Source organism: Schistocerca gregaria, chromosome 3, assembly GCF_023897955.1.
Source record: "Schistocerca gregaria isolate iqSchGreg1 chromosome 3, iqSchGreg1.2, whole genome shotgun sequence".
NCBI lineage: Eukaryota > Metazoa > Arthropoda > Insecta > Orthoptera > Acrididae > Schistocerca > Schistocerca gregaria.
In genome coordinates this window covers 689,537,955-689,682,133 of record NC_064922.1, presented here as the reverse complement: position 1 = coordinate 689,682,133, position 144,179 = coordinate 689,537,955, and positions in this window count along the sequence as shown.

Here is a 144,179-nt window from a genome sequence, read left to right as displayed (position 1 = left end):
CTAAATGTGGTGCTACAGCAGAATGCTGAAGATTAGATGGGTAGATCACATAACTAATGAGGAGGTATTGAATAGGATTGGGGAGAAGAGATGTTTGTGGCACAACTAGAAGAAGGGATCGGTTGGTAGGACATGTTCTGAGGCATCAAGGGATCACCAATTTAGTATTGGAGGGCAGCGTGGAGGGTAAAAATCGTAGAGGGAGACCAAGAGATGAATACACTAAGCAGATTGAGAAGGATGTAGGTTGCAGTAGGTACTGGGAGATGAAGAAGCTTGCACAGGGTAGAGTAGCATGGTGAGCTGGATCAAACCAGTCTCAGGACTGAAGACATCAACAATAACAACAATGTCTTGTACAGAGTCAATGAGATTACTTAGTAAGACTAGGAGAGATGTTGTGCCGCGCGTGATTAGCCGAGCGGTCTAGGACGCTAAAGTTATGGACTGTGCGCCTGGTCCCGTTGGAGGTTCGAGTCGTCCCTCTGGCATGGGTGTGTGTGTTTGTCCTTAGTGTAATTTAGGTAAGTAGTGCGTAAGCTTAGGGACTGATGACCTTAGCAGTTAATTTCCTATAAGATTTCACATACATTTGAACGTTAGGAGAGAAGTTGATATGGAAGCAGATTCACGAGAAGTTAGTGACAACGAATTGGAAGAAATCCCAATGGGATCTACTTCCAATAGAAATATACAGGAAAATATTAACGATCATGAAGTAGAAACTGCACATCAGAGCGCAGAAATTGAGCGTAGCGTTGATAGCAGCGTATTGCTAAATGTTGTGGGTGAAACAGCCGTGTCCGCAACTAAACGAACTGTTACGTGCGCCGCGCCTGGTTACGACGCCGTAACTGCAATTCTAGCGAAGTTAGATCAATTCCAGAAGCAGCAAGAGGAGAGAGAAAGAGAGGGAAGAAAGGGAAAGAAAGAGGGAAAACAGAATATATGAACAGCTTAAAAGTTTAGAAGTCATGAAAGTAGACATAGCTAGTTTGAAACAAGAGTACCTGGAATTGCCAAATTTGGTAGCAAGTCTAACAACAGACGTACAAAATCTGCAACTAGAGCAGAATAGCATGAAGGAAGAGATTCAAAACATAACCGAGAAGGTAGAAAATATAGAGATCGGAAATGAGGAAAGAATACAGAACATACTAATACGAAACATACTAATAAAGTCGACGAAAAAGTAGAAAATGGATGAATAACAAAGAGAAACAGATAGACGATAAAATACAAACAGAAGTGACATGCGTAATTCGCGCAGTTCACTCGACCAGTCAGATTAATTAGACAGAACACAAAGAGTAAATAACACGAGTCTAGAGGACAATTGTGTACCTGCTTCGCATGTTTCACAAGAAAATCCGCCGTTCTCTGCCATCTATGAAACAATTTGAGGGGTACAGGCAGGAACGTGTTGTCCTAACAGTGAACCGTTCAAAGGTGCTTTGGCTGTGCCCACTATATCTTCAATAATGATGGGAAAGAGTTTAATTAAACACCGACAATTTCAAACCTTCTCCACCGACAAGAAAAATATCCACCCGGTGGTATTTATAAAGAGTTTTCGAAACGTACTGCCCACAGCATGGACAGAGAAAATACACAGTAATTTTTTTCGCGCATTGTAGGAGACGCTGCTCTATGGGCGACAGATGCAACTGAAACCAGCTGCACCTGTGAACAATTTCAGAAGGATTTCTAAATGAATACTGGTCATCTTGTATTCAGGGAAGGCTTAGAAAAGAAGTATATAGTCCAGGGGCATGTAGTCCTAAACATGGAAGTCAAAGAAAATATTTTGAAAAGTACATCAACATACGCGATATTGGGACGAACCGATCTCAAATCGTGATGTGATCAGGCTATTAAAGACTTCTGCCAAATATTAGAGAGAAACTAATTCATGTTCCAGACAATGATCTCGATAACTTCTTGTCTGTCTTGAATTCAATAGATTTAATTCCGGAAGATTTAAGGTTGCAAAGTGGCAATGGAAATAGTTACGATTATAAGGAATAGAACAATCATAGACAAAATGGTTGGAATAATTGTGGGAATTGTTCTAATGTGCGAAACCACAATGTTAAATCTTTGAACGGAAACCAGTCGTTTAATGGCCAGCCGAATAATGACAAAGGTAATAACAATAGACAGGCTTGGGGAAACAGTTCACCCCAATACAGGCAGAAACGAAGGTATGAGGAAAGGTTTGGCCCAGGAGGTGGGAATCAACAGAATATGTTCGAATTTGCTCAATATTCTGTTCATTATTTCAATATGCTCTTCCCAGGTGGGAGTCGCAATCAAAATGTTATCCACATATATAGACACTCTATCAGGCAACTCTGGGCCTAACATCGACCAGTGAAAATGAAGTCTGTATATTTTCTCGACTGCTCCGTCAAAGGTATATGGCAGGAGAATATTGCAACTCCATAAACGCCAACAAAATTGATGTTGTCTGAGCATGAAAATGACGAGTGGGGAAATCCATTGCCAAAGTTAAACTGTCAGCAGCCGACTAGATAAGAGAAGAACAGCAAAGATTTGACCTTTCTTAAAAAATGTGCTGAAGTTGGGAAACGGAAGTATGACCGACAGTTCAGGAAAGTAAAAGAGTTTGAAGTAGGAGAGATGATACTTCTAAAGAACTTCTAAGGAACCACCCGAAGGCCTCTCTTGCAAATACACTCACGCTGATAAATTAAGGATAATGCTGATACATGGTGAAACAACGCTCTGGTGGGCGGTTTGCGGGTTTAAATCACCTCGGTGTATGACCATGCGGTGCATTTGACCTGCTGTCGTCGCACGGCGGCGCTGGCAGCAGTCCACATACACAGAGGTGTGTTGGTGCATGTCAGACTACGGTGCAGCGAGTAAGTGTACAGACGTTTTCAGACGTGCTAGTGATGACTGTGTGTTGAAAGTGGCTCAAAGAATTCATATTGAAAACGTTATGAGGTGTAGAATACCTGGGCGACTGGAGGCTGGTCAAACACAGCAGGTCGTAGCATGGGCCCTCCGTGTACCACAAAGTGTGATCTCTATCTAGATTATGGCAATGATTCCAGCAGACAGGAAACGTGTACAGGCGCTATAGTATGGGACGTCCACAGTGTACAACACCACCCACAAGAAGACCGTTATCTCACCATCAGTGCCCGCAGACGACCACGGAGTACTGAAGATAGCCTTGGTCAGGACTTTACCGCAGCCACTGGAACAGATGTCTCCAGACACACAGTCTACAGACGACTGAACAGACATGTTTTATTCACCCGGAGACCTGCAAGTTGCATTACACTGACGCCTAGTCACAGGAGAGCCCGTAAAGCCTGGTGTCAAGAACACAGTACATGGTCATTGGAACAGTGGTCCCAGGTTATGTTCACGGTCGAGTCCAGGTATAGTCTGAACAGTAATTCTCGCCGGGTTTTGATCTGGCGTGAACCAGGAACCAGATACTAACCCCTTAATGTGTTTCAAAAGGTCCTATATGGAGGTCGTGGTTTGATGGCGTGGGATTATGATTGGTGCACGTACACCCCTGCAGGTCTTTGACAGAGGAACTTTAGCAGGTCAGCTGTACCGGGACGTCATTTTGCACCAGTGCCGGCTGCTGTGACCGAGCGGTTCTAGGCGCTTCAGTTTGGAACCGTGCAACCGCTACCGTCGCAGGTTCGAATCCTGCCTCGGGCATGGATGTGTGTGATGTCCTTAGGTTAGTTAGCTTTAAGTATTTCTAAGTTCTAGGGGACTGATGACCTCAGATGTTAAGTCCCATAGCGCTCAGAGACATTTGAACCATTTTTTGCACCAGTACGTCCGCCTTTTCAGGGGTGCAGTGGGTTCCACCTTCCTTCTGATGAATGATAACGCACAGCACCAACGAACTGCCATCGTGAAGGAGTATCTTGAAACGGTCGACGTATCGCTGCACTTCTTCAAACCTCTACGACACTTCAGGAGCTCCGACAGGCACTGGTGCAAGAATGGAAGGCTTTACCCCAGCAGCTGCTAAACCACTTGATCCAGAGTATGCCAATCCGTTGTGCGGCCTGTGTACATGTGCATGGTGGGCATACCGTATAGTGATGTGGGGGTACATGCGCAGGAAACAGTGGCGTTTTGTAGCACATTTGTTTCGGGACGGTTTTTCAACTTGTCACCAATAAGTGGACTTACAGATCTGTGTCGTGTGTGTTCCCTATGTGTCTATGCTATTAGCGCTAGTTTTGTGTAGTGCCACGTTGTGTGGAACCACATTCTGAAACTATCCTTAATTTATGAGCATGAGTGTAAAAGAAATAAGAAATGGCAATTGTTGTATAATGGACCATATGTGATTGATAACATACTGAATGGATGTAGTTATTTACCAATTAATCCTGAGAATAAGGAACCAGTGGGCTTATACGCATATAAGGATTTAAAGAAATTTTATAAATAAGATGTATGTATGTAATAGATGTAAGTTTATGCTTAGTAGTATTTCTTTCCATTAATTAATTTTCAACTTATTTGTAGTCAAGATGAAAGTTTTATCCTAGTATGTAGTATAAGTTTCATGCAATTAACGTCATACAAAAATTTGTTAGAAATATTAGAAATATGTAATAACAAATACAATCATATATGTATCATTTTAAAAAGATTGAAGAATTTGTTAAATGATCATGAGCGCAGTACACGTAACGGTACAAGACATGAATCAACTGAATAAAAAAGTTAAAGATCAATAGGTAGAAAGTAGGTAGTTTTATCTACCGAATTTATAAAGATAGAATCACATTAAGATACGTTCACGTTTTGAGTGAACCGGTCTGTCAATTACAGTGGGTTTAAAAGTATCGCGGAAGCAGACGCATATTCAGGAGCCCTGTATATTTATATGTATCTTAATATGTGACCAACTGAGTTATTGTGTAAACGATACCAGTGTCAAAATGTCCAAAAAAATCGTCTAACTGGCCAAGCATATGTAACAGGAAGGTACTGATGCTACCAATACCTAATGTGAATTGTAATGAGTTATAATGTGAATACGAGTACATTGTGTATTTCGTCATATAAGTAAAAGTTAAAGTTTTCATGAACGACTTAATGTACAGCATGAGACTGTGAGGAACAGTGACTGTGTGTGCATAGATCAGAATGAACGTTGTACCAATAATCTGGATTCAGTCTGACCAAAAGTAACGTCATTTACGGGAACTACCTTGCAATAAATACTGTTCGTGAAACGTTATAAACGGTAGAACTTCAGAGACGTTGGTTTTGTTATAGTGTATTAAGGTTAGATGTAGTAGATAGATTACAGACCGTGGCAAACTGATAAGTGTGTTTCGGACGAGGACGTTACATAACGCAGTCGAACCTCAACTAATCTCAACGGACATCAGGAAATCGATATCTCGCCAACTATTGGAGTGTAGCAAGTCAACAATGGGAATCCGCCCACGCAAGCGCAGAGAGTAGTTGATCTGCGCAAGCGTGTCCGGAGATACCTATTCGAGACATTGTAGACAGTGTGGTGTGTAACAGAAGTAATGAGACTGTGTAAGCAGCGCACTCTGGGGCACAGCAACTGTATAAAGCTATAAAAAAGAAAACTTTAACGTGGGACAACAGTGTCATACAGCAATAAGAAATCGAAATATAAGCTTCAACAGGAGTGTAACGAACTGTTCTTAAACAATGTCATACAGTGGACTTCGTATGTATTAACGAGTGGACGATTAACTCATTCGAAAAACGGCATAAACTGGTGCTGGATGAAGCAATAAAACAGGATTAATAATCATGTGTTTTTCCCATCCGCAGGAATAAACATGTATTTATCTATAATGAACTGATGCTGCTGCTGTTCTTGGGTTTCATGAAACTTTGCTGTGGAGCGATGGCGGAGAACAGCTGCAAGGAGGATAGGAGACAACGCACGTCCGGTACGCGGTTGAGTGCGGTTCGTCGCTGTCACGCGTCAACTGACCGCTCCCCGCGGTGACGTCATACCATGCAGTACACGCTGACGGGGGCGCAATTCGGCGCCCACCCCCTCATCACTTCACCAGCTTAGCACAAAATAAAATTAATAATGAACATTCTAAATTTTGTAAAATCTTCAACAACGGACTGAATTGTTGGCCGAGCGGTTCTAGGCGCTTCAGTCTGGAACCGCGCTACCACTACGGTCGCAGGTTCGAATCCTGCCCCGGGCATGGATGTTTGTGATGTCCGTAGGTTAGTTAGGTTTAAGTAGTTCTAAGTTCTAGGGAACTGATGGCCTCAGATGTTAAGTCCTACAGTTCTCAGAGCCATTTTTGAACTGAATTGGAGGTAAACATGTCGGTATTTATGTATTGAAATGTTTAATAAGACTACAGTCATTTTGGCACTGCCATGGTTTTCCCTCGGTTACCCAGTGGCTTTTACCCAAATGAGGGAGCATAAAACAAATCATTCCGAGGAGAAATAGTAAAAAAAGCTGCACACAACTTTAGAGTAAAACCGTCTATGTGCAAGAATTGTGAGAAAGCACATGTATTGTCATAAATATAAAAATCACGTGTTTCTGTAGTCTCCTATTTAGATGCAGGCAAATTTAAAACATATTAATATAATGATTAGAAGAACATGTATCTGTCGTAACATGTTTGAACGCAGACGAATTTAGTCAATAATAATAATAATAAAATAAATCACATCAATCTGTAGTCACCTGGCCGGACGCGGATAAACATAAAAATTAAATAATAAAGATTAAATCAAACACGTCTATCGTCACCTGTTTGGACGTAGACAGTTGATAAAAGGAAATGTGGTATCGTGGAATGCAATTTACAAGACTGTGTGTAACTATGCAAATGGCATTACAGGGGGCTTTTATAGTATTGTTTCCGGTAAAAAATAGTAGAAATAAATTGCAGATACTTAACAATGGAGAAGAGTTATCTTTCTTACTTTCGCTACTGCCTTCATTCCGCATTGTGCGCAGGGTCGGCAACGTTAAGTACGGAATTGGTATGGTTTATTTTAATGGGTGGCCGGATGCCCTTCCTGCCGCCACCCCATACCCTCCCGGGACGGAAGTAGTGTAGCCCAGCTGTCTGCATCTAGTGTAAATCGTGAAAGAGTGTGAATCTGTTGCAAATGTCTGCGAGTCGGGTAACTGAGGCGGGACGTTGGGACCAGCCTGGTATTCACTTATGAGGATGTGGAAAACCGCATAAAAACCACTTCCAAGCTGGCCACCACACCAGCCGACGTCGTTAATCCGTTGGGCGGATTCGATCCTTGGCAGGCGCGCCTAACCGAGTCCAGGAAGCAGCGTGTAAGTGCTCTCGGCTACCCTGGCTTGTCAATGGAGATCTGTGCTATCAGAATTACTAATATTGTTATCTGTGTCTTTTTTGCAGAAGAACGATGAGTGGTTTTTGTTTCGTTTTCTTGTTGATTCATCGGTCCTCACTAACGGACGTTAAATTTTCACGGTCCGTAACTGATATAATTATTTGCAGTAGGAATATAATTTTGTTGAATACATATGAGATTAATAATTTTAGTGCGTATTTTTATGGGTAGCTAGTAGATATCCTGTATTTGATTCAGTACATAATAATTAAATGTTGCCCTGGCCATTTCTGTGTAGGCTCATTGTGGTAGCGACGCCGTTAATGACAAAAATTATACAAGTTCTTGCAACAGTCAAATAATACTAAAAGTATAAAAAGAATAATTTTGATAATGTGAAAACGGCGTCTGGCAATATTTTTCAATTCATATTAGGCCAGAAGTACAGTTTTTATTAATAACAATATCAATAAATGCTTACATTGTCATTGCACATAGGCAGCTACTCTGGAACATCCAGCCACTCAGAAAAAATAATTAATAATTATTTAAATGTATTATCGCGTAGTAGTTAAAAAGGATTTTAATCAGTCGTGAGTAGGACTGATGTCTTCGAGTTGGGATATGTATGCTGTTGTTGGTGATAGCACCCTGAGAAAAATCAGCTCTGGCTTTTAACGTACATAAAAGAGAAGGGATTCATCATTTCTATTTTTCAAAACTATTTCGTACAATAAGAATAACGGAACGGTTATCGTTGCATGAATTGTTCAATCAATCATTTAAAATTACGCGATATGAGGACGAAGATGTGAAGAACAAATCGAAAAAATTGAAAGGCATCGTTCAATATGATATAGGCAAGTATGTTCCAGACAAGGTATTAAGGAATGGGAAAGATCCACCATGGTTTAATAGCCTTGTCAGAAAAGTTCTACGTAAACAAAGAGCACTTCAGCTCAGATTCAAGAGAAGTAAAAACCTAGCTGACAAAGAAAAGTTGAAAGCAGTGAAAATGAGCGTAAGGAGAGCAATGAGAGAAGCGTTCAATAATTTCGAAAGTAAGACATTGTCAACTGACCTGAGTAAAAACCCTAAGAGATTTTGGTCGTATTTAAATCAGTAAGTGGGCCAAAATCATCTATTCATTCTCTCAGCGACCACACCGGCACCGAAACCGAAGATAACAGAGAGAAAGCCGAAATACTGAATTCGGTCTTCCGTAGCTCTTTCACCGTGGAAGATCGTAACACTGTCCCGCCTTTCGATCATCGCGGAAACGCCGAAATGGCAGATATTGAGATAACCGATCGCGGAAGTGAAAAGTAGCTGCAATCGCTTAGTAGTGGAAAGGCTTCAGACCTGATGAGATATCTATAGGTTTTATAAAAATTATGGGAAAGAACTGCTCCCGTTCTAGCAGTAATTTATCGTAGATCGCTTGAGCAACGAAACGTACTTAACGACTGGAAAAATGTGCAGGTCGTTCAGTTTTTAAGGAAGGTCTTAAGACAGATCCACACCATTATAGACCTATATCGTTGACGTCAATCTTTTGTAGACTTATGGAACATGTTTTATGCTCAAGAATAATGACGTCTTTGGAAAATGAAAAACTCCTCTATAAAAATCAACATGGATTCCGCAAACAGAGCTCCTGCGAAACTCAGCTCGCTCTGTTCCTCCATGAGATCTACAACGCAGTGGGCAACGGCGCTTAGGTTGATTAGGTTGATGCCGTATTTCTTGATTTTAGTACTGCATTTGCTGCCGTGTTGCATTTCCGTTTTAATGAAAAAAAAAAAAAAATTCCGAGCTAACGGAGTATCGGAGCAGACTTGCGGGTGGATTGAAGACTTTCTTGCAGAGAGTACTCAACATGTCGCTCTTAACGGAACTAAATCTACAGAGGTAATGGTAATATCCGGAGTACCACAGGGGAGTGTGATAGGATCGTCGCTGTTCACGATATACAGGGTGTTACAAAAAGGTACGGCCGAACTTTCAGGAAACATTCCTCACACACAAATAAAGAAAAGATGTTACGTGGAAATGTGTCCGGAAACGCTTAATTTCCATGTTAGAGCTCATTTTAGTTTCGTTCTTCCACCTACGCTCAATGGAGCACGTTATCATGATTTCATACGGGATACTCTACCTGTGCTACTAGATCATGTGCCTTTACAAATACGACACAACATGTGCTTCATGCACTATGGAGCTCCTGCACATTTCAGTTGAAGTGTTCGTACGCTTCTCAACAACAAATTCGGTGACCGATGGATTGGTAGAGGCGCACCAATTCCATGGCCTCCACGCTCTCCTGACCTCAACCCTCTTGGGGCCATTTGAAAGCTCTTGTCTACGCAATCCCGGTACCAAATTTAGAGACTCTTCGTGCTCGTATTGTGGACGTCTGTGATACAATACACTATTCCCCAGGGCTGCATCAGCGCATCAGGGATTCCATGCGACAGAGGATGGATGCATGTATCCTTGCTAACGGAGGACATTTTGGACATTTATTGTTACAAAGTGTTTGAAGTCACGCTGGTACGTTCTGTTGCTGTGTGTTTCCATTCCATGATTAATGTGATTTGAAGAGAAGTAATAAAATGAGCTCTAACATGGAAAGTAAGCGTTTCCGGACACATGTACACATAACATATTTTCTTTCTTTGTGTGTGAGGAATGTTTCCTGAAAGTTTGGCCGTACCTTTTTGTAACACTCTGTAGATATATGAGTGATCTGGTAGAAAGCGTCGGATTCTCTTTAAGGATATTCGCAGATGATGTCGTTGTTTATACCTAAATAGTTACGCCAGAAGACAGTAAGAATCTGCAGAACGACTTGCAGAGAATTGATAAATGGTGCAGAATGGTGAACCTAAATAAATGTAACATACATAGGAAACGAAATCCACTACTGTACTGCTACACTATTGATGACAAACAGCTGGAGACAGGGTCTGCGGTAAAATATCTAAGCGTAATTACCCAGAGCGACCTTAAGTGGAATGACCATATAGAACAGATAGTGGGAAAAGCAGACACAAGACTCAGATTCATCGGAAGAATCTTAAGGAAATACAACTCATCCACGAAAGAAGTAGCTTATAAGGCGCTCGTTCGCCCCATTCTTGAGTATTGTTCATCTATCTGTGATCACTATCAGGTAGGACTGATAGAGAACATAGAGAAGATCCAACGAAGAGCGGCGCGTTTTGTCACGAGATCGTTCAGCTGGTCAGAGAGCGTTACGGAGATGCTAAACAAACCCCACAGGCAGACGTAACAAGAGAGACGTTGTGCCTCACGGAGAGATTTACTATTGAAATTTCGGGACAGCAGTTTTCAGGAGGAGTCAGACAACATATTACTTCCCCCCACATACGAGTACATCTCGCGTATTGACCACCAAGAGAAAATTCGAGAAATTAGAGCCAATATAGAGGCTTACCAATAATCATTCTTCCCAAGCACAGTTCACGAGTGGAACAGGGTTGCAACGATCAGATAGAGGTACCGAAAGTACCCTCCGTCACACACCATTAGGTGACTTGCGAAGTATGATGTAGATGTTGATCTCTGTCCCAAGACTTTTGTGACCTCAGTGTATTCCAGTTATCAACAGCTTTCTACAAATCTAAAAATTCTATAAACGTAGCTCTGCCGTTCTTCTGACTGTCCTGCAAGGTATGTCAAAGAGTTAATACTGTCTCACACATTCTACGATTCTCCGGAATCCTAATTTGTTTTCCTTCAGCTACTTTCTTACAAGTTTTTTCCATTCTTCTACAAGTGATTCGAGTCAGAAAATTGTAATCGTGACTTACCAAACCAACAGTGGGGTAATATTCACACATGGCAGAAACTAACTTCTTTGTACTTGGGATTACTGCATCCTTCTTGAAATCTGAGTTTACTTCGTCTGTCTCATTTTGCAGACCAATTGGAGCAGTTTTGTTATGGCTGGCTCTCTCAAGTATCTCAACAATTATGAGGGACTTGTGTCAAGCAATTTCACGTCGCTCACATATATATAATTTCTATTTCCTTTCTTTAGTACTGTTTTAAACTTCATTTCGAGTTTTTAGCCCTTCTATATTTTTCTTCAGCCTGTGAGCTTCCCCTTTGCTTGAATGTGGCTTGCTGCTTGAGGTGTTGATATTCTAAAAGCTACTTCTTCTCCAAACGTTTCCTATACGAGGCTTTTATCTTTTTCTTAGTTACACATGCTTTCTCAGCCTTGCATTTGTGCTATAGTCATGTTGCACTTTCTGTCGATCGCATTTTGCAGACATCTGTAATCATCTGCATTGTCTGCATTAATTTGATGCGTTTCATCTCTCGGTGCCACCCTTTCGTCTTCAGTTGTATTACTTTCCCCTCTTTCAGTCAACGGTGGCCTGATACCCCTATGAAACTCTAAACAGTCCGTGATTCTTTCAGTCTATTCAGATCCAATCTCCTCAGTTAACTACCTTTCTTTCTTCACTTTAAATATGGAGTTCATAACCAATAAATTATGGCCCAAGTCCACACCTACCCCGTAAATGTTTTGCAGCTCAGTCTATGTCTTATCATGATATAATCTATGTGAAACCTACTGGTTTATCAAAGTCTCTACCACGTATGCAGCCTTCTTTTATAGTTCTGAAACCATACGATAGAAATTACTGTACTAGCCACCTACTGCAGAGAATCAAATAATATAATGGGTCATAAAGTTACCGTTAAATATACACTCCTGGAAATGGAACACATTGACACCGGTGTGTCAGACCCACCATACTTGCTCCGGACACTGCGAGAGGGCTGTACAAGCAATGATCACACGCACGGCACAGCGGACACACCAGGAACCGCGGTGTTGGACGTCGAATGGCGCTAGCTGCGCAGCATTTGTGCACCGCCGCCGTCAGTGTCAGCCAGTTTGCCGTGGCATACGGAGCTCCATCGCAGTCTTTAACACTGGTAGCATCCCGCGACAGAGTGGACGTGACCGTATGTGCAGTTGACGGACTTTGAGCGAGGGCGTATAGTGGGCATGCGGGAGGCCGGGCGGACGTGCCGCCGAATTGCTCAAGACATCGATGTTGTCGCCAGTGGTCGGCGGAAGGTGCACGTGCCCGTCGACCTGGGGACTGGACCGCAGCGACGCACGGATGCACGCCAAGACCGTAGGATCCTACGCAGTGCCGTAGGGGACCGCACCGCCACTTCCCAGCAAATTAGGGACACTGTTGCTCCTGGGGTATCGGCGAGGACCATTCGCAACCGTCTCCATGAAGCTGGGCTACGGTCCCGCACACCGTTAGGCCGTCTTCCGCTCACGCCCCAACATCGTGCAGCCCGCCTCCAGTGGTGTCGCGACAGGCGTGAATGGAGGGACGAATGGAGACGTGTCGTCTTCATCGATGAGAGTCGCTTCTGCCTTGGTGCCAATGATGGTCGTATGCGTGTTTGGCGCCGTGCAAGTGAGCGCCACAATCAGGACTGCATACGACCGAGGCACACAGGGCCAACACCCGGCATCATGGTGTGGGGAGCGATCTCCTACACTGGCCGTACACCTCTGGTGATCGTCGAGGGGACACTGAATAGTGCACGGTACATCCAAACCGTCATCGAACCCATCGTTCTACCATTCCTAGACCAGCAAGGGAACTTGCTGTTCCAACAGGACAATGCACGTCCGCATGTATCCCGTGCCACCCAACCTGCTCTAGAAGGTGTAAGTCAACTACCCTGGCCAGCAAGATCTCCGGATATGTCCCCCATTGAGCATGTTTGGGACTGGATGAAGCGTCGTCTGACGCGGTCTGCACGTCCAGCACGAACGTTGGTCCAACTGAGGCGCCAGGTGGAAATGGCATGGCAAGCCGTTCCTCAGGACTACATCCAGCATCTCTACGATCGTCTCCATGGGAGAATAGCAGCCTGCATTGCTGCGAAAGGTGGATATACACTGTACTAGTGCCGACATTGTGCATGCTCTGTTGCCTGTGTCTATGTGCCTGTAGTTCTGTCAGTGTGATCATGTGATTTATCTGACCCCAGGAATGTGTGAATAAAGTTTCCCCTTCCTGGGACAATGAATTTATGGTGTTCTTATTTCAATTTCCAGGAGTGTATAATCAAGTTGGTAATCACAAACGTAATCTGATGTCGTGGACAAAACGAGCGAGACCCCTCGCCTTTTCGTTATGCTGATCCACAAAGTTTTAAAGTCTGCTACAAAGCATAACAGGCAAGGCTACGAAGTGCTACTAACATACTATGCCCAGGCGTGAAATTGAAAAACTATCCGAACTTTACAATGAAACGAATACCCTTAGCTGCATACGGGCGTCGAACCCGGGATCTCCTGCTTACATGGCAGACGCTCTATCCATCTTTCTTTTTCGTTTTGTTCGATATAGTTCGTTGCGTTTGGTTCGAACCGACGCCGCAGTTGATTGAGGCGCCTTCGGACCCCAGTGAACAAGGAATGGCTCCGACCAACCTCCAATCTAAGACACTACAGGTGTTGCAGAAAGAGGATGACAGCATCACAATAGGCATGGAAGCTGAAGTGGAACGGCCCCAGGGCGTTGTGGTGGCGGCGAGACAGCATGAAACGTCCCCTTAGGAAAATTATATAAGACTGGTCTATGCGAAACGTCCTCTTTGAACAATTATACACGACTGTGCTTAAACTGGCACACAATATCTTTAGCGCAACGCAATCTGACTTCCAAAAATCCCTACGAAAGAATGGCCCTGACTAGCATTAACCTATACGTTTCACAAATCACTTACCTCACAAAAATCTTCGTTACTCAAGTTACTGCAATACAGCGAGCGCCACTACTGCCAGCTAAATAAAAGATTCAAACTACTGAAGGCACTAACTACTGATAGGCATAGTTAGCAAATGAAAGATTTTAATACAGAACAAACAATGTATTTACCTCACTAGTCATAATATATATAGTAGTTCATGACACCAATTCTTACAAATTTCAAAACTCCGCCATCTCTCTCCCCACGTCCACCACTGCTGGCGGCTCACCTCCAACTGCGCAACGCTACGCGCTGTTAGCATCCAGCTGCCGCTGCCCAACACTACAATGGCAGACAACAATGCAAACCAGCCACAGACTGCACACGGCACAGCCAGTAATTTTTATACAGAGCGCTAAGCGGCGTTACCAATAAGAAAACCTAAACAGCCTACTTACAAGCAGGAGATACAAGATTCGCTAACACCAGAGGCAGAGGTTAGGGCCCGCAAACAACGCTCGCCAAAGCGCCGCAAGAAGCACCGACTAAACTCTACGGAGACGCTACCTTCTCTTCTTGGGAGCCCAGATGAGTCTAACTCTATGGACCTGTCTGACTTGGAACCACAAGCCTCGGATGTCGCAGACCATATGAATTCGGATGCTGAAAAGATGTCACGTCGTTCAGACGAGGCATCCGCTCAGGGGCTTGATACCCCTTCTGCGGCGGAGTCTAATGCTGCGAAAGAACAACAGATGTCACACATCAATGCCGCACTGGAAAATTTGGAGCACCCCACTAATATCAGCTGGTATGAGCAGGCCGACGAAATCACCGATGCGCACGATTCCATTGGTTGGGACTCAAATCCGTCCGCATCTCAAGACACCTAATGCCGCAGGGACATGTCCGTCGGGCGACCCTCTGCGGATGAGCAAAGGGACTATCGATACGGTGAAACTATGCCTTTTTAACATCATGTGGAGATGACAGCTACTCGACCCCATGCATACAGAATAGGGACAGTGAACGTAAATACCATTAGACCGCCCGTGAAACAGCGGTTGTTTAGGGACATGATATACGCGTCGGATGTGGGTATACTGATGGTTCAGGAAATTTACATTCCTGAGTTCCAGGAAGTACACGGATACATCTCCTACACCTCGCCGCACTCGAACAACGACACTGGAAGGGCGATATTGGTCCGGGAGGGGATTCCGGTTCGCGACCGGCTTATCTACCTTCGGCACGAGGACAGGCGATAACTGTTAATGGAATTCGCATTCTCAATGTTTATGCCCCTTCCGGCACAGTCAACAGACGGGCGCGTGCCAGATATTATTCGGAAGAGATTGTGCCCTTATTTACCGGCAGATTCGATCATTTCCTTATAGGAGGGGGACTTCAATTGTGTTTTAGCCCAGAGAGACCAGACTCCACATTAAAATACCTGTCGTGAATTGCAATTGCTATGCCGGGATCTGGAGTTAAGCGACACCTGGGACATGATTCGTAGGAACCGTGAGGGATATACGTTTTTCACCAGTCACTCGGCGAGCAGACTCAATCGAATATGTGTTTCGGTTGGTCGACGCGGAATGATGGCCTGCGGCATTTACTGATCATCTGGCTTACATTTGTACGGTGGCTCGAGTGTACTAAGCCGGCAATAAGAAGAGCTCTAATACAGTATGGTCGGGATAAGACGACATGGCAACGAGACACTCTTGATTATTATCACACCATCCTTCGTAAGCTGTCATTCCAGGTGCCGTCTGCAGAACATCATGCGGAAGTTCATCGTGTCAAGGCACAAATCCTATCGATCACGCGACGACGACTGGGTGGCATCCCAGTACGGGCAAGATGTCTCGACACCATCACTGGGGAACGTACCTCGATGCACCATGTGTCGCGGGAACATAAACGTTACCGCCGGACATTGGTAACAGTGCTCCACTGTTTAGATGGCCGTCAACTGAAAACACAACAGGACACTGCAAATGAATTTTTAGAGCATTTCCGCCACCTCTATGCCGGTACACCGACGGACCGTCGGGTGTGAGAAGAGATACTGCAACATCTGCAAACGACACTGACAGAGACGGATAAGGCAACGCTTATGGAACCACTCATAGAAGACGATATAAAGGTGGCACTCACAAAAGGAGCGGCCCATAAATCACCAGGGCCAGATGGGATTACGCTAGAGTTTTATCGAGAATTCGTGGACATGATGATGCCACAGTTGGTGACGATGTACAATGAGGCGATGCGTCCGGACATGCGCCTACCGTCGGATTTTGTGACGGGCTTTCTTCTTCCCATCCCGAAGATGGCTGGGAGTCGCAGTGTTAATCAATATCGGCCTCTCACTATGCTAAACACCGACTATAAAACCTTTGCACGACTACTAGCGTCTCGTCTCAAGCTGGCGATATCCAGGACAATATCCCCTGATCAGGCTTGCCTAGGGGTGCGAAGCAACATCTCCTCAGCGTTAAGTGAATACCGTGACGTTATCGCCCTTGGGGAAACGTGTAAAATGCGAGCAGCGATGATATCTGTGGACTTTGATCGTGCGTTCGATAGGATAAACCGTGACTTCTTGTCGTCAGTCATGAGCTGAATGGCGATTCCACCTGTTTTCATCTCCATCGTTACGAGGCTAATACGAGGGGCTACATCGAAGGTGATTGGAAACGGTCGGGAAGCGGGCTCGATTCCTATTAACAGCTCAGTACGACAATTGTGCCCACTCTCCGTGATGCTGTTTGCAATAGCGCTTGAGCCGCTGATGTGTGTTATGAGGCGCTCACTTACTTGGATAGCGCTAAATGAGAACTCTTTCGTTTGTCGCGCATATGCGGACGACCTGATCCTTCTTGTCAGATCAGGACATGAAGTGCGCCAGGCTGTTGAACATCTAGACTCTTACGGGACGGCGGCAGGCTGTGTCGTTAACATGACGAAATCCAAAATTATGCACATTGGACGGGGTCTGGAAGACATACCGGGACCGTTTCAGACGGTGGAATCGCTGAGATGTCTGGGGATTACATTTACCCGTTCACTACGGCGGTCAGCGGCGGCGAGTTCTCGGCGGCTTCTGCAGAATGTTCGTCTGACGATACGCAACAACTCACTGAGAGCCTTTGACATGATCCAACGTGTGGCATACACCAACGTTCACATAGCGTCACGACTGCCCCATTTAGCGCAGATCCTACCAATACCGAAGGGTATTGCAGATCGCCTCATGGCTGCCTTTGGTTACTATGTTAGTACTGGGATGTTATTTAAGATCAAATATGACACGTTAACGCTACAGTTCCAGAACGGTGGACTCAACCTCACAAACGTGCGAAACAAAGCTCTGGCACTTTACATGCGAGCGATGATACCAAATTGGCAACAACGTAAGCAAACCATAACGTCAGCTCTGATAGAAGTACTTGTTCTGCCTTCGTACGAACCCGCTATGGCGGTGAGCAATATTTCGCCTTCTCTTGCACACCTTGCCTCATTTCTTGTTGATTACAGTTATGTTCGTCTGAAAGTACCTTCGACGAGAATACCCACGACCCGGGAGATCTATAGGTGCTTGATGGATCAACACGGCCGGAACGTAATGGAATTCAAATATCCGTCGAGGAAGTGGAACCACATTTGGTGTGCAGTGCATACTCCATTGCTATCAAAAGCAGCGAGATCGATGTGGTATATTCTTATAAACCGTAAACTTGTGACCAGGAGTCGATTACATACAATTCGTATGGTCTATTCTCCTCTTTGCACAAACTGTGGACTGTTAGCAACGGAAGAACATGGTTTAGTGTGTGGCGCAGCGAGGGACGTCTGGACGCTGACGCGTCGAATACTGGCCTTCCTTCGGCGCACTACCTACACAGAAATCACATCGGATGTACTTTTTCTACCGGACAAGACCTTTTTTCCCAAACAAAAGACGTATGGATCGCTGGACATGCAACGAAATATTTGTATTCGTACGATATTAAGTCCGTGATGGATTATTGGATACATTTTCAAGAACAACACGAGCTCGTACGGAGTCATACGAAATACAGGACTTACTTTTCCGATTTTTTAGGAAGTCTTTTTCACAATCCGCCCGAGCTGGGAAGTCCCAGAACTGAAAAGACTCCTGCAACAGAAGTCCTGTTGGCGCCAGTTATGACTGGATGATGTTCACGTGAGGAAAAAAAAAAAAAAAAAACAAAAACAAAAAAACCACAACGATGGTAAACACCGTAACCGCCTCAGATTCAGATAATGGTCCTTCGAATGCTCGACGCTGGAGAAATACATGCCGCCTACAATGGCAGAAATAGTCGAGATCATATAGCTTTCTGCAAGATTTATGGTGCGACACCGCGTGCTGCAGGGATTGTGATGCAAATGATAACCTCATTTTCACTCCCGCCCGTGACTAGGATTGTCATTTACTTTATTCATGTTAAAAAAAAGAGGGCGGCCTTTACATTGATTTTATATTTTACGGTTACAAAAAAAATTGAGCTTAAAAAAAAAAAGAAGGGTGGGCGTCTGCCAGATAAGCAAGAGTTCCCGGGTTCGAGTCCCGGTCGGAGCACACATTTTCAACTGCCTCCGTTGACTTACATCAACGCCTGTATGCAGCTAAGGGTATTCATTTCATTGTATTTTCATTTTAACGAGCTTCATGGTCACCGATGGCACCTGTTCTTTCGGACAAGACCGAAGCAACAGATACCATCTTCATGTATGTATCCGAACTTTGCCCCACTGTTTTCAATCATGTGTAAGACTATATTAAATACTGATTAGTGTGTTAAGCACAACACGTAAATACAAGATATAAATGAAAGAAGAAACGCTAATTACTACGAACTGCACTAACAAAAATGAACTTCAGCCTATCCAGATAACATAACTATTTTAGTAAGACAAAGGACACCAGATCGTTACGAATTAGCAAAATATAATGCGCATTCGGAGGCGAAACGGTCTGTGTCAACGTTCAGACTAGTCATACTGGATTACCGTTGCTGACCTTCCATGAAAGTGTGCAAATTTAGCAATGCGTGAAGATTCATAACAGAATTTCATTTTAAAATCATTCAGTGCCACACTAAAGTCACTTCAATTATTGACAGAAGCGAAAAAAGTAAGCAGTAACAAGTATGAAATTCTACGAGATTTTCATATTTACATCCACAGGGCGCCGGTACAGAATAAAGGTAGCAATAAAACGTATCAGGTGTGCGAGAATTTCTTAAAATGGCTTTACTGATAGTCTGTCTGCCTCCATCAAGATTAGAACCAAAAACAAATCAGATCTCCCTCGCAGTAGCCATCACTTTTCACTACACTAGCAGACAGCGCAGGAAACCCGCCGTCTATTATTACCCCAGACATGAATAAGCCCGTAATTTCGCATAGAAAATGGCAAAATGATCGACCGTTTCCGTTGCATAGAGCTTTCTGGACTCAAAAACATGAATTTTCTACCTTTATGTTGTAAGTACGCTGTTTACGTTTTCTTATTGGTAACGCCACGTAGCGCTCTGTGTGAAAAATCACTGGCTGTGCCGTGTGCAGTCTGTGGCTGGTTTGCATTGTTGTCTGCCATTGTAGTGTTGGGCAGCGGCAGCTGGATGCTAACAGCGCGTAGCGTAGCACAGTTGGAGGTGAGCCACCAGCGGTGGTGGACGTGGGGAGAGTAGATGGCGGAGTTTTGAAATTTGTAAGAATTGGTGTCACGAACTGATATATATATTATCACTATTAAGGTAAATACATTGTTTGTTCTGTATTAAAATCTTTCATTTGCTAACTATGCCTATCAGTAGTTAGTGCCTTCAGTAGTTTGAATCTTTTATTTAGCTGGCAGTAGTGGCGCTCGCTGTATTGCAGTAGTTCGAGTAACGAAGATTTTTGGTGAGGTAAGTGATTTGTGAAAGGTATAGGTTAATGTTAGTCAGGGCCATTCTTTCGTAGGGATTTTTGGAAGTCAGATTGCGTTGCGCCAAAAATATTGTGTTTCAGTTTAAGCACAGTCTTGTATAATTTTTCTAAGGGGACTTTTCATATGTCGACCCTTAGCCAAGGATACCTCACTGGAATCTTCTGATTTTTTCCTTGTAGCTTGTGTAATTAGTGTAGCTTTTGTTTATTGCTAGGGCGTAATCATAGAGATAATTTCCTTTGTAGTTGCAGTCTTTCATTGTTGTACAGTAAAATAGTTGTGGCATGCATGTAGTTTTGCACGAAGTATTTCGCAGCTGCGCTTGCAATTAACTAGATATTATCTTCAGTGCTATGTTAATGTGTTCTCTTATTTTTGTTCTTCAAATTGTGTTTTTCTGTGATGTCGTGTGAAAAATTGTGACAATAATGGGGTGTGAAAAACGTAACACTAGGCTCCAAAGTAAACTGAGAAATGACAGTGAAGGCGAAAGCAGTGTGTAAGCGCCACCATGTAATGAATTCACTAATGTTCAAAGTAGTAATTTGGTAATTATGCATAGGGAAATGCAGCGGGCTGCAAATAATGGTGTAGGCAGTGAAACAATTAGTGAACAGGGAAGCATTATCGATCGATCGGTCGGCAACAGCTCGCCTCAGGATTCCGAAATGACAGGACACAAGCTTGCAAATACTGTAGATTCAGATTTTGCGTCCTCACCGTTTTCTCAAATAAATCAAGACACATTTTCCGCTTTTCAAAATGCGAATATTGCCGGTTCAAATGCACTGCCGAAAAGCACTGAGGAACATGTTTCAGACACCAGTGCACTGTTATTACAGTTAATGCAACAAATGGGACAAAGGCTACAAAAGTTAGACACAACGCTTGAACAAAATCAGAAACAAATGGAACAAAATCTTCAAAAGTTGGATACAATGGAACAACACCAGAGACAAACACAGCAACAGTTAGACACAATGGAACAACACCAGAGACAAACACAGCAATAGTTAGACACAATGGAACAAAATCTTCGGAAGTTATACAGCACACTTGAACAAACACGTGACGATTTAACTACTGAGTTACATAACATTGAATCGAAATGCCAAAAAATCTGTAATGACGTAAAAACACAAATTTGTGAGCATTTTCAACCTATTTTTTCGCGGCATGAAAATGCATTACAGAATCTTGAAGCAGCCATAAAAGAACTGCAAACTATTGTTCGTGAAAATCACGACACCTTGCAAGCTAAAATGGACTCAGTTGCATCCACCGATTCGGTTACGCAACTTGCAAGAACTTAGGAAAACTTAAAGGTCACAGTAGATTCGATTTCAACCCAATGGACACTCTGAAACTTGGTTCAGAAAAACACACTGAGGCAATGTGTTCACTATCGGAGAAAGTAGCCGAACTTTCAGATCAGTTCACTAACTTATCTACAAAGGTAGATGATGATCTGAATGATACAGGGGAGTGCGAACAAATTAGGAAATTCAAACAAAATCAGAATCAAATTAATACACAACACCAAAGAGAAATCCGGGAAGTGCAAGATCAGCTGACACAGGTAATACAAGAATTACGTTTTTCAGAGGACACTCGCGCTCCAACACAGGAAGAGGGACTTAGAAATACGGAAAAGCCACAAAATAATAACACAGGGCATTTCGGAAATTGTGAAAGAAATTGGCAAGGTGCACCGAATTTTGAGATGGAACTGCCGACACTACGTAACAATGAACGATATGCTACCCGCCGACACGATGATTTTGACTATAAGCTGTTCATTACTGCACGTAAATTCAAAACATTTAAGAATTCTGGCAACGACATTCATCCACAAGCGTGGCTCCATCAATTCTCTCATTGTTTTCCTCCCAACTGGTCATTAGAGCACAGATTAGAATTTATGTGTGGCTACTTGGAGAATGAACCAGTTGTAAGAATGCGATCGGTCATTCACGATTGTCATAGTGAAGGAGAATTTTATCATGACTCCCTCTCAGCATATTGGTCTCAAGCTACACAAGACCGAGTAAAACATAGCATCATAATGATGAAACATTTCGAACAACCTGAATTTTCCAGTCTTGTCAAATATTTTGAAGATATGTTACATAAGAATCAGTATCTTTCAAACCCATACAGACCCTCAGAACTCATCCGCATTTGCTTCATCAAATTACCAGAACATTTACGACAGATTATTTTAGCAGGACGATGCAAAGACGACATTGAAGTTTTCCAGGGCCTGTTAGAAGAACTGGAAATTGACACTGACAATCGCGGAACGCGAAAACAGGAGCACAACAATTACAGGTTACACCTGTCACAATTCCGCGATGACAGAAATAATACACGACAAGGCTATTCGTACAACGTAAATCGTGACCAAAACAGACACCACCCGTATGACAACTGTTGGCAGAGTAGTAATTATTACAGGGAAAGATCACCTCTCTGTGGTAATGACTAAACACTGATGTATTTGCTATTTCGATTCTTTTGTAAAGCCTGTACTACTGCAAATGTTATCTGTATTGTTATGTTCTTTAATGATAGATTTTGTACTTTTGTTATTGTATTCTCATGTTATAAAATTGTAATTGACACCAGTTCATCAAATTAAGTAACTTGTAAATTACATTTCACTGCACACGTTTCTGTTGGTCATTGTATATGGACAATATGTGAGAAGTTGGGACGGATAGTGTTTGCACATATGTTAATAATTCAGTAAGGGACTGGATAACAGCATTGCTGGTTGTAAGGACATTTCAAAAACAATTTTTGTGAGTGCACAAGTGATGGTTATGGACTTGCTATATTATCCGCAAGACTTTTCAATGGTGATTGTGCACCTGCACAGTCAAACAGATGGCTGCTGGCTATCTCTACAAGGACTACAGTGGGTCTACACCTTTGATGACCCACCAATACCATTATCTCTACAAGGACTACAGTGGGTCTATACCTTTGATGACCCACCAATACCATTATTTCTACAAGGACTGCAGTGAGTCTGCACCTCTGGTGGCCCACCAATAGAAATCTCTACCAGGACTACAGTGGGTCTGCTCTGTGATGACCTACCTACCGATAGTCTTCAACGTCGACTGACTCTGCGGTGGCCCATTACCTGTCTGCATGTCAAGAGTCTTTCAAATACAAATACGCGTACGTAACCTAACCGTCGGCCGGTGTGGCCGAGCGGTTCTAGGCGCTTCAGTCTGGAACCAAGCGACCGCAACGGTCGCAGGTTCGAATCCTGCCTCGGGCATGGATGTGTGTGACGTCCTTAGGTTTGTTAGGTTTGATTAGTTCCAAGTTCTAGGCGACTGATAACCTCAGAAGTTAAGTCGTATAGTGGTCAGAGCCATTTGATTGTCACATAAGCAGTGACATAAAGGTAGAAAATTCATGTTTTGAGTCCAGAAAGCTCTATGCAACAGAAACTACCTTTCATTTTGCCAATTTCATTGCGAAATTGCCAGCTAATTCAATTCTGGGGTAATAATAGACTGCTGTTTTCCTGGGCTGTCTGCTAGCATAGTGAAAGGTGTTTGCTACTGCAAGGGAGATCTGGTTTGTTTTCGGTTCTAATCTTGATGGAGGCAGATAGACGCTCAAGTGAAACAATTTTAAGAAATTCTTGCGCCCCGATACGTTTTATTGCTACCTATATTCTGTACCGACGCCCTGTGGATGTAAATATGAAAATCTCGTAGAATTTCATACTTGTTACTGCCTACTTTTTCCGCTTCTGTCAATAAATGAAGTGACTTAAGTGTGGCACTGAATGATTTGTACGTGAATCTCGTTATGAATATTCACACATTGCTAAATTTGCACACTTTCATGTTAGGTCAGCAACGGTAATCCAGTATGACTCGTCTGAACGTTGACACAGACCACTTCGCGGCCCATAATACTTTGCTAATTCGTAACTATCTGGGGTACTTTGTCTTAGTAAAATAGTTATGTTATAAGGATAAGCTGAAATTCATTTTTATTGGTATAGTTCATACTAATTAGCATTTCTTCTTTCATTTATATCTCATATTTACGTGTTGTGTCTAACACACTAATCAGCGTTAATATAGTCTTACACATGATTGAAAACAGTGTGACCAAGTTCGGATAGTTTTTCAATTTCATGCCTGCTCATAGTATTTTGGTAGCACTTCGTCGCCTTGCTTGTTATTCTGTGTAGCAGACTTAAAAACTCTGAGGGTCAGCATAACGCAAAGGCGAGGGGTCTAGCTCGTTTTGTCCACGACTGTAGTTTAAGTGGCTAACTGTGCCTGTCTCAAGACGCTTCATAGGGAGACATTATAATTAGGATTATTATTAGTATACGAAACAATCCTAAAAGAAAATTTTACTATATAAAGCGATTTAGCTCGACGCTTTCCCTTCCGCCTGAGATGCAAGTAAACACTATTTTTTTTATCAGAATCTCTTTGTGCCTCGAAATATCACCAAATTAGACACTATTAGTTCTGATGGGATTAAGAAGTTCGCTTCAGTTGTGAGTGATATTTTATTAGCACAAATAAATTTGCTACACAAACCTTATGATGTCTCCGGAACTAGTCATGCAAATAAAATATCATTTACGTCTGACGTGGGTTATTCAGCCTTATCAATACGATAAATGCTCAGTTGTGGTTGTATAGCAAACCGAACCTTAAGTCTTTATTAATTACAGTGAATGTACGAAAACTGCTTCGAGAAAAAAATGTGGAAGCAACAAGGAAATACGTATTTTGTACCTTTTTACTCCTATAGAATATTTAACTTTTTTTTTAATATTCCCTCGTTTTTCATCAGTAATATCTTCTACACAGAGAGAATTCAGGTTCGTGGTTTAACATATCGCTATCCGCGAGCATTTCTTCTATATCAGTTTACTTCATATTTTGTAATTTTTTTCGCTGTGTAAAATTGCTTTTCTCTACATTTATCTTTTCTTTTGTCGTACTGGTACTGACGATGATACTATTGTCCCTTCAGCGCTGAAACCGTTTTTAAGCCGCTTATTGACTACGCCCTTCTAAGTCTTTGAAATGATGTGCTGTCACGGAATAAAGGCCACCGGATGTGCGATACCAACAGGTTGAATATATCTGGGCAGAAAAGAGGCCAATTACCGCCAAAGCCGATTTCCAGGGTTGACAGCGCCGCACAAAAGAGACGAACCTTGGGACCTACGGCAAGCTTTCTGATGAGGCAGCAAAGATTTGACTTTCAGGCTGAGCCCCTTATAGCAAAAATACACTAGAAACTGATCTGCTAATTAGATGTCGTCATTCCCTAAGAGAGGATTGAATGTTATACGAGAAAAGATCAAAGATGAAAGGGGATCAAAACAAAAATAAAATCATCTGATTTTTCTACAGAGTCTCCTGACTTTGCTACATATTTTTCCCATCGAACTGTCAGCTTTTTGATGCCATCCTTGAAAAATGGAGAGCGACGTGTGAGCAGCCAATTGCGTACGAAATTATCTGCTGCTACGTTGGCATCTCAAAACCGGAGTCCTCAGTACTTCTTTCAGCGGTCCAAACATGTGGTTATCGCAGGACAATGACTCTCCACTACATGTTGTTGTTGTTGTGGCCTTCAGTCCAGAGATTGGTTTGATGTAGCTCTCTATGCTACTCTATCCTGTGCAAGTTACATCATCTCCGAGTAACTACTGTAACCTACATCCTCCTGAATCTGTTCGGTGTATTCATGCATTAGTATCCCTCTGCGATTTTTACCCTCCACGCTTCCCTCCAGTACTAGATTGGTGATCCCTTGATGCTTCGGAAAGTATCTTACCAACCGATCCGTCCTTCTAGTCAAGTTGTCCCACAAATTCCTCTTCTCCTCAATTCTATTCAGTTCTTCCTCATTAGTTACGTATCTAAGCATGTAATCTTCAACATTCTTCTGTAGCACCGCATTTCGAAAGCTTCAATTCTATTTTTGTCCAAACTATTTATCGACCATGTTTCACTTCCATACATGGCTATACTCGATGCAAATACTTCCAGGAAAGACTTCCTGACTATACTTGATGTTAGCACATATCTCTCGTTCAGGAACACTTTCCTTGTCATTACCAGTCTACATTTCATATTCTTTCTACTTCGACCATTATCAGTTATTTTGCTCCCCAAATAGCAAAACTCATTTACTACTTTAAGTTTCTCATTTTCTAATCTAATTCCCTCAACATCACCCAACTTACTTCGACTACATTCCATTATCCTCGTTCTGCTTTTGTTAATTTTCATCTTATATCCTCCTTTCAAAACACTGTCCATTCCGTTCAATTGCTCTTCCAGGTCCTTTACTGTCTCTGACAGAATTACAATGTCATCGGGAAACGTCAAAGTTTTTATTTCTTGTCCATAGATTTTAATTCCCACTCCAAATTTTTCTTTTGTTGCCTTTACTGCATTCTCGATAACACTCCCTTCCCGGCCACTGCTTCCCTTTTTGCCCCATGGCTCTTATAACTGCCATCTGGTTTCTGTACAAATTGCCGGCCGTTGGTCAGTCTGGAACCGCGCGACAGCTGCGGTCGCAGGTTCGAATCCTGCCTCGGGCATGTATGTGTGTGATGTCGTTAGCTTAGTTAGGTTTAAGTAGTTCTAAGCTCTAGGGCACTGATGACCTCAGATGTTAAGTCTCATAGTGCTCAGAGCCATTTTAACCATTTGTACAAATTGTAGATAGTGTTTCGCTCGCTGTATTTGATCCCTGCCACCTTCAGAATTTGAAAGAGAGTATTCCATTCAACATTGTCAAAAAAGCTTTCTCTAAGTCTACAAATGCTGCAAACATAGGTTTATCTCTCCTTAATCTATCTTCTAAGATAAGTCTTAGGGTCAGTTCCAACATTCGTATGGAATCCAAACTGACCTTCCCCGAGGTCAGCTTCTTCCAGGTTTTCCATTCCTCTGTAAAGAATTCGTGTTAGTATTTTGCAGCCGTGACTTATTAAACTGATGGTTCTGTCATTTTCACACCTGTCGACACCTGCTTTCTTTGGGATTGGAATTAATATACTGTTCTTGAAGTCTGAGGATATTTCGCCTGTCTCATACATCTTGCTCACCAGATGGTAGAGTTTAGTCAGGGCTGTCTCCCCCACTGCTACCAGTAGTTATAATGGAATGCTGTCCACTCCCAGTGCCTTGTTTCAACTTGGTCTTTCAGTGCTCCTTCAAGGAGTACTGAAAGACCAAGTTTGACATTCTTCACGCAGTATGGTATCTCCCATCTCATCCTCATCTACGTCCTCTTCCGTGTCAGTAATATTCCACTCAAGTACATCGCCCTTGTATAGACGCTCTGTATATTCCTTCCACCTTTCTGTCTTCCCTTCTTTGCTTCGAACTTGTTTTTCATCCGAGCTTTTGATATTCATACCAATGGGTCGCTTTTCTGCAAAGATCTGTTTTACATAATTTGCAAATGGTTTCCTGATTATTTCTCTATCGAATGCTCTGAGATGTCACGTGATTAAGTTGGACTATAAAAAGGCAACAAGTGCAAACGTGATATGCACTTACATCTCATGATACTCAGATTGCTTAGGTACTGTATATCTATATTGAATTGATGCATTGTGCTGTTTTTTATTCATGAATTCATGAACTACAGTGTTATATTTTTGAATCCCTTGGAAATGGCGTAACGCCGAAAAGCGTAAGGTGAAGTGCAGTTGTCAAGATAAATACACAGAGAAACTAGTGAGTTGCACATTAACATGAATCAAGGTCACCAAACTAGCTTGACTTTCATATGCTTCGACTCTTATAGGTGCCGTCTGGATTACGCAGAAGTAGACTGGTTACTGATAGGTTCTAACAACAAGAACATATCACAGAGATACTTCTGGGACTCAGATGGGAATCGCTGGAGGGACGGCGACGATCATTTTGAGAAACACTGCTGAGAAGGTATAGAGATAGGGCATATGAAGCTGACTGCAGAATGAATTTACTGCCGCCAACGTACATTTCGCATAAGGACAATGAAGAGGAGAGAAATTATTGCTCATGCGAGGGCACATACGATTTGTTTTCACTTCGCTCAGTTTGCGAGTCAAACAGGAATGGAATGACTGGTAATGTTACTGGGAACACCCTGCCATGCAGCGCACTGTGGCTTCCGGAGCGTGCACGTAGATGTAAAAGTTGTACATACCTTTCTTCTCTCTGAAGTTTATTCCTGCAAAGAAAATTTTCCAGTTGACATTATAAAAAGTTTTCTTTAAGTCTACAAACGCAGTAAACGACAGTTGGTCATTCATCAACTTGTCTTCCAAGATAATTCGTAGAATCAATATTGCCTCATGTGTGCCTACATTTCTGTGGAACGCAAATACCCAGAGGTCTTATCGACGTATTGGAATGAAACACGCCTTCGTCTGTCACAACCAATCTTCGTACTACTGACATGTCTTTGGTACATGCTTCTTGTTTTCCTTTGTAAGCCGGCAATGAGAGATCATTTTTATGACGCTTTACCCGGTAGAGCTTTTTTGTAAACTGACGTTCTTCTGGTAGATTCTGCAATGGAAGCAACTGTTTCGAGCATGATGAATCAGTGGTGTTCCTTACTGGAGAGTTGATAACGAAGACAATATTTACTCTTATGCTTGTTGCGGAGTAACTTCAGTCTACTATCATTGAATAGAAAGATGTATATGTTGCATTATGAACCACACTGACGGGGAAAGATCGCAACCAAAAAAAAAAGTAGAGTAATGAAATTCGGTTCAAAAATGGTTGAAATGGCTCTGTGCACTATGGGGCTTAACATCCGAGGTCATCAGTCCTCTAGAACTTAGAACTACTTAAATCTAACTAATCTAAGGACATCAGACACATCCATCCCGATGCAGGATTCGAACCTGTGACCGTAGTAGCCCGTAGTTCCAGACTGAAGTGCCTAGAACCGCTCGGCCACAGTGCCCGGCAATGAAATTCGGGGAAGACGTCTTTCTAGGTATCGTAAGTGATTAACATTGCAAGATCACAAATTAATGTAAGCGCAGGATAAGCTATTGCAAATGTGAAACGCTAGTACATTAATAAACGGTGTAACCGCCAGAATATTGAATGCAACCGTGCAAACATGCATATATTGTTTTACAGGTTCCGGATGTCAGTTTGTGGGATTGAGTTCCAAGCCTGATACTCTTGGTTGGTCAACGCAGAGTTAATGCTGTTTGTGGATGACGCTGGAGTTGTCGTCCGGTTATGTAACGTATGTGCTCGATTGGACACCGATCTGGTGATTTAGCAGGACAAGGTAACATGTCGACTTTGTGCAGAGCATGTTGGGTTAAAACATCGGTTTGTAGGCGAGCGTTATCCTCTTGGAAAACTCTCCCTGGAATGCCGTCCATGAATGGCAGCACTGCCGATCGAATCACCAGACTGACGTACAAATTTGTAGTCAGAGTGCAAGGGATAACCACGAGACTGCTCCTGTTGTCATACGAATTTTTACCCTAGACCATACCTCCAGGTGTACGTCCAGTCTGCCTAGCTGGGATGGTTGCAGGACGTCAACTGGTGTGCCAGTAACACGCACAGCCATCATTGGCACCGGAGCAGAACTAGCTTTAATCAGAAAACATGAGAGTTCCCCACCCTGCCCTGAAATGAGCTCTCGCTTGACACCAATGAAGTCACAAAGAACGGTGGATTGGGGTTAGGGGAATGAATGCATTGGGACGTAGGGCTCGGAGCTGTCCTTGAAGTAACAGATTTTTAACAGTGATGCCAACTGTTGCTCAAATTCCTGTTGCAGACCCAGCATGATGCGCGAGTTTCATATCCCGCTCACGGTGGTCTTCTCTCTTGGTAGAGCCAGTTTGCCAACCGGAGCCCGGTATTCTTGTGACCGTACATTCTTGTGACTACCGGTGCCATCAGTCATATACAGTCGCTACATTCCTGCCGCGACGTCTCTGTCGTCTTAAACGGATTCTTGACTAACACCAACTTGCCACGTCCAATATAAACGGTAACTTGACATCACGACAGTTACAGCGTATATTTAAAACAAATGTGCTGTGCATCCTCATAGTGGCGCTCCTAGCGCCATTACTATGCGACTGACGCGAAGTTTGAAAGAAATCATCTTTCAACAGTAGAAACACGACTAACAACTTTCGTTTACTTCCCATGTCTCCTTCATGGTGTCTTGGCGTTTTTCCTTCAGTGTATATGCCTGGGGCTATATTACGGAACTAATATATGTTTCATGAATCCAGAATCTTCTGTAACTATTTCCATTCCTAGTGATAGCTACCGAGTGAAACTAAAGTCATAATTATGTCATGTTAGGGTTGCGAGATTGCCGTTTGTTGGCTTTCGCAAATCCTTTTATTGAATGGAGAATTGTATAACCATCAGATGGTAAGTCATCACGAGTTTATGCCCAGGACGATTTCCCAGTTTTGGTATTCTTTCTTTAGAATGCTTAATATGTTCTCCACAGGTTTCGGTCGGTAACTACGCTTTTTATAAGCTATAATTTTTCTATGTATAATTATCTGTAAATCCAGTACTATCATCCCCATGACTGCAGTCACGTTTTCGTGTAATTACCTAAGCCGTGCACACTACATGTAGTGGAAAGTAAATGCATTTTCCTTCAGTTCGTCGCAGTACGAGTCCTCGAGATGCAGTAGACATGCGCATAGAATATCCGTTGTTCTTAGTTACACGTCAAACCTGCACATCATCTCAGCTTCAGGGTATAACTCACCGTTATTTAGATCATGTCAAAATTAAGACTTTCGCTACCAATAAACACAGTACTTTAAGACAAACTTATTCTCAAATCAGATTAAGGTCTGACTTCGGTTGAAATTCACACTTACAGCTATGAAACAGTCTTCGCAAATTTAAGTTCTAACCATAAATAAATAATGGCATAAGCAAGAGAAACATCCATTTTAAAGAGGAAATTGTCCTAGTGTTATATGTTTCATGTGGTGATGAGATTCACTGACGAGCCAAATAGTATGATTAACAGTGTTTTGGTTCCTCTCTGGAACGCCACACAACAGCGATTCTGCGTGGAGTAGATACTACAAGCCCTTGAAATGTTTCCAGAGTAAGTGGCACTATGCGTACACGCACTGGTCACGCAATTCACGCAACTTATAGGCCGTTGGCCTAGCTGTGGAACTGGCGCCTGATAGCGTTCCAGATGTACTCCACTGGATTCAGATTAAGCATATTTGGTGGCCAAGACGTCAGCAGTGGACCACGTTTCTCGCTGGAAGATTCCATTGGGGTCGGAGGAGACAACAAACACAAAACGATGCACGTGGTCCATAATAATGATCACGAATTCCACATCTGTCATGACACATTCGGTAACGGCCATATACAGGTCATCTGCTGAATAGGGCCGGCAGGAGTGGCCGTTCGGTTCTAGGCGCTACAGTCCGGAACCGAGCGACCGCTACGGTCGCAGGTTCGAATCCTGCCTCGGGCATGGATGTGTGTGATGTCCTTAGGTTAGTTTGGTTTAATTAGTTCTAAGTTCTAGGCGAGTGATGACCTCAGAAGTTAAGTCGCATAGAGCTCAGAGCCATTTGAGCCATCTGTTGAAGGGCACCATGTTCAACAATGTGTTTTGAATGGTGTGCTTGCGCCTGCATTGTACTTTATCGTCATGTATGCCACATATCGTCGCTTGTTTTGCTTTACGGAGTGTGCAAGACACTGACCTGTTGTGTGAAGGGATGTGGAAGTCAAACTTCTTATCACCTAGTGGTGATTTTATGGCCCTTCATTTCCATAGATCCTGATGGTAGCAGCAGGCGAATAGCCGATCATTTACGCAGTTTAGAAAATGCTCGTTGCCAGGGGCCCAGCCGGAACTATCTGCCCTTTCCACAGTCGCTTATGTCAGTAAATTTACCTTTTTTTCCGTTACACTAATTACCCATTTGTCTCTGCTCGTATTGTGTACTTTTCGTATCCTCAAGTGTCTTCAGCGCCATCAGACAGCATCCGATCCCGCGGTGGACAGTGGTAATAAGGTTTCGACTGATCAGGTACATACAATATCTACGCAGTTCGTTCAATAAGTAATGCCCGACATTTTTATTTTTCAGAAGGTGTCTACTGCTAAGAGTTAGAATTTGGTGACAATATACAGGGTGATTCAAAAAGAATACCACAACTTTAGGAATTTAAAACTCAGCAACGACAAAAGGCAGAGCTAAGCACTATCTGTCGGCGAATTAAGGGAGCTATAAAGTTTCATTTAGTTGTACATTTGTTCGCTTGAGGCGCTGTTGACTAGGCGTCAGCGTCAGTTGATCCTAAGATGGCGACCGCTCAACAGAAAGCTTTTTGTGTTATTCAGTACGGCAGAAGTGAATCGACGACAGTTGTTCAGCCTGCATTTCGAACAAAGTATGGTGTTAAACCTCCTGACAGGTGGTGTATTAAACGTTGGTATAAACAGTTTACAGAGAATGGGTGTTTGTGCAAAGGGAAAAGTTCTGGACGGCCCTGAACGAGTGATGAAAATGTAGCCCTGATCTTACCCCCTGCGATTTTTTCTTATGGGGGTATGTTAACGATAAGGTGTTTTGGCCACCTCTCGCAGCCACCATTGATGATTTGAAACGAGAAATAACAGCAGCTATCCAAACTGTTATGCCTAATATGCTACAGAGAGTGTGGAACGAGTTGGATTATCGGGTTGATATTGCTCGAGTGTCTGGAGGGGACCATACTGAACATCTCTGAACTTGTTTTTGAGTGAAAAAAAAACTTTTTAAATACTCTTTGTAATGATGTATAACAGAAGGTTATATTATGTTTCTTTCATTAAATACACATTTTTAAAGTTGTGGTATTCTTTTTGAATCACCCTGTACATCAACATGGCTTGTCCATGTCCTATTTTTCTACGTAGTTTCCATCACATTCTACGGCCGTAGACCAACGTTGTGGAATAGCATGAATTCTTTGCTGATAAAAGCTCGTGAGCACCTCTTTGAATATCCGAGAATCTCGATCACTGCAGGCACACTTCCAACGCTGACGGACAACGGTAGAGCCAATTTTCGAGTTGAGATGCGCCGGAAGGCACGAATAATGGCATCCGTACGATTCAGCATGTTTGAAGCAGTGGCTGTGACAGACCGTTCCGAGCGTGGCTGATCATGGAGCTCTGTCTCTGCATTTCCTGAGGCTGTAGCTTTCTTTACCCTTCGCCCAATTGTACTCTAATCAACTGCAGCATCGCCATACACTACTAATAAACGGTTACGGATGTTCACCACGATTTCTTCTTCTGCCCACAAGAATTCAGTAACAGCACGCCGTTTGTAGCGTGAATCGTATGCAGACGCCATTGTCAGAACGGTTCGAAATTTCACCGGCGCACCGAACGAACATCAAATGTGAAGCTCCAGCAAGGTCGTGTCTATATATATTAATAGCTTGTTACTTATTGAACGACCCTCGTATAGGGCAACATACAGCCTACAGAAAATTAAAGAGGCTTTTGGGGAAAAGAGCTCAGAGGTAACCAGTCTTAAGCAACGGAGGGAAAGCTAATAGGTGGAAGGAGTATATACAGTGTCTATACAAGGGAGTTGAAATTAAAAGCAATATTATGGAAAGGGAAGTGGACATACATGAAGATGAGATGAGACATTTAATACTGTGGGAAGAATATGATAAACGTCTGATGGATTTACGTTGAAACAGTGCCCTGGGAGTAGACGATATTTCGTCAAAAGTATTGATCCCCCTGGAGAGGCAGCTATGACAAAGCTCTTCCATCTGGTGTGCAAGGTGTATGAGACTGGCGAAATACCCTCAGACGCCAAGAAGGATGCAGTAATTCCAATTTCAAATAAAGCAGTTGCTGATAGGTGTAAAAATTAGTGAACTGTCAGTTTAAAAAGTAATGACTCGAAAATGCTAACATGAACTTTTTACAGAAGAACGTAAAAAACTGTTAGAAGTCGACCTCGAGGAAGATCGGTATGGATTCCGGGCAAATACAGGAACACGCGAGGCAATACTGATCCAGCGACTTATCTTAGAAGAATGGTTAAGGAAAGGTAAACCAACATTTATAGTGTTTGCAGACACTGTTGACTGGAATAATCTCTTTGAAATTGTGAAGGTAGCAACTGTAAAATACAGGGAGCGAAAGGAAATTTACAGCTTGTACGTGTAATGTCTCTTGCAGCGGTCTCTCCGTGATATTTTCAGAAATTTTATAAATTATATAACTCAGTACATATCTCGAAATATCTCATCTTACCGATTCCTAAACTTTAATATACGATGGTTATCAATGCAAAGTAGTTTGAAGCCATATTATTCCTTGGAGCGTCCATTTACTCCATTGAATAGCTTCTATGCTACCTGTTTTCTCTTATGAAAAGAATGAGGAAAGGCTTGCCGATTAGCCATGAAAGAAGGAGCATGTATATGTATGTATTGTTGAGCTAGTCGCCATCTTGATGAGATTCCGTATGAGAAGGAATTTAATACATGAACTAAACTAAAGTAAGTGTGTTCGCGTATTATTTAACTGATTATTATTGACAGTGTCTGATTACTACGCTGTGTTGCACGGGATCAATGGGGAACGTCTGATTTACACTGGACGAACCTGCCGTTTTGTATGCTCAAGATATCCAGTTACTTCAAATAAATAGGCTAAAACGGTCTTACCAGCAAATCTCCGGTCTTCCCTATGATATCACTGAAATTTAATAATTATTACAAATGTCTTCAGGAGATTGACTGACAATTTTCGTCGCACCGAGACTTCGAAATTGCTTCACTGCCTTGTGGAATTTAAGTCAAGCTCAATTTAATCAGGATAGAACAGTATTGAACTATGTGAATCTGATAAGCCTGCTTTGTGAATGAAAATTCCCTTAACATATGCATGTTTTTACAATCCTGATCAGTGAAGCTTAATCAGGCCGGTGTGAGAGTACCACAAAAAAAGAAAAAAAAATCGGAAACCAGACCGTCGTTGTAAGAGTCGTGGTGCAAGAAGGGGAGACAGTAGTTGACACGACAGGGTTGTAGCCTATACCCGGTATTATTCCATCTATGTATTGAACAAGCACTAAAGGAAACCAAAGAAAAGTATGAAGTGGGAATTAAAGTTCAGGGAGAAGAACTAAAAGCTTCGAGACTTGCTGATAACATTGTAATTCTGTGAGACAACAAAGGCTTTGGAAGAGCTGTTGAACGAAATGGACAGTGTCTTCAAAGGAGGGTATAAAATGAATATCAACAAAAGCAAAACAATACTAATGCAATGTGGTCGAGTTAAATCAGGTAACGCCAAGGGAATCAGATTAGGAAACGAGACACGTAAAGTAGAAGTGAGTTTTGCTATTTGGGCAGCAAAATAACTGATGATGACCGAAGTAGGGAGGATGTATGATGTAGACTGGCAATGCCAAGACATTTATTTCTAAGTTGTTGTTGTGGTCTTCAGTCCTGAGAGTGGTTTGATGCAGCGCTCCATGCTACTTTATCCTGTGCAAGCTTCTTCATCTCCCAGTACCTACTGTAACCTACATCCTTCTACATCTACGATTTTTACCCTCCACACTGCCCTCCAATACTAAATTGGTGATCCCTTGATGCCTCAGATCACGTCCTACCAATCGATCCCTTCTTCTCATCAAGTTGTGCCACATACTTCTCTTCTCCCAAGTCCTGTTCAATACTTCCTCATTAGTTATGTGATTTACCCATCTAATCTTCAGCATTCTTCTGTACGCCACATTTCGAAAGCTTCTATTCTACTCTTGTCCAAACTATTTATCGTCCACGTTTCACTTCCATACATGGCTACACTCCATACAAATACTTTCAGAAATGACGTCCTGACACTTAAATCTATACTCGATGTTAACAAATTTCTCTTCTTCAGAAATGCTTTTCTTGCCATTTCCAGTCTACATTTTATATCCTCTCTACTTCGACCATCATCAGTTATTTTGCTCTACAAATAGCAAAACTCCTTTACTATTTTAAGTGTCTCTTTTCCTAATCTAATTTCCTCGACATCACCCGACTTAATTCGACTACATTCCATTATCCTCGTTTCACTTTTGTTGATGTTCATCTTATATCCTCCTTTCAAGACGCTATCCATTCCATTCAACTGCTCTTCCAAGCCCTTTGCTGTCTCTGACAAAATTACAATGTCGTCAGCGAACTTCAAAGTTTTTATTTCTTCTCCATGGATTTTAAAACCTACTCCGAATTTTTCTTTTGTTTCCTTTACTGCTTGCTCAATATACAGACTGAATAACATCGGGGAGAGGCTACAACCCTGTCTTACACCCTTCCCAACAACTGCTTCCCTTTCACGTCCTTCGACTCTTATAACTGCCATCTGGTTTCTGTACAAATTGTAAATAGCCTTTCGCTCTCTGTATTTTACTACTGCCACATTTAGAATTTGAGCGTATTCCAGTCAACATTGTCAAAAGCTAAGTCGTAAGGTCAGTATTGCTTCACGTGTTCCAGTATTTCTACAGAATCCAAACTGATCTTCCCCGAGGTCGGCTTCTACTAGTTTTTCCATTCGTCTGTAAAGAATTCTTGTTAGTATTTTGCAGCTGTGGCTTACTTAACTGATTGTACCGTAAATTTCACATCTGTCAACACCTGCTTTCTTTGGGATTGAAATTATTATATTCTTCTTAAAGTCTGAGGGTATTTCACCCGTTTCACAAATCTTGCTCACCAGATTGTAGAGGTTTGTCAGGACTGGCTCTCCCAAGGCCGTCAGTAGTTAAAATTGAATGTTGTGTACTCCGGGGGACTTGTTTCGACTCAGGTCTTTCAGTGCTCTGTCAAACTCTTCACGCAGTATCGTGTCTCATATTTCATCTTCATCTACATCCTCTTCCATTTCCATAATATTGTCCTCAAGTACATCGCCCTTGTATAGACCCTCTATATACTCCTTCCACCTTTCTGCTTTCCCTTCTTTGCTTAGAACTGGGTTTCCATCTGAGCCATTGATGTTCGTACACGTGGTTCTCTAATCTCCAAAGGTCTGTTTCATTTTCCTGTAGGCAGTATCTATCTTACCCCTACTGAGATTAGCCTCTACATCCTTAGATTTGTCCTGTAGCCATCCCTGCTTAGCAATTTTGCACTTCCTTTTTGCCTCCTTCATTTACTGCATTTTTATATTTTCCCCTTTCATTAATTAAATTCAATATTTCTTCTGTTACCCAAGGATTTCTACTAGCCCTTGTCTTTTTACCTACTTTATCCTCTGCTGCCTTCACTACTTCATCCCTCAAAGCTACCCATTCTTCTTCTACTGTATTTCTTTCCCCCATTCCTGTCAGTTGTTCCCTTATGCTCTCCCTGAAACTCTGTACACCCTCTGGTTTAGTCAGTGTATCCAGGTCCCATATTCTTAAATCCCACCTTTTTGCAGTTTCTTCAGTTTTAATCTACAGGTCATAACCAATAGATTGTGGTCAGAGTCCACATCTGCCCCTGGAAATGTCTTACAATTTAAAACCTGGTTCCTAAATCTCTGTCTTACCATTACATTTGGTCATCAGTCTGCTGACTGGTTTGATGCGGCCCGCCACGAATTCCTTTCCTGTGCTAACCTCTTCATCTCAGAGTAGCACTTGCAACCTACGTCCTCAATTATTTGCTTGACGTATTCCAATCTCTGTCTTCCTCTACAGCTTTTGCCGTCTACAGCTCCCTCTAGTACCATGGAAATCATTCTCTCACGTCTTAGCAGATGTCCTATCATCGTATCCCTTCTCCTTATCAGTGTTTTCCACATATTCCTTTCCTCTCCAATTCTGCGTAGAACCTCCTCATTCCTTACCTTATCGTTCCACCTAATTTTCAACATTCATCTATAGCACCACATCTCAAATGCTTCGATTCTCTTCTGTTCCGGTATTCCCACAGTCCATGTTTCACTACCATACAATGCTGTACTCCAGACGTACATCCTCAGAAATTTCTTCCTCAAATTAAGGCCGGTATTTGATATTAGTAGACTTCTCTTGGCCAGAAATGCCTTTTTTGCCATAGCGAGTCTGCTTTTGATGTCCTCCTTGCTCCGTCCGTCATTGGTTATTTTACTGCCTGGGTAGCAGAATTCCTTAACTTCATTTACTTCGTTACCATCAATCCTGATGTTAAGTTTCTCGCTGTTCTCATTTCTACTACTTCTCATTACCTTCGTCTTTCTCCGATTTACTCTCAAACCATACTGTGTACTCATTAGACTGTTCATTCCGTTCAGCAGATCATTTAATTCTTCTTCACTTTCACTCAGGATAGCAATGTCATCAGCGAATCGTATCATTGATATCCTTTCACCTTGTATTTTAATTCCACACCTGAACCTTTCTTTTATTTCCATCATTGCTTCCTCAATGTACAGATTGAAGAGTAGGGGCGAAAGGCTACAGCCTTGTCTTACTCCCTTTTTAATACGAGCACTTCGTTCTTGGTCGTCCACTCTTATTATTCCCTCTTGGTTGTTGTACATATTGTATATGACCTGTCTCTCCCTATAGCTTACCCCAACTTTTTTCAGGATCTTGAACAGCTTGCACCATTGTCGAACGCTTTTTCCAGGTCGACAAATCCTATGAACGTGTCTTGATTTTTCTTTAGCCTTGCTTCCATTATTAGCCGTAACGTTAGAATTGCGTCTCTCGTGCCTTTACTTTTGCTAAAGCCGAACTGATCGTCACCTAGCGCATTCTCAATTTTCTTTTCCATTCTTCAGTATATTATTCTCGTAAGCAGCTTCGGTGCATGAGCTGTTAAGCTGATTGTGCGATAATTTTCGCACTTGTCAGCTCTTGCCGTTTTCGGAATTGGGTGGATGATGCTTTTCCGAAAGTCAGATGGTATGTCGCCAAACTCATATATTCTACACACCAACGTGAATAGTCGTTTTGTTGCCACTTTCCCTAATGATTTTAGAAACTCTGATGGAATGTTATCTATCCATTCTGCTTTATTTGACCGTAAGTCCTCCAAAGCTCTTTTAAATTCCGATTCTAAAATTGGATCCCCTATCTCTTCTAAATCGACTCCTGTTTCTTCTTCAATCACATCAGACAAATCTTCACCCTCATAGAGGCTTTTAATGTATTCTTTCCACCTATCTGCTCTCTCCTCTGCATTTAAGAGCGGAATTCCCGTTGCACTCTTAATATTACCACCGTTGCTTTTAATGTCACCAAAGGTTGTTTTGACTTTCCTGTATGCTGAGTATATCCTTCCGACAATCAAATCTTTTTCGATGTCTTCACATTTTTCCTGCAGCCATTTCGTCTTAGCTTCCCTGCACTTCCTATTTATTTAGATTCCTCAGCGACTTGTATTTATGTATTCCTGATTTTCTCGGAACATGTTTGTACTTCCTCCTTTCATCAATCAGCTGAAGTATTTCTTCTGTTACCCATGGTTTCTTCACAACTACCTTCTTTGTACCTATGTTTTCCTTCCCATCTTCTGCGATGGCCCTTTTTAGAGACGTCCATTCCTCTTCAACTGCGCTATTCCTTATTGCTGTATCTATAGCGTTAGAGAGATTCAAACGTATTTCGTCATTCCTTAGAACATCCGTATCCCACTTCTTTGCGTATTGATTCTTCCTGACTAATGTCTTGAACTTCAGCCTGCTCTTCATCACTACTATATTGTGATGTGAGTGCATATCTGCTCCTGGGTATGCCTTACAATCCAGTATCTGATTTCGGCATCTCTGTCTGACCATGATGTAATCTAATTGAAATCTTCCCGTATCTCCTGGCCTTTTCCAAGTATACCTCCTCCTCTTGTGATTCTTGAACAGGTATTCGCTATTACTAACTGAAACTTGTTACAGAACTCAATTATTCTTTCTCCTCTTTCATTCCTTGCCCCAAGCCCATACTCTCCTGTAACCTTTTCATCTACAATTGCATTCCAGTCGCCCATGCCTATTAGATTTTCGTCCCCCTTTACATACTGCATTACCCTTTCAATATCCTCATACACTTTCTCTATCTGTTCATCTTCAGCTTGCGACGTCAGCATGTATACCTCAACTATCGTTGTCGGTGTTGGTCTGCTGTCGATTCTGATTAGAACAACCCGGTCACTGAACTGTTCACAGTGACAGACCCTCTGCCCTACCTTCCTATTCATAACGAATCCTACACCTTTTATACCATTTTCTGCTGCTGTTGATATTACCCGATACTCATCTGACCAGAAATCCCAGAGATCCGAATGGGGGACTATTCCGGAATCTTTTGCCAATGGAGAGATCATCATGACACTTCTTCAACTACAGGCCACATGTCCAGTGGATACACGTTACGTGTCTTTAATGCAGTGGTTTCCATTGCCTTCTGCATCCTCATGTCGTTGATCATTGCTGATTCTTCCGCCTTTAGGGGCAATTTCCCACCCCTAGGACAAGAGAGTGCCCTGAACCTCTATCCGCTCCTCCGCCCTCTTTGACAATGCCGTTGGCAGAATGAGGCTGACTTTTTATTCCGGAAGTCTTCTGCCGCCAATGCTGATTATTTATCAAAATTTAGGCAGTGGCGGGGATCGAACCTGGGACCGAAGACGTTTTGATTATGAATCAAAGACGCTACCCCTAGACCACTGGAAGCGTAAAGGTTACATTACAATAAACTAAATCTATCTGATACCTTTTAGTATCTCCAGGGATCTTCCATGTATACTATCTTCTTTCATGATACTTAAACCAAGTGTTAGCTATGATTAAGTTGTGCTCTGTGCAAAACTCTACCATGCGGCTTCCTCTTTAATTTCTTACCCCCAATCCATATTCACCTACTATGTTTCCTTCTCTCCCTTTTCCTAATCTTGAATTCCAGTCACCCATGACTATTAAATTTTCATCACCCTTCACTATCTGAATAATTTCTTTTATTTCATCAAACATTTCTTCAATTTCTTCGTCATCTGCAGAGCTAGTTAGCATATAAACTTGTACTACTGTAGTAGGTGTAGGCTTCGTATCTATCCTGGCCACAATAATGTGTTCACTTTGCTGTTTGTAGTAGCTTACCCGCATGCCTATTTTCCTATTCATTATTAAACCTACTCCTGCATTACCGCTATTTGATTTTGTGTTTATAACCCTGTAGTCACCTGACCAGAAGTCTTGTTCCTCCTGCCACCTAACTTCACTAATTGCCACTATATCTAACTTTAACTTATCCTTTTCCATTTTTAAATTTTCTAACCTACCTGCCCGATTAAGGGATCTGACATTCCACGCTCCAATCTGTAGAACGCCAGTTTTCTTTCTCCTGATAACGACGTCCTCTTGAGTAGTCCCCGCCCGGAGATCCGAATGAGGGACTATTTTACCTCTGGAATATTTTACCCAAGAGGACGCCATCATCATTTAATCATACAGTAAAGCTGCATGCCCTCGGGAAAAATTACGGGCGTAGTTTCCCTTTGCTTTCAGCCGTTCGCAGTACCAGCACAGCAAGCCCGTTTTGGTTATTGTTACAAGGCCAGGTCAGCCAATCATCCCGACTGTTGCGCTTGCAACTACTGGAAAGGCTGCAGCCCCTCTTCAGGAACCACACGTTTGTCTGGCCTGTCAACAGATACCCCTCCGTTGTGGTTGCACCTACGGTACGGCTATCTGTATCGCTGAGGCACTCAAGCCTCCCCACCAACGGCAGGGTCCATGGTTCATGGGGGGGGGGGGAATTATTTCTAGAGAAGAGAAATTTGTTAGACTCGCCTGTAGATTTAAGTCTTAAGAAGGTTTTACTGAAGATGTTTCTCTGGAGTGTAGGCATATATGGAAGTGGAACACAGACGATAAACAATTTACACAAAAAAGAATAGAAGTTTTCGAAATGTGGAGCTATAGAAAAATGCTGGAGATTAGCTGGGTCTATCACCTAACTATTGAAGAAGAGCTGAATAAAATTAGGGAGACGAGAAGTTTGTGGCACAACTTTACGAAAAGAAGGGGTGGATTGATGGGACACATTCTGAGACATCAACGGATAGTTAATTTAGAACTGGAGGGAAGTGTGGGCGGTAAAAATGGCAGAGTGAGACCAAGAGGTGAATAAAGTAAGGAGATTCAGAAAGATGAAGGTTTTAGTAGTTATTCGGAGGGTCCCACAGGATAGAGTACCACGGAGAGCTGCATCATGCCAGTCTTCGGACTGGAGACCACAACAACAACATACAGGGCGACTCAAAATTTCTATTACGCGCTTGTAGTGGTTGTAGAGGGGACGTGATAGCTGATGTTTAGATAAGGAACCAGTTTCCGGAAGTGTATCATTTGCATAGAAAATGTTTGTAGAATTGATCACTTTCAAATCACCCACTATGCGATATGCACACAAGCTGAGAAGAGGGCACCGTTGTCATTCCATACCGTCAGTATGACATTAATACCTTCGTTGACTATAACCGCAGCTAGAAATTAGTACATTCGAAACTAGGAGGGTTGGCTGTGGGTACTCCACGGACGCTATGCACTCTCGTCTCTGCAGAGAACGTCCTTCGTCACGTAGAAGAGAACCCGAACACGAGAACTAGAAACATTGCCCATGACATGTGCTCCTACAGTACACAGTTCGGAGCTCACTGTCTCCGCTGTGTAGGACAGTGAATCAGGAGATTTAAAAGTGATCCGACCCTAAACTGAGTTTACATCGAAGTCGTGTAATACCGGACATCAGTTTCTTACCAGAACTGATCTACAAGGTCTCCTCTACAACCGATAGAAGCCTGTAAAAGGAATTTCGTATCTCCGTGTACAAAATATGGTTGACATGAGAACACTGTCACGCCACAGAAACGATTACTATTAATCCATAATATGCCGAAATCGTGATAGTGAATAATTACACATTCAGATCAAAAGTATTCGGCCACCTGTTAATGGACATTAATATGGGATGTGTCCACTATTGTTCTTTATCCTGTCTTAAATTCTGGTGGGAACACTTCCAGTGAGGTGTCCCAGTGTCTGCGGAGGAATTCCCTCCAATTTTTTCCTCAAGAGCCGAAGTCAGGGAAAGCAGTGATGAAGGACGCTCGGTTCTGGATCAAAGTCGAAAATCTCACCAGAAAGGTGTTCCATTGGGTTCAGATTGGGCTTCTCAGATGTTGGTTTGTACAGGGTGCCTAATCATGCTGATGAAAACTACCATCGCCTCCGAACTGTTCCTGTACTATTCATAATAGTATAAAATAAGTTAATATCCTTCGAATTTCAACCTTCTCTTGAGAGCTGTAAGGGACCACACCGTAACTATGAAAAACACCGACAAAACACCCTGCTTCGTACTTCACTGTTGACATGATGGCAGGTGGCGTTCTCCTGTCGTTCGCCAAACCCAAACACTGAAACGTCCCCTTTAGGAAAATTATAAATTACTGTGCTGCTAAACCTCATAAGTTATTTGATTTTCAAACAGCTGAGCAAAACGGAACGTGCTCAGACATTTCTCTCTTTACTATTTTTATCGTCACTTAATTGACACACAATATTTTTAGCACAACGCAGTCTGAATTTCGATAATCCAGTCTGAATTTCGATAATCCCTACAAAAGAATGGCCCTGACTAACAATAACCTATACCTTTCATGAATCACTTACCTCACAAAAATCTTCGTTACACGAACTACTGCAATACAGCGAGAGCCAATACTGCCAGCTAAATAAAAGATTCTAACTACTGAAGGCACTAACTACTGATAGACATAGTTAGCAAATGAAAGATTTTGATAGAGAACAAACAACGTATTTACCCTAATAGTGTTCAAAAGTCACAATACATATATGTATCAGTTCATGATATCCAGTATTACAATTTTACTCTTTGTGATGGACACACGTCCAGATCGTCCGCTCTCAAAATTCTGCCATCTCTCTCCCCACATCCACCACTGCTGACGGCTCACCTCCAACTGAGCAACGCTACTCGTTGTTCACATCCTACTGCCCAACACTACAATAGCAAATATTCCAACAATGCAAACCAGCTACAGACTGAACACATCACAGTCAGTGATTTTCAAACAGAGGGCTACGTGGCGTTAGCAACATAAAAACCTAAACAGCCTACTTACGTAGCCCCCATACTCCCCACAAAAAATTTTCCAGTTTGTTTTGAGCAGTGGTCAGTACATATTTCTTAAAAATTTTGTATGTTAACGCTAACATATATGTCAAATGCACACACACTTGTCGATACGATGTTGGTCAAAAGCAAAAATTTACTCACAGTCCATAAAGACAGTCCTGATCATTCTTCACAGTAGTGATTGCAGATTTTTTCCTCAGAGTCTGAGCAGTAAAAGAAAATGCACACGGAAGTAGTGGATTTCCATGCTGTCTTGAAGAAGTAGTGTTGTCCTTCCAGTGAAAAGACAATGCTGACTCAACATTTCATTAGGCTTTTCAGTAAATATCATAAATTACGAGCTCCAAAGTGTAATCATATGTTTACATCAATACCTACATTTATACTCCGCAAGCCACCCAACGGTGTGTGGCGGAGGGCACTTTACGTGCCACTGTCATTATCTCCCTTTCCTGTTCCAGTCGCGTATGGTTCGCAGGAAGAACGACTGCCGGAAAGCCTCCATGCACGCTCGAGCCTCTCTAATTTTACATTTACAAGTATGTGCGTGTCGTAGTTGCGGTGCTTTCTACAAAGAAATGTCAATAGCGACGTTAATGGCCTCTCCTTTTTTTGTTGTGCCTCTGAAAGGCATGGCTTTTTTTTTCAGGCCACTGTCACATAGCTGGACGCCTACAGCACATTACATCAACGTCACTTAGCTTTCTTACCGAAATATTTACGCCAGTTTCCGCTACAGTGACAATTTGATACAAAGAAAATTTCACAGGTCGAGAAATTACAGTAGAAATGTGTACAAACGAAATCTCACCAGTAACAGTGTTGTGATACTTACATTCACGCATGTACACAAATTTCATAACTCTTAAAGTACGATTCTTGGTTTCCAACATCTTTTTTCACAAATCAGAGTCCCTAACCACTCCTCATTATTCATATACATACAGACTCATAATCACATTCCTCATATAGCATCATCTTATTGATCATAAAGATATCTCAACAGCATAATACGCATTGTCATCGTAATAATATCATAACACATCAGTAAAATCTCAAAAACGTAGTAGCTTTCTGCAATAATTTCTAAACCAAAATAAAAAGAAAATGCTCTCTGCTCGTTTCAGTAAACTCATCTACCTCAAACGTATTTTTAAAATCATGGTCCCATACCAAATACAACATTCAAAGCTCTTATAGTATCACAATGGTTCCATAAAAAGATGAAGAGCCCACAAAGTAGAGACAAAATACAATTTCATAAGCGTGAAGTCACTGACATAGAAAAAAAAACGTTTTCTTTTTTTTGCTGTTAAATAATCAGATAGCTGTATAGTTCTGTGTTAGAGAAATATGGTACTGATGTGTAAAGTTGTATAAGCAAATACCATACTATATATTATGACTTTGTGCTACTCAAAAGGCTGTCTCATTGTAGCTATACCACAAAGTTACTACTAAAACATGTTTTACTTTGTAGAATAATACAGAAAGACTGTGTAGATATAAAATAGATACACCGCAAAAGCAACACCGTAAACTGTGTCACACATTAGTAGCGTCGTGATATAATCCTGTAACTATCAAAGAAACCAAATACCAACTCATTTTTAATCTCACAGAATGTACGTCAAATATAGAGTCTTTTCAAGTAACCAAAATGTTGTATTAAAATCTCTTTAGCAGCATACGTTACAGTTCAGTACTTTCTTCATCACGGCAATAAGCGTAATGACTATGATATCTATACGCAAAGCATTTCACTTTTGTTTAGGACGAGGTAAGTACGTTGACTTCTGCAGAACTTTGCTTATGGAGGACTATAACAACGACACTTCGACAGAATTATCTTACAGCAAGACGCACAGTTCAGTGCTACAGGACACGCATTTGAGTGATTAATTCTTGTATTTAAAACATTTATTTTTAAAGATTTTTGAATTACAAAGATACAAAGAAAGTTTTCGGTGATACATTTCATTCGATTGCTGTAAGCTGTAACATCTGAGGATATAATTCCATTTATCCTCATTGGATATACACCTACTTTGTGTACTATGTGTGTGGCAAGAGCTAGGAGCTCTAGCTAATATTGTTGCATGTTAACAGTTTCTAAGTGTGGCAAAGCGTACTAGTAGCGTGAAGTGAAAAATTTTATGGCAAATACCAAATTAAAAAGCAGATTATGTTTCAATAAACGGTTTTACATGTGAAACGTAGTGTAAACCTTTACTCTTCCTAGTATGCAGAGTTTCAACTTCAGCGCAATTATCATGTGGTATACGTCGGATTCTGTAAGATCCATTGTAAATCAGAAAGAATTTGTGACTCAAGTGTTTCTTCTGATGTTACAACGAATGAGCTTTAATGAGAACTTTCTGACCAATAATAGTTTCTTTGCATTTGCTTTACCGTGTAGTTTTCTCCTTTTGTCTGCAGCAGAAATTATATTTTTAAAAGCCAAAACTTTTCTTTCTTTGTGTCGAAGTTTACGTGTATTCTGAAAAGGTACAATCTCTCTGATTCTGTTCGGTGGTTCTTCATTCTTCAGTACAAGAAAAGATGGTAAAGCAGTGGAATTATGAAGCTTTTCATTCAGCACATTTTACAATAAGTGTAAATGTCTGTCCCAATACTGATGCTTTCTGTGACAATAAAGTCTGCAAACCTTATTGATTACTTTCATAATCCGCTCAGAGGGGTTACAATGTGGTGAGTACAATGAAATAAGAACAAGGTTTGATTTTATGATTCCGAAGCATGCGTGATCGAACAGCAGATCTGAATTGCGGTCCATTATCTGAAATGACTTTACTAACGTGTCCAACTTCACGTAAGAAATTTTTAACAAAGGCGTTGGATACAGACCGTCCAGTGGCTTTACGTAACAGTGTGAAAGAAACAAATTTTGAAGTAAATTCAGCAGTGACTAGAATGTACGAAAATCCATTCGACGTTCTGACAAGGGGTCCCAAGAGATCAACAGCAGCAAATTCTTTTAATTTAGAAGGAATGATAGGAAACAACGGAGCACGATGTGAGATGGTAGATGGTTTAGCTTTTTGACAAAGTTTACAAACAGATAAGACTCTTCGAATTCTCTTTTCCATATTGTTAAAATAACAAGTCGTCCGAAGAATATGATAGCATTTTCTTGGACCAAAATGTGCGTAGCTGAAATGAATGTACCAGATGAGCTTATTAACAAAATCGTCAGGAATGCAAAGTACCCATAGCTAGTCATCAACAGTGCAGCGTTTGAAGAGTATGTTGTTTCTAACCAGATAATAATGCCGAATATGTGTGTGTGTCTTTTCGTGCCATTTACTTTTGATGTCTTTCCAAATCGGATCTTTATCTAGTTCATGAGCAATGTCCTTTAAAGATGTGGTGATCAAGTCTTCAAAGGCAATGTTCTGAATGTAAAAATACTGAAATTTTTTTCGAGGTTGCCTTCTGTGTTACTTTTCTCAAGCCCAGCCGGTGCGCGTGACAGTGCGTCCGCAACAATGTTTTCCTTGCCGGGAATGTAGGCTACTGTGAAGTGGAATTCTTGCAGAAACAATGCCCAACGTTTTAACCGGCAATGATTTTATTTTGAAGACATAAAAAATTGTAATGCACGATGATCACTGTATACTTTTACTTGCTTATCAGAAAGAAAGAAACGGAATTTGTTAAATGCCCAAACGATAGCTAAAGCTTCTAATTCAGTAACGGAATAATTTTTTCAGATTTTCTTAGCACTCGGCTAAAAAAAAAAATCAATGGTTTTCTGAACAGTAGCGTCATTTTCTATGGCTTCTTGAAATAAATAGGCATCAAGACCGACTTTAGAAGAATCGATGCTAAGGCAGAAATCTTGTGACAGATCTGGATGAGCTAGTATTGGAGCGTTAAGTAGCGCCTCTTTCAAAGAACTGAATTCCAACTATGCCTGTTCGTCCCAGCTCCAAATAGCACTTTTTCCAGTGAGAGACCACAGTTTTGGTATAATTAGAATTTGCAAATTCAGAAAACGATGGTAAAAATTTACGAGACCTAGTCAACTGCGGACTTGTTTTTTCTGTGGGTGGAAGTGGAATGGCTCTGATTGCTTCTAACTTTTCAGAATCCGGCTGAATGCCTTCAGAAGAAATAATGTGTCCCAAAAACTTCACTTTTGTCCTACCGAATTCAGTCTTTTCCGAATTAACGGTAATTCCAGATTCTGCAAAAATACGTAACACACTGTTGAGGATGCGATTATGTTGTTCCCATGAGGCTTCTGCTATTAGAATATCGTCCAGATGTAAGGTGATGTGACGTTTTAAGAACTCAGGTAATATGGAATTGAGCGCACGAATGAATGCTGCGGAAGAAATGTTCAAACCAAAAGGAAGATTCCGAAATTGATAACGACCGCCGAAGCAAAGAAAAGTTGTGTATTTTCTACATTCTGGATGAAGTTCGATTTGATAAAAGCTAGATCTGAGATCAATGAAAGACAACACTTTGAAACCATTAAAAATTTTAAGAAGTTCTTCCAACGTTTGCGGCCTGTCTGTTTCAAGAATGATGATAGTATTGACTTATCTCGAATCTAAGACAAGCCTGATCGATCCATTTTTCTTCCCAACAACATGTGATGGATTGTTGTATGAACTTACTGCAGGCTCAATAATGCCCTCGTCAAGCATAGATTGTATTTCTGTTCTAACACGGTCCCTATAATGGAAGTGTGGGGCAATCGTTCGATTTGTTGCATTTTCTAAAGGCTATTTCATTAATTATTGAAATGGGACTGCCAGAGTCAAGTAGCTCTGTGGCTGGATTGAAGAGTTTTTAGCAAACAGAAAACAGCATGTTGTTATCAATGGAGAGACGTCTACAGACGTTAAAGTAACGTCTGGCGTGCCACAGGGGAGTATTATGGGACCATTGCTTTTCACAATATATATAAATGACCTACTAGATAGTGTCGGAAGTTCCATGCGGCTTTTCGCGGATGATGCTGTAGTATACAGAGAAGTTGCAGCATTGAAAATTGTAGCGAAATGCAGGAAGATCTGCAGCGGATAGGCACTTGGTGTAGGGAGTGGCAACTGACCATTAACATAGACAAATGTAATGTATTGTGAATACTTAGAAAGAAGGATCCTTTGTTGTATGATTATATGATAGCGGAACAAACACTGGTAGCAGTTACTTCTGTTAAATATCGAGGAGTATGCGTCCGGAACGATTTGAAATGGAATGATCATATAAAATTAATTGTTGGTGAGGCGGGTACCAGGTTGAGATTCATTGGGAGAGTCCTTAGAAAATGTAGTCCATCAACAAAGGAGGTGGCTTACAAAACACTCCTTCGACCTATACTTGAGTATTGCTCATCAGTGTGGGATCCGTACCAGATCGGGTTGACGGAGGAGATAGAGAAGATCCAAAGAAGAGCGGCGCGTTTCGTCACAGTGTTGTTTGGTAACCCTGATAGCGTTACGGAGATGTTTAGCAAACTCAAGTGGCAGACTCTGCAAGAGAGGCGCTCTGCATCGCGGTGTACCTTGCGCGCCAGGTTTCGAGAGGGTGCGTTTCTGGATGAGGTATCGAATATACTGCTTCCCCCTACTTATATCTCCCGTGGAGATCACGAAAGTAAAATAAGAGAGATTCGAGCGCGCACGGAGGCTTTCAGACAGTCGTTCTTCCCGCGAACCATACGCGACTGGAGCAGAAAAGGGAGGTAATGACAGTGGCACGTAAAGTGCCCTCCGCCACACACCGTTGTGTGGCTTGCGGAGTATGAATGTAGATGTAGATGTAGATGTACTGCCGTAAATTTTACGTCATTTACTGTAATGTGAATTACAGGATATGCAATGTTGTTCTGTTTTACGTCGTGTTCCTGGAGTAAGATGTCCCTAATGTCCTCCACATTTACGTAATTACTAGCCACGGAAGCTACGTCATCAGCTTCATAAGTACGTTTTGTGGCTGCCAGAGGTGTGAGTCATTGCCTACTATCTCTTTGTTGGCGCGCGTCGTTATTTGGATTAGGAGCCTAAGTTCTATAAATTCACCTTCCGAGAGGGCCCTGCCCTGTTTGAATCCCACTAGTTCTGATGAAAGTTAGGTCTGTCGTTATGATTATATCGTCTGTCGTAATGTCGGTAGTTTCCATAGTTTCTTTCTTGTCGGTCATGTGGTGGAGAATTTCTCCCGGAATTGTAACTGTGCAGTGGACCGTTGCGTCTGAAATTATTCTGTCTGCCTTGATAATAATAATTATGTTGGCTCCCATATTGTCTATTTCTCTGATTGTCTCTGTTATAATTATTACCACGGAGAGGAGATCTGTCCCAGTAATTATTATTACTCTGCCGACGGTTGTCATTCATCGTGGAATTGTGACGGATGTGACCTGTAATTGTTGTGTTCCTGTTTTCACGTCCCACTATTGTCAGTGTCAATTTCTAATTCTTATAAGAGTCCCTGAAAAGTTTCAATATCGTCTTTGCAAGGTCCTGCCAAAATAATATGTCGTAAAACTTCAGGCAATTTGATTAAGCAAATGAGAATAAGTCCTGAGGGGCTGTAGGGGTTTGACAGATACTGATTATTGTGCAAAATGTCTTCAAAATATTTGACGAGACTGGAAAATTCAAGTTGTTTGAAATGTTTCATCATTATGATGCTATGTTTTATGCGATCTTGAGTAGCTTGAGACCAATATGTTGAGAGGAAGGCATGATAAAATTCTCCTTCGCTGTGTCAGTCGTGAATGACCGATCGCATTCTTACAGTTGGTTCATTCTCTAAGTAGCCACACACAAATTCTAATCTGTGCTCTAATGACCAGTTGGGAGGAAAACAATGAGAGAATTGTTGAAGCTATGCTTGTGGATGAATGTCGTTGCTAGAATTCGTAAATGTTTTGAATTTACGTGTAATAATGAACAGCTTATATTCAAAATCATCATGTCGGCGAGTCGCATATCGGTGATTGTTGCGTCGTTTCGGCGGTTCCATCTCTAAATTCGGTGTACCTTACCAATTTATTTCATAATTTGCAAAATGCCATGGGTTATTATTTTGTGGCTGTTTCGTATATCTGTGTCCCTCTTCCCATTTTGGAAACACGTAATTCTTGTTTTATTTGTGCCACTGATCTTGTACTTTCCTGATTTCTCTTTTGTGTTGCGTATTAATTTGAATTTCATTTTTTTGAATTTCTTAATTTGTTCATACTCTCCCGTGTCAGTGAAGGCTACGGTTCTTGTGTCATTCACATCATCATCTACCTTTGTAGATAAGTTAGTGAACTGATCCGAAAGTTCGGCTACTTTCTCAGATAATGATTTTCTCAATGTGTTTTTCTGAACCCAGTTTCAGAGTGTCTATTTGTGTTGAAAGCGTATCTACTGTGTCCTTTAAGTTTTCCCGAGTTTTTGCAAGTTGCGTAACCGAATCGGTAGATGCAACTGAGTCAATTTTAGCTTGCAAGGTGTCGTGATTTTCATGAACAGTAGTTTACAGCTCTTTTATGGCTGCTTCGTGATTCTGTAATGCATTTTCATGACGCGAAAAATAGGTTGTAAATGCTCACAAATATGTGTTTTTACGTCATTACTTTTTGACATTTAGATTCGATTTTAAGTAACTCAGCAGTTAAGCCTTCACGTGTTTGTTGAAGTGTTTCTTTAATTTGTTTCTGATTTTTTTCCATTTTTTACTGTGTTTGTCTCTGATTTTGTTCCATTTGTTTCTGATTTTGTTTCATTTGTTGCATTAATTGCAATAATAATGTGTTAGTATCTGGAATCTGTTCATCTATGCTTTTCGGCATTGCATTTGCACCAGCAACATTCGAATTATGAAAAGCGGAAAATGTGTCTTGACTTTACTGAGAAAAAGGTGAGGCCGCAGAACCTGGATGTACAGTATTTCCTAGATTGTGTCCTGTCATTTCGGGTTCCTGACGCGAGCTGTTGCCGACCGATCGATCGACAGTACTACCCTGCTCACTAGCTGTTTCCCTGTCTGCTCCATTACTTATTGCCCGCTCCATTTCCCTATGCACGAATACCAAATTACTATGTTGAACATTAGTTAATTCATTAACGGTGCCGCCAACACACTACTCTCGTCTTCACTGTCATTTCTCAATTTACTTTGGAGCCTAGTATTACGTTTTTCACACTCCATAATTGTCACAATATTTCACACTATAACAAAGAAAAGCACAATCTGAAGAGCAAAATAAGAAAACATATTAACATTGCACTGAAAATAATATCTAATTACTTGCAAACATAGCTGCAAAATATTTGATGTAAATCTACTTGCATGCCACAACTGTTTTACAGTACAACACAGAAAAACTACAACTACAAAGGAGATTCACTCTACAGTTACGAGGTAGTAATAAACAATAACTACACGAATTACGCAAGCTATAAGAAAAAAATCAGAATATTCCAGTGAGGTATCCTCGGCTAAGAGTCGATATATGAAGCGTTCCCTTTGAAAAATTATAAATTACTGTGCTTACAAACCTCTTGCGTTATTTCATTTTCAAACAGCTTAGCAAAACTAAACGTGCTTAGACATTACTGTCTTTACTTATTCTGATCATCACTGAACTGACACACAATATTTTTAGCGCAACGCAATGTGACTTTCAGTAATCCCAACAAACTAATGGCCCTGATTAACAATAACCTATACCTTTGATGAATCACTTACTTCACAAAAATCTTCGTTACTCGAACTACCGCAATACATCGAGCGCCAATAAAAGATTCTAACTACTGAACGCACTAATCACTGATGGAAATAGTTAGCAAATGAAAGTTTTGATAGAGGATGTATTTACCTTAATAGTGTTCAAAAGTACATGATATCAAGTATTGCAAATTTACTCTTTCTGATGGACACACGTCCAGATCGCCTGGTCTCAAAATTCTGCCATCTCTCTCCCCACATCCACCACTGCTGGCGGCTGACCTCCAACTGAGCAACTCTGCAATACCAAATATTCCAACAATGCAAACCAGCCACAGACTGCACACAGCACAGTCAGTGACTTTCATACAGAGTACTACGTGGCGTTACCAACGTAAAAACCTAAACAGCCTACTTACAACCCTTACATCGGATTGCCATAAGGTTTAAGAAGTTTCAGCTCTCCAAATCACTCGTTTGTAGTAACCTACTGTTCAGTGCCTTCGCTGTGTATCAATTGTCGCTGTTACTACAGCAATATGTACCTTACAGGACCGTTGTAACCAATTTCTTTTAACTCCCTACGCACAACCATTGTACTAGTTGAGTGACTGGTAGCACTTGCGAACTCACGAGTGATTCCGTCTGCTGATTTCATGCGATTTTTACGAACCAGTCAACGCAATGCTCGAGTCTCTGTACGTCAGTATATGAAGTCTTGGTTTAGTTATCGCTGTTGCTTGGCGTTTTCCTTGGCAGCAACACGGTCAACGCTTTAGAGCGTGTAAATGTCCCTGGTAAATTCTTACTCGGGTGACGTTGGATGAGTAGTAAACGCTCGAAGTGGCTGAGCGCTCTTGCATACCCATACCGCTTTTACTACTTCACCACCGACAGCACGACGATTCTCCCCCCCTCCCACCCGCCCCCCCCCCCCCCCCCGCCCCCCCAGCTCTTTCACACTAGCGGCTCGGGGCCACGTGACATCCAGCAATTAATTCCGCAATCAGAGGGCTATCCGGATACTTACAAACCAGATACTGTTCATTTAACAACAGTCGAGGTGAAAATGTCATGTCTCACGTATCTATCATTTCAGTTGGATTAGTTTTTTCATGGCTGGCCCTTTCCAGAATACCAGTTATTCTTTCGTAAGAAAGCAGATGGATTGAATGTAGAGGCTTTTACGAGAGAATAATTATAAATAACTGCAATGACAGTACAACTAACATGGATTACATTTGAGTATTTAACTTTGAATCTACATACTGCGTAGCAGTTCCACAGGAAAAGGACAAGCTGCCCGACATCTTGACCGGCATCGGGTAAATTAGAACCATCGCTACTTTTAGACTAGCGAACGAGATAATGTCGTACAGGATTGTGTTCAGCGGCTAGCAAAATAACTCACCCAAGTGGCATAGAACGGCAGGTTTACACTGAAACGCCAAAGGAACTGCTATACGAGTGCGTATTCAAACACAGAGGTATGAAAACACGCAGAGTACGGCGCTGCTGTCGGCAACGCCTATATAAGACAACAAGTCTCTGGCGCAGTTATTAGATCGGTTACTGCTGCTAAAGTGGCAGATTATCTAGATTTAAGTGAGTTTGAACGTGGTGCTTTAGTCGACGCACGAACGATGGAACACAGCGTCTCCGAGGCAGCGATGAAGTGGGGATTTTCTCATACGACCATTTCACGAGTGTACCGTGAATACTAGGAATCCGGAAAAACGTCACAATTCCGACTTCGCTGCGGCCGGAGAAATATCCTGCAAGAACGGGACCAACGACGACTGAAGAGAATCGTCCAGCGCGACAGAAATGCAGCCCTTTCGCAAATTGTTGCACATTTCAATGCTGGACTATCAACAAGTGTCAGCGTGCGAACCATTCAACTAAACATCATCGATATGGGCTTTCGGGAGCCGAAGGCCCACTTGTGTTCCCTTGATGGCTGCACGCCACAAAGCTTTACACCTCGCCTGGGACCGTCAACACCGACATTGGTTGTCACGGACTTCGCGGCACCTATGTGTTTTTCTTAGCATAAGATAGTTTAAGCTAGTTTAAGTAGTGTGCACGTCTAGGGACTGAGGACATCAGCAGTTTGGTCCCTTAGGAATTCACACATTACGGTCGCTGGTTAGAATCCTGCCTCTGGCATTGATGTGTGTGATGTCCTTAGGTTAGTGAGGTTTAAGTAGTTCTAAGTTCTAGGGGACTTATGACCACAGCACTTGAGTCCCACAGTGCTCAGAGCCATTTGAACCATTTTTGAATTCACACATTTACACATACACACAGCAACATTGGACTGTTATTGGACGATTCTAGTTTCAAATTGTATCGAGAGGATGTAGGTGTACGGATATGGAGACAACCTCATGAATCCGTGGAGCATTCTTGTGAGCAGGAGCTGTTGAAACTGGTGAAAGCTCTGTAGTGGTGTGGGGCGTGTGCAGTAGGACTGATTTCGGGCCTCTGATACGTCTAGATACGACTCTGATAGGTGAGACGTCCGTAAGCATCCTGTCTGATCACCTGAATCGATTGATGTCCGTTGTGCATCTCGACGGACTTGGGCAATTCCAGCAGGACAATGCCAAACCCCGCTTGTTCAGAATTGCTACATAGTGGCTCCAGGATAACTCTTCTGAGTTTAAATAGTTCCGCTCCCCACCGAACCCACCAGACGTGAACATTATTGAGCATTTCTGGGGTGCCTTGCAACGTACTGTTCAGAAGAGATCTCCACCTTTAAGTAGTCTTACTGATTTATGGACGGCCTTGCAGGATTCAAGTTCCGTCCGACACTACTTCAGACATTAGTCGAGATCATGCACGTCGTATTCCTGCACTTACGGGTGTTCGCGGGTACCCTACGCAATATTAGGCAGGTGAACCAGTTTCTTTGACTCCTCAGTGTATAATCTCTTTCATCCAGGCTGTGGTTCCTGTTGTAACGATTGTGTACGGCAGCCTAAATGAAGGGATATTGCGACCGGACGCCGGCTGTGGCGCTGGCTGCGTGCAAACAATGGGGAAAGTGGTGCGCGGCCTCGTGAGGAGCGCGGCTCGCGGAGCAGGTGGACCGGACCGGGGCCGGGACAGACCCTGCGCCGCGCTGCGGACGAAAGCTCGGTGCTCCGGCAGAGTCGGGCCTCGCCAGCCTCCCAGCGACGAGGGCGGCAGGAGAAAGTAGCAGCGGCGGCGGCGCGCTAATTCCCGTGCGGGAGACCTGCGCACCGCCGTACTGCAACAGCTGATCTACCTGCGCGTGGCATAGGCTCCCTTCTGGCAGTTGTTCAGGCTCTCAGCATTTAGGAGCCACAAAGCCAAGAGCGCACCGAGAGGGCTGCGGTGCCGACACAGGCAGCGCACGGCTAACCTGCGTAACCACCACTAGACCACGTTGACTCCACAAAGAGCAAAAGCAAGTATACCTTTTTTTCTTACGTGGAGTAGCTCAGGGCCAGTTCGAGAAATTTTTTCCACACGAGCGACATATCATTTGGCGCTCCTTGTTGCGTAACCATTTTTTTTTGCGAAATCATCCCGTAAGATAAATCATAATGGATAGGCATCTTAGATCGCCATTATAAATAGATACTGACAAATGCGATGCATAACAGTATTTTCGGTAGCTGACTGACGTAATTTAGTGTTCGTTTTTTGTTCTGTTTAAATATGCATATCTCATATAAATGAGGGGACACTGACAAAGAGGACAAGGCGACAGCGCTGTGAAGTCACGCAGGCCACCACCCTGGGAGCAGTTCTCGGAAGGTAGTGCCGCGATGCACACAGGTCGGTGTCTCACAGGCTTCCGGTCAGTCTTCTGTAGTGCCACCCCTGTACGACCAAAGCGCTACAGGCAAACACAGATAAGATTGTGATTCTTAAGTTTCTCCCGGCGTATTTGATAATCAAAATATCCGCAGGTGTACTGCCTGTCTGCAGTGACCAATGGGTACAATATTTCGGCGATCATACATGTCGCCATCATCAGGTGAACTGACGGACTGAGTTCCTGTGAACGTGCCAGTACGGAGAGCTGTACGCTATGGCTGCTCAGGGGAAACTGGCTTCGGTCGCGCCGATGGCCGATTTAAATACCCTCCGCCCACGGCGCATTCCCTCCGCCGTCCGCACTCCGCGCCACGGGCGCGCGGTGAACAGATTGCGACGGCGTCTGAGATGACGTCGGTGTGATGGCTCTCTCCGCCGTGGTCGTCATAACTATACGTTTGCTCGATTTACTCTTGATTAACCCAATCGCTGGTTCCCAAGCCTTGCTGAGATTATAGCCACAGTAACGGTTTATGAGGTCGTTATTGGTGCCAATTTCGATAACTTCTCTAACAACGCTGTCCCAGTATCTCGACGTCTGTACCAGAATCCTCGTGCGTTCATACTCCATAGCCGGGAGAAACTCAAGAGCCACATCTTACACCTTTACGGGGAGGAGATGTACCGCAGTATGAAACCGTGACTGTGGCTATAATCTTAGCAAGGCTTGGGAACCAGCGATTGGGTTAATCAAGAGTAAATCGAGCAAACGTATAGTTGTGATGACCACGGCGAACAGAGACATCACTACGACGTCATCTCAGACGCCATCGCAATCTGTTCCACCGCGCTCCAGTCGCGCGGGGCGCGGACGGCGGAGGGAGTGCGCCGCGGGCGGAGGGTGTTTAAATCGGCCGCCGCCGCGACCGAAGCCAGTTCCCCCTGAGCAGCCACAGCGTACGGATCTCCCTACCGGGACGTTCACAGAAGCTCAGTCCGTCAGTTCACCTGATGATGGCGACATGTATGACCGCCGAAATATTGTGCCCGTTGGACACTGTAGACCGGCAGTACACCCGTGGATATTTAAATTAACAGATAAGATTTCTTGTGGCGAAACGGCCCAACTGCGACCACTCTTAGAATCCAGAAGTGGAATGAGGAGATTTGCTGCTTTTATAACGAAGTCGAAGAAGGCACTATTGTGCATGAACGTTGAAAGCTGCATTTCCTCCATAAAGTGCCAGAATACCTTGGTTAGTAGATGCGCAGACGGTAGGGGGCGGGTGGTAGTGGGGCTGCGGGTAGGAGCTGTCGGGGAAGCGCCGACTGCTGGGGGGGGGGGGGGAGTGCCGTTCTAAACTGAAGCCCACACTCACATGTTTTATAAATATGGAGCGGGGTGCCTCCATGCCTATTTGCATCGTGACCATTCAGAAATATGTCACCTGTGCTTTGGTTAGTATCTAGAAAGAACTCCGGCCGGAAATACAGCGATTTATTGTCGTCTGCCTTGTTAACAACTGGTAGCTTTCAGAGAAGCATCAGAAATGGCGAATTTTGAGGAAAACTTACACATTTCTCTTCTTGCCATATTGACATTTTCTTCTTTTGCCAAAGCAGCATAGTTTACACAGTCTCATCTCACTAACATGTAGAGATGCAGTTGCAAGAGAATTCTGAAACAGTGATTTATTAAGTTTATTAAGTGAGAAACTGAGGAAAAGTACGATCCGAATCTTGCGAAAAAGCATATCGTCGGTACAAAACAAGGGTTTAATGTCTTCACTTACATTGCTCCAATACCCATAGCATTTCTCGTTTCACCAGTTATCGATGGCCCTTAAAAATATCATTCGTTCATCGAAAAAGTCTGTAGTTAGTGGAATAACGCGGTAGATAACGAAAATTTGCATAATAACCATACCGAATAATACTCTCCTCTTTGCGTGCTATTTTTTCCAAAATTTCATTTCGATATCTGAAACCGTATATGAAATATGAAGTACGTTATGGCTTTATCGCTGGCCCGGAGCGATCGCAAATGAATCTGCTACTTCAGATCAATTTTCTCGAGTTTGGAGACCGAGGTAGAGACCTCCACCCAAGTATAAACAAAAATTCAATATTTTAGCTAAATTTCTCACACAGTTACATATTATGCACAAAACGCAAAATCATAGCAACCCATATTTCTTATTGCAAGCGTTCTCGTATTTTGCAGTCTCCTACTTCCACGAGAGTATCACAGTAATTATGGCCATTAACGAAATGATGGGCACACCAGCATGAACCTGACATATAAAGCTAAAAGTAATGCAAAAATTAATATTTTAGCGAATAACTTCTGTAAAAGCGTTTGAGAAAGATTGCATGACGTGCGCCTCGATTCTGTCATCGCCGACCTACCTTCAGCTGCTAACGGGCTTTGATATATATCAACGGGGACAGGTGAAAATTTGTGCTCCCACTGGGACTCTAACCGCGGATCTCCTGATTACATGGCAGACGCTCTATCTATCTTTTTTTTTAACTCATTTTGTTCATTTTCGTTCGTTGTATCTGCTCGGGTTGGACGTCGCAAGACACCCGTTTCGTTTCGTCGTTGATCCATTAACTCAGTTTTTCTTTTTTTTTTTTTTTTTATTACAGAGGGCAGCTAACCCTCCGACCCAACACGCTGAGCTACCATGCCGGCAGAATCCATCTGAGCCACCGAGGGCACAGATGATAGCGCGACTGCAGGGACTATCTCGCGCACGCCTCCCGAGAGACCCACATTCTCACCTTGTATGTCCACACACTACATTCGTATGTCCCACCCCAACACACTCATTACTCGTGGAAGACATTTTTACCAAGTCCTGTAAAAATTCGGGGAATATGTGTGCACTCGCACAGAAGAAGAAAGTCATGGCCGGTGTTGCCAGAACTGTATAGTTATATGGATATGGTGTATGAACGAATGAACTGGCCAGTAGCTTGGACGAAAATTGGTCACTGCCCATCGGCCACCGTACCCTGTCCAATCTCTACTAGAGTTGCTATCTCTAAAATGGAGTGGGAACCCGCAGTTTCGGGATGCTCAGGAGGTGTGAGATACTGCTGGACGTTGAATTCACAAAAACCAAATGTTTAAGCAGATTTAAGGACTGTCTGGATTGGCTAATAAGAGTGGGCTCGATTAGAGGAACTCGGCTATAATAATGAGGACTCACCTCACTGACCACATATATGTTCTTTCATTGTGGAATGGCAGAACGCGTATTACTTGGTAACCGCTTAAATCAGTGATTCCCAAATGGTGGGCCGGCCGATGTGGCCGAGCGGTTCTAGACACTTCAGTCTGGAAACGCGCGACCGCTACGGTCGCGGGTTCGAATCCTGCCTCGGCCATGGATATGTGTGATGTCCTTAGGTTACTTAGGTTTAAGTTCTAGGGGACTGATGACCTCCGATGTTAAGTCCCATAGTGCTCAGAGCCATTTGAACCATTTTTGAACCAAAATGGTGGTGCGCGTACCACGGTCAAAGAAATTCGATTTATTGCACAATCTTTGTTTTGGCACTTATGCAGGACCTAGAAGTTGGACTATAGCCTCTCGACCATTTCATTTATTAGTTGTCACTGCCTTGGCTGGGAGCGATTTATCTTATTTTCACGTTGGTGATTTTTTGATTAAGTCTTGCCAGTGGTTATTCGAAAATTTTCGTATGGGTTTGCAACTACTTCCAACTTGCGCAATGTACCAGTGTGAAATACACCCAGAAGGTAGAATAATGGGAGGGGCTTGGTGCTACTTTGGAACTGAGTGGAGTGCCACTATGCTATTTTCAAGACATTCATAATTAAAAACATTTCTCTGCAGTAAAACAAGACATATACATTATTACTTCCAGATAACAGTACAATTAGAGCTCTTGCGTTAGAAAATAGTGTTTGAACTAAATATCTGCTTCTGTTAAATTTCTTGACTCAAGTGAATTCTCGAAAATTTTTCTTTTCTCAAAAGGATATAAGTCCACTAATTCCAGAGAGCTGTCTCAGTTCTGCATCCATGTAATCTTGCTAATTCTTTGTTAGAACTCCTTATCCCAAACAGATGGGACTGAACAGTGAAACATTTAAACCAAAAATTAAAAAGAAAGATGATATAACCTTAAAAAGCAGCTGTTACTGACCTATACTAAGTAGATTAAAAAATACAAAGCGCAACTTACCGAGGTAACACCTGTTCCTAACTAGCAGAATCAGTATGACGAAAATTTCACTAAGCAAGAATTACCGTGATCAGCCAGAAAGGAAACCAGTAAGATTAAATACTTAGAAAAAATATCGCAGCGTTAAGCAAACGGCCATGAATGACCAATAAAACAGTTAGGTAAAATATTTGCAGCAAATAAACCAGCATTAAGCAAACGGCACTTATTAACGAACGGTTAATCCACTTACGCAATAGAGGGCGCAGTTTTACTGAGACAACGCCCATGAGCATGAACAGTATGTGTACGAGTAAGTAAATATTCTTTAAGTAAGAAAGCCCGTAACTAACCAGTAAAAGAAACAATCATATAAATATTTAAAAGCAAAATTGCACAGCATTAAACAAGAGGCCACTATTTTCCTGCAGCTAAGTTACTTACATATTACAAGGCATGATTTTACTGCGAGATCGAGCAAGAGCAATTGGCACCATGATTATATGAATAGGGAAATATTTATTAGGCAAGGACGGCAGTAACTAACAGGTAAAAGAAAGCAGATTAAATATTAAAAAGCCAAATAACACAGAATTAAACAAGTGGCCATTATTACATCTACATGTACATGTACATCTACATCTACATGGATACTCTGCAAATCACATTTAAGTGCCTGGCAGAGGGTTCATCGAACCACCTTCACAATTCTCTATTACTCCAATCTCGTATAGCTCGCGGAAAGAATGAACACCTATATCTTTCCTTACGAGCTCTGTTTTCCCTTATTTTATCGTGGTGATCGTTCCGCCGTATGTAGGTCGGTCTCAACAAAATATTTTCACATTCGGAGGAGAAAGTTGGTAATTGGAATTTCGTGAGAAGATTAAGTCGCAACGAAAAACGCATTTCTTTTAATGAATTCCAACCCAAATCCTGTATCATTTCTGTGACACTATCTTCCATATTTTGCGATAATACAAAACGTGCTGCCTTTCTTTGAACTTTTTCGTTGTACTCCGTCAGTCCTACCTGGTAAGGATGCCACACCGCGCAACAGTATTCTAAAAGAGGACGGACAAGCGTAGTGTAGGCAGTCTCCTTAATAGATCTGTTACGTTTTCTGAATGTCCTGCCAATAAAACGCAGTCTTTGGTTAGCCTTCCACACAACATTTTCTATGTGCTCCTTCCAATTTAAATTGTTCGTAATTGTAATACTTAGGTATTTTGTTGAATTTACGGCTTTTAGATTAGACTGATTTATCGTGTAACCGAAGTTTAACGAGTTCCTTTTAGTACTCGTGTAGATGACCTCACACTTTTCGTTATTTAGGGTCAACTGCCACTTTTCGCACCATTCAGATATTTTTTATAAATCGTTTTGCAGTTTGTTTTGATCTTCGGATGACTTTATTAGTCGATAAACGACAACGTCATCTGAAAAGAAACCGAAGACGGCTGCTCAGATTGTCTCCCAAATCGTTTATATTGATAAGGAACAGCAAAGGGCCTATAACATTACCTTGGGGAACGCCTGAAATCACTTCTGTTTTACTCGATGACTTTCCGTCAGTTACTACCAACTGTGACGTCTCTGACAGGAGATCGCAAATCCAGTCACATAACTGAGACGATAGTCCATAAGCACGCAATTTTACTACGAGCCGCTTGTGTGGTACAATGTCAAATGCCTCCCGGAAATACAGGAATACGGAATCGATCTGAAATCCCTTGTCAATAGCACTCAGCACTTCATCTGAATAAAGAGCTAGTTGTATTTCACAGGAACGATGTTTTCTAAATCCATGTTGACTGTGTGTCAATAGACCGTTTCCTTCGAGGTAATTCATAATGTTCGAATACAATATATGATCCAGAATCATGCTGCACATCGACGTTAACGATATGGGCCTGTAAGCCGGCCGCGGTGGTCTCGCGGTTCTAGACGCGCAGTCCGGAACCGTACGACTGCTACGGTCGTAGGTTCGAATCCTGCCTCGGGCACGGATGTGTGTGATGTCCTTAGGTTAGTTAGGTTTAAGTAGTTCTAAGTTCTAGGAGACTGATGACCACAGCAGTTGATTCCCATAGTGCTCAGAGCCATTTGAACCATTTTTTTTTTTTTTTGGGCCTGTAGTTTAGTGGATTACTCCTATTACCTTTCTTGAATATTGGTGTGACCTGTGCAACTTTCCAGTCTTTGGGTACAGATCTTTCGTGGAGCGAACGGTTGTATATGATTAAGTACTGAGCTGATGCATCAGCATACTCCGAAAGGAACCTAACACCTCCTTTTATTAAGTGATTTGAGTTGCTTCACTACTCCTAGGATATCTACTTCTACGTTACTCACGTTGGTAGCTGTACTCGAGTTGGATTCTGGAATATTTACTACGTCTTCTTTTGTGAAGGCATTTCGGAAAGATTTGTTCAGTAAATCTGCTTTGGCAGCACTGTCTTCAATAGTATCTCCATTGTTATCGTGCAAAGAAGGCACTGATTGTTTTTTGCCGCTAACATACTTCACTTAGGACCAGAATCTCTCTAGATTTTCTGCCAGGTTTAAAGATAAAGTTTCGTTGTGTGAACTGTTATAGGCGTCTAGCATTGAACTCTGCGCTAAGTTTCGAGCTTCTGTAAAGGATCGCCAATCTTGGGGAATTTGCGTCTTGTTTAAATTTGGCATGCTTGTTTCGATGTTTCTGCAACAATGTTCTAACCAGTTTTGTGTACTAAGGAGGATCAGCTCCGTCGTTTGTTAGTTTACTAGGTAGAAACCCCTCAATTGCTGCCGATACCATTTCTTTGAATTTAAGCCACATCTGGTCTACACTTTCATAATTAATTTGGAATGAGTGGATATTGTCTCTCAGGAAGGCTTCAAGTGAATTTTTATCAGATTTTTTGAATATGTATATTTTTCGCTTATTTTTCGAGTATTTGGGGATTACAATATTTAATCTTGCTACGACAACTCTGTGTTCACTAATCCCTATATCGGTTTTGATGCTGGTTATTAACTCGGGATTATTTGTTGCTAAGAGGTTAAGTGTGTTTTCACAACCGTTTACTATTCGCTTGGGTTCATGAACTAACTACTCGAAATAATTTTCAGAGAATGTGTTTCGCATAATTTCGGTTTATATTTTATGCGTACCACCGGAATTAAACATTTAAGCCTCTTATACAATACCAGGAATAACTTTATTGAGAAAACGCAACTGTCGGTGTGTATACGTCAATAAGCAAGTTTACATAAACATGGACGGCCGTTCTTGACCAGTAAAAATCGCTATATCCAATCCTTATAAGAAATGTAACTTATTATTAACCGAGCGGGCATTTTTTAACCGACAGCTAAGCAGACTACTCTTACAAGGTGTAACGGCTCTGACTGGGCGATGGCAAACATCAGTCTCTTTAATGGAACTGCAGATGGAGTAGTCTTTAAGCTACAAAAACGGCCACCATATTTCATGGCAGTCCAGAAACGTTTAAAAGGTCTCATTTGTTCAACAGCAAGTCCGTGCATAATCAAGGGGAAACCAAAAACACACAGTAGTGACATTAAAGCCGTTTTGTAGAAAATCATATCTTCATTGCATTGTATTACATTGAGATTAAATGCCCACCTTCCTGTCGCCCCATGCCGCAGGTTCAGCGCGTTTCCTTCTTTAGTGCCTCCTGTCATCACAACGATAGTGGTACAACTTTGCGACTACAATTGCTTCATTTACGCGATTATTAGAATCTTACCGCAGATCCTTTTATCTGATGTGCTAAGGTTGTAACAGAGTAATACTGTAATGGCTTGTCAAGCATTTTCTTTAATGAAATAAGCGAAATTAATTGTGATTCTCGTTTCCGTTAGTAATTATTTAATTCCTATTCATTATTTAGGATGGTGATCAATTAACGTATGGCAGATACAGAGCCCAATTTCCACACTTCGAACTTTGAATCTTGCGACGATAAGCTGGCACCTGCTCCCCCGCTTTTCCTTCTTCCACTTTCACCAGTGTCAGTTTTCTCTACTAATTTTGATACAAATCTTGCACTTGGGCGCCCCTGTCGCCCCTCTCTGCTTGGTGCCCAAACCGGCGGCTCATGTCGCTTGGGCCTTAAACCCTCCCTGTGTTAGCTATAGGTTTATAGTGATGTATTTTTATGGTTGCGTAACGGAACACTTACAACGTCACTTTGTTGTCTGTCTGTCTTTCTTTCTGTCTTTCTCCCCAACTGTTAAGACCCCTTTCATAAATATCTCTTAAATGGAAAGCAGTTGGAACTATTCATTAGTTTATCAGTGAGTTAAAGCTGCTTCTGGAGTTAAGCAGAAACAATAAAAGAAACTACATCAATAATGAGGACAAAATACAATATGTGATCAAAAGTATCCGGACGTCTGGTTGAAAATTACTTACAAGTTAGTGGCGCCCTCCATCGGTAATGCTGGAATTCAATACGCTGTTGGCCCATCTTTAGCCTTGATCACACTTCCACTCTCGCAGGCATACGTTCAATCAGTTGCTGGAAGGTTTCTTTGGGAATGGCAGCCCATTCTGCAAGGAGTGCTGCACTGAAGAGAGGTATTAATGTCGGCCGGTGAGGCCTGGTTCGAAGTCGGCGTTCAAAACATCCCAAAGGTGTTCTGTAGGATTTAAATCAGGACTCCGTACAGGTCAGTCCGTTACAGGGATGTTATTGTCGTGTAACAACTCCGCCACGAGTCGTGCATTATGAACAGGTGCTCGATCATGTTGAAAGATCTCCGAATTGCTCTTCAACAGTGGGAAGCAAGAAGGTGCTTAAAACATCAATGTAGGTCTGTACTGTGATAGTGCCACGCAAAACAACAAGGGGTGGAAGCCTCCTCCAGGAAAAACAGGACCACACCATAACGCCATCGCCTTAGAATTTTACTGTTGGCACTACACACGCTGGCAGATGACGTCACCGGGCATTCACCATACCCACACCCTGCCATCGGGTCGCCACATTGTTTACCGTGATTCGGCACTCCACACAACGTTCTTCCGCTGTTCAATCATCCAATGTTTACGCTCCTTACACCAAGCGAGACGTCGTTAGGCATTTACCGGCGTGATGTTTGGCTTATGAGCAGCCACTCAGTCATGAGATCCAAATTTTCTCACCTCCCGCCTAACTGTCATAATACTTGCAGTGGATCCTAATGCAGTTTGGAGTTCCTGTGTGATGGTCTGGACAGGTGTCTTCCTATGACCTTCTTCAACTGTCGGCGGTCTCTATCAGTCAACAGACGAGGTCGACCTGTACGTTTCTGTGCTGTACGTGTCCCTTCACGTTTCCACTTCACTATCATATCGGAAACAGTGGACCTAGGGATGTTTAGGAGTGTGGAAATGTCGCGTACAGACGCATGACACAAGTGACACCCAATCACCCAACCACGTTCGAAATCCGTGAGTTCCGCGAACGCCTCATTCTGCTCTCTCACGACGTCTAAGGACTACTGAGGTCACTGATATAGAATAACTGGCACTAGGTGGCAGCACAATACACCTAATATGAAAAACGTGTGTTTTTTGTGGTGTACGTATATATTTTTCCTGTAATGGCAGGTTCCTCATTAAATATTTTAGAAGAACTACTCTTATAACCTTAAAGGATCCTGATCTGATGTGTATTTCATGATGTATTTTCATGTATTAACAGTTATAATCCATTTTGAGTTTTTTCTATGTCATCGTCATCTATGACGAGACGAAAAAATGTTAAGAAGTTCCGCATTTTTTACGGAGAATCCAAATCCACCATAAAAATGTGGGTTCCTATTTAATATTTCAAAGTTTCCTCCTCCCCTCCCGTGGGAGGTTCTAGTTTTGTGTCACTGAATGTCCCACTTCTAGACAAAAATTTCTATTAGAACCTTTCTTGAATACGATTCGTATTTTTCCAGATTTTTTTAAAATTTCAGATGCCTCTCATTCTATATGTCGGCCCTGGTGGTCGTTGTTTTAATTAATAATAAGAGAACCAGGTGATCTAGCGGCTAAGCGCGCGCCTGCAAACAGATAGGTCATTGGATCAAGTCTCGGTCGGAGCACGGATTTTTCAGTTTTCATTTTAACTTTATGTCCTGTTTTCCCGTTGGATAATAGGGTTTGGTTAGAGACGTGCAAGTCGGCGAAATGGCGTTCAGTTGTAAGAAATCCACCACATTATTGAGCCACAATCAGAGGCCAATCCTATTAGGAGTTGCACGGATTTTTTTAAGTAACGCCTATTCAGGCATTTTTTATATGAGCTCTGCATTTTTCTTTTGTACAGCATTCACTGTATTCTTCTTCTAATAATATTTCACCAAAAAAAAAAAAAAAATGTAAGACCCACCGTGAAGGTTTCTCGGAATATGACGAAAGTCGATAAATCGGATGTACATGCACAAACAAACATATGATTACAGTTTCAGAAAAATTGATTGGTTTTTTCTAGAGAAAGAGCTTCACAAACTGAGCAAGTCATAATGTATTTATCCAATTCTGACTCTTAAAAGCAATTATTCGACTTGGCATTGACTGATAGAGTTACTGGATGTCATCCTGAGGGATGTCGTGCCCAATTCTGTCCAATGGACGCGTTTGACCATAAAAAGTCCGAGCTGGTTGGAGGGCCTTGTCCTTAATGCTCCAAACATTCTCAGTTGAGGAGAGATCCTCCGACATTGCTGCCAAGACAAGCAGTAGGGACTCTCGCCGTGCCCGGTCGGGTACTATCTTGCAGAAAGGATGCTAATGCTGCAAGGGTGCCGCTGATGACTAGCAAAAGGGTCCTGCTATGAAATGAAACGGCACCGCAGTAATTTACTCCGGGATGTTGGTTCATATGGCGGGCAATAGTCACACTGGTATCCCACTGCTCTTCAGGGCGTCTCCAGAAACGTCTTCGACAGGGAATCTCAGTGACTGAAATAGAATTTAGTGATGAATCCTGTTTCGAATCAGGTCCTAATAACGAGTGAAGAGCTGTCTGAAGACCCCCTGAAGACGATGGTATACCAACCTGACTTATGCTGGAGTGGTGGTCTTTGGTGTCATTTCGTTTCACAGTAGGACTTCTTTGGTAGTCAACCGCGTCATCCTTACAGCACGGCGTTACGTGGACAATATTCTACTCCCTGTTCTGCTGCCCTTCTTGGCAAAGCTATCTTGGGCTTACATTTCAGCAAGATAATGCCTACCTGCACATGGCTAGAGTTTCTACTGCTTGACTTTGTGCGTGCCAAATCCTACCTTGGGCAGCAAGGTCGGCGAATCCCTCTTCAACACAGAACGTTAGCAATATTATGGGTAGGTCCTTCAAACAATTTCGTGATTTTGACGATCGAAGTCGCCAGTTGTACACAATTTTGCACCATACTCCTAAGGGAGACATCCAGCATTTATGTCAATCAGTGCCAAGCCGAACAACTGCTTGCATAAGGGCCGGAGGTGGACCAAAGCGTTATTGATTTGCTCAATTTGTGAAGCTCTTTCTCTTGATTAAATCATCCATTTATTGTATGTCGTTACATGTACATCACATTTACCGATTATTCCCCATTTGGGTGTTCCTTTGCGGTGCGTCGTTCTATTTTTTGTTAGAGTTTATGCTTACTTCTCTTGCCACCAGATGTTCTCTGAACTGATGCGTACTACACATCATTTGAAACTTATGAGTCTTTAGTGACGGTGTTTCTATACTCATAGCTAATCATTATTAACATGATGTTTCCAGTCCCAGGGTGGTTCTGTTTGGAACAAAAGCTTCGCCATCTAATTCTGGTTTCCAAAATCTTTCTGTGTTCACTCTGCTCCAGTCCTCGCCACTTCTTTCAGCACACTCCTCCACACCTTTCAGTCATCTATCTCTTGGCCTTTCTCTTGGTTTTTCCATTCCAATGTCCATTTCATGTACCTTACTTGGAACACTCTCATTTTTCGTTCTCTTTAAGTGCCCACATTATCTTAGCCTTGATATTTCTATCCTGCTCTGCAAGAGTTTTTCTTTGACAACTTTACTTGCCCTTTCATTCTAATATTCCGCTTAATAACTGAAAATACTACACATATTCAACTTATTATTCATCTAGTTCTATTTTGGAGCGTACTGAAAGGTTTCTTTTTGGGGTTATTGTTTCAAAATAATTTTTGCAGAAAATTTTAGGTGACACTTCTTATGTATTTCATGTAGGCGATGCACTGGAAACTGGAAGTCATTTTCTGCCTTTTGAATAATTAGTCTCTACCTGAGCCAGTGTAGACGGAAAACTACGAGGGTAATCCCAAAAGTAATGTCTCCTTTTTTTTTTTATAAGCACAGAACTCTGTTTGTGTGGCAGTTGATCACACTGTTATGAAGAGTGCTTCACGCGCCTTGTATAAGCATGCGCATGCCGCGCTGAGGCGCTCAGTCGTGGCTTGGCAGCCGTTGAGACTGAAGCTCCCGTTGGATGTTACCGCCAAGTGAGAATTGCGCGCAGTTATTCGGTATTTGAACGCAAAGGGCACTGCGCCGATTGAAATCCATCGCCAATTGACGGAAGTGCATGGTGAGTAGTGGATGGATGTCAAAAATGTTCGTAAGTGGTGTAGAGAGTTTTCAGCTGGTCTGACCGGAATTCACAACGAACAAAGGAGCGAGAGACCGTCAATTTCTGAGGAGACAGTGTTGAAGGTTGAGCAAAGCATGCGTGAAGATCGGCGGATCACCCTGGATGATCTCTGCACGTTGTTTCCTGAGGTTTCCCGAAACACCGCTCACAAACTTTAATGGAAACATTGAACTACTGGAAGGCGTGCGCAAGATGGGTGCCACGCATGCTGACTGAGGACCACATGCTGCAACTAGTTGATGCTTCCTGCGCATTTTTTCATCGCTTTGCAGCCGAACAGGACAATTTTTTGGACTCAATTGTCACGGTTGACGAAGCCTGGGCATACCACTTTACACCGCACATATTCTCCATGACAACGCTCGCTCACACATCGCCCGGCAAACCGATGCTCTCCTGCAACAGTTTCTGTGGAACAAACATATCCACCCACTCACCCACTTTTTATAGTCCTGACTTGGCGCTCAGAGACTATCACCTGTCCCCTAAGTTAAAAGAATATTTGGCTGGATAGCAATTCAGCTTCGACGACGAGGTGAAAGGAGAAGGTCATAACTTTCTGAACAGCATGGCGGCCAGCTGGTATGACATGGGCGTACAAAAACTGCCGCAGCGTCTACAAAAATGCATCGACAGAAATGGTGATTACGTCAAAAATAGCTAAATGTTCTAGCTGTAAACTGATGTAAACCATTGTAAAAATAAACAGGTCTATGCACTTAAAAATGGGTGACATTACTTTTGGGATTACCCTCGTATTTGTCATTTGGGAACCAGGATTTGCATTGTTAGTAGCGTTAGTATCTTTACTTGCCATGAAGCGTAGGTACTGTTAAGGCGATGCATGGTTCAAACACATGCTGTGCATTGCATTTCCAGACGGTCAACGGACAAGATGACCAAGTTTTACGTATGCTGTTTTATCAAAACAACAGCTGCAGATGCTCTTCTCTAGTATCGACGCGTTTAACGAATACGGTGAAGTCCTCGTACCGCACCAAGGTTGAAGAACGTGATTCTGAAGTTCGTGTTAACTATTTGGGAATTGCTCTTGGGGAAGACCTACGGTCAATAACGCCACAAACAGTTGAGGATGTTATTGTTGCCATGGGTGGGAGTGCTGCATCTTCAAGTAGCGCACAAGCTGTGTGTGTCACGACAGCTAAATATTCCATGGTACACGCTTTGAGAAGTCCTGTGAAGAACTGTGAAATGGTATCCAGACTGTCATCGATGCAAATGGTCGTCATGCTAAGCAACGTTCGTAACGTAGAACGCAAGCATCATATGCAATTAACACGTGTTACCGTTCCACGTGGAAATTAAAAGTTTCTTCCAATGGTTTATTCGTTATTGTCTTCTACGCGTGCTCCGCAATTTCCACTGTTCTAATCACAATACAGGTACAAAAAGTTTGACGACTTGTTTTGTACATTAAAATATATATTTGTTACGTTACCACAGGAATTGTATTTCTCTTCTCATGCAGTGGCTGATCGTGGGGAGAATGTGTGACGCCTTCGAAGACTGGTCAAGCTGTCGGATAGCTGGCCACAAGCCGAGAAGCACCGAAGGCCTTCGACCGGCCTCCTTTCGTAATATTTTATTGCAACTAGAGTTTAACTGAAACTTTTTTTCATTGTAAGGTACAAAGCTTTCAACAACAACAAACGTTTATTAAGCCTTTAATGCCAGTGGAAAATTTTTTCCGGAATTGCCCCCATTGAATCTTGCTATACTGAAGTTTATCGCAGTCGTCGACTCAGGGGCTACATTTCTGATGTGTTAGCCAGGAGTTACACTATGTCTTGAATGTCTCTGTGATTTTTTTCGATTATGTAACGTAACGCAAGACTGCATACTGCCCGTGCTTAGGTCTGCCAAGTGGCCGACTTTAGCTAGACTGTGCTCGGCTTTTTACGTTTGTGTGCAGCCAAATGTACAAATATCTCGCCTGTTCGGATTTTATTAGAACTTCTAACGATGAATTGGAGAGCACATAACTGAGGCCCGTTGTAGCTATTAATTTAGTGTTTATTGTGAGGTGATTTTAATGTGCTGATAATATGATGCGGCACTGTCCGGGAACTGTGAATGTATTATATGTTTAAAGTAAGTCAGAGATTCCGCAGAATGAGTGCACAGCACACAGACTGTCAGAATCAGTTGACTCATAACAGTAGTTCCGGAGACGTGGTTAACGATGTGTGGGGCGACGAACAGCGAGCCACCAGCTGTTGCGGGAAGGTCGTTCCCATGGCGCTTGGCAGAACGGAATGCAGATGACGCTTTGCTATGTGTCGTTCCTCGAATCATCAGAGGTCGTTTGTTTACAAACAAGGTATCTGATGGCCTACAGAATCGATTATGTGAAAATTTTTAACCATTTGTATAATTAATATTATTGTAATTTTGTCTTGCTTTCAAGAAGTTTGTGATACAGTATGTGTATAAAATCTGTATTGCTTAATGTGTGTTTCGTGTATCAACATTTTAGAGAGCTGTGGAGAATGGATGCAACAGCTAAACGACACGAGCAACCCGTGAATCAGCAGATGACTCCGCAGTTAGCCACAAAAAATGAATAAATGGTCATGATGTTTAGGTGTGGTGAGTATTGAATACGAAATTTATTATTTTGATGTATTCAAATGAAAAGTAAGAACGAATATATTTCATTAAAAAATGTTCAAATGTGTGTGAAATCACTGCGTTTGATCTGGGCGGACGTCACAAGACGTCCGTTCAAGTTGATCGTTGATTTTTATTTACTCAGTTGTTTATTGCAGAGGGCGAGCAGCCCTCTGACCGAACACGCTGAGCTACCGTGCCGGCGTGTTCGTTGCATCTGCCCGGGGCGGAAGTCGTAAGACATCCGTTTTAAGTTCATTGTTGATCGATCAACTCAGTTTTTTTTTATTACAGAGGGCAGTAACCCTCTGACCGAACACGCTGAGGTACCGTGCCGGCTATTTTTTTTTTCTGGTAACTCAGTTTTTTTTTATTACAGAGGGCAGCGAACCCCCTGACCGAACACGCTGAGTTACCGTGGCGGCATATATTTCTTAACCAGTTATAACATTATCTTATGAGAGCCAGATCATTCATATACACTTATGGAAAGAAAAATCGCAACACCATAAAACGACATAAAAGAAAGTTGGTAGGTGTGTTTCCATGTCTGAAGGACGATGTCTATTGAAATGTCACGCCAGCCGCATGAGACTGGCGCTATTAGCACCACTATGAGGATGTAAATCAGATTTACTTTCAGTACACGCTGTGGCGGTCGTACGCGTTAGTTACCTTTGAGATTCGGCATGGTTAGTTAATGTTTGTCAAGAATTCTTTTAAGGCGACATAGATGCCGTTAGCAACACGTTACTGAGATCGAACGTAGTCGTGTAATAGGGTTGCGAGGAGCTGTATGTTTCTTCTGAGATACTGCAGGAAGACTAGGTAGGAATGTAGCCACTGTGCATGATTCCTGGCAGCGGTGGTCTTGAGAATGTACTGTCGCAAGAAGCCCAGGCTCCGGCCACTTGGCACTGCCGAGAGGGAAAACAGTCGTATTGAGCGTATGGCTCTGGCACAACGTATTGCATCTGCAAAAGCAGTTTGAGCAGCAGTTGGCAGCACTGTGATTCAACTGTCAACAATCGGTTACTCCAACGACAGATCCGAGCCAGACGCACTGTAGCGTGCATTCCACTGACAGCAAACCATAGCCATTTGTAACTTCAGTGGTCTCAAGCGAGAGCTTATGGGAGGGTAGGGCGGAAATCGGCTACGTTTTCTGACAAGAGCTGGTTGGTTATCTCCCCATGCCAGTAAGGGCCGTGTGTTGGAAGGGAGGAGACAAGGGTCTGCATCCAATCTACCTGCTTACTAGACACACGGGACCCCTCCCGGAGTTATGGTGGAGGTGTGTTTTCTTATGGCAGCAGGAGCACTCTCGTGGTTATCTCACACATTCCGACTGGAAACTTTTACGTCAGTCTGATGATTCGGCCTGTTGTGCTATCATTAATGGGCAGCATTCCAGGTGGCATTTTCCAACAGGATAACGCTCGCCCACATACCGCTGTTGTAATCCAACATGCTCTACCATGTATCGACATGTTACCTTGGCCTGCTCGGTCACTAGATCTGTGACCATTAAAGCGTATATGAGGCATCATCGGACGACAACATCAGCATTATCCACAACCGACCAAGAGCAACACACATGGAACTCCATACCACAAACTGATATGCTTGCATTCAACACTCTGTCAATTATACCGATTATTAAGCAATAGCTTCTCTCGAGCATACATTAGCCTGTGAACTTGCAACCTCAATCACTTACACATGTTATCTAGACAAATGTATTCACAGAATTTCAAAACAATACATTAATTATTTTTTGGTGCAGCGGTTTTTTCCGTCAATGTAAATAAGCGTAGTCGCCTCATCACGTGAGAGAGGGTGTCCGAGTATGAGACCGGTGGATGTGTAAGAGCTGTATCGTGCTGGAACCTATACAGGTAGCAGAGATCGGCCTGCAAAGCTCTGCGTGAAGAACCAGAATTTTCTTCATTTATATTTACTGTTTGAATTTTAATGTACATCCCCCACCATGCTTGTTATGTTACTTGCACTGACATCTTGTTAATAACAATTTTAATAACGTTCTGTCCACATGTAAAAACTAAATAACTTCAGTAAGAGATGGCAGCCATTACTGAGCTACAGATCAATCACAGGCTAGTCCTAAGTGAGCAGGCGCTATCATGTTAAGATAGCTCACTAGGAGTTTGTGGTCGTTTCCGGAGGAGACAGTACTTTAACCTGTGAATAAAATGTGATTTTCGCATTAAGCTGGAATGATGTATTAAAATTGCCTCAGTTGACTTTCTTGTGTGAGCTCTTGTATGAATTCTAAGATAGTGTGGAACTTTTTATTATGGATTTTGCTCTGGAAATAATTAGAATCCGAAAACTTTGGCATTATGAATGGTTGCAAGCTGGTTCTCAGAACGCTTTCCTTCATTTTTTGGTTCTATAAATAGAAACATAAATCCAGTGGCATCCGAATATCATACAATTTTAATATTTCAATACCACTTAATTTCTTCCGATTTTCCACTTCGTGATGCACTGTTTACTGCATCTGGCCAGTGGAGAAGCAACCAGCATTACAAAGTCTGTAGCGGGACGGAGCCCGACCGTTACGTGAAACACGCCATGCGGAACATTCCTACGCCGCTACTAACAATACAAAATTTGTTACCTTGTGAAATAAACATGACAAAGAATCGTTACATAAAATGTCATTGCTTCCAGTAACAACCGAAAAGCGCTATCGTCTGCACTGATGTTGTGTACGAGTGAGAGCACAGTGGCTTTTAACATTTATGCGAGGTATAGTCAATAATTAATGCAACACATTTTTTCTCTGCCATTTTCGGTTAAATATGTGGAATTTGCTGTGGGACGTTGTGGAATGTTCCCGCTTGAACCCATGAAGTTCTATGAAGTTCCGATAGAGAGCAGTGCTATACGTAGCCTTTAAATGACGTCTGTAATGTAGGTGCTTGCCAAGCAGAGAGCTGTCACAGATGTTAATAGGCGCCTGTTTGATGTCCACGGAGACCTACCGGTGTATGAAAGCGTGGTGACTAGCTAGGCGAGGTGTCTGTTGTCTTCGCAACTTTTTCATCGAAGGAGAGGTTGTGGATTTCTCACCGAGGTATCTGATTGCTATCCGTCGATCACATGAAGTGGACTGTTGGTAGTGCTCACACATTCGTCCACCAATTGGCATACTCACAGGTGCGTGCACGTTTGGTCCCTTATCGCTTAACAGGAGACTATAAAGAGCAACGAAGGACCATCTGTGCAGAATTTTCGTGCGCATTACGACGCTGATCTTTAGAATCTTTGTCGATCACCATGAAACATGCTTTCGTCACTTGCAACCGGAATCAAACTGGAAATCCATGGGCAGGCGCCACACAACCTCTCCTTCGATGAAAAAGTTACAACCGCACTCTCAGTCGGCAAAGTCAGATTTTGAAGGGATCATTCTGTTTGATGTCCTCCTTCGGAGTGCAACGATCAAGTCAGAAGTATATTGTGCTACCCTCAGGAAATTGAAGAAACGCCTTCAACGTATTCGTCGCCACAAAAATCCAGTCAGGTCCTGTCCTCTGCCGCGCAGCTCCTCTCAACTTGCACCTTATGTTCTGATTTGTTTACATGGCCCTAATTTCGCTGTTTGTTCATGCTAATGTTCCGCTCTTCGTTGTTCGTCTTTACGGGAGTTTTATTAGCACCGTATTTTATTTTTGTTTTCTAGGTCATTGCCGCTCCCGTCATTTAAAAAAAAAATTTTTAAAAGAAAGATTTTTAAATTTTAACTACCGCTTTCACCAGATGACGGTATGTTGGACATGAATGGCGGGAAGTGGCTACAGGGCAATGTTCAACGTTACTACGAAGGTGCGCCAAATGAAAACCTTAAATTTGTAATAACAAATCGAAATTTCGCGCCGTTATCCTGTAAGTTGGTAAGCGTGCTACAAAAAGTTTGCAGAATGGCCTGTATGTGGCAGCATAGTGCAGATGCACACATACCGTCGCAGTATCAGTATAAAGAGGGCCGCTCCACTTGCGACTTGCACCAGGGAAGAATAGCGTTCTGTTATTGCGTTTTTGCGTAGTGAAAGTGTGAAACCTACTGAAATTCATCGACAATGGAGTAGGAAGTTCGCAAAATTGTGTCACTTTAGTAGAAGATACTCCTCGACCAGGTCAGGCACAACGAGTTGTGACTCCACAGAACACTGCAGCCGTTGATGCCACAGTGAAGGAAAACCGCCGAGTGATACTGAATGACATTGAAGCTTGTTTACAGATTAGTCATAGGTCAGCACACCACATTGTGCATGATGTGCTCCAGTTTCACGAAGTGTCTACATCTACATCTACATCTACATGACTACTCTGCAACTCACATTTAAGTGCTTGGCAGAGGGTTCATCGAACCACAATCATACTATCTCTCTACTATTCCACTCCCGAACAGCGAGCGGGAAAAACGAACACCTAAACCTTTCTGTTCGAGCTCTGATTTCTCTTATTTTATTTTGATGATCATTCCTACCTATGTAGGTTGGGCTCAACAAAATATTTTCGCATTCGGAAGAGAAAGTTGGTGACTGAAATTTCGTAAAAAGGTCTCGCCGCGACGAAAAACGTCTATGCTGTAATGACTTCCATCCCAACTCGTGTATCATATCTGCCACACTCTCTCCCCTATAACGCGATAATACAAAACGAGCTGCCCTTCTTTGCACCCTCTCGATGTCCTCTGTCAATCCCACCTGGTAAGGATCCCACACCGCGCAGCAATATTCTAACAGAGGACGAACGAGTGTAGTGTAAGCTGTCTCTTTAGTGGACTTGTTGCATCTTCTAAGTGTCCTGCCAATGAAACGCAACCTTTGGCTCGCCTTCCCGACAATATTATCTATGTGGTCCTTCCAACTGAAGTTGTTCGTAATTTTAACACCCAGGCACTTAGTTGAATTGACAGCCTTGAGAATTGTACTATTTATCGAGTAATCGAATTCCAACGGATTTCTTTTGGAACTCATGTGGATCACCTCACACTTTTCGTTATTTAGCGTCAGCTGCCACCTGACACACTATACAGCAATATTTTCTAAATCGCTTTGCAGCTGATACTGGTCTTCGGATGACCTTACTAGACGGTAAATTACAGCATCATCTGCGAACAGTCTAAGAGAACTGCTCAGATTGTCACCCAGGTCATTTATATAGATCAGGAACAGTAGAGGTCCCAGGACGCTTCCCTGGGGAACACCTGATATCACTTCAGTTTTACTCGATGATTTGCCGTCTATTACTACGAACTGCGACCTTCCTGACAGGAAATCACGAATCCAGTCGCACAACTGAGACGATACCCCATAGCTCCGCAGCTTGATTAGAAGTCGCTTGTGAGGAACGGTGTCAAAAGCTTTCCGGAAATCTAGAAATACGGAATCAACTTGAGATCCCCTGTCGATAGCGGCCATTACTTCGTGCGAATATAGAGCTAGCTGCGTTGCACAAGAGCGATGTTTTCTGAAGCCATGCTGATTACGTGTCAATAGATCGTTCCCTTCGAGGTGATTCATAATGTTTGAATACAGTATATGCTCCAAAACCCTACTGCAAACCGACGTCAATGATATAGGTCTGTAGTTAAATGGATTACTCCTACTACCCTTCTTGAACACTGGTGCGACCTGCGCAATTTTCCAATCTGTAGGTACAGATCTATCGGTGAGCGAGCGGTTGTATATGAGTGCTAAGTAGGGAGCTATAGTATCAGCGTAATCTGAAAGGAACCTAATCGGTATACAATCTGGACCTGAAGACTTACCCGTATCAAGCGATTTGAGTTGCTTCGCAACCCCTAAGGTATCTACTTCTAAGAAACTCATGCTAGCAGATGTTCGTGTTTCAAATTCTGGAATATTCCATTCGTCTTCCCTGGTGAAGGAATTTAGGAAAACTGCGTTCAATAACTCCGCTTTAGCGGCACAGTCGTCGATAACAGTACCATCGGCACTGCGCAGCGAAGGTATTGACTGCGTCTTGCCGCTTGTGTACTTTACATACGACCAGAATTTCTTCGGATTTTCTACCAAATTTCGAGACAATGTTTCGTTGTGGAACCTATTAAAGGCATCTCGCATCGAAGTACGTGCCAAATTTCGCGCGTCTGTAAATTTTAGCCCATCTTCAGGATTTCGCGTTCTTCTGAACTTCGCATGCTTTTTCCGTTGCCTCTGCAACAGCGTTCGGACCTTTTTTGTGTACCACGGGGGATCCGTTCCATCTCTTACCAATTTATGAGGTATGAATATCTCAATTGCTGTTGCTACTATATCTTTGAATTTGAGCCACATCTCGTCTACATTCGCATAGTCAGTTCGGAAGGAATGGAAATTGTCTTTTAGGAAGGCTTCTAGTGGCACTTTATCCGCTTTTTTAAATAAAATTATTTTGCGTTTGTTTCTGATGGATTTGGAAGAAATGGTATTGAGCCTAGCTACAATGACCTTGTGATCACTAAACCCTGTATCAGTCATGATGCTCTCTATCAGCTCTGGATTGTTTGTGGCCAAGAGGTCAAGTGTGTTTTCGCAGCCATTTACAATTCGTGTGGGTTCGTGGACTAACTGCTCGAAATAATTTTCGGAGAATGCATTTAGGACAATCTCGGAAGACGTTTTCTGCCTACCACCGGTTTTGAACAAGTATTTTTTGCCAACATACCGAGGGTAGGTTGAAGTCCCCACCAACTATAACCGTATGAGTGGGGTATTTATTTGTTACGAGACTCAAACTTACTCTGAACTGTTCCGCAACTGTATCATCGGAGTCTGGGGGTCGGTAGAAGGAGCCAATTATTAACTTAATTCGGCTGTTAAGTATAACCTCCACCCACACCAATTCGCACGGAGTATCTACTTCGACTTCACTACAAGATAAAGCTCTACTGACAGACACAAACACTCCACCACCAATTCTGCCTAATCTATCTTTCCTGAACACCGTCTGAGACTTCGTAAAAATTTCTGCAGAACTTATTTCAGGCTTTAGCCAGCTTTCTGTACCTATAACGATATCAGCTTCTGTGCTTTCTAATAGCGCTTGAAGCTCAGGGACTTTTCCAGCGCAACTACAACAATTTACAACTAAAATTCCGACTGTTCCTTGATCCAAGCACGTCCTGTAATTGCCAAGCACCCTTTGACATTGCAGCCCATCCCGCACTTTCCCGAGGCCTTCTAACCTAAAAAAACCGCCCAGTCCACGCCACACAGCCTCCGCTACCCCTGTAGCCGCCATCTGAGTGTAGTGAACTCCTGACCTATTCAGCGGAACCCGAAACCCCACCACCCTATGGCGCAAGTCTAGGAATCTGCAGCCAATACGGTCGCAAAACCGTCTGAGCCTCTGATTCAGACCCTCCACCCGGCTCTGCACCAAAGGTCCGCAGTCGGTTCTGTCAACGATGCTGCAGATGGTGAGCTCTGCCTTCATCTCGTAAGCAAGACCGGCAGCCTTCACCAAATCAGATAGCCGCTGGAATCCAGAGAGAATTTCCTCAGATCCAAAGCGACACACGTCATTAGTGCCGACATGTGCCACCACCTGCAGCCGGCTGCACCCTGTGCTCTTCATGGCATCCGGAAGGACCCTTTCCACATCAGGAATGACTCCTCCCGGAATGCACACGGAGTGCACACTGGATTTCTTCCCCTCCTTAGCCGCCGTATCCCTAAGGGGCCCCATTACGCGCCTAACATTGGAGCAAGATGGGTGCCACGGCGGCTGACTTCTGAAATGAGGGAACGACTTGTTGATGCTTGTGAAGAACTTCTTCGGCGCTTTGGTCGAGGAGGTGATGGCTTCCTTGCAAGAATCGTTACTGGGGACAAAACCTGGGTTCAGTTCCACCAACCGGAAACGAAGAGAGCAAGCAAGGAATGGCGCCATTCCTCATCACCAAAATCAAAGAAGTTTCGAACAGAACCATCAGCAGGGAAGGTTTTTCTGACTCTCCTTTGGGACGAAAAAGATGTCATTTTGGAGCATTAGATGCCCAGAGGGACCACTGTCACCAATGCATATTAAACAGATCTTCTAAAAAATCGTCTGCGGCCTGCAATCAAATCAAAGCGACCTGGATTGCTGTCAGCAGGTGTCCTTTTGCAACATGACAATGCAAGGCCCCACACTGCCCCTGCAACAGTTGCAACAATCACAGACCTGTATTTTGAGTGTCTTCCTCATCCACCATACTCACCAGAACTTCCCCCAAGTGATTTCCATATGTTTGGGCCACTCAAAGACGCAATGGGAGGAAAGAAGTTCCGCTCTGATGAAGACGTACGCCACGAGGTGCATGAGTAGTTGCGCAGACTACCAAAAGAATTTTTTTCTAAAGGAATTTATGCACTTTGTAAGCGCTGGAGGACTTGCATTGAGCGTGGCGGAGATTATGTTGAAAAGTGATACAGGTTTGTACCACTTCTGCACAATAAATAATATTTAAAAAATATTTAAGGTTTTCATTTGATTCACCCTCGTATTTTATAAATAGCATATGTGAGTACTTTCTTGTTTCTTTAAAAAAAAACCGGGCTATTTAAAAGTTTAATTTACACCTCAGAATTTGGGGATCGAATAGTGTATATGAGCTCTTTTTAAATTATTTTTTGTTCAGATTGCTTGAAGATGCACCGATAAGTGGTGCAAAAACGGACCCAGATTTAATGAAAATCATTCATACAGCCAGAGCGGAACTTTCTTTGAAAAAATCTCTAACTAACTTCTCCTTCTCCATGACGACGCAAGGTCTTGCACAAGTCTGCGCACCTCATACGAGCTCACGAAACTGCATTGGTCCGTTGTTCCTTATCCACTCTCAGGCACTCCCGGTAACACGGAGTATGACCGTGGCATGGAACGGACGTTATGTTGAAAAGTAGGTTTTTCTAGCCAAAAATACTGTTCTTTATTGGAATCCTGAATAAACCCATCCTGCTTTCAGAAAAAGTGTTGCGTTCCTTATAGAACGCTTCTCGTGCTTTCTGACTTAGCGTGCGTAATCGGTGAGCCTTCCATTCAAATATATGTTTTAATGTTATGCTTCTTTTATGGCGATGGGACACTGTCATATCGCGTCAACAATTATCGCAGTAGCCAGCAAATAGAGTTAGAAGTTAACATCTGTGGGTAAAAGAAATGAATACGTGCAGGTTAAGGTCGAAAGTATGTAAACAGTTATGTCACAATGTGTATTAATTGATTTATGAATGTTAATAACAGAATGTGAATAGGAGACTCTTTCGCGTAGCAGAGAAATAAATTTGAACCAGATGGGTGTCTTGTGAATACTACTTGTTAATATTGACACCGGGAAGCAGAATAATTTTGTGGGAGACCTAACTATTTTCATAATCAGATTCGTACTGAATCAACGTGTAGAAACTGTGGTTTCTGTGGAATAAACGTATTTTGATTTGTGAATTATATTAGTGTGAAAGAGAGGAATACCGTCAAGCGTATTCTATTGTTTGATAATTGATAAGCTAAGTGAGTGGACATCGTTTTTTTTTAATTCCAGAAGATCATTATCATCAACAGTTATTAATTTTGTGTGCCAGTTAACTACAGGCACGTCTCAAGCAGTAGGCACAAGGTTCCATCGTTTTCTCTCCATGATCTATTTGTAGAATTGTCTACAAATGAAATGAACTGTAGTATTTAGAAACAGTAGGATTTTATAATGCTCTCTTCACAAGGAGGAATTTATTGAATAAAAGTAAAGACAATGTATCAGTAATACAGATAGTAATGATTCCATTGATATATAAATAAAATGCTTCAAATGACGCTGAGCACTATGGGACTTAACTTCTGAGGTCATCAGTCGCCTAGAACTTAGAACTACTTAAACCTAACTAACCTAAGGACATCACACACATCCATGCCAAAGGCAGGATTCGAACCTGCGACTGTAGCGTTCGAGTGATTCCAGACTGTAGCGCCTAGAACCGCTCGGCCACGCCGCACGGCCGGTGTATAAATAGGTTCATTTTAATACCGTTAATGATGGCAGGTTATACAGTAATTACAAAAGCTAGGGTGTGAAGATAAGCTTCAAAAGTTAAAAGTTAAAATAAGATTAAATTCAATATGCTGAATACCCTCATAAAAGCCAAGAATATAAATCATAGATCTGAAAATTCTTTTGTTCCCAATACTGAAATTGGTTGTCACAAGAGAGGAAGCATACAGTTATATACAATTTTATGACAGATTCCCATTGTAAACTTGTAAGAGACGAGACATATAACGTTTATGTGAGAGAAAAGTTATATATACAGCAAGGAAAGGACAGTTAAAAGATAAATAAACTGGCAGAACAGCTGGGATTGCGGAAGAAAGAAATGGAGAATACTAAAAAAAGAAAAACTTCTTACTTGAAAGTCAATTTGCCAATAATTAGACAAATTCTGTACAAATCAGAAAAAATTATTTGAAGAAGTGGTATAAGTGTAACAAGTATGCGGTGGAATACATGAGAGTGGGAGAATGTGCTGGGCGAGCACATCAGGCGAAATAGTAACCTATGTACCTTGGACAGAGTTCACAACTAACATGCAAATACCTCAGAATAAAAATAAATAAATAAAATAAAATAAAATAAAACGGAAACTTATGAAGTAATTTATATTTCGATTGGTCGTCATACAGTAGGATAACACTGGACACGAAGTCTTAAGACAATATGCTGTAAAGCAAATATTATTTATTTTGCTGCATGGGCTTGCTACATTTAATTATAAGTGAAGTATTACCTCAACTAGCCATTTACAATGCTTGCAGTCTAAGTTCAATTCATACTACAGTCTTTGCTTGGAACCGATTTTTCTTCCAAAGTGTTAGAAGAGTAAGAATTCCATTAACGAGTAGATGCTTCCCAACGGAGTATTAGATTGGTTAAACATTGTTTACAACAAAATTACGCGAGAAGCCTTTTCCATGACAACAAAGGGAGATAAAAGATTGACAGAAATACATAAATTATTGGGCGTTCTTGCTGACGGTATTTTGATTGTGTTCGCTATTTACTGCACAGTGAGATGAGAAATGACTTTCAGATGTGACAACATTTTTGTAAGATGTGCTGTCATCTCGGTCTCCTCCCGCTCAATTTGCGTGTTTCCTCCTCCTCGTCTTCATCTCCGTCTCACGTTGCATCTTTTCTCTCTCCTTTCCTCTCCGCCTCTCTCTTTGCGTCTCTTCCTCTTCTCTGTCGCAACCATACCATTACCAGCACACTCAGACTATGAACAAAAGTAGGCCAAAAGAGTGAATGAAAACAAAGATAGTACAAAGCGGAGAGTAAGCGCATATCTGGTATAGCATTCATGAAGTCTCGTAATTTATTAGCACATTGCTCTTGTAACGATAAACCGATTGCTCCGCATTTGGTACACATTATGCAGTCTATTTGCATATCATGCGTTAATAATTGCGTTTAGCCCATCCGGTAACACCGGTTTCGCCTTGATACCAGTTCGCTTTGATTCAGGTATCGACCCCTTTGCTCTGTGAACTGTCAGTAATTGAGTATGTTCCGAGCTACTAGGTGTGAAAAGAGCAGCCAAGCCAATCCGCTACCGCTTGCTACTGCGCAAAAGCCACATAGCTGCGTCATTCCAACGGCATCTACACTTGCTTACACCTCAGTGTACTTGTTTACTTCCGCTTTAATGACAGTTCTTCTTACAATCTCATCACACTTGTTGCTATAACCAAAAGAAGATACTAATCTTCACTACCGATTACACTCCACTTTTGGAGTATGACTCTGTTTGAAGCAGCGTCACAGATCAGTTTCTTTTTTATTTTACTTCACAACAGTATCACTGTTGAATGCATTCAGAGGAGATTTTGAAAGACGAAACAAGTTTTACTAGAAGATAAATTCATATGGTCAAAGAGGATACGAACTCCAGGGTGATGTCTAGTGCTGTTCAGTTCAAAACGAGCACATATTTTGCATTTAATGCGTTAATTCTACGATTGAACACCCATTTAACGATCATTCCCATATGACCTCGTAACAGAGTAAACTGCAGGGTCCCAAAGGCGGACATTCCCTTCTTCAGTGTCAAATTTACCGTAAAAACTACATGAGAAGGGCCCACTTTGCGATTTACCGGTGAATAAACCAACTTTAGCGAAAACCCATAGGCGAATTTTACTTTGAACACAATAACAGCGTTCGACTTGGTACAACGTTCTTTTCCCCTTACTTTGTTCAGTGTGCACAGTTAGTATTCAATCATCTCGAGTATTTCTTTAGAGTTAGAGACAGTGAGAGAAAATTATTGGTGTCAGCAGGTGTGAGTTGAAATGTAAAGTGTGGTGTGGTGGCTGACGTTTTTCGCCCTTACACTATGGAGTGTCTGATATGGTGCGAGTGGCAGCAAAAGGCGTCTGTATCCCTTGTTATGGACGACGAAATTCAGAAGGCAGTGGAATACTACCACAGATTATTTTCCCTGTATAATGCGGTATAAACCACCTCCAATAGCAAACGTTTAGGTTGCAAAATTACAGCTTCGGAACTAGGATGCCGGCCGCGGTGGTCTCGCGGTTCTAGGCGCGCAGTCCGGAACCGTGCGACTGCTACGGTCGCAGGTTCGACTCCTGCCTCGGGCATGGATGTGTGTGATGTTCTTAGGTTAGTTAGGTTTACGTAGTTCTAAGTTCTAGGGGACTAATGACCACAGCAGTTGAGTCCCATAGTGCTCAGAGCCATTTGAACCTTTTTTTTTTCGGAACTAGGAGACTTTTTCGAATATATCAACGGCAACATTTTATCATTCATTAGAAAACACGTCCTGCAATAATACAAAAATACCAAACAGGGGACTCTGCTGAACGTCCATAAAACACTTGTGACCGAGCCGCGCAGGACTAGCCGAGCGGTCTTAGGCGCTACATTCATAGACTGTGAGGGTGATCCCGGCGGAGGTTCGAGTCCTCCCTCGGGCATGGGTGTGTGTGTTTGTCCTTAGGATAATTTAGGTTAAGAAGTGTGTAAGCTTAGGGACTGATGACCTTAGCAGTTAATTCCAATAAGATTTCACACACATTTCAACATTTTTGAACTTGTGACCGACTGAACTGCTATGAAGAATTCCCTCTACATCTACATCTACATAACTACTCTGTAATTCACATTTAAGTGCTTGGCAGAGGGTTCATCGAACCACAATCATACTATCTCTCTACTATTCCACTTCCGAACAGCGAGCGGGAAAAACGAACACCTAAACCTTTCTGTTCGAGCTCTGATTTCTCTTATTTTATTTTGATGATCATTCCTACCTATGTAGGTTGGGCTCAACAAAATATTTTCGTATTCGGAAGAGAAAGTTGGTGACTGAAATTTCGTAAAAAGGTCTCGCCGCGACGAAAAACGTCTATGCTGTAATGACTTCCATCCCAACTCGTGTATCGTATCTGCCACACTCTCTCCCCTATAACGTGATAATACAAAACGAGCTGCCCTTTTTTGCACCCTTTCGATGTCCTCCGTCAATCCCACCTGGTAAGGATCCCACACCGCGCAGCAATATTCTAACAGAGGACGAACGAGTGTAGTGTAAGCTGTCTCTTTAGTGGACTCGTTGCATCTTCTAAGTGTCGTTCCAATGAAACGCAACCTTTGGCTCGCCTTCCCGACAATATTATCTATGTGGTCCTTCCAACAGAAGTTGTTCGTAATTTTAATACCCAGGTACTTAGTTGAATTGACAGCCTTGAGAATTGTACTATTTATCGAGTAATCGAATTCCAACGGATTTCTTTTGGAACTCATGTGGATCATCTCACACTTTTCGTTATTTAGCGTCAACTGCCACCTGACACACCATACAGCAATCTTTTCTAAATCGCTTTGCAACTGATACTGGTCTTCGGATGACCTTACTAGACGGTAAATTACAGCATCATCTGCGAACAGTCTAAGAGAACTGCTCTGATGTTGTTTAAGCCGCAATTAGATGCTTCTCATCTACCTCATACTGTAAACATCACTTCAAAGACTAGTACATTGAATAGGTTTTCAGCTGAGTCCGATCTTCTCATTCTTATAATTAGATGGTTGGTTGAAGCTTAAGAGACTAAACAGTAAGGTCATCAGTCTCTCGGTCAAGACGTAGTTCATCAGAAGTCATTGAAGTCTGCCAGAAATCTGAACCGATTTTGAGAGTATGCAGAAGTAGTAAAAACAGAGGCATTGAAAGCAAGACTGGTGCCAGACCTGAGAAATAAATTACGAAGAACGAAAAGTGTGAGGATCAGGCCGAAGCAGACGTAGTGCGGCATATGACCCTCGCCAACCCGACTGAAGGTAAGATTGCCTTCTAAGCCAGAGTCTATTAATAGTAGAAGCGACAATTCTAGAAACGTAATTGACATCAGTTGGGCAGTCAACGGCATTAAACAAAGTGAGAGGAGTCAGTTCAGCTCGTGGGTGACGCATGAGTGCACACGGGATCTCTACATGTAACGGAAGGCGTTTCACACTCAATCCGTTACAATCAGAGTGTTAAAGAGGAGAACGGAGCCCATTACTCATCGGAGTGCTATACTTCAAGTAGAAAAAAAGGCTGTGGCAGAAAAAGGGCCTATGGCATCTGCAAGCAATTCAAAGTGGAATGACTGAGCCGCACGGGATTAGCCGAGCGGTCTAGGGCGCTGCAGTCATGGACTGTGCGGTTGGTCTCGGCGGAAGTTCGATTACTCCCTTGGGCATGTGTGTGTGTGTTTGTCCTTAGGATAATTTAGGTTTTGTGTAAACTTAGGGACTGATGACCTTAGCAGTTAAGTCCCATAAGATTTCACACACATTTGGACATTTGGAATGACTGAAGCAGTTGGCAAAGAGGTAGGATCCAAGGTATCCCAGACCCAACATGCTGCACAATATGGAGCAAGTCGTTGCATAAAATAAAGTATGTATCAGTATGGTATGGGAAATGTGGGGTCAGGATAGGACAGTGGAGGCCTTCTGTGAGGAACGGAACGAGTAGCGCCATGCAGTAGTAGTCTCCTAGATGGTGTGGATTTTATCAGAGAGGGATGTCACCCACCAGATTTTGCTGCATCTCTTAGTGCGGATAGGTCTTATTTTCACCCGAAAATAAAAACCTGGGATCGTCAAAGCGAATGTTGCACGAATATTCGCTCCTGCTGTCAAACGGTAGGCAACTTCATTATCCACTTGAGTTGCCGCCCAGAGAAAAACAACTGAAAGGTGAGAAGTGAGGTCATGGACAGCAGATACCACAGGTTGACAAGAGTAACGCATATCATTGGGCTGGGGACTGCTCATTAGGTCACTATAAATTAAAACGTGGTCGAGCGAGATATGTTTAAAAAAATATAGGAGTCTGTCAATGGCTATCAGCTCCGTCATGAAAACACTAACCGTTCCCTGCAACAAATGTTGCTTCTGACCGACCGGACGCGCGGGGTAGCCGCGCAATCTTAGGTGCCTTGCGGTTAGAGCGATCCACCCCGTCGGAGTTTCGAGTCCTCTCTCGGGCATGGGTGTGTTAGCATAAGTTAGATTAAGTAGTGTATGAGCCTAGGGAACGACTACCTCAGCAGTTTGGTCCCATAGGAATTTACCGCAAAAAAAAAAAAAAAAAAAAAATTGTTACTGACGGGATAGGTAAAGACGTATACCGTCCTACCTGTGGTTTGAGAGCCGTCAGTGTAAATGACGTAGGTAGTACCCTGAGACTCCTGAGGAACAGACGCTGAAAAGTCGTGGAAGAGATCCTAATTCGTGGTCCAAGGCGGGGTGTGCAGGAAAACACGGGGAGCACAATGTAAGGAGGTTAGTCGAGGTCCCAGCACACGGCCTCGATACGCACTCCAAGTGCTAATCCCACCCATAGGCGGTTAGGATATTGTCAGATGGTGATTGTATAAATGAACAAGAGTTGGTACTATTGGAACTGAGGAGGGAAGATGGCTGCTGAAGTTAGGAGACTGTCTACGGTACTGGTCTGGAAGTTGTCAGCAGCCGTCTTACTTCGAATTAGGCAGTGTTTTAAGTTTCCATCTCCAGATAGTCTTTCGTTGACGAACATGGGGCAGCCAAGTCAGTCTTTTTATCAAAAATCGCGAATGTGCAACAACGTCCAAGCGCTGGAACCCAAGTAGAGTTCTCGAGAAGGATGGACGGTGATACGACGATGGAAACACACGACCCGCGTTTTCGATAACTAGCGCTGCAGTCAATTCAAAAATTTTTCGAAAAATAAGCAATCTTGATTTTAGGGGAAACAATACTTTTATTGCCCTTATGGGGCATCAACAGAAAGTTTTAACATACGAAAGTTTCAATGTACTGTAAAGTTTGCATTCGTCACATATTTGGGGACCGTTGCGTGTATCTTAAACATACAACGGGATCAGTTGCCAAAGCAGTGCTTTCACAGGAACATACTTGCAGATTTCGAAACCACGCAGTACAATGTGTATTATTAACCAATGACTCGTTCTAATCCGACTTATAAGTACAGGTGTAAAACACAAGGTTCCCATAATGTTCTCCACAGGTGTGACGAATGCAAGATTTTGAGAATGTTACACTCATGTGACGATTCCCCAGAAGAGCGAAACAAATTAATAGAGGTATTGTTTCCCCTGCAGCCAAGACTGTTTTTGGTTCGAAATACTACCCATATTGCTGTACTGCATATACCGTGGAGTGGGAGGAAGTTACCACGAAAATGGGTCCCAGCAGAAACGCTTAGAATGATGCCTTGAAGGTGGCGTCCAGACAAGGCTACAGGCAGGGAGCTGTACCAAATCCAGAAGACGTCAACGAGGACGAGAAATGTAACACTTAGTGCAGAGCCCTGCGCGACGCCGTTCTCTTGAAACCGTGGAGGGCTAAGTGAGGTATCAATTGCAGCCCGAAATAACCCGCGGGATAAAAATTAACGAATGGAAATATACAGGGAGCCTCGAAAGCCCTAGTCACACAGGGTAATACCTGATGGATCCAAATGGTGTCGCACGCCTTACGCAGGTCAACTTGTGTTGACGTTGAGAAAAGCCTGTCTGATGGTTGGTTGTGGATCTTCTCTCCCAGAAAAAGACACTGATCGTGCAACAAAAGGCCTCGTGATTCGAAAGCACAGCATAACCAGCAGGCTACTATCATTTCAAGCAGTTTTCAGAGTACGTTGTTGACGCTAATCGCTCGGTAGCTATCGACGGAAGTTGGGTTTTTGCGCGGTTTAAAGACTGGAACCATTACACAGGGGACAAATCACATTTCACGATCACGTCTTTCACCGTTGCAGGTAGAACACCAGTTGCGATTTGTGCAGAATTCTTCATCGCAGGGAGATCTGCGGCCTCAGGGGTCATTGTAGTAGCCTTCACCGATTCTTCTTATCTTCTCTCTCACAACTTTGATACCTTTGACTAACATAGGGATCTTGGATTATCTGATTATGAATAGCATCAGGACCTGGAGCTGTACTGTGCAACTAGTTAAAAGGCTGAAGCAGCTCCCAGTCAGTGAACGTTCATCATATGATCGGCTTGGCAGAGAAGGGAGTGAACATTACGAAGAGTCTTAAACTTGTCGTTTATGCCCTCAAAGTGCATTTGGGTAAGTAGAGGGCGGCCGAAGGTTTTCGGCATAAGAAGTCACCCTCATTCTGACAACGGCCTTGTCAAAAGAGGGCGGAGTCCCTGGGCACTCTCTTGTCTATAGTGTGGGTACCTGCTCCTCAAGGATAAAGACAGATAATCTTTATCCACAGGACATATGGCCTGTAATTGAAAAATTGTTATGATGATCCTTCCATTGGCAAAGAGTTCCGGAATAGTCCCACAATCGGATCTCCAGGAGGGGACTGCCAAGGGAAGGTGACCATGAGAAAAAGACATAATAATCAACGAAAAGAAAACGTTCTACGTGTGGGGCGTGCAATGTCAGGAGCTTGAACATGGTACCGAAACTAGAAGATCTGAAAAGGGAGATGCAAAGGCTCTAGATATACTAGGAACCAGTGAAGTTAAACGGAAAGAAGACAAGGATTTCTAGTTTATGTATGTTCATCCTTTTGGCAGGAGGTATTTGCCACGACGGTCGTTTACTATTGTGAGAAAATAAAACGCCTACAGCCGTCCTTATGATTTTATTTACTTTGTTGCAACCAGTTTCGGAACTTCAATGCGCCATCTTCAGGCTGCAGTTGATGGTTAGTGTGCTGACACCTAAGTTTTCAGATTATCTGCGTATCCAGTTATGTTGGACACTGATTCATTATATGTAGCGAACGTATCAACGCGTTCCGCATAAACTACAACCTAAAGATGGCGCATTGAAGCGCCGAAACTGGTTCCAAAAAAATAAATAAAATCCTAAAGACGGCTGCAGGCGTCTCATTTTCTCACAATAGGGATATCTAGTCAGTTGAATATAGGTAAATATCAACAGCAGCAGAAAATGGTATAAAGGGAGTAAGATTCGTTATGAATAGGAAGGTAGGTCAGAGAGTGTGTCGCTGTGACCAGTTCAGTGATAGGGTTGTTTTTATCCGAACCGACAGCAACCAACACCGACAGCGATAGTTCAAGTAAACATGCCGACGTCGCAAGATGAGGATAAAGAGATAAAGTATATAAGGATACTGAAAGGATAATACAGTATGTAAAAGGAGATGAAAATCTAATAGCCATGGGGGACTGTAAAGCAGTTCTAGGGGAGGGGATAGAAGAAGAGGTTATGGGAGAATACGGACTTTGGACGAGGAATGAGAGAAGAGAAAGACTAATTGAGTTTTTTTGTAAATTTCAGTTAGTAATAGCAAATACTCTGTTCAAGAATCACAAGAGGAGGAGGTATACTTGGAAAAGGGAATGTTATATAGGAAGATTTCAGTTACATTACGTGGTCAGACATTCGGAAATCAGATACTGGATTGTAATTCGTACCCAGGAGGAGATATAGACCCACATCACAATATAGTTATATTGAAAAGTAGGATGAAGTTATAACAGATTAGTCAGAAAGGATCAACACGCAAAGAAGTGGGATACGGAGGTACTAAGGAATGACGAGATACGCTTTAAGTACTCTAAGGCTATAAACATAGCAATAAGAAATAGCTCAGTAGACAGTACAGTTGAGGAGGAGTGGGCATGCCTAAAACGGACAATCACAGAGGTTGGAAAGAAAACAGTCGTAAAAAAAAGGTAACTGATAAGAAACCATGGGTAACTAAGGAGATGCTTCAGTTGATTGACTGGAATATCTCATCTGTTACTTCGAGGAAATTCAGGAATATGGAAATATAAGTCCCTGAGGAACAAAATGCATAGGAAGTGCAAGGAAGCTAAGACAAAATGGCTGCATGAAAGACGTGGAAAATTCGAAAAAGAAATGATTGTCGTAAGGACTGATACAGCATATAGGAAAGTCAATACAACCTGCAGTGACATTATAAGCAAGGGTGATAACATTAAGATTTCAACGAAGGTCCTACTGCTCAATGGAAACGAGACAGCGAATTGGGGGGCGGGAGGTGAATTTTTCGTTGAAGGAATCTATGAACTGATAACTAAAGATACAGCACAAATTCAAATTAAGAGTGCGCAATTTCATTTATTCTGTATTTAGAGTTGGCGAATATTTTCTGCTGCCTTGGTATGTATTTTGTTATTCTTAGATTAAATTTAAAATGAATTACTTTTGAATACATTTTGGGAGTGAACAGTGATTAATGTCTTCCAAATATTTACTATAAACACAATCTTGATCACAATCTTATTTATTATTTACGGTGATCGGTTTCGACCACTACTGTGGTCATCTTCAGACCTACAAATGAGTAGTGATTTACCACCAGGAGGAGGTTCTTACTCATTGCTTTGTATACGACTTGTAGGTCTGAAGATGACCACAGAAGTGGTCGAAACCGGTCACCGTAAGTAATAAATAAATCGTGGTCAAGACTGTTCTTTATAGTAAATAAAAGTAAAATCAGTTGTTCATTTGCTTAAAGTAAATTCAATTCGGTCATTCAATAATCAAGAGTAAATTACTTGCCCTTTTCTAAATTTTTGCCTTACGTTACACTTAGTTCACTGAAAGTCATGTTTTTACATAACCAAGTTTTAGTTAAAATCAGTAATTTATTCATCTAACTTTACTTTCAAAATTTAGTGTTTCAGGATAAGTAACTGCAAACTCAGTACTTTCTGATTCATTTATTTCGAACATTTGTGTTGTGGAAAAGCGTGACTACCTTCTGCTGCCACGCCAATCATTATTTGCTTAAATTTCATTGCCTTTACCTTTCTTAAGATTCTGGCTATTCATTTCCCTAATGAGCTGGCGATCGTTGAATTATCCTCTTTTTAACTGTTCAGTATTATTTTTGTATTATAAGTATTTTCCATGTTAAATATTGCGTGGTACCCTTTCCCTCCACTTTGTGGTTCGGGGGTGATTGCACTATATTCCACCCATTTTAAAATTATCATCATACTTAGATTAGGTAACGAGAGCCTGACTCACTAGAAAATTTCATTAGGCATACGCGATCGCGGTCAGTTATATCGCAATCAAATAGGCCGATTAGGAAGGGTGAGGTTATAGACTGATGACTCATAAAGAGGGACACCGATACTGGCAGAAAGTGGGGTGACAAAGCGAGGAGACAATGCTTCGGTACAAATAGCATCATGAAGCATGGAACGCGGAGGTGTTGTTTATCATTGGAAGCCCAGAAGCTTGGTCCACACCTGGGGTGAAGAAGCGCACATTCCAAGGAGACTTCATGTTCCTAGCATTCCCTTTTAGTTCTTAACTAGAAACAAGCCTTAGAATGGAATTACTTAAAAGTAAGGAGAGTGATCTGTGAGGAGTGTCGCTTGAGCAGACGCTGCAGGGCATTTCGACGATCCTGAATAGCTGTTGGAACAGCTTTATTTTACCATGGGATTGGCCGATAGAGGGGAGTAGCAGTTCCAGCAGTGTGGTTGACTGGAGATGCATCCCACACCCTTGTCGATGCCACCTGGCAGATAGGGGTTGAATACTGTAGAGATATGTATGTGGCAGTTGGCTTTTCGAATCGTGGTAATTAATCCACTGACTGGTGTCAAGGAAGTTAAAGGATAAGCAGGAAATATGTCGTGGAACGAACAATGTATACAAGCCACGAAATTGGGCAAGATATCATAAAGTCTGTGGCCATAAATGAGACATGGACGGCATTGAAGTGGTTAGGGCTACCGTGATACGGGGTCGGAAACAAGCTGGCCAGACAGATGGCCGGTATCAGACGGTGTTACTTCCCAATAGGGAGCGGTGTGCATGTAATATTCTAGTAGGAGAAAAATGTGCGAGAGTTTTTATATGAAGGTGGTCTTATCAAGGTATTAAACTGACCTGCCAGGAAGTCGTGGCGATCGCTGGGGTCGACGAACCAACGTACAGATCCTTCTAGATGCCCTCTCAGAGCCAGGCCTTTAAACAGAACGCACGGTAACCTCAAAGCAATGGGGAACGGCGTCAGTAAACTGTGCTTCTTGGAGAGGAACGCAGATCGCGGAATAATTAGTTGTAGCTACGGCTGGTGACAGTAATATCGATTACAGTGTCATTAGATCATCAGGCTAAGGGTTAGGCGTGAGAGCGCTAGGGTGACCGTTCACCTTCCAGGTCTACTGTCTATCATAAATGCAGGAGGAACATCAGTTAGTATTGGTTCAGGATCCTATGGCGTGAAAGGGGGGGGGGGAAGAGGGGAAGGGGTCGTGTGCGGTCGTGGCTTAACTATATATTGTGGGAATAATTATATGTTTTCCCGTCCCATTAATCGTGGACGTTGCCGTTGGTGAGGAGGCCTGCGTGCCTTAGCGATACAGATGGCCGTACCGTAGGTGCAAGCGCAACGGAGGGCTATCTGTTGAGAGGCCATAAAAACGTGTGGTTCCTGAAGATGGGCAGCAGCTTTTTCAGTAGTTGCAGGGGCAACAGTCTGGATGATTGACTGTTATGGCCTTGTAACACAAACCAAAACGGCCTTGCGGTTCTGGTATTGCGAACGGCTGAAAGCAAGGGGAAACTACAGCCGTCATTTTTCCCGAGGGCATGCAGCTTCACTGTATGGTTACATGATGATGGCGTCCTCTTGGGTAAAATATTCCGGAGGTAAAATAGTGCCCCATTCGGATCTCCGGGCGGGGACAACTCTAGAGGACGACGTTATCAGGAGAAAGAAAACTGGCATTCTATGGATCGGCGTGTGGAATGTCAGCTCCCTTAATGGGGCAGGTAGGTTAGAAAATTTAAAAGGGTAAATGGTTGGTTAAAGTTAGATATAGTGGGAATTAATGATGTTCAGTGGCAGGAGGAAGAAGACTTCTGGTCAGGTGAATACAGGGTTATCAATAGAAAATGAAATAGAGGTAATGCAGGTGTAGGTTTAATAATGAATAAAAAATAGGAGGGCGGGTAAGCTACTACAAACAGCATAGTGAAAGCATTATTGTGGCAAAGATTCGCACGAAGTACAGTAGTAAAAGGTTATATGCCAACTAACTCTGCAGATGACGAAGAAATTGATCAAATGTATAATGAGATAGTGAAGGGAGACGAAAATTTAATAATCATGAGTGACTGAAATTAGGTAGTAGGAAAAGGGAGAGAAGAAAACATAGTAGGTGAATATGGATTGGGGGTAAAAAATGAAAGAAGAAGCCGCCTGGTAGAATTTCGGACAGAGCATAACTTAATCATAGCAATTACTTGGTTCAAGAATTATAAAAGAAGGTTGTGTATATGGAATAAGCCTTGAGATACTGACAGGTTTCAGATAGAGTATATAATGGTAAGACATTTCTAGCATTTTTACACTGAGAGAAACCTTCTGACGATGTTGACTGGAGTACTCTTTCAAATTCTGAAGGTGGCAAGGGTAAAATACAGGGACTGAAAGGCTGTTTACAATTTGTACAGAAAGCAGATGGCAGTTATAAGGGTCGAGGGCCATGAAAGGGAGGCAGTGGTTGGTAAGGGAGTGAGACAGGGTTGTAACCTCTCCCCGATGCTATTCAGTCTGTATATTGAGCAAGCAGTAAAGGAAACAAAAGAAAAGTTCGGAGTAGGCATTAAAATCCATGGACAAGAATTAAAAACTTTGAGGTTCGCCGATGACATTGTAATTCTGTCAGAGGCGGAAAAGGACTTGGAAGAGCAGTTGAACGGAATGGACAGTGTCTTGAAAGGAGGGTATAAGATGAACATCAGAATTAGCAAAACGAGGATAATGGAATGTAGTCGAATTAAGTCGTGGAAGGTGAGGGAATTAGATTAGGAAATGAGACACTTAGAGTAGTAAAGGAGTATTGCTATTTGGGGAGCAAAATAACTGATGATGGTCGAAGTAGATAGGATATAAAATGTAGACTGGCAATAGCAAGGAAAGCGTTTCTGAAGAAGAGAAATTTGTTAACATCGAGTATTGTTTTAAGCTTCAGCAAGTCGTTTCTGAATGTATTTGTATGGAGTGTAGCCATGTATTGAAGTGGAACATCGAAGATAAATAGTTTAGACAATGAGAGAATAGAAGCTTTCGAAATGTGCTGCTACAGAAGAATGCTGAAGATTAGATGCGTAGATTACATAACTAATGAGGAGGTATTGAATAAATTTGGGGAGAATAGGAGTTTGTGGTACAACTTGACTAGAAGAAAGGATCTGTTGGTAGGACACATTCTGAGGCATCAAGGGATCATCAATTTGGTACTGGAGGGCAGCGTAGAGGGCAAAAATAGTAGAGGGAGACCAAGAGATGAATACACTAAGCAGATTCAGAAGGATGTAGGCTGCAGTAGGTATTGGGAGATGAAGAAGCTTGCACAGGATAGAGTAGCAAGGAGGGCTACATGAAACCAGGCCCTGGACTGAAGACCACAACAACAACAACAAGACAGAGATTTGGGAACCAAGTTTTAAATTGTAAGACATTTCCAGGGGCAGATATGGACTATCACCACAATCTATTGGTTATGAACTGCGGATTAAAACTGAAGAAACTGCAAAAAGGTGAGAATTTAAGGAGATGGGACCTGGATAAACTGACTAAACCAGAGATTGTACAGAGTTTCAGAGAGACAATAAGGAACAATTGATAGAAATGGGAGAAATAAACACAGTAGAAGAAGAGTGGACAGCTTCCGGCGATGAAGTAGTGAAGGCAGCAGAGCATCAAGTTGGTAAAAAGACGATGGCTAGTAGAAATCCTTGGGTAATAAAAGAAATATCGAATTTAATCGATGAAAGGAGAAAATATAAAAATGCAGTAAATGAAGCATGCAAAAAGGAATACAATCGTCTCAAAAGTGAGATCGACAGGAAGTGCAAAATGGCTAAGCAGGGATGGCTAGAGGACAAATGTAAGGATGTAGAGGTTTATCTCACTAGGGGTAAGATAGATAGTGCCTACAGGAAAATTAAAGAGACCTTTGGAGAAAAGAGTACGCAGAAGGGAAAGCAGAAAGGTGGAACTTGTATATAGAGGGTCTATACAAGGGCGATGTACTTGAGGACAATATTCTGGAAATGGAAGAGGATGTAGATGAAGATGAAATGGGAGATACGATGCTGCGTGAAGAGTTTGACAAAGCACTGAAAGACCTGAGTCGAAACAAGGCTCCGGGAGTAGACACCATTCCATTAGAACTACTGACGGCCTTGGAGAAACAGTCCTGACAAAACTCTACCATCTGGTGAGCAAGATGTATAGGCAGCCGAAATACCCTCAGATTTAAAGAACAATATAATAATTCCAATCCCAAAGAAAGCAGATGTTGACAGATGTGAAAATTACCGAACTATCAGTTTAATAAGCCACGGCTGCAAAACACTAACTCGAGTTCTTTACAGACGAATGGAAAAACTGGTAGAAGCCGACCTCGGGGAAGATCAGTTTGGAATCCGTAGAAATGTTGGAACATGTGAGGCAATACTCACCCTACGACTTATCTTAGAAGCTAGATTAAGGAAAGGCAAACCTACGTTTCTAGCGTTTGTAGACTTGGAGAAAGCTTTCGACAATTTTGACTGGAATACTCTCTTTCAAATTCTGAAGGTAGCAGGGGTAAAATATATGGAGCGAAAGACTATTTACAAGGTGTACAGAGACCAGATGGCAGTTATAAGAGTCGAGGGACATGAAAGGGAAACAGTGGTTGGGAAGGGAGTGAGACAGGTTTGTAGCGTTTCCCCCATGTAATTCAATCGGTGTATTGAGCAAACAGTGAAGTAAACAAAAGAAAAATTCTTAGTAGGTATTAAAATCCATAGATAAGATGACGTTGTAATTTCGTGAGAGACACCAAGAACTTGAAAGAGCAGTTGAACGGAATGGACAGTGTTTGAAAGGAGGTTATAAGATAAACATCAACAAAAGCAAAAGGATTATAGTGGAATGCAGCTGAATTAAATCGGGCGATGCTGAAGGTATTAGATTATAAAATGAGACACTTAAAGTAGTAAAGGAGTTTTGCTATTTGGGGAGCAAAATAACTGATGATGGTCGAAGTTCAAAAATGGTTCAAATGGCTCTGAGCACTATGGGACTCAACTGCTGTGGTCATTAGTCCCCTAGAACTTAGAACTACTTAAACCTAACTAACCTAAGGACATCACACACATCCATGCCCGAGGCAGGATTCGAACCTGCGACCGTAGCAGTCCCACGGTTCCGGACTGCGCGCCTAGAACCGCGAGACCACCGCGGCCGGCGATGGTCGAAGTAGAGAGGATATAAAAGGTAGACTGGCAATGGCAAGGAAAGCGTTTCTGAAGAAGAGATATTTGTTAACATCGAGTGTAGATGTGTCAGGAAGTCATTTCTGAAAATATTTGTATGGAGTGTAGCCATGTATAGAAGTGAAACATGGACGATAAATAGTTTGGACAAGAAGAGAACAGAAGCTTTCGAAATGTGGTACTACAGAAGAATGCTGAAGATTAGATGGGTAGATCACATAACTAATGAGGAGGTATTGAATAGAATTAGAGAGAATAAGAGTTTGTAGCACAACTTGACTAGAAGAAGGGATTGGTTGGTAGGACATGTTCCGAGGCATCAAGGGATCACCAATTTAGTATTGGAGGGGTGCGTGGAGGGTAAAAATCGTAGAGGGAGATCAAGAGATAAATACACTAGCATCTTCAGAAGGATGTAGGTTGCAGTAGGTACTGGGAAATGAAGAAGCTTGCACAGGGTAGAGTAGCATGGAGAGCTGCATCAAACCAGTCTCAGACTGAAGACCACACAACAACAAAATACATGTTTTCTATTCAAATGTTTTAGAAATGATTAGACATTTCTTGCTATTATTTTCCTATTCTGACAATTCTACTCAGAGTTTCACTTTGCCAACAGCATAAAGTCAGTTTTGTCATTGGTAAAGAGACCTATTTCCTCATATGTTTCTAAAGTCAGTATTAAATAATTAGACATTCATCGTGAACCATACTCGGTTTCTCCCGGTGCATACTTTTCAGAACAGGAGGTAAGTGAGGAGGTGAGCGGACTGACAGAGTTGCAGTTCATCTTTTAATACGAATGTGACAATGTTACCACTTGCATTTGTTAGCGAACAAGCCATTCTCATTGCACGTAACGGAGGTATAAGCACCACTGTTTACCTGTTTCTCATGTACGTTCAGATGTGAGTTACGACCCGCCAGGTTCCCACAAAAATAAATTGCTCTGAGCACTATGGGACTTAACTTCTGAGGTCATCAGTCCCCTAGAACTGCTTAAACCTAACTAACCTAAGTACGTCACACACATCCACGCCCGAGGCAGGATTCGAACATGCCACCGTAGTGGTCATGCGGCTCCAGACTGTAGCGCCTAGAACCGCTCGGCCACTTCGTCCAGCGGTTTCCGCGAACCAGTTAGCTATTTGCTATGCCCATAATAAATATGTTGCGCAAAGTGACTCTCTCCTCTTCAAGATCATATTTTGTAAATATTGCAAACAGGTGGAAATTTAAGTTCAGGAGTACACTAGTTGTTAAGAAGTGTAATGAATTGCACAAGTAATTGATTGCAGAAATATCTCAGAACAATGTGTGTTGGTCAACTACCGCGAACAGTTTCACAGTTTCCTGTGTCAGAGAGGGAGACACCACCATAACGAGTATGCGTGCAACAGGCCTGCCTAGCTGACGTGACGTCACGAACTAGCGCCGAGGCCTTCCTTTGAGTCGGTGTTGACGTTAAGTCGACCCGGGCAGCTAGCGGAGCTATTGTCCGTGGCAGCACCGGTGACGTCAGGTGGCGCCAGGGGCAGGCGCCACGTTTGAAACTGCCTCACCCACGTTGCTCACGTCTCTGCTTTCGTTCGCCTATCTCGCAACATGACGTTCAGTGAGTGGCGACATGAGGCCTTTTCAAATTAATCACGTTTTATTCTCCATTGAATAGCGTGAATAGTCTGCAAGCAACACCCTGCAAAAGTTTGCGTGCGTGGAATCTTTTTGTGGCATTCCTGGATGATGCCGTCACTCTCCAAGGCACAATGGATCAACACAAGTACGTATCTATTCTAGGATACCTTGTCCACCCGTACAGGCAGTTTGTTTTCCCTCGGTAGAACGTACCAGCAGCACAATAAAACATAAGAGAGAGCTCTCAGTGTACGTGCATGGTTCTAAGAGCATCAGTATGAGTCTGCTGTACTCTCCTGCCCACCAAACTCCCAGAATTTCAACCCAATCGAGAATCTGTGAGACCAAGTGGATGAGGCCGTTCGCACCGTGGATCCTCAACCGAGGAACCCAGTGCAGCTGGCCACGGCACTGGAATCGGCAAAGATCCACATACTCGTCGGTACCTTCCAGAATCCCAGTGACACGCGGCTTTTCACCGATGATGCTGTAGTATACAGAGAAGTTGCAGCATTAGAAAATAGTAGCGAAATGCAGGAAGATCTGCAGCGGATAGGCACTTGGTGCAGGGAGTGGCAACTGACCCTTAATATAGACAAATGTAATGTATTGCGAATACATAGAAAGAAGGATCCTTTATTGTATGATTATATGATAGCGGAACAAACACTGGTAGCAGTTACTTCTGTAAAACATCTGGGAGTATGCGAGAGGACAGCGTTAAGTGGAATGATCATATAAAATTATTTGTTGGTAAAGCGGGTAGCAGGTTGAGATTCATTGGGAGAGTCCTTAGAAAATGTAAACCATCAACAAAGGAGGTGGCTTACAAAACACTCGTTCGACCTATACTTGAGTATTGTTCATCAGTGTGGGACCCGTACCAGATCGGTAGACGGAGGAGATAGAGAAGATCCAAAGAAGAGCGGCGCGGTTCGTCACAGGGTTATTTGGTAACCGTGATAGCGTTACGGAGATGTTTAGCAAACTCAAGTGGCAGACTCTGCAAGAGAGGCGCTCTGCATCGCTGTGTAGCTTGCTCGCCAGGTTTCGAGATGATGCGTTTCTGGATGAGGTATCAAATATAGTGCTTCCCCCTACATATACGCCCCGTGGAGATCACGAATGTAAAATTAGAGTGATTCGAGCGCGCACCAAGGCTTTCAGACAGTCGTTCTTCCCGCGAACCATACGCGACTGGAACAAAAAGGGGAGGTAATGAATGACAGTGGCACGTAAAGTGTCCTGCGCCACACACCGTTGGGTGGCTTGCGGAGTATAAATGTAGATGTAAATGTAGATGTAGATACTCTTCATGTCGGAGCAGAGCACGCTGCAAAAGGTGGTTATTCAGACACTTCAGTTTGACTAGACAGCGTAAAACCGTGAATAAATTTTCGAATAAATTCTTTTGGTCCTTTGAATAACAGTAAATTCTCATACTACTCCGTAGCCTTTTTCTGAATTTTTTAACCGATTTCTTACTGAAACGTAACTCTAGTTTGTTTAAATACGAGTCTTGCTTCCCACTGCCGGACGTGAGAAACGCTTTCATTGGAACTCTGACGTTCAGTTCACATGATAGCACACACATTTTTAACATAAAGACGGTTCAGTAATGGTACTTTTTGTAGAGGAATCTTGTGTGTGGTAGGAACGGTGAGACAATAAATGATATGGCAGTAGCAGCTCTTGAGGCCGGACGGCACGGCTGAGGTAGAGCGGTGAGCGGAAGACGTCTCCAGAGGCGGGCAGAGACGTCGCGTGGGACGCGAGAGCGAGGCCGCCGCCACCGCCGCAGGCCGCACTTTCTCCAGTCGTGTAATCCAAGCTGGGATTACGGCCTCCCGCTGTCATTGCCCACTTCCTCTTCCGAATGGCCGCAATGCGGCGCCTCCGCTGCCTCCGCGTCGTTCGCTCGCGGCTGGCCGCGGATCTCCGAGAAACCCACCTGACCACTCCAAAACTCGTTGCGCCAATTTTGCTGCTTCTTTTACGATCTATTATCCTCTTCGTACAGCTCCGAAAAAGTACTCTATCTGAACAAAAACACCCGGGCACTCATACACTACCGGCCATTAATATTGCTGCACCGCGAAGCTGACGTGCTAGAGACACGAAATTTAGCGGAAAGGAAGAAGATGCTGTGATGTGCAGATGATTAGCTTTTCAGAGCATTCACACAAGGTGGCGACACCTACAAAGTGCTGACATGAGGAAAGTTTCCAACCGATTCCTCATACACAAACAGCAGTTGACCGGCGATGCCTGGTGAAACGTTGTTGTGTAAGGAGTAGAAATGCATACCATCACGTTTCCGGCTTTGATAAAGGTCGGATTGTAGCTTATCGGGAATGCGGTTTATCGTATTGCGACATTGCTGCTCGCGTTGGTCGAGATCCAATGACTGTTAGCAGAATATGGAAGCGGTGGGTTCAGGGGGGTAATACGGAACGCCGTGCTGGATCCCAACGGCCTCGTATCACTAGCAGTCGAGATGACAGGCGTCTTATCCGCATGGCTGTAAAGGATCGTGCAGCCACGTCTCGATCCCTGAGACAACAGATGGGGACGTTTGCAAGACAACAACCATCTGCACGAACAGTTCGACGACGTTTGCAACAGCATGGACTATCAGCTCGGAGAACATTGCTGCGGTTACCCTTGACGCTGCATCACAGATAGGAGCGCCTGCGATGGTGTACTCATCTACGAACCTGGGTACACGAATGGCAAACGTCATTTTTTTGGATGAATCCAGGTTATCATGATGGTCGCATCCGCGTTTGGCGACATCGCGGTGAACGCACATTGGAAGCGTGTATTCGTCATCGCCATACTGGGGTACCACCCGGCGTGCTGGTATGGGGTGTCATTGGTTACACGTCTCGGTCACCTCTTGTTCGCATTCACGGCACTTTGAACAGTGGACGTTACATTTCAGATGTGTTACGACCCGTGGCTCTACCCTTCATTCGATCCCTGCAAAACCCTACATTTCAGCAGGATAATGCACGACCGCTTGTTGCAGGTTCTTTACCGACACATTCTCCAGATCTCTCACTAATTGAAAACGTCTGGTCAATGGTGGCCGAGCAATACGCCAGTCACTGCTCTTAATGAACTGTGGTATCGTGTTGAAGCTGCATGCGCAGCTATACCTGTACACGCCATCAAAGCTCTGTTTGACTCAATGCACAGGCGTACCAAGGCCGTTATTACGGCCAGAGGTGGTTGTTCTGGATACTGATTTCTCAGGATATATCCACCCAAATTGCGTGAAAATGTAATCATATGTCAGTTCTAGTGTAATATATATTTGTCCAATGAGTACCCGTTTATCATATGCATTTCTTCTTGGTGTAGCAATTTTAATGGCCAGTAGTGTATTTAACGCGCAGTTGGCTGCTGGATTTCACGAAAGGTGGAACAGCCGGAATAAAATGAGGCTGAGAGCATTGTTAGTAAAAAAAATCGGCAAGAGCAGGATGGTTTGGCCAGAAGAGTTGAATTTTCTCATATATGCACTCGTTATCGGATGTTACCTGAGCAAAAAATCCATCAGAGACATTTCAAGCCTTCTGAAGCTGCTCAATTGGAGTGCTGAATACAGTGGGAAGGCAAAGGACCAACAACAGCTAAATCAGAGCCAGGCAAACCTCATACTCGGAAATAAATCGCACAATACATGACTCGTGAGTTCCAAAGTGCTTCCCTCAGGCAGTTAGCACAACGAATGTGTCTGTGGAGTTTAAAAAAATGGGATTCAATGGTCGAGGTACTCATTGTTAGCCGACACCTGAGATGGCGGCTACATCTGTCTAATCTACAACTGTAGAGCGTCACTGTGCCCACCCTTTATAACGTTATTGGAGGACAAGAATCTTTTCCGTATAAATAAACATGGGTTACACACACACACACACACACACACACACATTGTGAAACTCAACTCGTTTTTCTATTTGTCAGATCCAGACAGCCCACGTTGACGCAGAGTTCCTTCACTGTCATTCAGTGAACAAAATATTACACTATTTGACCTATTAGACCAGGCTGAACATTGTGTTCTTACGGTAAAAATCTCGTTGGATTCAGACGTAATTTTGGGACAATTCCGAGGTACATTATTAGGGCCGTTGCTCTCCACTGGATAATAACTAGCCGTACATCCCGGCTTCGCTCTGGCAGAACAAAATATCTATGACCAGACGAAATGTCTGTAATATGTAGTGAGGAGCGAGATAAAACATAACGCTTTCGGTCAGAGTTACATCTCGTCTCATTTTCGAAAGGTGTTTCCGAAGAGCGAGTTAAAGCCCTCGAGCCTCAGCAAGTCCAACCTCACGATCCTTATGGATTCTTACCATGTATTGTCTTCAGACTTTTATCCGTTCTGCTGTATTCAGAAAGACTCGGCCGTTTTCAAGGCATTTCTATTTGTATACGAAATGAAATCTAAATGTAATGAGGAAGCACCCAAAACAGAAAGGAAACTCAATAACTTGTTTTTCCTAGTAAAGAATATAAGTTAAACCTATAGATAGAACAAATCAGCGTCCTTAACTTTTTAGTACAGAAAACGAAACCAAAAATGCCAAGTAGATTAGCTATTAGATTCTATCCGTAAAGAAACGACTACGGTGCTAAATTCTGTCACTGACGTAATCTTCCAAAGAAACATCTGTCAATTTGTTAAAAAACTAGCAGCGCCATCTGTTGATACTTTGGTGTACTACGAAACTCATAGCGCCAATTTATTGGTTATTTGGAGTAGTACGTCGTTATGATTGTGTCACTGAGGTAAACATCCGAACTATTGCGCTCGACAGACGATTTTAGATTAAACTTTAAATTACGAAACAGTTTTTTTGTGATCTGAGTTTGATCGAATGAAGCCTGTCTGCTGCCCAAACTACACTGAATTTAGCCGGGAAAACCGCATACAAATTCTTCTGGTAGTTTTGGACATTAGTGTGTTTAAGCAGAGAGATATGGGTTGGGTGGTTTTTAGGGAGGAGACCAGACAGCGACGTTATCGGTCTCATCCTTTCAAAGGAACCATGCCGGCATTTGCCTGGAGCGATTTAGGGAAATCACGAAAAACCTAAATCAGGATGGCCGGACGCGGGATTGAACGGTCGTTCTCCCGAATGCGAGTCCAGTGTGCTAACCACTGCGCCACCTCACTCGGTGGAGAGATATGGGGGTATTAAATAAAACTTCAAATTACGATGTCTTTCTTTTCGGTGTCCTCGTTTCGTGTAATAAAGCCCATGTGGTTTTGGAGGTTAGTGTGTTCAAGCAAGCAGACAGATATGACTGTTTTAGATAAAACCTTAAATTACATTTTTTTTTGTTTTTGTTATACTATTTTGGTGAAAAGAAACCTGTGTGTTTACCCAAGCTACGTTCAAGTAACCTGTGAAAATCCCATGAAAATTGGTCTAATAGTTCTCGAATTTACCGTGCATATGACAGACAGACACGACGATTTTTCCGTTGTATTATTAGTGTAGAAGTAGTGTATAACGCTGTAGGCTCCGTTAAGCTATTCCCGGCGAAACATGTTGCCTGTAGGAAGTCTACAGAATCAGAAGATAAAAGAAATCTTACACAGAATCGTTATTTGTGCAGGCAATGGCAGTTGGCCTGTTGCCTCTAAAAGTAAGAAGTGTATCGTACTGCGCGTAAATAGGCAAAGAGATTACTGATTTTCGATTACAATACTAGTGAAAAATCACTGTGAAAGGCAAATATCATAATATGCGTTGCAGAACATACAGCACGATGATCACGTAAGAAAAAGTTGTAGTAAAAGCAGATGGCTGGCTGAGATTCATTGGGACAAAAAACGTACCTAATTCAACGACGAAAGAAGTGGCTTACAAAATAGTTGTTAGATCGTCGTCAGTCTACGTTATTAAAAAGGATAGAGAACTTCTAAAGAAGAACGACATGGTTCGAAACGGGATCATTTGGTAAATACGAAGGCTTAACGGAAATGTTCAACGAACGCCAGTAACATACACTACAATACGTGTGGTTTATTATTGGAATTCCGAGAACGCACATCCCAAGAACGGTCCGACAACATGTCACTTCCTCCAACATATGTCATCAAAATGACGCCTACTAATACTAGAAGAACCCACCGCCACACAACGTAGAGTGGCTTGGTGGGTATAAACGTTGATGTAAATGGGTGTGTGAAAGGGGATGTGTTGTACTGAGTTCAGTGGCGCCATGGCGTCAGACACCCTTAAAAATATTTTGTAAGTAGCCTGTTACGCTATTACATATGGTCCCATAATTTCTCTGCGATTAAGATCGGGCACTTTACCGGGCCAGTCGACGTGCGGTATTGTCTCTCAGTGTTCGTCAAACCAGAATTGTATCCGTGGAGCCCCTTGAGTACAGCTGTGGTTAGCAGGCCGTGGTGGCCGAGCGGTTCTAGGCACTACAGTCTGGAACCGCGCGACCGCTACGGTCGCAGGTTCGAATCCTGCGTAGGGCATGGATGTTTGTGATGTCCTTAGGTTAGTTAGGCTTAAATAGTTCTAAGTCCTAGGGGTCTGATGACCTCAGAAGTTAAGTCCCATAGTGCTCAGAACCATTTGAACCATTTTGAACAGCTGTGGTTATCTTGACAGATGGTAGTGCTCATAGTATTCTCATCATGAAAATACACAAGAAATGACAATATTTGGACACTGTGAATGTTGAAGTAAACGTCGGGTAGATGTTCACAGTAACATGAGAGAGGGCCAAAGTCATGATACGAAAATGATATGACCACCCACTGACCAGAATGATATCCTCTTCAACTAAATGTTAAAAGCCTCAGTGGGCCATCGATGCACTAAAAGACTCGTACCATTTTAAGATGGGCAAAATCACGACCCGTCGGACGACTCTAAACGCCTCCAATCAGAGTGAATTTAACTGGATCAGAATTAATCGTGATTCAGACATACCCTTAGGATCCAACGCTGGAATAAATGCACGCATCGGTGTGACTAACTATGAAAGGTCGTGACCTTAGTAATGAATATTCATTTTATCATTGAAAAATATTAATTTAGTCACGGAGACAACAAATACTCGGCCAGACTCATGATTTAAATGAACTATTTAGTTTATTATAAAAGGCACAAGAGAGACCAAGCATCTAAGTAATTCATGAAATCACGAAAATTATAAACTTAATTAGTAACTGTGAGAAGCAGATAGGTGAACTAATGGTCGGTAAATTTACATAGTGAGGGTCAGAATTGGTTCATAATCATATACCTTAGATTGTGAAACTTAACTTCACCTGCCTAAACATCAGTTACAATGACTGTTTCTCTAACTGGAGAAAGGAAGAAGCCCATTCAACTGAGAGTGCATTGACGAACATGGGAAAATTAATCCGAATACGATTCTGAATGTCTAGATCGCAGTGGCCCTAACATGGTGAAACTGTAAATTATACTCACCAGTATCGTCGGTCCGGTATGAGAAGATCAGTGACACCGTGTCTGGCTGACATCAAGTACATCGCCAGAACCGCTCTGCCAAAGGCTCGATCATTGTTCCAATTGAGAGTGAAGCCTGTCGAGTCCGATGCATTCAGAGCCGAATTTCGAGACAAATTCCTTAATTTCTAGTCGGTAAAGAAACAATTGCTCCCTTATTCCCACCAGGCATCTCGACAAACAATTCTCTTAAAGTTATTCACACCGCCAATGGCGTAGCCGTTTACTCGTAACAAAATCTTCCGGCAGCAAAGGTGAAACGCTTTGACGACATAGCTGAAATTGAGGCCAATGTGACGCTAAAACTGTGCATCTCCCCAAAAGACTTCTCTGAGAGTTTCACTTGGTTGTATGAAGATTCTGTGCTTTTTACTCAAGTTGTAAGTAGGTTGTTTAGGTTTTTTTATTGGTAACGCCACATAGCGCTCTGTATGGAAAATCACTAGCTGTGCCATGTGCAGTCTGTGGCTGGTTTGCATTGTTGTTTGCCATTGTAGTGTTGGGCAGCGGCAGCTGGATGCTAACAGCGCGTAGCGTTGCGCAGTTGGAGGTGAGCCGCCAGCAGTGGTGGATGTGGGGAGAGAGATGGCGAAGTTTTGAAATTTGTAAGAATGGATGTCATGAACTGATATATATATATTATGACTATTAAGGTAAATACATAGTTTGTTCTCTATCAAAATCTTTCATTTGCTAACTATGCCTATCAGTAGTTAGTGCCTTCAGTAGTTTGAATCTTTTATTTAGCTGGCAGTAGTGGTGGTCGCTGTATTGCAGTAGTTCGAGTAACGAAGATTTTTTGTGAGGTAAGTAATTTGTGAAAGGTATAGGTTAATGTTAGTCAGGGCCATTGTTTTGTAGAGATTATTGAAAGTCAGACTGCGTTGCGCCAAAAATATTGTGTGTAAGTTTAAGCACAGTCGTGTATAATTTTTCTAAAGGGCCGTTTCATAAAATGAGAGGGAGGAGAACTGAATCATAAAACATCTCTTATAACTTTTCTGTATTTTTTTAAATTCACTTTCAAAAAACTTACATGACGCCCATAACCACAAAGTCAGATATGCATAAATCACCCATGGATAACGCCTAGTTTCAACAGTTTGTGCTGACCCGCTAATATACAGATTAGCCGTCGGTTATATCACATATACAACAGTTACACGTACTACGGACTACCTTTTAGTAGCCCTCCATACCTAACTGCGGTCTTCAACAGTCACTACATCTGTTGACAGTGGGTTTCCATTCAATATGATTAAGCAATTTCTTAATGCGTTTGTATAATTTGTACCCGTGGTTTAGCGATAGAGTCTTTCATTAGTAACCAAAACGCCCTCGGTCCTTGTTCGAGAGCCCCCAGCGCTTAAATTTTGATCAATAATATGGACTGGTGGCCAAAGACTTACGGCATAAGAAACCCTCATTCTGCCGGCCGCCTTGTCGAAGAGGGCGGAGGAGCGGACAGAGGTTCAGGGCACTCTCTTGTCCTTGGGGTGGGAAACTACCCTGAAGGCGAAAGAATCAGCACTATCAACGACATAAGGATACAGAAGGCAGTGGAAACCACTGCATTAAAGACACATAGCGTGTATCCAAGGGACATATGACCTGTAATTGAAAAAGATTCCGGAACAGTACCCCATTCGTATCTCCGGGAGGGGACTGCCAAGGGGGAGGTGACCATGAGAAAACGATTGAATAGCCAACGAAAGGATAATGTTCTACAAGTCGGGGCGTGGAATGTCAGAAGCTTGAACGTGGTAGGGAACCTAGAAAATCTGGAATGGGAAATGCAAAGGCTCGATTTAGATATAGAAGGGCTCTGTGAAGTGAAATGGAAATAAGACAAGGATTTCAAGGCAGAAAAGTACAGAGTAATACCAACAACAGCAGAAAGTGTTATAACTGGAGTAGGATTCATTATGAGCAGGAAGGTGGGGGGCAGAGAATGTGTTGCTATGAACACTTCAGTGATAGGGTCGTTCTTATCAGAATCGACAGTAAACCAAAGCCTACGATGATAGTTCAGGTATACACGCCTACGTCGCAAGCCGAACATGAAGACATAGTGAAAGTATATAAGGATAATGAAAGGCTAATACGGTACATAAAGAGAGATGAAAATCTAATGGTCATGGGGCACTGGGGTGCAGTAGCAGGGGAAGGAGTAGAAGAAAAGCTTATGGGAGAATATGGGATTGGGACAAGGAATGAAAGAGGAGAAAGTATATTGTGTTGTGTAATAAACTTCAACAAGTAACAGCGAATACTTTGTTCAAAAATCGCAAGAGGAGGAGGTATACTTGGGAAAGGACAGATGATATGCGAAGATTTCAGTTAAATTACAACATGGTCAGACAGAGATTCCGATATCAGATACTCGATTGATGGGAAGATTTCGGTTAGATTACATCATGGTCAGTCAGAAATTCTGGTGGCAGATACCGGATTTTACGGTGTACCCAGGAGCAGATGTAGTAGTGATGAGAGGTAGACTGAAATTTATATTAGTCTCGAAAAATCAATAATCAAAGCAGTGCTATACGGAAGTGTTACGAAATGACGAGATACGCTTGTAGTTATCTTAGGCTGTAGATACAGCAATAAGGTATAGTCCAGTAGGCAGCAATGTCCAAGAAGAATGTACATCTCTAAAAAGGGCAATCACAGAAGATGGAAAGAAAAACATAGGTACAAAGACGGTAACTGCGAAGAAGCCTTGGGTAACAGAAGAACTACTTCACTGAAGGATGGAAAAAGAAAGTTCAAAAATTTTAAAGGAAATTCAGGAATACAAAAGAACATGTCGCTGAGTAATGAAATAAATAGGAAGTGTAGGTAAGCTAAGACGAAATGGCTGATGAAAAATGTGAAGAAATCGAAAGACAAATGATTGTTGGAAGAATTGACTCAGCATACAGGAAAGCCAAAACAGGTTACAGTGAACTTAAAAGCAAGGGTGGCAATACTATGAGTTCAACGGGAATTCCACTGCTAAGTACAAGGGAGAGCGGGAAAATTTGTCTGATGTGATAGAAGAAGCGCAGGAGGCGATTAAGAAGAGATAGGGGATCTAGTATTAGAATCAGAATTTAAGAGAGCATTGGAGGACTTAAAGTAAGGCAGAGGGGATGGATAACCTTCTATCAGAATTTCTAAAATCACTGGGGCAAGTAGCAATAAAACGACTATTCACCTTTGTGTAGAATGTATGAGTCTGGCGAAATACCATCTGACTAACAGAAAAATATCATCCACACAATTCCGAAGGCTTCTGAGGCTGACAAGAGCGAGAATTATCGCACAATCAGCTTAACAGCTCATGCATCGAATTTGCTGACAAGAAAAACATACAGAAGAATGCAAAAGAAAGTTGAGAGTGTGTCAGGTGATGATCAGTTCGGCTTTAGGAAGTTAAAGGCATCAGTTACTCAATTCTGATGTTGCGGTTGATAAAGGAGACAAGACTCAAGAAAAATCAAGACACGTTCATAAGATTTGTTAACCTGCAAAAATGGTGCAAGATGTTCGAAATTCTGAGAAAAATAGGGGTAACCTGTAGCGAGAGACGGGAAACATTCAATACGCACATGCGCCAAGAGTAAATAATAAGAGTGGCCGACCAAGAACGAAGTGCTCGGATTAAAAAGGGCATAATACAGGTATGCAGTCTTTCGTGTCTACTGTTCACTCCGTACATCGAAGAAGAGATGATGGGAATAACAGAAGGGTTCAGGTGTGTAATTCAAATTCAAGGTGAAAGAATATTAAAAGTCAAGATTTACTGATGACATTACTATCCTGAGTGAAAGTGAAAATGAATTACATTATCTGCTGAATGGAACGAACAATCTGATGAATACAGAATATGGATTGAGAGTGCATCGCAAAAGGACAGTAATGAGAAGTAGCAGAAACGAGAACAGAGAGAAACTTATCAGGATTGATGGTCACGAAGTAAACGGAATTAAGGAATTCTCCTACCTAGGCATCGAAATTACCAGCGACAGATGGAGCAAGGAGGACATCATAAGTAGACTACCCCTGGCAAGAAAGGCATCTCTGTCCAAAAGAAGTCTATTAGTATCAAACATGGGGCTTAATTTAAGGGGGAAATTTCTGAGGATGTGCATTTGGAGCACAGCATTATGTGGTGGCCAAACATGGACTGTGAGAAAATCGGAACAGAAGAGAATCGAAGCATTTGGGAGGTGGTGCTACAAACAAATGTTGAAAATGAGGTGTGATGATAAGATAAGGAATGAGGAGTTTTGTGCAGAATCGTAGAGGAAAAGAATATGTGGAAGACACCGACAAGAAGCAGGCACAGGACGTGTTAAGACATCAGGGAATGGCTTATGTGGTACTAGAGGGAGCTGAAAGGTAAACACTGTAGAGAAAGACAGAGATTGTAATGTATCTAGGAAATAATTGAGGTCGTTGCTTGCAATTGCTACTCTGGGCTAAAGAGGTTGGTACAAGACAGGAATTCGTGGCGGGCCGCATCATCAAACCAGTGAGAAGACTTATGAGTCAAAGAAAAGAACAGATTAAAACTGTGTGCCCGACTGAGTCTCGAACTCGGGAACTTTGCCTTTCGTGGGCAAGTGCTCTACAATCTGAGATACCCAAGCACGACTCACACCCCCTCCTCACTGCTTCAATTCGGCCTGTATCTCGTCTCCTACCTTCAAGACTTCACATTTCATTCTTCACATTTCATTCTGACGACAGAAACAGTTAAAAGAAACTTCAACTTTTGGTGGTAAAGGTACTGTTACAGAATATCAAAGGGAAGAATCCAAGAACGACAACTTCTTCACTTGAAGTACGTGAGGTGGAATATTTTCTTTGATATTAATTCTTCGTTGTAGATTTAGTTACACTGCAGAATTAAAAGGCTAATGTTCTTTTTAATGTCTCTGTCCAGTAGCCTCCAATCATTTATTATTTGTTCATGCGATTTGGTATCCATATACTGCGATTCACTCGCTTAGTTGCAATCTTCTTGAGTACATAGCCTATAGTATCTTTCTTTTCCAGGACAGGATTTCTTTCTTTTGCTGCTTCTATCTCAGGCATGACCATCGTCTTTCCTAGTACCGAATTCCTAAAAGAAAGACCATAGAATTACTTCAGAGGAAAGCAGAACCCTTTGAAGGACTAGAGACAGGAGGTCCATATTCACAGGACATGTAAAATAGTATGTTCTGCAGAAATGATTAGCATTTCAGTCACCTCTGTTCAGCATGTGTCCTGTTGCCTAGAAGGCACAGGGTCTGTCGTAGGTCCTGATTACTTGTTTCCTATATATTGGCATCGACGCATATAAGGCACGAATGGCGTCCTTGTTATGGTAATCCATGCTGCATTCACCTGGTTCGAAAGTTCGTCTGTGGTGGTTGGCATTGTGTGACAGCGCTGCCCGTCGTTTCCCCATATCCCGTACATTTTCGATTGGTGAAAGTCTGGTGATCTAGTGGTCCAGGGCAAAAGGCTGACATCCTACTACACCAAGAAGGCACGTCTTAGTGCAGCAACATATGGTGGTGCATTGCCTTACTGAAATATGGTGTCTGCGGTGTTGTGCAGAAAGAGTATGGCTACGGGACGCAGAATGTCATTCACGTAGGTCACACTGGTCACATAGCCTTGGACATGGACCGACAGTGATTTGTGGTTGTATCCAGTCGCACTCCGCGCCATAAGGCCTTGAATTTGTGCGGTTTGTCTTGTGCGAATACAGTCGCTGTGGTCCCGCTCACCCTGCCTGCGACGAACCGACATGCGGCCATCATTTTAAAACAAACAGAACCTGGGTTCGTCCGGAAACGCTGCCTCAATCCATTCATTTCCCAAGTGACGTCGTTTCATACACCTTTGCCGTCTAGCATGTTTCTGCACGTTCGTCAAAGGTAGGCGGAGAAGTGGATGGCGCGCACATAACCCGTGCCGTAAGAAACGGTGACGGACTGTCACCCCTGATAGTGTGTGATGTGTTCCACTGTTCCACTGTTGTGCCAGAGCTGAGGAGAACCCAGATCTGACCTGCAATGCTATTCGGCTGAAGTGTCGATCTTCTCGGATCGTGGTGTGGCTGATGTTACCAGACTCATCTCGTCCTGTTCTACTGCCTTTCGTCAACTATTCTGCACAAACCCGTTGCACGCCAATACGCATGGTCCCACACGAACAGCAATTTCCCAGATGGGTGCATCACATTCTCTCATGCCAATAAGGCGCCCTCTTTGAAACTGCCTGACTTGACGGTACGGTTCGCGCATACGTTGGCGAGGCATCCTGGACGTCTGCTTAAGTCACACTGATCGATTACTTTGGGTTTATAGCGACAACGAGAGCTGCAGGCACATTTAACCGGTAGAAAGTGTTCCGCCGTGATATCGATGTAGACCTTGAACCATGGGTCGACATCGTTGAAATGGTAATCATTTCTGCAGAACGTACTAATGTACATGTTCTGTGAATATGAACGTCCTGTTACTGATCATTCAAGAAGTTCTCTTTCTTCTGAACATGTTTGAAGTAACTGTTCAAGAAAAGAGATTTAATTGTTTGCACCAAAGCTGCCAATTATTTATTTGCTGACTGGTTTTGGACTTCGTCCACTTTCACAAACCACCTATTGTAGAGAGAAAAGGTTTTTATGAGTGGATGCATTCGAATGTGGATAATAAAAATATTTGTAAAACGATGGTCCAGATGTTAACTACTTACGTATTTTGCATTTGAAATATACTATGTGTGGACAGTTCTGTTTGTTATCACACCTTAAATGTAGCTCAGATCTGTGTAGATATATGTCGCAATTGTAGCTACATCTATTGTAGCATATAATTGTATAAGCGGAACATACATTTGTTTTAATTGTAGAACCTTCAGTATGAAGCATGATCTGATCCACGTGACAACGATATTCCACATAATATGAAGAATTTGTTGTCACTAAAGTTCACTGTGTGCCACGGTGTCTTATTTACTCAGCCAGTACCGTAATTGAGACAGATGTTGATGCAAAGAATTTTTTTACTTGGTCTTACATAATCTCTGATACATTCAATTTACTCTGTGGTTGCATTATTACATTAATCTCTGAAATATTCAAATTACTCCCATTGCGTTAATGGGAACACAGAGTAAACTGAATGTTTTAGGGATTATGTAAACCATATAATAAAATTATTTATATCAATATTCGTCTAAATTACGAAAATAAGTGAGAGTGACACACAGAGAATTCTAACGCGAACAAATTCTCCTTTATACTGTTGTAAGTAGCCTGTTTATGTTTTTTTATTGGTAACGCCACATAGCGCTCTGTATGAAAAATCACTGTGCTGTGTGCAGTCAGTGGCTGGTTGGCATTGTTGTAATACTCGCCATTGTAGTGTTGGGCAGCTGGATGTTAGCGGCGCGTAGCGTTGCGCAGTTGGAGGCGAGCCGCCAGCAGTGGTAGATGTGTGGAGAGAAGTGGCGGAGTTTTGAAAGTTGTAAGACTGGATGTCATGAACTGCTATATACATTCCTGGAAATTGAAATAAGAACACCGTGAATTCATTGTCCCAGGAAGGGGAAACTTTATTGACACATTCCTGGGGTCAGATACATCACATGATCACACTGACAGAACCACAGGCACATAGACACAGGCAACAGACCATGCACAATGTCGGCACTAGTACAGTGTATATCCGCCTTTCGCAGCAATGCAGGCTGCTATTCTCCCATGGAGACGATCGTAGAGATGCTGGATGTAGTCCTGTGGAACGGCTTGCCATGCCATTTCCACCTGGCGCCTCAGCTGGACCAACGTTCGTGCTGGACGTGCAGACTGCGTGAGACGACGCTTCATCCAGTCCCAAACATGCTCAATGGGGGACAGATCCGGAGATCTTGCTGGCCAGGGTAGTTGACTTACACCTTCTAGAGCACGTTGGGTGGAACGGGATACATGCGGACGTGCATTGTCCTGTTGGAACAGCAAGTTCCCTTGCCGGTCTAGGAATGGTAGAACGATGGGTTCGATGACGGTTTGGATGTACCGTGCACTATTCAGTGTCCCCTCGACGATCACCAGAGGTGTACGGCCAGTGTAGGAGATCGCTCCCCACACCATGATGCCGGGTGTTGGCCCTGTGTGCCTCGGTCGTATGCAGTCCTGATTGTGGGCGCTCACCTGCACGGGCCAAACACGCATACGACCATCATTGGTACCAAGGCAGAAGCGACTCTCATCGCTGAAGACGACACGTCTCCATTCACGCCTGTCGCGACACCACTGGAGGCGGGCTGCACAATGTTGGGGCGTGAGCGGAAGACGGCCTAACGGTGTGCAGGACCGTAGCCCAGCTTCATGGAGACGGTTGCGAATGGTCCTCGCCGATACCCTAGGAGCAACAGTGTCCCTAATTTGCTGGGAAGTGGCGGTGCGGTCCCCTACGGCACTGCGTAGGATCCTACGGTCTTGGCGTGCATCCGTGCGTGGCTGCGGTCCGGTCCCAGGTGGACGGGCACGTGCACCTTCCGCCGACCACTGGCGACAACATCGATGTACTGTGGAGACCTCACGCCCCACGTGTTGAGCAATTCGGCGGTACGTCCACCCGGCCTCCCGCATGCCCACTATACGCCCTCGCTCAAAGTCCGTCAACTGCACATACGGTTCACGTCCACGCTGTCGCGGCATGCTACCAGTGTTAAAGACTGCGATGTAGCTCCGTATGCCACGGCAAACTGGCTGACACTGACGGCGGCGGTGCACAAATGCTGCGCAGCTAGCGCCATTCGACGGCCAACACCGCGGTTCCTGGTGTGTCCGCTGTGCCGTGCGTGTGATCATTGCTTGTACAGCCCTCTCGCAGTGTCCGGAGCAAGTATGGTGGGTCTGACACACCGGTGTCAATGTGTTCTTTTTTCCGTTTCCAGGAGTGTATATTATTACTTTTGAACACCAGTAAGGTAAATACATTGTTTGTTCTCTATCAAAATCTTTCATTTGCTAACTATTTCTATCAATAGTTAGTGCCTTCAGTAGTTTGAATCTTTTATTTAGCTGGCAGTAGTGGCGCTCGCTGTATTGCATTAGTTCGAGTAACCAAGATTTTTGTGAGGTAAGTGATTAGTGAAACGTGTAGGTTAATGTTAGTCAGGGCCATTCTTTTGTAGGGAGTTTTGAAAGTCAGATTGCGCTGCGCTAAAAATACTGTGTGTCAGTTTAAGCAAAGTTATGTATAATTTTTCTAAGGAGACGTTTCATACTGTTAATGAAAAATCGTTGTCCTGTGGATCAGATCAGTGAAGATACTACATTTTACATAAATATACTTTACGCTCATACACTGACATACTACAATAAGCTACGTCTGAAGTGTGACGACACAAATAGAAACGTCCACACCAAGTACATCTCAAATACAAAATATCGTAAGTAATCTGTGCCACGTTATTACTGATACCTTTATTATTCATATTCGATGCATCCACTCGTAGAAACGTTTGCTCTCTGTAATAGAGGGAGGTTGAGAAAATGGACAACGACCATGATTAGTTACGCAATAAATAATTAGGTATTTTTGTTACGGTATACTGATAATTTTTTACGTTATGGACCGTCGTCTGACTACAACTGTATGAAACAAAATTTTCGTGCCATACGCGTTTCGTCTTTATTTTCTGCAAGGCATCTTGATTGCCCCTGTGATATGTACATATTTTTGCTATTTAGTCAACATTGTGGTCACTATACCTATAGGTTATAAACGGTTCTGGTGGGTGGTCTTTGCTATTATGTGGTAATATTTTTAACTATACATACAGGTTGCGTGGACGATTTTCTACATGTTACACTCCTACTGCATTTTTAGTGTTGTTCCTCTTCCTATAAATGCCAGTTTGCGGTTTTTTCTAAATTTTTTGTGTTGGTGTTTTTTTAGTATTTGACAGTTGCAGGAGCGACTTAGTAAGGACCTACCATTACGTATGCAGACTTTCATAATTCGACATAGGCAACTATCGCCCGATGCGCACATGTGCAAGAAACTCTCGTTCTTTCAGTGTTCGTGCAGGTACTGTTTGCAAGAGTGTAGGGTCTTCGTACAAAGCAATTTTACAGTAGGCCTACCTTACCAACAGTGGAGGGCGACCAGCTTACCCTGGGCAATAGTCACCTCAGCGCCAAGCAAGGCAACGGCAGCACAACAGGTAGAATTACCGTGACACACAAATCTGCATACATACCCTATCATACGAAATTGCACCCCAAGTCGTAACACCAGGTTTATGTTCAGTGTGTCGGTACTAACCGACTCACGGCCATCACTGGCACCGAGGCAGAAAAAAAATGGTTCAAATGGATCTGAGCACTATGGGACTTAACGTCTGAGGTCATTAGTTCCCTAGACTTAGAACTACTTAAACCTAACTAACCTAAGAACAGCACACACATCCGTTCCCGAGGCAGGATTCGAACCTGCGACCGTAGCAGCAGCGCGGTTCCGGACTGAAGCGCTTAGAACCGCTCGCCCATAACGGCCGGCACACCGAGGCAGAACCAGCTTTCATTTTAAACGACAACATACCTCCATTCTGCCCACCACTGTGCTCTCGGTTGATGCCTTGTAAGTCACAAATGGTGGTGGTCTGGGCTCCGTGGACTGCACCCTACAAGGTGTCTGGCACGGAGATGTCCTTGAAGTATCCGATATATAACAGTTTTTTGTGTCACTGTGATGCCAAAACCTGCTCAAATTGCTGTTACAGATGCAGTAAGATGCGCCAGAGCCATAGGCCAAAGACGATGGTCGTACCTCCCGTTAGTACAACGTGGCCGACCGTAGCGTGGTCTGCTTGACCACTGCTGCTATCAATCATGTACAGTGGCAGCATTCGTGCCAAGTCTTTCTGCAGCATCGCAGAAAGTACACCCACCTTCTTGTAGACTTCTTACATGACCCCATTCGAACTCAGTCATTGTCGCCTTAGAGGCATTCTTGACTAACATAAACTCACCACGTCCAGTATCAAAGTTGATTAACGCTCACGATCATTACAATGTGTATTTGAAGCAAACCTGGTTTGCATCGTCATTCTAATGCTGTTGGCTTGAAATCTGAATAGACTTCATCTTTCAGACGTAGAAATACGCCTATCAACGTTCGTTTACGACGCGCAACTTCTTGTTGGTGTTGCGATTTTTTCCTGTCAGTATATCTAGATTTTATAGTCGTTTCCCCTATTGTTGTTCTTTTGCCTATGTTTCAAAATAGGAAAACTTCACAATCTAAAAGAATTGTAACATGGCTTATTTTCTTGTTTGCAGACGAGTTCTTTCTTGAATCAAATGTTGTTTTTACTCACAATCACTTTTGATCTTGCTTCGCAAATAATCTCTTCAAACTTGTAACATCCAATAGTCATGCTCAGAGGCTCCTGTCACTTTCTGCTACATATTTTGGCTCTAGTTTAATTATGCGATGTCATAGCGGTTACATAAAATTCTTTCCGTTGTGATGAGTACTTTCTGTACACCTTCTTTCGTCGATGTAACAACAATATCTTCTTACAGGAGTTAAATGTTATCCGCATCCCTTTGTATTTAAACTGGCTTTTTCAGCACTGTGAAGATCTCTTGCTAGACAACATCATCAACGGCTTTCCAGCTCTACATCGCGTACGTGGCGTATTTACTTTTGATAAAAATCCTCGTAGCAATCATCGGCTTTCTCGTTCCTAATCCTCTCCTGAATCCGAACTGATTCTCAATAAGCATTGCTCCACGTTTTCAACACTGCCAGAATAATTTCATACACCCGTGATGTGGGGCTTAACGTTCAGTACTGTATGCATTTTGTAGTTGGCTTCTTGTACGGAACGCAAACTGTGATGGTGTCTCTCAAGTGTTATAAATGGAACAAACCAGTTTCAACAGAATCATTTTCAAGCTAGCGTCTGAATTTTCGATTATTTCTGCATAAAAGTCATGAATACTGGTTGTTTAGCTCTCCTGTACGTTTTTGAGAGCACAGTCAAATTCTAACTGCTTAATGTCTTTTCCATTGCCGTATCTTCTTTCTCCATTACATTCTCTGATAAAGGGGCTCCCTTGCTGTTTCTTACCATGTTCTTTCCATCGCTTCACTCCATCTACGCAGCATTTTTCAAAAATGTTCAAATGTGTGTGAAATCTTATGGGACTTAACTTCTAAGGCCATCAGTCCTTAAGCATACACACGACTTAACCTAAATCATCCTAAGGACAAACGTACACAACCATGCTCGAGGGAGGACTGGAACCTCCGCCGGGACCAGCCGCACTGCAGCGTCTTCAGCATGGCGTTGTTGAGACCATGTTACGTTAGCGAAAGGAGGCCGACACAGTATTAAGGGTATCACATGACTTTCGTAATCTCTATGTTCAAGCTCGAAATCTCTTATTCTGATAAGGGTACAGACTTCAAGTTGTTATGTAGAATCTATGAGTCTGGAAGTATAAAATTAGATTTTTTTTAAAAAAATATCGACCACTCAGTTCCGTAGATAGCAGGGGCGGATAAGTGCGATAACTATTGCCCTATCAAATTAACAGTTCATACAGCCAAGTAGCTGACAAGAATAATAAACAGAAAAAATGAAAAAAAAATGGAATATGTGTGAAATGACGATCAGTTTGGTTCAAATTGCTCTAAGCGCTATGGGTCTTAACATCTGAGGTCATCATTCCGCTAGACTTAGTACCACTTAAACCTAACTAACCTAAGGACATCACACACATCCATGCCCGAGGCAGGATTCGAACCAGCGACCGTAGCAGCAGTGCGGTTCCGGACTGAAGTGGCTAGAACCGCTGGGCCATAGCGGCCGGTACAATCAGTGTGTCTTTAAGAAAGTACAGAGAGGGAGTCAGGACGTTGTGCTTGATATTGGAAGCAAGACCGAAGAAAAATAAAGGCACGTTCATAGCATTTCCCAAACTGGAACAAGCGTTCGACGATGTAGAATGGTGTACGGTGTTCGAAATTCTGAGAAAAATATGAGTAAGCTATATGGAAATGTAGGTAATATACGTTAGCCTATGTACAAGAAGCAACAACGAACAGTAAAGCCCGCATCTCGTGGTCGTGCGGTATCGTTCTCGCATCCCAAGCCCGGATTCCCGGGTTCCATTCCCGGCGGGGTCAGGGATTTTCCCTGCCTTGTGATGGCTGGGTGTTGTGTGATGTCATTATGTTAGTTAGGTTTAAGTAGTTCTACGTTCTAGGGGACTGATGACCATAGATGTTAAGTCTCATAGTGCTCAGTGCCATTTGAAGCATTTTTCGAACAGTAAGACTGGGAGACCAAGAAGAAAGTGCTGTGGTTATGAAGAGGTGTAGGACGGGGATGTAGTCTTTCGCCCCTACTGTTCAATTTATGCTTCGAAGAAGCAATGGCGGAAATAAGAGTTGGACTAAAATTCATGGTGAAAGAGTAACAATGATACCCTGGAAGTAAAATAATGCATGATGGGCGAAGCAAGGAGGACATGAAAAGCAGACTAGCTTAGGCAAAGGGGTCTTTCCTGTCCAAAAGAATTCTGCCAGTATCAAAGATCAGCCTTAAAGTGGCGAAGAAATTTCTGGGTATGTCCGTTTTGAGCACAGCATTGTATGGAAGTGATCCATGTACTGTGGGAAAACGGAATAAGAAGAGAATCGAAGCGTTTGAGGTGTGGTGCTATAGAGGAATGTTGATAATTAGGTGGATCATTGGGTAAGAAATGACGAGCTTCTTCTCAGAATATGTGATGAAAGAAACCTATAAAAACCACTGATAAGAAAAAGGGACAGGATGATAGGACATCTGCTAAGATATCAAGGAATAACATCTCTGTTACTAGAGGGAGTTGTGGAAGGTAAGAACTGAAGAGGAAGACAGAGATTGGAATATATCCAAGGAATAATGAAGGACGTACGATGGAGGTGCTACTCATGGAGAGAAGGCGCAGTAGAAGAATTCGTGGCGGGCTGCGTAAAACAAGTCAGGAGACAGACGTTATGACAGAATTAGTCAGCGCTGCGCTTGTGACCTTTCAAGAGCAGCTGCACCCTTTCTGGCCGTGTAGCGACAGGCTACGAATGGGGAGGTTCTCAACGGTTGGCGCCCACCCGCTCTGTCCTGTGGGGACACTGTGATTTATAGCTGGCGCCTCTGCCACTGTCCAGATCTGCGGCTACCACAGCAATCTGCCTAATGGGGGAAAAAGAGTCAAGAAGTCACGTTAACTGAAATTATGTTAGGTGTTTGTAGGGAGAAAGGGGAGCGGTATAGATGAATGTCTAGAACATTAAAGGAACGTCATTATCGTTGTACCAAACGGTACCACCTGGAAAATCCATATATGTAAATGTAGTATATTTTTATTTGCGGAACGTGCGACCACACAAGATACATGCAGACTGTATTGCGTTTTTGGGTGGAGATCTAACGCACAACACATGCCTTGCACAACATGGAATGAATACATTACAAAACTTGTTGCGTTTAGTAGAGAGTGTCGTCTACTGCAGAAATGGCGTATGGTTGAGTTTGGAAAATCATCTTCAGAAATTCACATTCTACACTTATCAAGTAAATAGCAATCGTTTGGAGCCGGCCGCAGTGGTCTCGCGGTTCTAGGCGCGCAGTCCGGAACAGTGCGACTGCTACGGTCGCAGGTTCGAATCCCGCCTCGGGCATGGATGTGTGTGATGTCTTTAGGTTAGTTAGGTTTAAGTAGTTCTAAGTTCTAGGGGACTAATGACCACAGCAGTTGAGTCCCATAGTACTCAGAGCCATTTGAGCCAATCGTTTGGAGAGAAACGTCTAGACATAACACCATCCTCAAGCGCATATCGTATTATTAGATTCCGTAATTTGTGTAAATGATCAAGTAGATAACGTTGGAATATCATTGAGACTGTTTTTCGATGATGCTGTAGTACGTAGAGTTGTCACAACGTCAGATAACTCTAGCAAAACACATGAAGACGTGCTGAGGGTCGACGGTTGATACAGACATAAGCAGTTCACCGTCAACATATACAAACGTATTGAAATACGTCAAAATCGGTGAAAAACTCCGTTACTGTTTGCTTATGCATGCTTGAAAAATCACTTAGATATTTGAAACAGTTACATGCAACCGATATTTAGGAGTTTACAGACGGAGGCATTTATAGAAGTATGACCATATAAAATTAAGGGTGCAAAAGAGATGCTATGCTGATGGTTAGTGGAAGGAGGCAGAGGTACAACTCTCGTTTGACCAATACATGAGTGTTACTCTCCAACGTGCGACACTCACCAAGTAGAATCGCTAGAGGAAACACAAACTAACCAAAGAAGAAGAAACTTTTCGCCTTGGCGCGCTTTAGCAAAGCTCGAATACGACACGGAGATGCTCATGCAACAATAGTTGCAGACAGTACATCAGCGTGTAGTTTGCCGTCGAAATACCGCGAGCGTATGTTCGTAGCATGTTGAACCATTACGTTGTTTCCTCCTATATAATGTTGCGAAAAGACCAGGCAGGTAATATTTGAGAGATGAGTCAGGTGGAGACGTTAACCGCCGAATTTTATCAAACGTAAGCAAAGTGAAAAAGAATAGAGAGGCAAAATCATAAAATGGGACAAATATAACATGAAAACTGAATTGCAAATAAATACCTATGGTCCAGCGAATATTTAATGTAGACTACAAACAGCTTCTTATACCACAGATATCATCGATATGGCCACAGGAAAAGAAGTGCAAGTTGAAGTGCCCTCCAACAGCTATACGGTACTGCTTTGTAAAGATTAAAGCCGTGACACTTCCTGGCAGATTAAAACGGTGTGGCAGACCGAGACTCGAGCTCGGGACCTTCGCCTTTGGCGGGCAAGTGCTCTACAGTCGGTAGAGCAGTTGCCCGCGAAACGCGATGGTCAGAAGTTAGAGTCTCGGTTTGGTACACAATTTTAATCTGCCAAGAAGTTTCCTATCCGCGCAACTCCGCTGTAGAATGAAAACTTCATTCTGGATTAAAACCGTGGTTGGTCCAGAGCTGTAAGCTCTTATGAAAAGGTTTTTGTACATTTTATGAATACCACGACCGGCCAGTTTAGGCCTTAGAAGCAATTTTAAATTGTTCCCACGAAACTGCCAGCACCTTGTTTCGCTAGTGTTAGGTTTCTGTTCTTTCTTATAAGCTATTACCTCGTGTAAGCCGAAAGTCGTATACCCTGGACCCAAAAATTGAGTTAGTGATCAACGTATACTTTTGGTGCTGCTATGCCGCAGTCAAATCCTCGTGCCGTTCATCCAGGATTGCCATGTGTTTGATTCATTGAAGAGTTTGCTCAGTCAATGAGCAGTCAGTAAACCCGTCCGCACAAGAGACGAGGCAACTAACTCTGACGTGGACGTGGACGCGACATCCGACCTCATGACACAGCACCGTCGGCACACGGGACGAGCCGTTTAACGTGATTTGTGCTCACAGCGATGTCCAGTGGCCGGCCTGGGTGGCCGAGCGGTTCTAGCCGCTACAGTCTGGAACCGCGCGACCGCTACGGTCGCAGGTTCGAATATTTCCTCGGGCATGGGTGTGTGTGATGCCCTTACGTTGCTTAGGTTTAAGTAGTTTTAAGTTCTAGAGGACTGATAACCTCTGAAGTTAAGTCCCATGGTGCTCAGAGACATTTGAATATTTTTGATCTCCAGCGGCCGCTGTCGGCTTTATTTGGTAAACAAACCACACACTTTCTTTACAAATACGGTTGCGCATAAAATAGCTGTGTTAACTCTGTTAGCGATTGAGGAAGAAGTGCAGATAAAATAGCGAAGAGGATTCTGGATCTGTGAATGGCCTGAACAGGGAAGTGCTAATAGAGGAGCACTACATAGTGATGTAGAACGATCTGAGATATAGACTATTGTAGGAGAAATTATTTGTTTACTCAGTCGAATTTTCATCCAATTTTCGGTTTTAAGCTGAATATAGTTAAGGTATAGCGCCTAATGTCAGTTTGCACATGAATAACATCCATATTTTCGTGTCCTTCCAGTTTATTCTTCCTGGATTTTTGATCGTCCACATTTTATTTCTGTTAAGCCTCTTTCATGGGGCGTGAAAACGCACGTGGGTGAGGAGCTGGAATTCCGCGTTCCACTACACGGGCGGAGGGTGAAATAAGTAATCTGGCATGTCAGATGTTTGCCTCGTGAGAGGCATTTGGCCAATGAGAAGCGACATCGATTTACGTCACAAACAGAACATAGGAGCCGTCATATTGTACGGCGTTAAACATCATATTTGATGGTGTTTCTATCTCGTAGAGTAGGTTGTATGAATACAAGCTGTTCGAAAACATCAGTAAATTATAGATCTCTTGAAAACGCGTCATTTTAGGTATGACTGGTTATAATAAATAATAGGGATGGAGGGCATCATCAGGGAGAGGGAGCTGGTGGAAGCCACCTTGGGAGAGTGTAAGGAGGGTGAAGAGATGGAGACTGGGTGGAGCTGGGAGAGGCTGGGGGAGACAAGTGGGTGAGGAGGATCGAGTTTTCGGGAGGTGTAGAGGATCTGTATCCGTTCAAGGAAAAGGAGGAGGTGGGGTAATGGAATAAGGATCCGTGTGGGGGAGGGGAGACGGATGTGATAGGCAAGCCGGAGAGCATGGCTTTCAAGGATCTCAAGGGATTTTTAGGGGGGCAGAGACCCAGGCAGGATGGGTATAACAGAGGATAGGACGGATGAGGGAGTTATAGGTATGGAATATGGTGGAGGGGTACAGACTCCATGTACTGCGGAAAGGAGCTTGAGGAGACGGAGTTGGGAGTGTTTTTGGCTTGGATTGTCCGGATATGGGGGGTCCAGGAGAGGCGACAGTCCAGGGTGACACCAAGGTACTTAAGGGTGGGGGCTGACGGCGATAGGACGGCCATAGATGGTGAGATAGAAATCAAGGAGGCGGAAGGAAAGGGTGGTTTTGCCTACAATGATCGCCTGGGTTTTGGAGGATTTAAGGAACATCAGGATATGGGAGGTTTTCCACAGGTCGGGGTAGTAGCCGGTGGACAGGAATACATTGTAGAGCCTGACCAGGGTGAAGAGGAAAGAGACAGGAGCTTCACGAAGGTGGCAATAGGTGACAGGGTCGTGACCAGGAGCAGTGTTGCGTTTTGTGCAGAGTGTAGCAATGAGATCATGTGTAGTGCTGAGGGCATTGAGTTCTATGTGTGCAATGTTGTCCAGATACTGGAAACCAGGTGTGAGGGGAGGGACAGAGGTGTCAGTTCGATCGCAGACATCTGGGAAGAGGGATCGTCAGGGATGGAAAAGACATCGGAAAGGTAGGAGGCAAAGTGATCGGCCTTACTAAGGGTGTCAGGGAAGGGGTGATCATCATGGAGAAGAGGATATTAGGGGGAGGGTTTAGTTCCGGTAAAGTGATGGAAGGTTGACCAGAACTTGGACAAGTTTATAGGTAGGGTAGTATTTAAACAGGTGCATGCTTGTTGCCAGTCCCGGCGCTTCTTAGCCACGAGCAAGTGTTTCTGGAGTTGTCGGTGGCGTTGTAGTGTGTCCAGGTCACGCGTGTGTCGGAAAGCACGGCAGAGACGGCGGGATTCACAGAGGAGGAGGATGGCCTGTAGAGGTAAGGTAGGACAGTGAGGGTGGCTGGCGACAGTAGGTATGTGGGCATCCACGGCCTCAGACAAGGTCTGCTGGAGAAAGGAGGCGGCATTGGTAACATCATCAGGGTGGTGGTAGGTGAAGGGGTGGCCTTCGACCCAGGTGGAGAGGGTATCCCGGTAGGCTTTCCAGTTGGCATGGGAATAATCATGGGCGTACTTCGGAAGAGGGTGACATCAGGAGTGAAGTTGGATTTGGGATGGGTGTGCTGTGGAATGGGGACGAGGTCGCCTTGAAGGGTGGAGAGGAACTGATCCCACCGCCGTAACTGGGGAGCAGAGCGACTATGGATGTTGTGGTCGGTGGCGATCACGTAGGTTGAGAAAGTACGATCAATGTGGGAAAGGAAGTCGAAAGGAATATCGGCGTTAGGGCGGACGTAGATGGTGGCGCAGGTGACGGTAAGGCCAGGGAAGAAGCAACTAAGGATCAGGTGTTCAGTGGAATCAGGAAGGAGAGGTTGTAGCCGAACCGGGATCTGGCGGTGGTGGCCAATGGCAACTCCACAATGCGCAATTGGGAGGGGATTATCAGAGCGGTGGTGAAGGTAGGGCGAAGTGTGGATGGTGAGGTGGGATTGGAGGAAGGTTTCATTGAGGAGGAAGGCATCCACACGGTGGGTTGCAAGGGTGTGCATGAAGAGATGTTCAGTGGGATCAGGAAGGAGAGGTTGTAGCCAAACCGGGATCTGGCTGTGGTGGCCAATGGCAACTCCACTATGCGCAATTGGGAGGGGATTATCAGAGCGGTAGTGAAGGTAGGGCGAAGTGTGGATGGTGTGGTGGGATTGGAGGAAGGTTTCATTGAGGAAGAAGGCATCCACACGGTGGGTTGCAAGGGTGTGCATGAAGAGGTTCTTGTTGGCAGGAAGGGAACGGATGTTGTTGAACAGGATACGGTGCTGTCATGCCATGACAGGGATCTAGACAAGACGGTCGAGACTGGAGAAGTTGAAATGGGCCTGGTTGTCGGAGTAGGTGGCATACATTTTTAGGTGGAAGACGGAACGGGTGGCGAGGGAGACCTGTTGGAGGGTGTGAGGGCGCTGGAAAGGGTGGTCGTTTTGCAGGTTAATGGTGAGGAATTTGATGATGTCCTCAGCGGTGGGGGGGGGGGGGGGGGTACGAAGGGAATTGCCAGGAGGGGTGGGGGTTTCCAGAGGATGGACAGGGACGGTGAGTTCAGGAGTGGTCGGAGGGGGTTGGGCTTTACACTTTTGGGAGTAGGTGGGGTGGGGGAGATTGCAGGTATTACAGGAGGGAGGGGATTGAAGGTTAGGGCACTGCCGGAGGAAGTGCACTTGCCTACAATGCAGACAGGTGGGAGCCTCGTGGCACTTGGCTGTTGGGTGCATGTTATAGCACAGACACCTCTGGCAGTGCAGGGATTGAGGAGGGGAATGGGAGGGTTCGACCTTATAGCGCTGGTTGAAGGGGAGGGCACCCTCCATCAGGAGACAGTCAATGAAGGGGGTGTCCTTGGAGAAAACCCACATAAGGCGGATGGCGGATGGCGACGGCCGAGTTAAAAATGTGGAGGACTGCCTACAACTCCAGTGAGGGATGCGCCTAGAGCTCTGCCAACACATCCTCCTCCATGATCGTCGGACTAAGCCGAGTGATCACGGCAGTGAGGGTCAGCTGGCGACGTGGGGGTTGGGGTTGGCGGGTAGGAGATGGAGAAGGAGCAGGGGTGAGGGAGTCGTTAGGGCCAAAATGGGGACTTGGGAGAGGATGCCAGTATGGAGGGTGGGTCTGCGGGAGGAGATGAGAACTGAATCCTGTCTGGGAGTGAGGAGTGAGATGGGGGCACCATGGAAGTGTTGGCGGAGAAGGAAGGAGAGGTTCTGGGCCTCAAGAAGGGAAGGATCGGGGTGTGAGAGAAGGTATTTGTATAAAGAGGGGGGGTAGGAGGAGGAGGAGGAGGAAGAGGCGGAGGGAGCAGCACCAGGCGGGCAGACAGCCATGGCATCCTGGGGGGGGGAGGGGGAAGGAGGACGGGACGGAGCCTTTTTGGGAGTGGAGGAGGGGGTGGCGCCACTAGGGCGTTTAACGGCGGCAAAAGGGTGGGTGGTGACATGGGGGATGGGAGCTATAGGGAGGTGGCGGGAAGTGGCAGGTCCCGGCGTGGGCGCAGTAGGCAGCGTTGAAGATGGTGATGGCAAAGGTGATGGCGACGACGACGGCGATGTTGGTGGCAGTGATGGCAAAGGCGATAGGGAGAGCTGGGCGTGGGATGTGGCCTGACGGGCCACCACCAAAGCTGGAGCTGCAGTGACAGGCTGGGGGAGTGGGGGGAAAGGATCAGAGGGAGAGGAGTGGGAGGTAGAAGCTGGGGACGGGGCGACAAAGAGCGAGGGCGAAGGGAGAGTTAGTAGAGGAGGGATGGAAAGAGGGGGGGGATGACTGGGCACACCATGTAAAGGTGGTGGTGGCGGTGGAGGGCGAAGTGTACACGATGGCAGTGGTGGTAGTGGTGGCAGGGGTGGTGGGGGCTGATATGATGACAGGGATGAACGAAAACAGCACAGGACGAAAAGGAGAGGAAAAAACTGAGGACGGACGAAGACGGACGAAGACGAGGACCAGTCCCACGCTGCTGGCGCTGGCGCTGGCGACGGCTGGCAGGAACGCCGCAGCTGCTGCTGCTGCCGGGGACGGGGCTGGGGCTGCCGCCGCTGATGCTGCTGTCTGGCTGGCTGGCTGGCACCTGAAACCCTAACACTTCGATTAGTGCTAGAATGGCACAATCGAAGGGTGGTATTCTTCCGAATTACCGCAGGAGACCGAGGACAACCCGCGTCATCGACCCGTTTTTGAATACAACAGTCGAACCAAATGATGGCAAGTACTCATGCATTGAGGTTCTCAAGGTGTGCCATTGACAAAATGAGAAGCCTTGTATGTGCATAACCTTTTTTTTTTTTTAAATGAAACCAGTCCAGTAACAATCAAAGGAAAACAATATTTAATGCTGAACGAAGGATTGCGTATCATCTGGCTGTTGGAGGTATTTATTTCAGTGGAATTCGGTGCCGGTTCGAGAATAATTTTTTACACAAGCAACTTATCACTGAGTGCCTCCTTTACCTCCTCCTGACAGCACCCCTCTCCCTTCTCCAGCCTCTCCCTTCACTCACTTTTAGCTAGCAACTGTAATACTTAGGGTACACAAATGTTGCACTTGGGATCCCCTGGGCCCCTCTCAACTTTAAACCTCAAGTGGCCACTACAAAGTGAGACACGTCCTGTACAGAAACAGTGCATCTGCGGCGCCTCTGCTCCGCCCTTCAGCCGGCCCTGGTGAAACCAGTGTGTGGCAGCAACCGAACGAAAGCAGTCGACGCAGTCAGGCGGATTCACCTGCGATCGGAAACATCCGAAATTTCTGCCATTATCGTCGACTGTACTCTGTTCTTGAACGTCGTCTCTGTGGAACCCACAGTTACGTGAGAATGGAAGAAATCACATGACACAATAAAAAGTGGTCCTTAAGAAAGCATCAAAGTAATATACAGTACCTGCAAGGATGTTTCATATTTTGAAACTATAAAGGAATAATGACCTTGCCGTTGGTGGGGAGACTTGCGTGCCTCAGCGATGCAGATAGCCGTACCGTAGGTGCAACCACAATGGAGGGGTATCTGTTGAGAGGCCAGACAAACGTATTGTTTCTGAAGAGAGGCAGTAGCCTTTTCAGTAGTTAGAGGGGCAGAACTCTGGATGATTGACTGATATGGCCTTGTAACACTAACCAAAACGGCCTTGCTGTGCAGGTACTGCGAATGGCTGAAAGCAAGGGAAAACTACAGCCGTCATTTTTCCAGAGGGCATGCAGCTTTACTGTATGGATAAATGATGATGGCATCTTTTGGGTAAAATATTCCTGAGGTAAAATAATCCCCCATTCGGATCTCCGGATGGGGACTACTCAGGAGGACGTCATTATCAGGAGAAAGAAAACTGGCGTTCTACGGATTTGAGCGTGGAATGTCAGATCCCTTAATCGAGCAGGTAGATTAGAAAATTTAAAAAGGGGAATGGATAGGTTAAAGTTAGATATAGTGGGAATTAGCGAACTTCGGTGGCAGGAGGAACAAGACTTTTGGTCAGGTAAATACAGGGTTCTAAATACAAAATCAAATAGGAGTATTGCAGGAGTAGGGTTAGTAATGAATAAAAATAGAAGGGCAGGTAAACGACTACAATCAGCATAGTGAACGCATTATTGTGGCCAAGATAGACACGAAGCCCACGCCTACCACAGTAGTACAAGTCTTTATGCCAACTAGCTCTGCAGATGATGAAGAAATTGAAGAAATGTATGATGAGAGAAAAGAAATTATTCAGGTAATGAAGGGAGACGATAGTAGGAAAAGGGGGAGAAGGAAACGTAGTAGGTGAATATGGATTGGGGGGAAGAAATGAAAGAGGAAGCCGCCTGGTAGAATTTTGCACAGAGCATAACGTATTCATAGCTAACACTTGAATCAAGAATCATGAAAGAAGGTTGTATACGTGCAAGAAGCCTGTAGATACTGACAGGTTTCAGATAGAATATATAATGATAAGACAGAGATTTGGGAACCAGGTTTTAAATTGTAGAACATTACCAGGGGCAGATGTGGACTCTGACCACAATCTATTGGTTAAGAACAGTAGATTAAAACCGAAGAAACTGCTTAAAGGTGGGAATTTAAGAAGATGGGACCTGGATAAACTGACTAAACCAGAAGTTGTACAGAGTTTCAGGGACAGCGTAAGGGAACAGTTGACAAGAATGGTGGAAAGAAATACAGTGGAAGAAGAATGGGTAGCTTTGAGGGATGAAGTAGTGAAGGAAGCAGAGGATCAAGTACTTAAAAAGACGAGGCGTAGTAGAAATCCTTGGGTGACAGAAGAAATACTGAATTTAATCGACGGAAGAAGAAAATATAAAAATGCAGTAAATGAAGCAGGCAAAAAGGAATACAAACGTCTCAAAAATGAGATCGACAGGAAGTGCAAAATGGCTAAGCAGGAATGGCTAGAGGACAAATGTAAGGATGTACAGACGTATATCACTATGGTTAAGATAGATACAGCCTACAGGAAAATTAAAGAGATCTTAGGAGAAAAGAGACCCACTTGTGAGAATATCAAGTGCTCAGATGGAAACCCAGTTCTAAGTAAAGAAGGGAAAACAGAAAGGTGGAAGGAGTATATAGAGGGACTATACAAGGGCGATGTACTTGAGGGCAATGTTATAGAAAAGGAAGAAAATGTAAATGAAGATGAAATGGGAGATACGATAATGCGTGAAGTGTTTGACAGAGCACTGAAAGACCTGAGTCGAAAAAAGACCCCAGGAGTAGACAACATTCCATTAGAACTACTGACGGCCTTGGGAGAGCCAGTCCTAACAAAACTCTACTATCTGGTGAGAAAAATGTATGAGACTGGCAAAATACCCTCAGACTTCAAGAATAATATAATCATTACAATCCCAAAGAAAGCAGGTGTTGACAGATGTGAAACTTACCGAACTATCAGTTTAATAAGTCACGGCTGCAAAATACTAACGCGAATTCTTTATAGACGAACGGAAAAACTGGTAGAAGCCGTCCTCGGGTAAGATCAGTTGGATTCCGTAGAAATATGGGAACACGTGAGGCAATACTGACCCTACGACTTAGCTTAGAAGCTAGAATCAGAAAAGGCAAACCTACGTTTCTAGCATTTGTAGACTTGTAGAAATATTTGGACAATGTTGACTGGAATACTCTCTTTCAAATTCTGAAGGTGGCAGGGGTAAAATACACGGAGCGAATGTCTATATACAAGTTGTACAGAAACCAGATGGCCGTTATAAGAGTCGAGGGGCATGAAAGAGAAGCTGTGGCTGGGAAGGGAGTGAGACAGGATGTCTCCCCGATGTTATTCAATCTGTATATCTGCATATTGAGCAAGCGGTAAAGGAAACAAAAGAAAAATTCGGAGTAGGTATTAAAATACATGGAGAAGAAATAAAAACTTTGAGGTTCACCGATGACATCGTAATTCTGTCAGAGACAGCAAAAGACTTGGAAGAGCAGTTGAACGGAATGGACAGTGTCTTGAAGGGAGGATATAATATGAACATTAACAAAAGCAAAACGAGGATAATGGAATGTAGTCGAATTAAGTCGGGTGATGCTGAGGGAATTAGATTAGGAAATGAGTCACTTAAAGTAGTAAAGGAGTTTTGCTATTTGGGGAGCAAAATAACTGATGATGGTCGAAGTAGAGAGGATATAAAATGTAGACTGGCGATGGCAAGGAAAGCATTTCTGAAGAAGAGAAATTTGTTAACATGGAATATAGATTTATGTATCAGGAAGTCGTTTCTGAAAGTATTTGTTTGGAGTGTAGCCATGTATGGAAGTGAAAAATAGACGATAACTATTTTGGACAAGAAGAGAATAGAAGCTTTTGAAATGTGGTGCTACAGAAGAATGCTGAAGATACGGTGGATACATCACGTAACTAATGAGGAGGTATTGAATAGGATTGGGGAGAAGAGAAGTTTGTGGCACAGCTTGACTAGAAGAAGGGATCGGTTTTTAGGACATGTTTTGAGGCATCAAGGGATCACAAATTTAGCATTGGAGGGCAGCGTGGAGGGTAAAAATCGTAGAGGGAGACCAATAGATGAATGCACTAAGCAGATTCAGAAGGATGTAGGTTGCAGTACGTACTGGGAGATGAAGAAGCTAGGACAGAATAGAGTAGCATGGAGAGCTGCATCAAACCAGTCTTAGGACTGAAGACAACAACAACAACGAAGGACGGTCAAAAATTTTCCTTTAGAAGGCCTTACAGACCACAAACGGTATGTCAATGGGGCAACATCACCGTGATCATTGACACAATCAGCTCACCGACGTACCAGTTTGAAGACAACCGTTTGCTAAAATTCCGCGACCTGCTGCGTGAAAAAGTCCTCATCTCTCTGCTGCATATCCTTTTCCGATACGTATCGTTGACTCTCCAAAGCCTTGTTTCAAGGAACCGAGCGAGTGATAATCGCTGGGGGGAGATCAGGACTTTAGGGTGGCTGGTCGATTGTGTCCCACTTGAAGTGGCGTTAACTTCTGCGTTACGACATTCGCTCTAAGGGAACTTGCGTTTTCATAAAGTAGCAGCACGTCAATACACGACGGTGGTTTCGACAGATATGCTGCCACGTATGCATTCTTCATTGTCCGATGGATCTTTACCAGTGTTTGTCCTTCGGCTCTTTAGTAAAGAGCATCAAAACTTGGTCCAGTTTGGTAATAATTTCGCTATAGTTCATATTTACCTCAAGCAGCCAGACGCTGTGGCCGAGTGGTTCTAGGTGCTTCAGTCCGGAACCACGCGGCTGCTAGAGTCGCAGGTTCGAATCCTGCCTCGGGCCTGGATGATGATGACGCTAATGTTTGGTTCGTGGGGCGCTCAACTGCGCGGTTATCACCGCCCGTACAAATTCCCAATCTTTGCTCAGTCCAATCTCGCCACTTTCATGAATGATGATGAAATAATGAGTACAACACAAACACCCAGTCATCTCGAGGCAGGTTAAAATCCCTGACCCCGCCGGAATCGAACATGGGACCCCGTGCTTCTGAAGCGAAAACTCGACCGCGAGACCACGAGCAGCGGACCGGGGCATGGATGTGTGTGATATCCGTAAGTTAGTTGGGTTTATGTAATTACAAGTCTAGGGGATGGCCTTAGTACTTAGAGCCATTTGAACCGTTTACCACACGCATTTCGGAAGGAGGAGACTGCCACACTAATCCTGTACTTACATGACAGTGCTTAGATACCTGGAAAGGAGTTGATCTTTGTTGCGTATACGGTGCAGCAATGCCCTCAAAAAAATTGTCCCACTTTCCATACAAATTTAAGAAAATCAAAGTAAATTCTTTCTCTCTTTCTTTTGCTGGTGGCTTGTCCCGCGGGTTCGCAGCGTCGGCATGATTAGAACGGATTTGGCAAGGGTAATTTTAAGGGGTAGCTGGATGCCCTTACTGTCGCCACCCTGCACCCTCCAGGACAGAATTAGTGTACCCCAGCTGCCTGAATCTAGTGTAATCCATAGAATGGTGCGGACATGTTCAGATGTTTCCGAGTGTTGTAACTGAGGCGGAAAGTTGGGATCAGCCCGATATACACCTAGCGGGATGTGGAAAACCGCCTAAAAACCACATCCACACTGTCCGGTCCAACGGCCGACGTCGGCAATCCGCTGGGTGAATTCGATCCGTGGCCGGCGCCCCTACCCGAGTCCAGCAAGCAGCGCATTAGCGCTTTCGGCTAACCTGTCGGGTAAAGAAATGCAAAGGAAATTAAATTATGGTAAATATTTCTCAAAAGAAGCATACTTCCGGAAAGTGACAGCACATGCTTAGATAACAAGTGATTATGTCACCAAACAATTGAAGAAATTGAATCTTATCTGCTTTCTGGTCACGTCACCTCAGCATTTAGCGAAATTAAGTAACCGGTAATGGGTGCACACCAGTGTCAAGAGAGAAGGAGCTTCCAAAAATTTAAATAAAGAAGTAAATGTTTACTTATTGAAACATAAATCTATAATGTAGCATTCGTTGTTAATCTTTTGAGACCAACTAAAACTCAACATTTGATGACAGAAGTACGAAAACTTCATATTTAAGTAAATAAAATGTCTTTTGTTCACCTCTTCTTGAAATACTATACGTTATTTGTCTCTGAAAAGATTGACAATCCTAGTCATGATTCATGAACAGGATACAGCGCAGGAAGTATCTAATTAAAACAAATGATGTATGTGACTAGGTCCTCCAGTCGGTAGACTGTTCGCCGGGTGCAAGTCTTTCGATTGACGCCACTTAGGCGACTTGCGAGTCGATGGGGATGGAATGATGATGATTAGGAGTACACAACATCCAGTCCCTGAGCGGATAAAATCTCCTACCCAGCCGGGAATCGAACCCGTGCACTATTGATATTCCGTCGCGCTGACCGCTCAGATACCGATGTCTTTTCTTTACATAAAGGTACATTTAAAGCTTTCGTTAATCAGGTTTTGACAGTAGCAGCACAAACATTTTTCCTTAGCTAACCCAGTGTCCGTGGAAGTTTGGCATACACCAAGGATTTAAGGTACCCCCATAAGAAAAAGTCGCAAGTGGCTGATTCTGGCAAGCTTACTGGCCACTGAAGGTGCCCCTTAAAGACATTTTCTGTGTGCAGTGGCTGCTCATGAAGTCCTCTGGGGTTCATGCCACACCGTTATCGCATGTTTTGGTTATTTACGCATGCACACAAATGAAAATATGCTCGTCGCTGGAGAACACAAAAGTGTCTTCAGGCAGGCTTTCTATCAAGGCTTCACATGCATTTTTCTTTTTTGAAACTATATCGCATGGATTAAGTGCATGCCCCGCTGACGTTTGTATGGATGAAATATTAAGTCTTCAGGAAAGAAATCATGTTGTGCGACCAAAAATTGCAAAAGCGGCTTCATGTTTGCGTTCATATGGCTTGGGATAGTTGAAAATCACCTCTTACTTTCTTCTCGTTTTGTGGTGGACTTGAATGTATCGCTTCTTTTTCTGCGCACTAACAGTATCCATAAACGTGTTCACCCACATAATAATCGGTTTTCGATCAGCAACACGACCTGCAGGCGCGATATTAAACTGTTACCTGAATGCCTGCTGGTTTGTAATGGCTGAATGTGTATTGGAAAAGTGAATAGTCACGGCGGACGTGCGCTCTTGTATCGTTCACTGCATGATCGTTACTAAACTAACGTTTATAAAGAATAAAACTGAAAGTCAGATATCGCCCTTTCGAATGAGTTAGCTCCATACAACGATGAGTAAAGGTCGCTATGTAGCTCACGTTTCAGATAAGGAAGTTGTTGTGTCGACCTGCAAATAACCGAAAAGGCAGAAAAAGTATGTGAATGAAATCGCTCAAACCCGGAGACTGGGTAAAAACGTTCACGTAACTGGCGTAACGGTCAGAGACTTGAGTCAGTCGGTTTGCCTCACGTTCAGTGAAACCACGCAAGCCTGGGGCGTGAGTGAAAACATTCATATAGCTGGCTGGCATGGTCGCAGAGACTAATTTCCTTCGTCATTTCGTATGACTGCGTTCTACTGTTACACGTGCCGCAAGCACAACGCCTACCCTACCGTCACGTCATTCATTCACTGTGGTGAGAGGAGCGCTCTCTTTCCAACACATCTGACGCTTAACATAAACAAATGTAATGTATTGCGAGTACATAGAAAGAAGGATCCTTTATTGTATGATTATATGATAGCGGAACAAATACTAGTAGCAGTTACTTCTTTAAAATATTTGGGAGTATGCGTGCGGAACGATCTGAAGTGGAATGATCATATAAAATTAATTGTTGGTAAGGCGGGTACCAGGTTGAGATTCATTGGGAGAGTCGTTAGAAAATGTAGTCCATCAACAAAGGAGGTGGCTTACAGAACACTCGTTCGACATATACTTGAGTATTGCTCATCAGTGTGGCATCCGTACCAGATCGGGTTGACGGAGGAGATAGAGAATATCCAAAGAAGAGCGGCGCGTTTCATCACAGGGTTATTTGGTAACCGTGATAGCGTTATGGAGATGTTTAGCAAACTCAAGTGGCAGACTCTGAAAGAGAGGCGTTCTGCATCGCGGTGTAGCTTGATCGCCAGGTTTCGAGAGGTTGCGTTTCTGGATGAGGTATCGAAAATATTGCTTCCCCCTACTTATACCTCCCGAGGAGATCACGAAGGTAAAATTAGAGAGATTCGAGCGCGCACGGAGGCTTTCAGACAGTCGATCTTCCCGCGAACCATACGCGACTGGAACAGAAAAGGCAGGTAATAACAGTGGAACGTAAAGTGCCCTGCGCCACACAACCGTTGGGTGGCTTGCGGAGTATAAATATAGATGTAGTAGATGAAATGGTTATCTCTCATGCGTATAGACAAAACGTCGCTGTTGTGGTCGTATTTATTTATTTAGTTTAATTTGCGCTAGAGCAATCCGAATAATCAGCTTTCACTCATTGCTGCCGTGGTGACAGTCAATTATGAAACATATCCATATAAGTATGTAGTTCTGGCAATATCGGCTATGGCTGGCCGGAGTGGCCGAGCGGTTCTAGGCGCTACAGTCTGGAACCGCGCGACCGCTACGGTCGCAGTTTCGAATCCTGCCTTGGGCATGGATGTGTGTGTTGTCCTTAGCTTAGTTAGCTTTAAGTAGTTCTAAGTTCTAGGGGACTGATCACCTTAGAAGTTAAGTCCCATAGTGCTCAGAGACAATACCGGCTATGACCTTCTTCATCTGTGCGGATGCACACGTACTCCCCGAACTCTTACGGGACTTGGTAAGAATCTCTTCCACGAGTAATGAGTGTATTGACATACAAGGTGAGAATGTGGGTCTCGTGGGGGGCCTGAGCGAGATAGTCCCTGCAGTCGCGCTATCCTCTGTGCCCTCGGTGGCTCAGATGGATAAAACTGAATGGAAGGATCAACAAACGAACTTGAACGGATGTCATGTGATGTCCGCAACGATCACACACAACGATCAACAACCAACAAAATGAAAAGAAAAGGATAGAGCGTCTTCCGTGTAAGCAGGAAATCCCGGGTTCGAGTCCCGGTCGGGGCACACATTTTCATCTCTCCCCGTTGATATATACCAACGCCCGTCAGCAGCTGTAGGTATTAATATAATTCTAATTTTATCCAGTTAATGGTTTATCTCCTCGATTGTGAAAGCCCCTCTACTGTTTTATTGCTGTTCGTTGAATATAGGTGATTAACACTTGCTGTTATCTGCCTGACTAGAAAAAATAGGCATCGGACATCAGTAAGCAGCTAGTTGTGGAGGACGAACTTACTCCCCAAGTACATGCGCCTATAACTAAGGTTTGGACCGTGAGCCTACGACGCTTGCCCTATCTTTTCTTCAACGCTGTTCTATGATTCTGTTCCTTCCAAACATTCTATTAGCAATGAAGCGGATTTAACATGTGAACACTTTGGTACGATACCGTTAGTGTATTCCACTTTAAATTCAAGCAACATGCCCTACTTTTTCAGATTACATTCGCGCTGTAATTGCAGTCACTCACTTAACATGCGCTTCTGAGAATTTGCCTTAAATGGTTTATTACAGTACTTTTACGTTTTCTTTATGTATCAGCTCTTACGGATACGAAATATAATTCGTGGCTTCAAAATTTTAAACTTAGCTCACACACTTTCACGTTCTATCACTTTTTTAACTCCGGTTCGAGGGCCAGTAAAATCTTTGACTCATATGGTCGATCGTGATAAGCTTAGGCATCTGCCCTGTAAGCATGCTCCTATTCTCCTAACAGTATTCCACAATATCACAAAACTAATTCACTTCCTTACCCTCCATGCAAGGAGCAAGAGCTCTCGGGACGTGCCCCGCAGGCTTGCTCAGACTCGACTCACTCACCCGTTCGCCCTGAATGCTAAAGTAACATTACTAAAACAAAAATTCACAAAATAAAATTTAAAAGATAAATCTTAAAATTCGAGTCAGCCGCTGCTGCTGGAGCATCCACGTCAGCGATGCTGCTGCGCTTTGTGTTTACCAAGAACTTTCATGCCCATGGCAAAGCGGTTTATAAAGTCCCCCCCAAAAATTGTTGCCCCGTATTAAACGATCGTATAAAATGAATTGTTGCTTCCCGCCACTTTCAAATACAGAGCACTGTCACCAATAAAATTGTAAGTGTCCACCTTAGCCAAATCAAGAATGCTGGACAGGCTCGGTCAAACTACCCCGAACCCCAGGTGCTGGATTAGAGAGGGGTCGGGGAGAGGGGAGGGGGGGGGGGGCAGATTGAGGCGCGTTACAGCTGGATCTGATTCAGGGTTCGATCAGATGTTATTGCTACATGTATGATTTTCCCGGTCGCAGTGTGAACATCGGGGGCGCGGCAGCAAGTCATACCTAGTGCCGATCGCGCCTGCGCAGTGCGAGTAGGCTGCTTGCCGTTTAGGACACAGGACCACACGGCTGGACAGCAGCGCGCGGCTAGCAGCACCACTTCTGTGCTGCTGGACGAATTATTGTTTCGAGGATTAAATGGAAGCACTCGGTCCAAGTCGCTCCTGAGTGTGCTGTACATTGCATCCATGGTCGCTGCCAAGAGGGTGCTTTGGACGATTATATGCTGGACTCTGCCACCATAAATGAAACTAGTGAGCATCTACCTCTGGGAAAATCTTATTATGTGTTCTTGTAATGCCCCTGGCCATGCTCTAACATTTATTTCCTCCTTATTAGTCTGCTTCCCCGGTCAAATAGTGCATACAATTGAAAGCTGTCAAGCAATTAGTTAACTTTGACTGTTTTGTGGCAACACCTCCAGCAGTCAGCTTCTGAATTCGCGCTCTGCTTCAGCTGCTTTTTAATGTCAATTGTACAGAAAATTTTGAAATGAAAACGCCTTCTCTTGCTGCAATGTGTTTTATTTTCCTACACACGTTTCGCCTTTTTTCACTTTAAGGCATCATTAGCGGGATTGATAATTACAGTTATGATACACTTTTCTTTTGTTTTCGTATATTATTCGTCGATTATGAAATAGTGGTTAAAATTCCAAATTTTTATTTACAAAACAAATATTTCTATACTTGCCGCAGAGGATGTCTATGCGAATAAATCGTTATTCACACCATGCCCATGTGGACTATACCAAAAATTCAGAAGACTTCACCTGAAAGTTCATAAAACCTTAAAACACATAAAACTCAGCACCATATGTGGTACCTTGTACCTAGATATAACAATGTAAAAAAAAAAACTTCTTGAAGTAATCAAAAAATCAACGCATGCTGCTTAGAAAATGTGGTTAAAATTCGAAATCAAATCCCTTTACTCAACAAAACAAGAGTTAAATTACGATTTCTGTAAGACACGTTTGAAACTTGCAAACGCCATTAATAATATGGCAAGTTTTCTCCCATCTGGTCAACGAGATCGAAAGTCACATTAAACTGCTGTACAAATAACACAAACAGTTCATAGAAGAAAGATTAGTCAACTCAAAACACTTCAATTATAACACAGCAGCTCTACACACCATCAACAAAATACACACACACAAATTCAACCAAAGATTAGTAAGCCTTATATACATACAAATAAAAAGTAAAGAAAGACAACTCTTGGAAAAAGAATTAAAATACATTGACGATTTAGAAATAGATAAGAATCAGTCAGTGTACTGACAAGGGAAGATAGGAGAGAAAACAGCAGTGTCAATATTGGATTAACAAGAGAAATAGTAAAAAAAGTAATTCATAATATAATAACCAGTATGAAAAACAGCATAAACACAGGACTAGCACACACACAAAAAAATTGAGGAAAAAACTGCAAAATGAAGATGTCATCATTTCGAAAGCAGACAAGGGGAACGCTGTAGTGTAGTACTTATATAAAAAGAACAACACATTGAAAAAATACAAGAATCCAAATCTCAAAAATCAGACCCAATAAATAAATTCCAGACAAAAGTAAAACACACTCTGAAAAATATACACTTCTGGAAATTGAAATAAGAACACCGTGAATTCATTGTCCCAGGAAGGGGAAACTTTATTGACACATTCCTGGGGTCAGATACATCACATGATCACACTGACAGAACCACAGGCACATAGACACAGGCAACAGACCATGCACAATGTCGGCACTAGTACAGTGTACATCCACCTTTCGCAGCAATGCAGGCTGCTATTCTCCCATGGAGAAGATCGTAGAGATGCTGGATGTAGTCCTGTGGAACGGCTTGCCATGCCATTTCCACCTGGCGCCTCAGTTGGACCAGCGTTCGTGCTGGACGTGCAGACCGCGTGAGACGACGCTTCATCCAGTCCCAAACATGCTCAATGGGGGACAGATCCGGAGATCTTGCTGGCCAGGGTAGTTGACTTACACCTTCTAGAGCACGTTGGGTGGCACGGGATACATGCGAACGTGCATTGTCCTGTTGGAACAGCAAGTTCCCTTGCCGGTCTAGGAATGGTAGAACGATGGGTTCGATGACGGTTTGGATGTACCGTGCACTATTCAGTGTCCCCTCGACGATCACCAGAGGTGTACAGCCAGTGTAGGCTCCCCACACCATGATGCCGGGTGTTGGGACTGTGTGCCTCTGTCGTATGCAATCCTGATTTTGGCGCTCACCTGTACGGCGCCAAACACGCCTAAGACCATCATTGGCACCAAGGCAGAAGCGACTCTCATCGCTGAAGACGACACGTCTCCATTCGTCCCTCCATTCACGCCTGTCGCGACACCACTGGAGGCGGGCTGCACGATGTTGGGGCGTGAGCGGAAGACGGCCTAACGGTGTGCGGGACCTTAGCCCAGCTTCATGGAGACGGTTGCGAATGGTCCTCGCCGATACCCCAGGAGCAACAGTGTCCCTAATTTGCTGGGAAGTGGCGGTGCGGTACGTCCACCCGGCCTCCCGCATGCCCACTATACGCCCTCGCTCAAAGTCCGTCAACTGCACATACGGTTCACGTCCACGCTGTCGCGGCATGCTACCAGTGTTAAAGACTGCGATGGAGCTCCGTCTGCCACGGCAAACTGGCTGACACTGACGGCGGCGATGCACAAATGCTGCGCAGCTAGCGCCATTCGACGGCCAACACCGCGGTTCCTGGTGTGTCCGCTGTGCCGTGCGTGTGATCATTGCTTGTACAGCCCTCTCGTAGTGTCCGGAGCAAGTATGGTGGGTCTGACACACCGGTGTCAATGTGTTCTTTTTTCCATTTCCAGGAGTGTAGAAAATATAAAAGAAATCTGACACAGATTACTCCTGCTTCACCTGTCCTCCGTGTCAACTAAATCTCCACAAACCAAATCTTCCTGTGAGACCAATATTGTACTTCAAAAATTCCCCTGTTACAAGCTTGCAGGATAAATGTTAAAAAACCATTAAAAACACTACACATCTAATACAAAAAGTAAAAGACATATAAATCCCAGACACAGTAAAACTCCTCGTATTTTCTGTAGAAATCATGTATTCCAGCATACCAGTACCAGAAACAATATAAAACATTGACAATAACCTGAAAACAGACAACTCCATGATAAACAAATTAAGGAAATACTCACTTTAATAAAGCTCAAAACAGAACAAAATTACTTCGAATTCAATAATGAATTTTATGCACAAGAAAGATTACCGATGTGGTCCACAGTGCCAGGAGCCTTAAAAAATATTTTTACAAACCACATTGAACAGATCGTTTTCACAAAAATGGTAGTAAAAGAATACAACATACTACATATAATGGTTCAGGTATATGGATGACATCTTCTGCTTGATACAGGAACCACAAACAAAAATTGAAAAATTACATGCTGAGATGAAAAAGGTACATAAAAATATAAAATTCATAATTGAAAGAGAACAGAAAAACCAAATTCACTTTCTGAATATAAAAATCAAAAAGCAAAACAATAAACATATATTTGATATTTACCATAGGATCCACAGCAACTGACATTATTATCTCCCAATCCTCGAACCACCCACACTCTCTAAAGCAAGTAGCACTTTGACACATGCGTCATAGACTCAACACCGTCCCACTCAACAAAGAAAACTAGCAAAAGTAACTGATCATAATAATGCAGATAGCGCAAAATAATGTTTACCATAGTAACATAGTCACAAAACTAAACAACAAAAATAAAAGTAAAATAGAAACAGAAAGCAAAAAACCATCGAAAACCTCACAACAGAACTAATCTCAATCACTCAACTACACATCAAAACTGACAAAAAAGATTTTACCAGAAAACAGGTGAACATCAATTACAGTGTAACGCTTGTGGTGGCTGATACATAGGACAAACAGGCAGAAGAATTGATGTCAGATACAAAGAACACATGAGAGTCTATAAGTATTGGACAAACCACTGCAATTTGCAGAACACCTAAGAAAACAGAATCACAAACCAACCACTAGAGAAGACATGAAAATAATTAGAATCAACAATAGAAACATCTCCTACCCCTGCTAGAAAATACCAAATACAGAAAAACAACAAGAAAAAAAAAACATGTTGAATGATCCAGTACGTGTACCAAACAAATCATCGGGTACACTAACAGATAAAATAATAGAGTAACACTACAACAGAGGGCTATATAATAACAGTAATAACAATAATAATAATATTTTCCAATCCGCTTTCCACTCACTTGTCCATGAAGCTCTCCACGGAATGAAGAGTTGATTTCATGTAAGGGTTTTCTTATTGTAACAAATGTCCTTTTTTTTTCGAGAAAAGGGAGAGAAGAATCAAAATGACTCGGGGAAATAAATGCGTGACAGTTTAACACAAAATTTTTTACACTGATAAGTCAAAGCATTATGGCTACAGCTCAGCGCAGTGTCGGACGCTGCATGGTGGCGTCTTGGGCACCTGACGCGGTAACAAAAGTATGTATGCGGAGCAGACACGGACGGGCGATGACCCTACAGAATACATGGGCTGCTCATGGGGAAATCCGTTGAGACGAGCTATTCTGTCAAAGGCAGATTATTATTACGCAGAGCATGTGAACGAGAATCTCGAAAACGTTGATGCTGGTCAAATGTTCACGTGTTTCTGTTGTGCGCATCTACGGAAAGAATAGGACACTGAAACTATCACTTGATGCTAAATGGTTGGACGTCCACGACTCGCAGGACGTGGGATTTGGAGGCTTGTCTGCTCTGTAAAGTAGGACAGATGCTGATCGTGGTATCTCTGCCGAAAGAGCACAATGCTGGCGCACGTACATCGCCTCAGCAGACCACTCCTAGGCGTTTACATGTTGACCCGGCGACGGCGTCAGTGACGAGTGCAGTGGGCACGGGGCCGTCGGTATTAGACGATCGATCAATGGACACGTGTCGGTTCTTCGGGTGAATCACATTTGTGCTGCACTGGGTCGGTGGTCGTCTTCACAATCGCCTTCATCGTGGTGAACGACGGTCCGAAACGTGCAGCGCGCCCAGGATGCAGGCTGGTGGGAGCCGTATTATGGTATAGCAGATATTCTCCAGTACTTGCATGGGACCTATGGTAGTAACCGAAGACACGCTGTCAGCTGCGAACCAC